Genomic DNA, 144,179 nt, shown 5'->3' on the forward strand with positions numbered 1-144,179 from the left:
CTTAGGAAAAGTACAACTCCAGTAAAAGCTTGACTCATGGCATGAATATTTTGCTTGTGGGCAGAGGCAAATGGTGATTATGGGGATCTTCTTGCTCCCAGTGAAAGGAAATAAATCACTCACAACCAACATTTGCATTTCAGAGCACTTTCACTTATTACCTTATTTAGTCCCCAAGACTCTGTGAAGCAGGTGTCATCATTATCCCCAAATTACAGAGGGAGAAGCTGAGACTCAGAGTTTAAGTAGTATGCCTGAGAGTTTTAGAGAGGACTTAACTTTCTACTAAATTAAATGGCAACTTTAAAATTAACTTCAAAAAAAAAAAGAAAAAATTTTTTTGAGTTTATTTATTTATTTTGAGAGAGACAGAGATAGGGTGAGCAGGAGAGGGGCAGAGAAAGAGGGAGACAGAGAATCCCAAGCAGGCTCTGTGGTATTAAAGCAGAGCCCAGTGTGGGGCTCAAACTCACAAAACCATGAGATCATGACCTGAGCCAAAACAAATAGCCAGACACTTAACCAAGTGGGCCATCCAGGCATCCCCAAAACAATGAAAAAGTTAGGAATGCTGTTTTTGTTTTTGTGGAGTTGGGACAGAGACAGGTTAAAATATCTGTTGTGAGAACATACATTTGTGTGGTAACTGCACACATCTCGGATATTCTCTGGCAGAACCATTTTCAAGTACCTTGACTAATTGACAGAGTATGCGTCCTGATGCTTTTCAAAAAATAGTTACCATTCCTTTTTTCTAATGGTTTTTTACTTTTGAGAGAGAGAGAATGAAGGAGAGACAGAGAGACAGAGCACAAGTGGGGGAGGGGCAGAGAGAGAGGGAGACACAGAATCAGAAGCAGGTTCTAGGCTCTGAGCTGTCGGCACAGAGCCCGATGCAGGGCTTGAACCCACGAACCATAAGATCATGACCTGAGACAAAGTTGGACGCTCAACTGATTGAACCACCCAGGCACCCCAGTTACCATTCCTATAAAAAAGTGTTTCCACTCAAGATATATTAAAGGTCCAAAGTATCATTATGAAACAGTGATCATGGTTTCTAACTGTTACACCTTTATACTAGTTTGGGGTGGCAGATAGATATAACTTGATACAGACCACCAAGTAAACTTTTAAGAAAAGTTTCAAAAGCTCATCCAGACACAGGGTGAACTATGTGAGGGGCTCCCCTTCACAGGGTGTCATCTGTAGATAGGTCCAGAAGCATCTGGAGAGGACACAGAAGAAAGTACTCCTCTCTATGGGAGTTAGTGTGCATTGCCTCCAGGTAGAAGTCTCTGGAAACAAAGATGCTCAGCTTTCAAATGTAGAGATGTGTTGGCTGTGCATCCAGTCAGACCCACTGTCCATCCAAGAGTTTATATGAATAGAGCCGAGAGCTTAACTCTAATCCACAAAGTTTATCAAGGGAGGCTTCTCAGAGTGGGGATAGGCATGTCCAGGGAGACATAAACTACAGATATAAATGAGAAGAAGGAGAAGGGGCTCAGAAAACAAAGGAGAAGCTTCTGAGTGGAAAGTTCTGTTTTCTGGAAGAAAAAGAGCTGCCTGGGCTTCCCTGAAGTAAGGACTGAGCCCGGGGGGAGATTCCTGTGGGAAAAGGGAAACCCTATCTCCTGGGAAGGAGGACTGCGCAGGCTGGAGAACATTTTAATGAACTTCTACCTTTAGGTAGACAGGTGGTAAAGTGCAAAATGCAAACAGCGCAACAAAGAAATGCAAATGGGATGCCTGTTTGCCCAGCAGAGCCCACCCCCCACCCGGGAAGCACCCCAGCTCAGGATGTGGCCGTGAAGGTGATAGATGGAGCCCTGACCTCTCCACGCAGCCAGCTCTCAGAAGCCCACTGCCTCCTGGAGGACTCTGGGCGACCAGATTCTCACAATAGCATCTGAGCATTTTTGTGTTTCTGGGTCAGATCTACCATATTTCAAACGCGGATGGGAGAGTGTGTTTGGACATATATTCCTCTTGCAGCGTCTGAGCGCCTCCAGCAGTGGTTGAGCACACGCATCGCATCGGTACACGGGATTTACTTTCAGCATCTCTCCCCTAACTCGGGGCTTGTTGGTGAGGCCAGTGGATGTCAGGGAATAGCTCTTTGTATGCAAAAAGGTTTTTGAAATTCTCCACCCTAAAAAAGAACTCAGACACATTTGTAACAATAACCAGTGAGTGCCACCGACAAGAACTGTTTCGAAAGCTTGTTCGTGAAGTGAATTCCCTTTGGGGATGGGGTGGTTGTCTCAGCTTGGACCCCGGAGCCAGGGCATCGGCCCATCAGAGCCACCGTCACAGAAAAACTGCTAAGGAGGAAAGGGAAAGAAGATAGTACCCCAGCCTTGAGGAAAATTGTACTAATGCAGCCACTGAAAGAGACTAAGTTCTTTAAAAAACAGGAGATGCGCTGGTAGCAGAATGCATACCAAATCAGCAGCGAAAGGAAACTCAGATGGCAAGAGCTACCCGTTGGTGGCAGGCTGTACTGCAAATGTCCCCAATATGAGGTGAAGTGGGGAGAAGTGTGAGGGGAGCCTCCAGCCGCCCACACATGGTGTGGGATTCACTCAATACACGTTAGGCTGCAGATATCTGGCCCAGAGGGTGGGGGTGGGGCAAATTCTCAGAAAGAAAGAGGGAAAGAGTAGGAAGGAAGGGAGAGGGAAACAAGAAAGACAGTGACTGCCTACACTCCATCCATGACAGCTGCTCTGGGCGGGAGCCCATGGGGTCTCCTCAGAGTGAAAAGATAGTACTCTGAGCTGTTCTCCGATCTGAAGGACAAGCAGAGAACAAGGTGGTGACCAGATAAAGAGGGTGAACCCTCGCAGGCACTGTTCTTGACATCTACCAAACAGAAACATGGAGCATGTGCTGGCCGTTCAGATACTTCCTTTGCCTTAAACATGGTACAGGAAAAGGGCTTCTTTTATTTATTTATTTATTTATTTATTTATTTATTTATTTTAACGTTTACTTATTTTTGAGACAGAGAGAGACAGAGCATGAATGGGGAGGGGCAGAGAGAGAGGGAGACACAGAATCGGAAGCAGGCTCCAGGCTCTGAGCCATCAGCCCAGAGCCCAACGCGGGGCTCGAACTCACGACTGCGAGATGGTGACCTGAGCTGAAGTCGGACGCTTAACCGACTGCACCACCCAGGCGCCCCAAAGGGCTTCTTTTAAAAATTGCCGATTTCTCGAGATTGGGCAGAAACAGGAGATCCTGAAACTAGACTATACAACGACAGAGTTAATTGTCAGCATTAAGGAAACACATGTAAGCAGCACAATTGTTTCCTTTGGTAGAAGGGTCTTAAGCTGTCACTGCAGGGTTAACTGTTCACGGTTGAAAAGGAAGGGCCATGCAATGAGCGCGTTATCCTGATCCCAGACTTCAGAGCCAGACAGCCACCAGCACCCCTGTGGCGTGAGACGGGACACAGCCACTCGGGGCTCTGGTACCTCATCTGAGGTTCAGACTGGATAAGGGCCTTGCTGAGGTTCATTTCACCTTGAAGACCAATGCTTCTCAGAATTGTCTCTAAACAACTCTAGATATAATAAATACCTGGGTCAAGGGTGAAGCTTGTAAAATTTGTTGAGGTTTTGCAATGGTCTCTGCTACTAGAGTAAGTCTGCTGAAAACTTGGATTCGTGCTACTTCAAGTTCTATAATTGTCTTTTCTCCGGAGAAATGCATTTCATAATAAGAAATCAAGGGGCTATTAAAAAGTAGTAATAGGGGCCCCTGGGGGGCTCAGTCACTCAAGCCTCTGACTTCAGCTCAGGTCATGATCTCCAAATATGTGAGTTCGAGTCCCGCATCGGGCTCTGCGCTGGAAGCTTGGAGCCTGGAGCCTGCTTCGGATTCTGTGTCTCCCACCCTCTCTGCCCCTCCCCCACTCATGCTCCTTTCTCAAATAGAAAGAAACATTTAAAAAAATTTCAAAGCAAAAATACAAATCTCTGTCTACTCATTCCAACTTATCTCTAAAAGAAAGATGAAGTTAAAGATTAAGCTATCTTTTTCCAAAATTAGATTACTTTCTCTGCCTAGATGGGAATAGTACATTCAGTCAAAATGATTTTTTTAAAACCATTTTTTTCTCCATTTTTTTTGTGTGGATAATTTAAATATTTAAAGTATTCTTTAAAATCTGTTATGCATATCTGATGACAAAGAAGGACTTCTAAAATGCTCCATGATTCATAGTGAAGGACATGATTTGATGTCCAGTGGTCACCTGCTGCCCTGGACTTGAGCCATCCTCCAGTAACTTGCTATGTTTCTGCTTCATCCAGCTTTCAGTATAAAAGGGTCCAGCCCTTACTGGGTGTTCTACAGTAACTGTACCCCCATTCACCCCTGAGGAGCTTCCCAAGTGAGTTTATCCATCAGGCAGGCTCTGTCCTGCAGCATGGAGAATGGGCTGAGGTCTCTGGTTTCTGCTGGCCTTGTAGAATAGGCCCTTGCATTTAGATGCATGGGCCAGATCTGTACCAGATGAAGAGAAGAGTCTAGCTTGAAAACCTTGATCCTTCCCACTCTGATCTGAGAAAAACTTCAGGATCCGTGAGAGCAGAGGCTGCTGAGGAGTGGTTTTACTTTGGCCATTCCAGTTCTCTTGCACAACAGAATAACTCCAGAGTAATCTGTGACAAATCACTTACATATGAAGAGGCTGTTGACTGAACCATGAACACCAAACTCCAGCTCTCTGAATGACAAACACATTTTCATTGAGTCTGTGGCTCTTGCTATGGAACCCCAACAGGCAGGGTTTTGCCACACACATTCTGGGTCGATGACACAGCTGCCACTTAAAGAATTACGAAGGTGCGACCTTAAGTTATATCTGTGCAAGGTAAGGGGGGGTGAGGGTGGACCCCAGACCCAGCTTTGCGTCAAAATCAGTTGGGGCTTTGCAAAATACAGCTTTCCAGACTCTCCCCAGACACATCAAATCAGTATGGATCTGGGTGGGGTTTGGGAATTTGTGAAAATCTCCTTTTGAGATTCAAACGTCAACTACCCTGTGCTAATCCTGGATTTAGGGTTTGGGAATCACTGAACCAGATAACTATTCTTCATATAGTAACTTCCCAGAAAATAAATTGGTTTTACCTAGAATTCTGGATAAGCCCAAGAAATATTTCTAAGGAGAAGCTTTCTGTGGAAGTTATTCATTTTAACTTGGCTCAAGTTGTCACTGTTGCTTTTAACCACACACGACTTAATTCCCATTTGTAGTCAGACTAGTAAAAATTAGAAGTTAAATCTATTTCTATTTTTAGATGATTATATATGCTGGTTGGTGGAGAAAATTCAGATACATATATACATATGTATATGTGTGTGTATATATCTGTATATATCTATATCTATATCTATATATCAATGAATATCAACTAGAACAATTAAAATATTAAAACGTCTATGACATTTTGGCTTTGGGGCTGTGCACTTAATGCAGCGTATCTCCAAAATAGCTGTGGTTAACCCACTGAACTGGAATAGGTTTTCATGAAAAAATAACAGAAATATGCCTCAGCTTGCAGAGTTTATATTGTTTCTTTTTGATGGAAAGAATAGCTCTGAATCTCGCTCCTTGGGATAACGCAGTGTTGTCAACGACATTCCATTCCTTTTTGTTAAACCAATGAGAAGAGCAGAATAAGGGAGGTGTGGGGGTTCATTTCCCTGGATTAATTTGCTGGCAGAGATTTTGTTCAAACCTTGCGCTGAACCAAACTCTTTTCCAAGACTCTTCAGAGTTCCATAAAAGTGTTTGTTTGGGCATAAACATCACATTTTGAAAAAGCATTTTTTGCTTGCATGCTTTAAGATATTTTACATACCACCCACCTCCCCAACTCAGGAAGAATCAGAAATAGCCATACCACATCATGAGGCATGAATACATTCTCTACAGTCATTGGAAAAATCATAAAATTTGTAGGAGAACACGGCCAGTGAACTGAGTAAAGACAAGAGGAAGAACCAACCATCTTGCACAAACCCAACCCCAATATTAGAGGTTCGTTCATCTTTCAGACAGCTTCTACCAAGTACCTTCTATCTCTAAGACAGGGGGTTGATAGAGACTAATAAATAGCTCCCACAGCTAAGAAACCCTCAGGAAGAATGACAAGTGTTAAATAATTACGATACTATTGGATAATTCAAATATAGTACCATCAGAATACACAGAAGGACAATTCATGAGTTGGAATTTGCAAGATGCATAGGAGTTTGCTGGATAAGGAAGGGAAGGACATCCTTCCCACTTTCTGAATCTTAAAAGCATAGAGTAAATGTCATGCATGGGCAGTGGCCAGTGGTTCAGTGTGGCTGGAATACAGGACTAAGGTGTCATTTGCCTGAGTCTGCAGGTCCTAGCAGGGTCTGTCTCATAAGGGCATTAAGGGTAGGGACTCATGCTCAGAATTTAGATTTTATTTTTTAAGGAGATAGATGGTGTGGCCCTTGAAGGGTAAGATTTCTGATGGCAGAATGGAGGAAGAAAATAAGATTGGATGCATGGAGAGCAGGTAAAAAGGTAAGAAAAGTCAAGGTGAGTAGTGATGGGCACCAGAACCAAAACAGTGACAGAAAGGAAGGAGAAAAATCAGATCTAAGAGCTCTTTGGAGAATGCACTTGACAGAATTTGATTGGATGTGGATGACCAAATGGACTTCAAGCTAGGAGGTGAGAGGGAAAATAACTGATCAAGGGTTGATTCTTAAACATCTTGTCTCCTCTCTCCTGGCCACCACGCGGCCCTTGTTTTCTTAGATCCCTTTTCTGTTTTCTTGTTCCTACTTTTTTACACTCATCCATTAAGAATTAAAATAACACCACCACCATCACATGGGCCCCCATCACCAAAAACTATCTTGCAAATTATAAAAGCTCAGACCACAAACAGAAGCTTTTGAGGCAGTGGGTCCCTGGTGCTCATCATTTCTCAGCCATAAAAATAAAAGCAAAAACATTTGCATGCTGCTTCGCAGTGCTGTTCTTTTCTCTGCTGTGCCTCACTCCAGTCTTATAAGCACCCTTGTAGGACAGACAAATGTTACTGTTCCCGTTTCAGAGAGAAAGAAACTGAGGCTCAGTGCACAGACCACTCTTGGGGAAGTTGTGTGGAGCAGCCTAGAAGCCTGTCCCGGCGATCCCAGACTGGTCTCCTACTGCCTCTGTGATGTTAGACCCATGACACAAGCTCTAAGTCTCAGTTTCCTTCTCTGAAGATGGGGACCACAAAAGGACCTGCCTCCTGGGATCACTGCACAGGCTGCAGGAAGCAGTGCACAGAAAGCACTTGGCCCAGACCTAGTGAAGTCCTAATAAGTGTTAGCTATTGCTTTTACAGTTCTTCCAGCACCAGAGACTCTCTGCCTCAGCTCTCCTCTACCACAGTGTCCCTACTCCTGGAAGAGAAGACACTTTTTCAGAAAGCTGAAGTCTGCCACTGGATGGATTTCTGCTTGCCAGCTAAAGAAAAATACCAAAAAGAAACAGGACTATTTCCCTGGGCCTGGCATAGCACTCAATAGCCACAACTCCTGCCGGGAAGTGTCTCCAAGCACAAAACAGATAGTGTCAATGGAGAGATGTTAATTTTTCAAGACCCACCCTCAGGCCCCAAGAGAGCTTCCTGTAACTGCAGGAAGAGTAAGTTTGATAGAATGAAAGTCAACATGTCTATATGTCTTACAAGAAGATCAACTACCAGGCTTGGGTGGGGTGTTTGACTTGCCCTGCGTGGCAGCTTCAGAAGGACCTACAATCAGAGTCATCAGGGTGTTTCTGAGATCCCGGCAAAACTGGGTGTCTGCACAAGTGATGAGGCCAAGGGGCAAGCAGGGGATCCTCCTCACATCCGCTTAATGGCTTGAAGGCTTTCTTAAGGAAAAGCTTATTTCCAGTTCTGACGTCAGGATCTGTTTCCACCTGGTCTGACTTTTCTAACACAGTTTACCCCAGTGCTAATGACCCATAATGCGCAACAAGAAGATGGTGGGGAAGGGGAGGGGCATGAGAATGTTGCCATATTACTTGGGGGCACTATGGGGGAAGGATATCTAAGGAAAACAATTCAGGGAGAAAGGAAGAGGACTTCCATTCTGCTGGGTGGAATAAATGTTTGACTGAGCAGCATTCTGTCCAGCTGGGGAAAGGCCAAGACTAATTTAACCTTTGGTCAAATGGTTGGGAGTTAGCTAGTTTCCTTTTTCCTCTTACATCACTCCTAGAGATTCAGACAAAAATAACATGGTCCCGATTACATGACATTATGGGCTCTGAAAATACACCAGGGAGGATAGTGTTGAAACCCCTCAGAGACAAATTAATCCTAGCAAAGCAACAGCTGTAAGATTGATACAAACAGAAGAAACAACAGCATATTGGTTCCAGGCTTGTTTAAGATTTGATCTTAATCCAAGCAATTTTTAAAAAAGGGTTAAAAGCACTAATTTGGGAGCGTTTCTGTTACTTTAAGATGGTGCTGTATGAAAAACTCATCAATCCTCTGCATGCTATAGTCTGCTGTTTGGCACACTTTTGAACTTAACTCCTGAATTTGCTCCTTTTTTATCCTTGTTTTTAAAAATTGAAATACATGCACCGAGAAAGAGGTGGCCTCGGCTGCAGCACACCTTCAGCATCAGGCCTTCTGTCAGAGAAGCCACGGTGTGGGAGCCACAGCTGCCCAGGCCCAAACCGGGCATTCGGGGGCTGGGCACCTGCCCCTCCTTCCTGGGCTGATTGCATCCAGAGCGGACTTGAGCCTTTCCTGAAAGCACAGCCTGTCACCCCTGGAGGACAATCTGCAGAACTTGTATGCACCATTGACACTCAGAAATCAAAATATTTCCTCTCCCTGGGACACAGCAGCCCTCTCCACACCCGCTCACTGTGCAATCGGGCATTACTTAGAGACCCAATATGAACCCTAGAATAGAAATCTCACAGCTGGAGCCGAACTCAACTGAAAGGAACACACTTTTAGGACAAGAAGAAATCTATTTTAATGGGTAAGGGAGTGGTGTCTATACCGAGACTGCCTGGATCCAAATTTAGCTCAGCCCATTGCTCTCCACATGACCCGGGCAAGTTCCCCTCAGTGCTCTCACATACGGGAAACGAAGGCAAGAATGGCATCTACATCACAGGGTGGCTTGGGAGAATGGATGGCAATGCTCAGCACGGGCCTGACACCTAAGGACGCAAATAATGGGCCCGCTGTCACTGTCAGAACCAAAGTCTCGGAGGTCTTGACAAACTTCTGGCGAACAAGAAATCGGGGGCCAGCCGGTCCCCCTGAAATAATCTTCAGGATTGGCCTAATTTCTAACCCTCTAATAATAAAAGCAAAGACTGTCAGGATGGCAGCCACATATTCAGTAAAAAGAGTCTGGTTTCCAAGTCTGGGAAGCCAGCTGAGGAGCTCTGAGTCTTTCTCCCTCAGGGAGGGAGAGCAGTTTTGGGGGAAGAGGGAGTCAACTCATCAAGAAGGAGAAGGCAGATGTCCCAGCACAATAGGGCATGCTGAGGCTTGGGAACTGTTTCCATGCTCACTTATCCATCCATCCATCCATCCATCCACCCACCCACCCACCCAACAGACCTCTACTTAATCCATGCCTGGCAGGCCCTGTGCTAAAGTCTGTTCATATAGAACAGGCATTTCATAAAACTTATACCCTGTTTAAAACATAAGAGACATGTTTAAAACATAATCAAACAAATAATACTTCATTTAAAATTGTGTAACTTTTATGGTTTATTCCTAAAGTAGGGCACTATGACAGGAAATAATGGGGGCCCTACTTTACACTGGTTCAGGGGGCATCTTCTTGATGAGCTAACAGGCAACTGGAAATTTGAACGGATGCCTCCTAATGTCTCAGGTCAACAGCCTCATCCCACCTTGACTTTGATCTTGTAAACTACCATCTCTTCTTGCTTCTGCGACAACGCCCTCAAATACAGCTTCACCCTGGGAATGAGCATTAAAGTACTGCAAATTCTTCATTCTCTATGTGCAGAAACTCAGGCCCTGCTGGGACAGGGGTTGCATGTCCTTAGTCATAGGGCAGGTCGGGTCTGCAGCCAGAACTCCTGAGGCTGGGTCAATGCTCCTCCCCTCCCCCCATGACTCAACGCTCACACCCTGAACCCTCTGACATCCGACTTCTTCCCAAAGAAAGAATGATGAGAGGTAAATGTCTCTTGCGGAAATGTCTCCTAGAGAAATTCCTTCTGGGGCAGCCCCACTACTGAGGGAAAACTTAGCCCCTTCTGGGAGATCCCTGATCCATTCCCAGCTTCCTCTAGGATCCCACAATTGAAAACTAATAAAGGATGAAATGAAATAAAATGAGCCCTTGAAGGACGTGTTAGAGCTAACACCTTCAGAACAATAATCTTTGCTTCTTGGTTCACCGTGTTTATACTCTGACTGGCCTGGCTTCCAGGTTCCTCTACCCCAGAGGAAACATATTTCTGAATATTTCTGAGTTGTCTATAGACCTTTTGCTAGCACAGCACATAACTAGTGGGACTCCAACCCAGATCTTTTGACTCTCAGCCCAGTGCTTTTCAACTCCAACATGTGAAGTTAGTAACAAACTCTATTTGGGATGCATGGAGGCTACAGAAATGGTGAATGTTTCAAACGGTGATTTCCCATGGGCAGATAGAATGAGGCAGATGGTCACTAATTTATTCAGCAAACATTTGCTTAATGCCAGCAAGTCAGGCCTTGTGGATTTCCTGGTGAATAAGACCAATTCAAGTCCCACCCTCATGGAGATAATAATTTCCAGAAAATTCATACAATGAACACATCACTACCCAGATAATGATTAATTCCAACAGTGCTAAGTGCCGGGTGGGTTTTACAGGAAGAACTTATGATCTGGCCTCCCACACCAGGTCCTGTTGGGGTCCTACCCATCTCAGAGAGCACCCCCACCCACAGTGTGGGAGCCAATAACCCAGGAGTCATCCTCAAATCCCACACTCCCCATGACCAATCCCTTGCCAGACCCTCTTGATTTTGTTCCCTATGTATCTCCACCTCCACTGCCCTGGTCTCCAGCAGAATCATCACCTTTTGCAGGCACCATTGTAGTCCCACCCACCAGATCTACCTTCCCACCACGGGGCCCCTGCTATCTACTCTACACAGGGTAGATAGTCTGAAAGGAAAACCTAATTATGCCACCCCATCCCTTACCTCTCATCCTCTACCCTTCTAATCCCACCCACATCCCACAAGTACAACCCCAATGTGTCTTTGCTCTTAGAATCAAAACAAGCTCCAAAGCATATTCCACAAAGCCCTGCACCTTCTGCCCTGCCCTCCCTCCCCAGACTCATCGTGCACACAGTCGCACTCTCTGGCCCAGCCACCCCAGCCCTCGTTCAGGCTCTGGTATGTGCTGTGCCTCTTGACAAATGACCTTTCCATGGGTTGTTCCTCTGCCTGGAATGTCCATGTCTCTCCTGCTGTCTCATACAGCTTCCCCGACCTCCTTAACTAGGTCCAGTTCCCAAGTAACGCATTCCTGGAGCTCATCACAGCTGCACTCCTATGTCCACCAACTTGACTAGCTGCTCCTATAAGACAGTGAGCCCCACAAGGGACATGCTTATCTTGGCTCATTATTATATTTCCAATATCTGGCCCAGGAAGTGGTATAGTGTAAGGAATGAATGAATGAATGAATGAACTCCCTGGGGGAACTTTGAGCTGAGATGTAGAAGACAAACAGAAACCAGCTGGAGAAAGGAACTGGGGAAGAAGGAATATTCTAGTCTGAGGGAAAACCATGCCCATAGAGAACTGAAATAGACCCTCCCTTACTTTCCAGAGAGAAACAGGGGGCATCACAGAGAAATGATAGGAAGATGGTGCCCACCACCCCGAATGGAGGCAGAGAAATACAATTTCGGCTAATGTGGGGGTGGGAGCTGAAGTGAGAACTCTTTGTAATGAACACAGTTCAGGAAGAAAACAAATGTGCATACAACATAAAAAGACCAGAGCTTTTTCACAAAATCAAATTCACGTAAATGGAAAAAAATAGGTTTTATCATAGACCACCTTGCGGCATCCTAGGAAAAAATACTCATTTGCACAGCGGCACAGACCCAGGTGATTCCAGGAGAAGGCAGTGATGAACGTCCCCCACGGATAAAGACCAAACTGCAAATGAAGTGGTCACTGTCACTCTGTACCTCTGAGCAGGGAGAAGCCTGGGAAGAGGAATGGCCCATTAGCGTCTGCCAGCACTGAGCCAGGGACATGGTGGACAAGATGGGGCTCTGACTTCCTATGGGGAGTGTGAGAATCCTGAGGAATGCCGACTGGCTTTTTGTCTCAGCTTGGGCCACTGTGATAAAATGCCATAGACTGAGTGGCTTATATAGCAGACATTTATTGTTCACAGTTCTGGGAGCTAGAAGTCCAAAATCAAGGTGCTGGCAGATTCAGTGTCTGGTGAGGGCCCTCTTCCTGGGTTACAGACAGCCGCCTTCTCACATGGCCTGTCCACAGTGCGTGAACATGGGGAGGGAGCTCCAGTGTCTCTTCCTTTTCCGATAAGGGCACTAATCTCCTTATGAGGACCCCACCCTCACGACTGCATCTAGATCTAATCACCCCCAAACCCCACCTCCTACTGCCATCACATTAGAGGTTAGGATTTCAACATAGGAATTTGGGGGGTGACAAATATTCATAACAGCTTTGGATATGGGACTTTCAAGGAGCCCCCAAACAGGAACAAAGGTGCTTTAGGAGATAGCAAGAATGGAGGAGTAGGGGCAGGATCTACCAATCAAAGATTGGTGTGAGGCCAGCCGAAAAGACAAGTTAGCCTAAATCAGAACTTCCTGACTCCCACTCAGTATGGTTTGAGGATGCTCTCTTAAACCTTCAGGAAAACAATGGCTTGTAACTAATCTGGAGTCAGCATGTGGTCTGTCAGTGGGAACAGATGTGGTGATGTTGGAGGTAAGGAGACATGGAAGCTACTGGAGGGTTTCCAAGAACACCCCATTGCCTGGTAGGACCTTGTGTCAGGATGTACCGCAAAGACTACAGACCAGCAGAGGACCCTGCAAACCATGGAGATCATATGGCCCCCCCTCCTTTGATGTTTCCCTTTCCTCAGTAGGTTCTGAGTGTGAATCTGGTGCCACAGAAAGGAGACACCCTGATATGCCAGTTTCAGATGCTAAAGCCACACGGCGGGAAGGAATTTGGGGTGTTGATAGGATAGGAAGCAGGCCTGGCATCCAGTAGCCCTGGGTAGGAGAGCTGCAAGTTGGGGCTGGAGCAGGGGCCGATCCCAGCAGCGTTGTGGGCCATGCTCACTCTGTTGGACTTGATTTGAGGACAATGAGAAGCCACGGGCAGGCTCTCACCATAGGACAAATGCCATAGGAGTTACATTTTTTTTTAAGTTCATTTATTTATTTTGAGAGAGAGAGAATGAGATCGGAGGAGGGGCAGAGTAAGAGGGAGAATCTCAAGCAGGCTCTACGCTGTGAGTGCAGAGCCCGACGCAGGGCTGGAACTCACAAAACTGAGAGATCGTGACCTGAGCCGAGATCAAGAGTTGGAAGCTTAACTGACTGAGCCACCCAGGCACCTGAGAGTTACATTTTTAGATCCTCTGGCTATGGAGTGGGCAATGGATTAGGGGGAACAGGAGTGGCTGCAGGGAGGCCATCGGGAAACTACTACCAGAACATACCCCAGGTGAGAGGGGGTGGTGGCCTGAGCCAGGCGATCACAGAGGACGCAGAGGGAGGAAGTGCTCCCAGAACATGCCGATGAACCTGGAGGAAGAGGCCAAGTAGACTGTTCCAGGGTTTCTGACGGGAACAACCTGGGTTGTGGGTGACACGGTGGCCTGGGCTGGGGGGCACTGGAGGAGGATCCCACACTCTTTGGAGGAAACCGTTTACGTGGCTATTTCCTCAAGACAGCTCCACAAGCAGCTTCCTGGTGGTGGCGGGTCCTGTTGTTCCAGGGACTTCCCTCCCCCGCACAGCTTTTCGTAGAAGTGGGTGCCTGTGGGGGTTTCCATTTGCTTTTTTGCCTTTGAAATGACTGGTTCTCATTTCCTCCTCCGCATGCTCTCTGAAGTGGTGTGTTTGGGAACGTTACATAACGGCCCTTCCCCGTCTCTCTCCTGTTTATCTTTGCCCGTGGACCTCCCTCCCTGATGGGATGGGTGACCACATCGGTTCCAACAAAATGGATTTGCCAAGCACCTGCCTAGGAGGCCACGGCTGGGCTTCATTCTCTGTGATTTCTTGAAAGCCCACAAAGGCCTTTGGGATAAAAGTGTCCTCCTTTCCTACAAGGTTGAGATCTCTGTTACTCCCTTCCCTGTGGCTTCGGGTACATTTTGGGGATGGGCCCTCCAGTGACCAGAATGAAGACTGTGATAAAGAATAATGAAGGGAGAATGATTAAGGACAATACAGGAAAGCTGGCTAACGAATGCCAAGTAGGTGCCAGCTCACTTATGTTAACACTTTTTTGACTTCTAGCCAAAGCTCTCTATCTTTTGGCTGTTTCGATTTTTCCATGTGCGGGTTCTGCTCTCTCGGGCCTCCCAGTCTACTTCAGCAGCTTGATCTGCCCCCCTTCCTCCATCTTTCTTCTCGCAGCTTCTCTTTCTGGCCCTGCATTTCCTGGCTCCTGGTCTCCGGGGCTCTCCCTTGTGGATTCCTGGCCCCTCACATGGTCGTTCCCCTCCCCCACCCCATCCCCTTCTCTCCCTCTCTCTTTCTTTCTCTCCTTGTCACCATTTGTTCCCTATCACCCTCCTTGCTGGCTGGCTGATGTTGGAAACATTTCAGGAATTTTTAATTGAACAATGCCATGAGAACTGTTATCACCTCCGTTTCACCAGGGAGAGAACCCGCGGCTCGGGGGATGGCCATGGGTGCCTCCCAGGGCGGGTGGAGTTTAATATCTCACCTAGGTTAACCAGGGCAGCCGGGCTCTGCTAACCTAGGCCCCAGGGTGGAATGTGAGAAATGAAATATGGTCTGACAGGAAAGAGGGTGTGTTGAATAACCCAAAATTCCTATAAAGTCTGAGGAGGTGGGAGAGAAGCCCAGGATGAGGAATTAGTGAAAAGAAACAAAACAACCCAGGAATTCTATCAGCCCTCCCTTGCTCTCCGACTGTCCGCCACAAAAATGCCTGTGCTGCGGGAAAGCAGGTACCACCTGGAAGTCTGAGGAGGAGCGGGAGCCTCCTTCCTCCCGCCTGGAGCGCTGGGTGCTCTCCCTCTGTTCTCACAGCTGTCCCCGGCCCTGTGTCTGTGGCCTGGGTCAGATGAGCTCAGCCTCCTTTGATCTCCTCCCCTGTGAGGTCACCAGCTCCCCCCCCCAGCACTCCCCCAGGACTTCTCCCAGGTCCCAGGTCAGCCTTCACATCTGCAGGGCCTCAGAAACTGGGAGGCTGAGGAAGACAGCGACAGCAGGCCATGACGGGGGGCCGGCTGGCCCTCTTACATAACGCCATACCGGAAATGGAGGGTCCTACTTTCCACCAGTTGCTTTGGAGTAAAGAAGGCAGGCAGGGATGCTGGGACCATAGGGCAAGAAGATGGTGCTCTGGTTCCCTCCTTTCCTGCATCCTCAATGTGGAGTCAGGGGCTATGGCTCCTGAATCATAGACTATGGGAGCTGGACGGGACCAGAGCAGGCATCCCCGCCGCCACCGTGCCCAGCCCGGGCCCTGGAGCCAGCGAGAAAGCCCTCCCACCCACCTTCAAGCAGGGTGGCTCCACCTTTATGTGTTTCCTGTCATGAGGTCCTGTGAAGGATTTTGAGAAAAGGATGCCACTGCTGAAAAAATTTAAGAAGTAAAATTTTGAAATCCATGGATTTAGTCCAAGCCTCTCTTCCTTATTTATGGATAAACTGGGGCCCAGAGGAGTTATGTGGTGAGCCAAGATAATATGGCTATAACTGCGCAGCCGGTCCCACGTTGGGTCTCCCACCTTCAGCTAATTTCCCTCTTAAATGAACCTCCGAGGAGGAGGAGCAGGGCCACAGCAAGGGCGAGGCTGCTGGACACAGATTCGCCTATCTTCATCCTCCCAGAATCTTACAGCTGCAGGTACTTGACATGGGACCTGAGGCCCAGAAGGCCCCTCTGGTTTCCCAGAGGCATGAAAGTATGCCTTTCCAGGTCTAGAGCAGAGCAGTTTCTATGACTTTGGGGATAAAGCATCATCAGTATTTCCCTCTGAGCTGCTGGGACTGCTTATGCCATCTCTGTAGCTACACGCTGAGCTCCCTTCTCCCCAGAGCTAGCAATCCTGGAAATCAGAGAGAGAGAGAGAGAGAGAGAGAGAGAGAGGAAAGGAAAGAAGGAAGGGAGGGAGGAAGGAAAGAAGGAAGGATAGAAGAAAGAAAGAAAGAAAGAAAGAAAGAAAGAAAGAAAGAAAGAAAAGCAAAAACATAAAAATATATTTATCAAATAGGACTTACGACCCTCTTATTCCTGATGAATAGTCTGGAAAATGGAGAGGTAAAGAAGATAAATGCTTTTGGCCAGCTCCCACCATATGTCAGAACTAAATATTGAACCGTAATGGGACATTTTCATTTGACAATATTGTACAAGAAGACAAAAGCAGAGAAAATGAAAACCCGGGAAGAAAACATGAAGCTGAAAGTGTGCCATGGTAGGGGTGTCAGGAGAAGCCAAACATCTGGGCAGGGAGGTGGCAGGACCCAGGGTGTTGATGGAGATGCTGCCAGCCTGTGACCGGAAAGGGTGAAGCCTTCTCCCAGGACTGGGGCCGAACCAGGGCAGCCCTCACCCCCCTCCTCCCAGATGTCCTTCCCTCGGCCCAAGCATGAGCAACTTCTGCTAGCACATGGTGTTTTCTTTTTCCTGAAATAAAATATCATCACCTGATCTTAGCTAAGTAACTGTGAACTTGTAAAAGTCTGTTTGTTGTTCCCCAGAGACCCATTCAAATCGTTTTTCAGATGAATTTGTTCATTCAAACACTTTGCCATGTTTCTCTAATTATTTCTCACAGCCCTACCATGAGAGATCATTATTCCCTCTCCCTCACTCAACCCTGCTGCAGGTGAGTAAACTGAGGCTCATGGGAGGGGTGACATGCGAGGTAGAAACCAACCACTGATCCATCCTCCTGACCCTCAGACGCTTGTGGGCATTTTCCAAACCCAGAACTCTCACAGAACTGACAGATTGCATGCTTCCAGCTCACCCTGGACCATCAGACCAGGCGGCTGTTTGCTTTGGCCAGAACACAGCGTCCTGTTGATAACCATTAAGTAATTTTACAGTGTGTCAGGAGCGTCAGTGAAGCTAGTACACTTCAATCTCAGAAAACTAGGAATTCAGGAGATGGAAACTAATGAGAACAGGGTTCTAAGGAGTCTTTAAAGATATTGGAAACGCCTAAGAAAAGCATTTGGGGCAATATATTTGGGATTTGGTTCTCCTCCTTATAACTCATGAACTACATGGCTCAGGATCCTTCTCTGTCTCCCTTGGGGTTTGGTCCTGCACAAGTATATGGGGATATAGTAATTATGAACTAATAAATTAATATTAATTATAATATTTTAAGTTACATATTATAATGTATTATATGTCATGTATCATCATGTATTATATGGAATAGATAATGATAGTATATATTATATATACATTATTTTATATAGTATATATAAGTATAATAATGTCATTAAGTATATAGAGTATGTAAATAATCATATAAATAAATAGAACATAAATATTATAGTAAAAATAGTATGACAATATAATAGAATAACGTATAATAAATATTAAGCAAATATCTGGTGCTATGTGCAAAGCACCCGTTGCTGGTGATGTGTATATGTGTTGGGAACGCAAAGCTGAATGAGCCCCTCAGAAACAGGGTGGGTGGGGCTGGGAGTCATTCAAGTCTAAGGCGGGAGAAGAGCATGGACCCACCAAAACCCTCCCTTAACGGTTGAGCTGGAACTCCCCCATGGAGGCTGCTTCTCAGCCAGGTGTTGCAGTGTGGTGACATTAAGGGCTCTCAAGGAAGAAGTCATGAAAAGTTTTCCAGGATCAGGGAACTGCACAGAAGGACATTTCGCCCCATCACCTCCAGCATTTCCACTCTGTACTAGATTGTAACCCTTTACCTCCTGGGCACAGGGAATCTTAACTGTGTTGCCTGGAACCCAGCGCTAGGGTGGGGCTAGAGGGGGAGAACCGCTATTGTAAGAGCTGGTCGAGGAAAGCGCGTGAGGCCTCCTTCTGAGGGGCGGGCTGTCTGAGGCCAAGGGAGGAGGCGATTGGCTGTCAGGGAGGCAAGAGTCAGGAATTTCCGGAGGTGGGTAGTCAGGGCGTAGGTTGGGGGAAGGCGACCTGGCCGGACAGTTCAAGGGGCAGGGGAAGGGGCAGGCTCCAGTGCGATGGAAGAGCCCTACCCTGAAGACCTGGGAACGCCCAGGTTTATCCAGTTTCTGCCTCTAACTTACTGTGTGATATGGGAAAAGTCACTTCTTCCTGGCGTTGGTGCCCTCTTTGGTGAAGTGTAAAACCCTGTTCCTTGGACTAGGACTCAGTTTCCTTCCTGCCCTCAATTCTGAGATTCTGCCTGGACCCTGGCAAGAAAGAACAGCGATGCCCGGAGTTACCCAGGAGTAAAGACACTGCTCGGTTCTGGCCCAGGACCATATTTTGTGTAAAGAAGAAAACTGGCCTGGAAGCAGGAAAAAATGGGTCTGGCCCCACCTTGGATGCTTATTCAGCATGAATTTGGACGAATCATTTCATTTCTTTACTCAGCAGAAAAATGACAATATTGATCTTCAGACATTTTGTGGCTATTTTAAACAATTTTATTTTTTAGCAGGAGAAATCTTTTATCAATGTTGGGACAAAAACAAAAAAAACTTGCCCTGATTGAAGCAGCAGGAAAGGCTCTTGAGTCTATCCCTGTGACTTTGGGGAGTCATTTCATTTTGCTTGGGCCTCTATCTGTAACATGGGAATAAGAACTGCTCTTCTGATCTCATAGTTAATTGGGGAAAATGAGACAAGATATGTGGAAAGATTTTGCAAACTCTAAATTGAGGTACAAATGTACAAATTCATACTCAGGCCTGTTGTCAACCCCTTCATCACCTCTTCTGGTCCAGAAGTCAAGTCCTCCCAAAGGCATTCCCAAAGCTCATGGCCATGGAAGGAAAAGATGTCTGTTTCTCTCCAACCCAAAGCATGGTATGGGGCTGGTAGCCCCGGAAACCAGAGTCAGCATCTTCCAGGTATGTAGTTGGGGCCCAGGGCTGCTACAGTTAGGGATACATGGGGACAGAAGGTGGAGCCCCTGCTGCCCCCACACGTACCCATGCAAGGGTGAATGAACAGTGCAGAAAAGGAGACTGTCTTCAGGAGAAAGAGGGTTCTCTGGGCTGGGACCAAAAGAAGGTAGAGTAGCAATGTCTGGCTATAACATGTTTCTGTGTACGTTTCATGAACACATTTGTCTGGGATTTCTGTGTTCCTCAACTCCTACACCCCCAGCTGGTTATCCTGGTGATCACCAGCATCTCTGCCCTAGGAACTAGTTCCCCAAAGAAGAGCTGTGATTTCCCCCCAAGTCAGCCACCTTGCCTTCCTGCCCAGGCCCCGTCTGCGGCTCCCCTGGTGCCCTCAGTGCTCCCTGTGTTGTCCCTCATTCATCCTGTGCTTTGGTTTTGACTGGGCTCCAGCCTCTGGGACTCCCCAGGTTGGGCTCTAGCAAGAGGAGGTGGGTTTGGTTTAGCCTGCTCTTTGCTGCCCTCACTCTTTTGCTCCTCTTGCTTCAAACAGGCCCCTGCTGGCTTTAATTAAGCTTGTGGAGCCTCCCCGAGGGCTGGCCCTCACGAAATGAGGTGACCCAGCTCACCAGGGCTGCTCCCCAGAGGCCCCTCAGCTCCGGGCTTATCACAACAATTTCTGCTTCACATTTTCCATAGAACATTGTAACCTGCACAGGAAAACATAGCCTGAGACTGCAGGAGCCAGCCAGGGCACTAGATTCCAAATAGGAAGGCTTTGGATACTCTTGGTGCCCAAAGGGCCTGGCCTTTGGGGAGATTGCCAGTGAGAGACTTAGCTTCTCAAAACCAAGGAAAATGGCTCCTGGGTAGAGCCAGAGGGAGCCCAGTCACAGAGTGTAGAGATTTGCAACTGGGCCACTACCTCTCATAGTTCTTTCGTAGACTGAATCCAGGATGTCCAGCTCTGTGGAAGTCCCAGTCACCTAGCCAGTGGCATCTGTACTTCTAAGTCTGGGATTCAAGACCCTCAGCAGCTTTCTCTTCTTTGCTGTTCCAGGTTATAATCTGAAACTCTTACACAGATCCTCAGGTCTTGGAAAAGGAAGCTACTGGGGAGTGCAGCATAGTGGTTGCATCTATCAGTCAGAACAGGTTACATTACGCTATAGTAACAAACAGCCCCAAAACCTGTGGCTTAACATGCAGAAGTTTATATTTCACACAGTCATTCCCAGGCTGACAGAGTTTCCACTGTTTTGTGTTGGGATCTTGTGGCACCTCTGCCATAGTGGATAAGGACACAAGCTTTGGAGTCAGAGCTGAATTCACATCCCAATTTTACCACTCACTAATTCTGGATCTCAGTCATCTTAATCTCTGAATCTTATGTGTGTGTGTGTGTGTGTGTGTGTGTGTGTGTGTGTGTGTGTGTTTTCATTAAAAAAAGTAAGATATAGTACATGTACACATACAGTCAATTAACCATCTTTAATGTATAGTTCTGTAAGTTCTGATAGATACAGCAGGATAACTACCACCACAATTTAGATCTAGAATAGTTCCATCGTCCCTCCCTCCAAAACTCCTGGCAACCACTAATCTGTTTCCTGTCCTTATAGTTAGCTTTTTTAAGAATGCCATTTAAGTGGATTCATACAAGGTAGCATTTGACTCTGGCTTAGTTTAATACACCCGAGATTCATTCATGTTGTTCTGTGCATTAGTAGCATATTCCTTTTTCAATGCTGCATAGTGTTCCTTTATATAAATATACCACAGTTTGTTTACCCAAGTTTGGAAGACATTTGGTTCCAATTTTTGCCAGTTATGTGTAAGGCTACTGTAAACATTCATGTACAAGTACTGTGTGAATATTAGCTCTTATTTCACTTGGGTAGATATCTAGGTATATGTCTAGGAGAAGGATTGCTATGTAGCATAAGTATATGTTTAACATTAAGAAATTGTCCAACGGTTTTCAAAGTGGCTGTACCATTTTGCATTCCTACAAGAAATGTATAAGAATTTCATTCTTAATACTTAGGGGGTTCTGTTGGTGCAATTGTTTTATTATCCTCTTTAAAAGGTGGCTAATGTTAACACATTGTGGTTTTAATTAACATTTCCCTAATGATTTACAATGTTGAGCATCTTTTCATGTTTTTTGTCACTTATATTTCTTTGTTGGTGAAACATCTGTTTAAATATTTCCCCCAACTTTAAAATTTTGTTTCTTACTAACTTTTTAGGGTTTTTTATACATGTGGATTCAAGTCCTTTATCAAATATGTGATTTACAAATATTTTCTCCCAATTTTGACTTGTATTTTCATTTTCCTGACTGTCAAAAGCAAAGGTTCTTGATTTCAATGAAGTCCAGTTTACCAATATTTTCTTAGGCAAATCATGCTTTTTAGTGGTGTTTTAAGGAAATGAAAGTTAGCAAAGATTTTCTTCTAAGTTTTCTTCTGAAAGTTTTATAGTTTTAGGTGTTGTATTTATATCTCACCAATTTTGAATTAAGTTTTGTATATGTTACAGGTATGTATTTAACTTTATTTTTTTCCATATGGTCATCTGTTTGGTCCAATACCATTTATTGAAAACATTGAATTGGCTCTGCACCTTTGACAAAAATCAATTGAGGTAAATGTATGGGTCTATATATGGTTTCTCTATTCCATTACATTGGTTTATTACATGTCTATTCTTCCATCAATACCATACTGTACTGATTACTGAAGCTCATGGAAAGTCTTGAAATTGGGTGGTGTGAGTATCCAATTTTATTCTTTTTTTTGATTTTTATTTATTTTTGAGGGGAGAGAAAGGGTCAGATAGAGAGGGAAACAAGGAATCCCAAGCACAGATAGCACAAAGCCTGGCACAGGGCTTGAATTCATGAACTGTGAGATAATGACCTGAGCTAAAACCAAGAGTTGGATGTTTAACTGACTGAGCCACCCATCCAGGGAAAAGTTGAGTTCCCCGTCCAACTTTTTTTTTAATTGCTTTGACTATTCTAGTTCCTTCAGCTTTCCATTAAAAAATTTTAATGAACTTGTAGATTTCCACAAGAAGATTTCGCTGAGATAGCTTTTGATTGGAATTGCAATGAACCTATAGATCTATTTGTAGTGAATTAACATCTTAATGATATTGAATTTTCTAAACCATGAACATGGTATTACCATTTCATCACTTATTTAGATTTTCCCATCAGTGTTTTGTAGTTTTTTGTATGTTTGTAGTGCAGATATTACACATATTTTGTAAGATTTATACATAAATATTTCATGTATTTCAGGGATATTGTAAACTCATTTATTAGTTCTCGTGACTTAAAAAAATTTTCCTTAGCATCTTGTAAACAAATGATCATGTCTTCTTAAAATAAAGATAGTTTCCTATCTGGATGCCTTTTATTTATTTATTTTTTGCTTTATTGTACCTCCAGTACAATTTGAATAGGAGTGCTAAAAGCAGACGTACACACCTTGTTCCTAATCGTAGGGGAAAGCATTCTGTCATTCACCATTAAGATGTCAGCTGTTAGTTTTGCCATAAATGGCCTTTATCAAGTGGAGGAAGTTACTTTCTATTCCTACTGTCCTGGGGGTTGTTGTTGTTGTTAATCAGAAATGGAATAGCATCTTCTTTTCTTTTCTTTTTTGCATTGAGGTGATTATATAGTTTTTCTTTTTTACTCTGTTAATATGGTTAATTGCATTGATTTTTGTATTTTAGACCAAGTTGCATTTCTGGAATAAGCCCCATTTTTAATGATATATTATCTTTTTTTATGTATTCTTGGATTTGATCTGTTAGAATTTTATTATGGGTGTTACATCCATGTTCATGAGATTGGTTTATAATTTTGTAATGTTTCTTTCTAGTTTTCATATTAGAATAATGCTGGCCTCATAGACTGAATGGGAAAATGTTCCCTTTCCCTTCTCTTCAATTGTCTTGAAAAATTTATATAGAATTTATATTATTTCTGCCTTAAATGTTTCATAGAATCAGCAGTAAATCCATCTGGGCCTTGAGGTCTTTGTTTCTGCGATGGGAAGGTTCATAACTCTAGACTTTGTCTCTTTAGCATATATATAAGGATTTTTAGGTTCTCTATTTCTTCTTGAGTGAGTTTTGGTTGTTGGTGTTCTTCAAGGAATTTGTCCATTTCATCCAAGTTGTCAAATATATTGGCATAAATGTGTTCAGATCATCTTCCTTTTGTTCATTTCAATGCCTTTAAGACCTGCAGCAATGACACCTCCTTCATTCCTGATATTCTTAATTTTTGTGATAATTTTTTTAATCAATCAAGGCAGATATTTATTAACTTTATTGATTTTATTAAAGAATCAAGTTCTGTCTTTATTGATTTTCTGTATGGTTTTTCTCTTTTTTTGTTTCACTTATTTCTGCTCTTATCTTTATTATCATTGCTCCCTTTCTCCTAGTTTCTTCATATGGAAGTTTAGGTCATTTGTTCAAGATCTTCCTTCTGATACAGCATATTTATTAGCTTATAATATTACCATATTTATTTCCTTCTAAATATTGAGTTAGCAATATTTATATTGCTAAGTTTTATATGCTGTGCTTTCATTTTAATTTAGCTCAAAACACTTTCTAATTTCTGATTTCCCCCTTAATTTCTTCTTTGATCTGTGGACCCCATGGCTTATTCAGAAATGTGTTAGTTTCCAAATATGGGGTTTTCCAGATATATGTTATTTCTCATTAATTTCACTGTGGTCAGGCAGAGCACAAGCTTTGTAGGATGCTAATCATTTTAAATTTAGTGAAATTTGATTAATGACTTAGAATACAGTCTATCTTGGTAAATGTTCTATGTGTACTTAAAAATAACGTGTATTCACCGGGCGCCTGGGTGGCTCAGTCGGTTAAGCGGCCGACTTCGGCTCAGGTCATGATCTCGCGGTCCGTGAGTTCGAGCCCCGCGTTGGGCTCTGTGCTGACAGCTCAGAGCCTGGAGCCTGTTTCAGATTCTGTGTCTCCCTTTCTCTCTGACCCTCCCCCGTTCATGCTCTGTCTCTCCCTGTCTCAAAAATAAATAAAATGTTAAAAAAAAATAACGTGTATTCTGCTGTTGTTGGGCTGTTTCAATGACATGCGAGCAGACAGAAAACGTACAAATGAGCTTAAGCCTGGCAAACTATTAAGTAGCGCAATCATGGAAGAATTTTCCAAACTATATTTGTAAGTTATGAACATCAAGGTCTCTTATAATTCAGCAAAAGGACAAGGAATTTTGTTCTAAGCACTCATAGATATAATCTCATTCAATTCACATAACAGACTTTCAGGATAAAAACATCCATTCTGGTTTTACTGATTAAGTTACTTGGACTTGTAGCAACTGAATAAATTGTCTAAGTTCATAGAAAGGGACAGGGTGGAGCTTTGAGCTAGAACCTGAAAAGTCACTCTCCTAACTGTAGTGCTGTTGTGCTTGAGGTATGGAGAAAGCCTAGAATTTGGAATCAAAAGTCAAGTGTGTCCTTGGGCAAGTCAACCTCTTTTTGATCTATGCAATGAGTAGAAGTTTCTTCCTAACTCTTAGGATTTCAGTGGGGGCTCAAATAAGATGAGTTATGAGTGCTTTGAAAGCTCTGAGGTAAATCAAGAGGCATCACTATCTGATTAACAGCACTGTCAGGAGGGCCATGTGAAGATAGTGGGACTGGATGTGAACAGGCAAAATGACTAAAGCTCAACTCTACAGAGGTGAAGGCTGGGGAAAACCGTCTCTAAAATTATAAAGTGTGTAAATCCAAAATTTTAAATTACACAGTATCTTTGAAAGATTGAAAGGGTCAAGTTCAGGACAAGTAAAAGAAAAAATTACCTTATAGAGAAAGTGATAAATTTATGTAACACATTACCCCTGGGGTGTTGTACATGCTGAAAACACAAATGGATTAAAGAGAGTTTTGATAAACTTGCAGGTAATAGTTAAGGAATTATTAGGAGGTGCTAGGATTCTTCAATACATGCCCCTAAGCTCTCAAGATTGAAATCAAGAAGATTCCTTAAAGTCTCTCAGTGCTATCAAGTTAAAAACAGAGCTGGTCAGTAAGTAGTTATAAAATGAATATATATATTCAGGACTATCACAGTGGTTGATAAGAGACCCTGGAACAGAACTGGGCTTAATTCTGAATTTGACATGGGCGAGTGGGAATTTATAGCCAAGGAGTGGGGTGGAAGTCAGTGGATAGAAAATTGCTGAGAAGAAACATCAGGGATATAGAGATTCTGACTCAACTGACCTAACAGGATTCTTGCTGAAGACAGGCCAGGGTGAGCAGACCCCCTGGGGGGAGGGTGGAGGATGTGGAACCCCATCAGATATCCAGGGCAGGGGGTCCTGGTTAACTGACTTTAGCAGTTCTTGCTAAAACTGGATTTTACAAGAAAGTGCACAGATAGGCCTAGGAGAAGGTTCAGGAGACTGACTAAAGTTTGGACAAGCATAGAATCTTTGTCAGTGCCTCTGTCAGAAAAGAGGGCTGGATGAGGCCTGGGTCAACCTCCCTGGACAGAGCTGATCTGAGAACACAGCACCTGTGGCAGCTGTATCAACTGTCAGCTTCTTTCACAGGACCTTTGGGATAGCTTTAATGATAGAAATGTTGAGTTTGAATTATGGTCAGAAAAGAAGAATAAGGGGTAGGCCACTGTGCACCCCTCCATCACCAAGTGGGATCCTGGCAAGGGCCCCGGTTTCCCTACCCAAAGAGCAAGCTGTGGATATATTGTTAGTCTCATATTACACTCTTCTTTAGCTACCCACTTTTGAGGCCACCGTGGAGACTGTGTTATCTCCCAGAACTGCTCCACTTCTAAGGTTTCAAATCCCAAGTGTCTCAGCGTCTGACCCCAGCATCCTCCCTTCCAGGCCTTTGACTCTTCAACTCCTTCGTGGCACCTGGTTTTCTGCCTCCTGCTTTTTTTTGCTGTCACCCAGCCTTCTCTGCCTCTATTTCTGCCTCCTCCAGTCCAGATCCTTCTAACCAGCATCTTCAACTTCTGTACCTCATTCCTCTGCCCACCTTCTTGAGAACCTCCAACTCTGAGTTATCTCAACCAGCCCAGATTCGCCATCCCCAAACCTAGGCTGCCGAGTGACGTTAGCAAAAGTCCCACACAACCTTGGGTGGAAATCAGCACTCCTTCACTGGCTTCCGTGCTGCTCTGCAAAGCTTCTCATCCCCTAGGTAATGCTCCCACTTCCTATAGGTCCACCAAGAATCCCCACTGCTTCTCAGCCCCCCAGTAACATCCTCTGCTCTCGCTCAGCAGATGACTTTGACCCCTGCTGTCAGGTAGCCCCCTCCACTTCTACCTACACTCTGTCTTCGTGCACCTGCACCTTCATCCCTTTCCCATCCATCTCAGAAGAGGTGATGTCCTTCTGATGTCCACGGTTAATTGCTCCAACCGAGTTGGGTACCACAAACTATCCTATTCCCATCAGGCTTTTGCTCTATTATTCCTTCTTGTAAACATTTCCCCCTTATTTATTCAACCTCACTTTCTTCACTGTCTCCATCCTCTTACCCCATGAACACAGTCAGGTGTCCTCTATCTTAAAATTAAATAAACAAAGAGCCTGTCTTGGTTCTTGGACATTGTTAACTACTGTGAGGATCTGCATTCCTTCACAGCTGCTATTCTGGAACTTGTTGCCTACACTCACTGTTTCTGCATTTCAACCTTCCATGTTTTTCTCAATACTTTCATGATGCTGAGAGTTTATCTTTCTGAGAGCCACAGACCTGGTTGTAAGTGGGTATAAGGGAATGAGGCCCACTAAGTCATCAGTGATCTGTGACACCGAAGCAAAGAGATTTGGTGCTTTAGACAAACTGTTTTGTCCCCCAATCTCAGTATAATGAAGATAACTTACTTGCCATGCCTGTCACCTAGGACAGAAGGTAATAAACAGGAAAGCATGTAGAAGGAATATAAGCCACAGTTTGTTTTTTATAAACTTCTCCTTTCTCTCTTGCTTCTAACTAGCAAACACTTTGAAAATGGGATGGTTCATGGGGTGCCTGGGTGGCTCAGTCAGTTAAGCATCCAACTTTGGCTCAGGTCATGATCTCATGGTCCATGAGTTTGAGCCCCGTGTCGGGCTCTGTGTTGATAGCACGGGAGCCTGGAGCCTGCTTCAGATTCTGTGTCTCCCTTTCTTTCTGCCTCTCTCTCTCTCTGTCTCTCTCTCTGTCTCTCTCTCTCTCTCTCTCTCGAAAAATAAACATTAAAAAAAAAGAAAAGAAAAGAAAATGGGATGGTTCAATCTTGAAACAGACAACCAACGGGGGTTGTGGAATATTCCAAAACAAAGTATGGAATCTTCAACTGCGGTGAGGCATTGTTGCCTGGAGGCAGCAGAATCAGCTGGATGACCTTTTGAGGTCCCTTCTAACATGCAGCCCCTCTGAACCCCAAGGAACAAGGACTGGGGGAACAGTGTGAAGGAAATGTTGTTCGCACCTGTCCGGTCTGGGGCCCAACTGGTAAAAGGTGAGAACACACTGGAGAAGTCAGGAAATGGCTTGAAGTTTTCTCATTTTCCATCCGTTTTGGATCCTGACTCCATGTGTCGGGGGTGCAGGAGCTCAGATTTCATAAACAGGGTCTGTGGAGGCAGGAAGCTCACGCCGTGTGAGCTGTTTGCTTCCCTCGCTTGCCCACGTCTTACAATTCTCTTTCCTCCTTTCCCTTTCTGGTTTCTCACCCCCTTGCCTCTGGCACTGTAAAATCTTGGCAGGCCCTGGAGCCAGATTTATTTGGGTTGAATAAACAGTTAAATGAGGTTTTATTTTCTTGTTTCTGCCCTGAATTGGAGGAAGGGGAGTTACAATGCTAAGCTGGCCTCTTGGGAAGCCATTACATAATTCTGCTATTCCTCCAGGAAGATCTCTTATAAATAACCCTTATTTACAATAAATCATCAAGATGTTGAGGAAAATCAGGTCATTTCATACAAGAAAGGTGAGCAAATTGAAGGAAATGAGCCAGAGGCCCACATTTGGAAAACGACACCTCTCTGCATTTGTCCAGCCAGTTCTTTTGAGCAGCCGCCCTGGACTACTCCTTTGTCCTTTTCCTAAACAGAAAAGCTGCCCTTGAAAAGGGTCACTTTGACATGATTGATCATGGAAGCTAAGAGGTGTCTCATAATTTATTTCTTTTAAAAATGCTCATCAAAGAAGTGACTTAGTTGGTGGCTGTAAGTAAAAACTTGTTTATTAATCATATTTTGCTCTTTTTAATCACAATTAAAATAACTTTAGAATCAACAATATTTGTTTATTAATCAAAGACTCCAAGGGTTTGGATACATTCAGGGATGATTCCATCCAGTCATTACCACCCATTCACTAGGACACCAGAGACTCTTATGAGTATAAGGAGCGTGGGTGGTTTTGTTTCTCTTTGTACATTTCTGTACCAATGATATAGTGAAAGTGATGAAGATAAAAAAGGTGGTGCGTGTGTGTGTGTGTGTGTGTGCGCATGTGCTCATGCATGTTTATGAGTATGGATGTCCCAGGTAGTTTCATTAAAAAATTTTTATATTGAACTATGTAATTGACATACAGTATTCAATTAGTTTTACGTATACAACATAGTGACTCAACATTTGTGTACATTGCAAAGTCCCAGGTAGTTTCATTTAAAAATTTTCTTATTGGGGCACTTGGGTGGCTCAGTCGGTTAAGGGTCTGACTTCCGCTCAGGTCATGATCTCACAGTTCATGGGTTTGAGCTCCGCATCTGGCTTTGTGTTGACAGCTCAGAGCCTGGAGCCTGCTTCGGATTCTGTGTGTGTCTCTCTCTCTGCCCCTTCCCTGCTCACGCTGTCTTTCTCTTTCTCAAAAATAAATAAACATTTAAAAAAATTTAATAAAAAATTTCTTATTGAACTATATAGTTGACATACATTATTTAATTAGTTTTATGTATTCAACACAGTGACTTGACATTTGTGTACATTGCAAAATGATCACCACAGTTAAGTCTAGTTATCATCTGTCACCACCAGATAGTTTCATTGACAAGGTGACTTACCCACTGTCCAAAAGAACAATTCTAAAAACACAGCAGGATCATAGATGTGATATCATACAAAATAATGGATAACACAAAATAATCCATTTCTCTTTCCACCACCACCCATACTCCTTCAGGCTTCATCTGATGATAGGATACCATCCAACAAAGAGTATATCCAAGTAAGATACACACACACACACCTCCTACATAGACATTTTTCAAAAGGAAAAATCTCTCCACAATTCTTGCCAGCATCTAACAACCCACACTGCCCTGAGGGTTTTCAGCAGAGATAGTCTGATGTAAATTTCACTTGTAGCAGTTCTCTTTTCAGGGGAGAAGCCAAGTGGCTGTTTGCCAAATATTTATATTGCATTAGATAATGGACAAGAGAATGCCTAAGGGCCACGGTGAAGAATCTTAAGCCATTAGAAAGTCTAATTTCTGGTGAAGAAGCCGACGTATAAGAATGAAGGTAGCTCGGTTAAGCTCTTCCCAACCAGTGGAGGAAGTGGACAGGCCAAAGCTGAAGTTCTAGTTTGAGTTCTACAGACTAATGTGCTATCAAGTCCCTTGGTCTACATTTCCTCAACAGCAAAAATAAAACAATAAAAGAAAAAAGAAAGAGAGAAGAAGAGGCTAGACTTGACTATCTTTAAAAATCCCTCCTCTTCCAATGTTCTGGGGTTCCAGAAAATATTCAAGGCCTGGAGACCTTGTGATTTTGTGTGGAAGAAACAATGGAGGCAATCAACTGCTGGTCTGTGAGATCAAATCTTTATGTCTTTTGAGAGCATTTTAAGAGTTGCCTCATCTGCTTGGCTAAGGAAAGCGACAAATGGCATCCTCCTCCACCCTCCTACTCCAGTGTTAGTCCCATCCGTCCCAAGAGGATGCTGCAGAAACCCCTATTAATGTCTCCTCGATTGTGGCCAATAATAATGATGGTAATGATAATGATAATGTAATTATCCTGGTTTATTGATGTCAAGTGCATGTTGATTACAAATGGAACAGGAAGTATTTACTTGCCTCCTGCTTCTCCAGGCTGGTTGTGAAATCAGAGCTGGGCTTTGGAGCAAGCATGAAGCCTGCACCTTTCATAATTGTAATGGGATCCAGATGTGGCTCAGTCCCACGAAGGCAAGTGATGAAAGCAGTAAATGGGTCCCATGCACATATGCTCTGCCCAGGTGGGGTCCACTTCCAGCTCCCTCTCTGTGAGCCAATATTGTTCTGCCTTTCCTCCAATTAACTCTGATGATGGAAAAAAGATTAAAATGCATCCCCTGCGGTGGCTTGCACATAGTAGGTGCTTGATCACATTTATTCATTTATGTTCCAGTGATGGCAGGGCATCTCAAGGAAAGTGGTCTGAAAGCCTGTGTACATGTGCTGTTCTTAGGGTGATTTGGGGTGAGATGGACATTTCTGGATATCAGAATGGATTAGTGGGAGACCAGCACCACAGTGAAGGAAGAGCCTTGCAAAGGAACCACAGCCGAATGCTAAGAACTGAGCCCCAGGGATGGTGAAAAGGGCAGAAGCCAAGTGTGAAGAGCTGGGAAGTCAAAGGGCACAGCATCTTGGAAGCTGGGAGGTGGGAGTGTCAGGGAGGGAAGGGTGTCTCTCTTGCTATTGGAAGCCCTGAAGCTCTCACTGTCCCATTACGTTCATTTCTCTGTTGGAAGGCAGTGGGCAAGGCTTTCCTTCTTTCCCTCTTTTATTTTCCCGGGTATTCACCATCCTGTCTCTCTACGTACCTCCACCCAAATTTTAAAGTGTATTTCTGTGATATCAAGTTCATTGTTTAAAAACATTTCTGTTTCCTCAGCTGAATATAATAAGAAAAAGTTGTGATTTGACATGGTTTATGGACAGGCAGGTCTTCATTAAATTTTTAGGAATATCCACTTTTCACAAAAATGGGGACGAGTAGGAATTCTTTTTTTTTTTAAAGTTTATTTATTTTTGACAGAGAGAGAGAGAGAGACAGAGCATGAGTGGGGGAGGGGCAGAGAGAGGGAGACACAGTATCCGAAGCAGGCTCCAGGCTCTGAGCCGTCAGCACAGAGCGACACAGGGCTCGAACTCACAGACTGTGAGATAACGACCTGAGCTGAAGTTGGACACTCAACTGACTAAGCCACCCAGGCGCCCCACGAGTAGGAATTCTTAACACAAAACACTCCTAGAGAGAAATTAACAAAAAATTAATTATTTTTTTAAACCAAAAAGAAATAACACATTCAAAGAGTCTCTTTACTTATCATAGAGATCCAATTGCCAAATAGTTTAACATAGAAGTGGCTTAATTTGAAAACCACACTATGTTGTAATCTGAGTTAAAAAAAATATTTGTGATTTTCAGTTTTGCTCTAGTGTTCTAGAGCAATTTAACATTCTATTTGTAAATTGTAGGTTTAAGAAAGAAATTTCATGTTGGGAGTACCTGTCTGGCTCATTTGGTTAAATGTCTGACTCTTGGTCTCTGCTCAGGTCATGATCTCATGGTTCATGAGTTCAAGTCTCACATCAAGCTCCATGCTGACAGTGTGGAGCCTGCTTGGGATCCTATCTCTCCCTCTCTCTCTGCCCCTCCCCTGCTTGTGCTCTCTCTCTTTCTCAAAATAATAATTAAAACTTTAAAAAAAATTCAACTCTGGAGGTTTATTGCAATATTTAGATTATCATCAGGAAATTCCATGATTCATAGGATTGACTATTTGAACTGAAGCTGATTTGATCAAGAGGCAATTTTTTTATTTTATTTTATTTTTTTAATGTTTATTCATTTTTGAGAGACAGAGAGAGACAGAGTGCAAGCGGGGGAGGAGCAGAGAGAGAGGAAGACACAGAATCTGAAACAAGCTCCAGGCTCCCAGCTGTCAGCACAGAGCCCGACACGGGGCTTGAACCCATAGACTGCGAGATCATGACCTGAGCTGAAGTTGGCCACTTAACCAACTGAGCCACCCAGACGCCCCAAATTTTTTATTTTTAATTAAAAAATGTTTTTTCCTAATATGCAAATACACATGTTTATTAATACAGAATTTAGAAAATGCAGATAAATCAAAACAGAAAAATAAAAATGAATCCCATCCTTCATAAATTATTCATTCAAGTGCATTTATTAATATTTAGTTAATATTGGAGATATTGGAGAATGGAAAGGAGCACTAAGGGGCCCACCCTCAGGACGAGAGGCATAAATGGGGATGTCCTAGGCAAACCAGCACATATGGTCACCCTATTTATCAAACACCTGCTGTGCCCCAAAATTGTCAGTGCCGTGAAGACAGCAGTAATCAGAGCCTATATTCTAGTGTTAGCATCGGGTATATATTCTTCTAGTTACATATATGGACATCTTTTTGTCCCTTTATGTAAAAACATTGTGTATTTCACCATTTTAATGAAAATCTTTTAAAGGGTACAGTGCATGCTCCTGACTTCTTCCACAGAGGATCCTCAACATCGTTTTGCATTTTCTAAGGAGGCAATGCTAGAAAGAGTAGCACACCAACCCAGACTCCTGTGTCTTGTACCAACCATGAGGCTTTGTCCTGCTAATTCCTCTTCTTTAGTCTCAGCTTCTTCATTTGCAAAATTTGAGCAGAATTTGGACATATACTCTGCTCAGTTGCGGTCGTCTTTTGGCTCTCTCTCTGTGAGCCAAACCTGTCCTGCATTCTTCCAGTTAACTCTGATGATGGAAAAGGGATAAAATGCGTCACCCAACACCAAGACATCTTTAAAATCTGTGACTCTATAGTTTTGTGATCTCTTCTAACAATATGGGCCAGATTTGGATAAGCGGGGATAAATTCTGACTTTTCCAACAAAAATAAGAAAGAAAACATTTCTCCATTAAGATGTACTTTATAATGTGATGAATATAATGATTGTATGATGGACATGTTAATTAGCATCTATGTATGTTATTGATCCATCAAGATGCTTTATTTTGCAAAATGGCTCTCAAATACTTGCCAGGAAGTATTTCTTACATTATTCAGGAGGATAACTTTGTAGGTAAGATGATCAAGTGTAGCAGATGATGCCAGCGCCTGAGCTCTGAGGACAGACAACACTGTTGTCAACAGTAAACACGAGATGTTTGTCTGCTTTGGGGAGTATTGAAGAAACTCAGTATTGTCTTTGCTTGTGGTGTTGTCATAAAGATGCTGACAAACATATTCTTTCCTTCTGAGTCTTTGCAGAGGGAGAGTGAAATTCCATGTTCCGTCCGCTTGTCTTTGGCTTTCGCCTATTACTCCCATGTTGGCAAAAATGAAGAGACTCCTATTCCATATGATTTGGCAGATTGTAACATTAAATGTGTTTTGAAATACATTCAATGAGCAAATCTACAATTATTTACCAGCAAACTTTTCCTTTAAATTTAATGAGATGTAATTTTATAATGTCTATATATTTTGTAGCACTAGATTCAGTTAATTCTAAACCTGTAAAGGACAACCAGAATAACTATATGCATGCTTTTCAGTAATCCTCAAATTAGCATATCCAGTCATAAGAGAAAATAAATGATTTCTTTTTTTTCTTAATTTTTTTAATGTTTATTTTTGAGAGAGAGAGAGAGAGAGATACAGAATGCAAGCCAAGGAGGGGCAGAGAGACAGGGAGAAAGAATCTGAAGCAGGCTCCAGGCTCTGAGCCATCAGCACAGAGCCCGACATGGGGCTTGAACCCACGAACCATGAGATCATGACCTGGGCCGAAGTCGGACACTCAAACAACTGAGCCACCCAGGCGCCCCTAATGATTTCTTTTAGAACTGTTTTAACTACCCATTAAAAAAAAAATACTATAATTTAACCTGGTTCTCAGCCTGTTATGTAATGTGTTAATCAGGAGTCTATGTCTAGTCTGCCATTCGTGTGTGAAAGTCCTGTAATTCTCCGGTGAATGGCTGAGTGTCAGTCCTGACGGGACTGGCAGGAAACTGGAGGAAGGAAATGGGGAAGCAGGGTGTGCAGGCACCCCGGAATGTGCAGAAATGTGGGCCTGGTGGCCTGAGATCTTCTGATTTATAAAGATAAGCCAGAAGCAGAAGTTATAATGAAAACTTTTTGATGTTAGCTAATTTTTAACGCATTGTACAATTTCTCTGCCCAAAATCTGTGGGCCAGAATCAGCCAGTGGGCTGCTAGGTGATGACAGCTCTTCCTTAGATGCCCAGCAATGTGAGGAGCCAGACTGGTGGAGATCAAGAGAAATGAAACTGTTGTAGTACTGGCTGTGTAGGAAGGACCAGGCTTACTTGAGGGTGCCAAAAGAATGGGGGTTTAAAGGCAGGAGCATAGTTGCAGTTGCCCTGGACTTAGGATTTAAAGACAAGGACTGAACATGGTAAAGGAAGAAGGGAGTCTGTTTCCTGAGATAGTTTATACACGGGCATGAAGGTCTGCCAGTGCAGGAGGGGGCACCCCTCCTCTGGCTATAGCTTCGTTCAACGCAGCAGTGTGTAACAAAGGCAGCATTTGGCCTTGCTTGGGTCAAGGGTCAGTGGAGAGAGATGACTGATGAATGAGAAGCCTGTGGGGCTGATGAACTCTGGCACCAGTCTGAGGAGAAGTCTAGAACCAGCTCAGAAAGAGAGACCTGGGGGTGGAGCGGTAGGAGGTGGGAGTGTGGGTGTTGCTGAGAAAGTGGGAAATAATTACCAAGAGACCATTATAGTCATTTTGGAAGCTTCTGGGTTTCTTCATGCTTATTATTCCTTTTACTACCCCTGTTGGTGTTCTTGTGATGGTTAGTGGGAAAACCCTGAAAAGGAAGCAAGAGAGCGTGTGTGCTTCTTTGGAGGGCCAGAGAAAAGAAGATGGGAAGTATGAGGACTCTAGGAAAATTTCCCATTGGGGTTAGGAAGTGGCTCCATGAAAGGAGAGGAAAGCAGGCCGAGTCTCTGGAGATTTGAGAAATTTGGGAGAGGGAAGGGTTGCCTGAAATACCAAGCCAGGAAGAAGAGCTGAGCCCAGCGCTGTGCTGGTTGGAGCCTGGGACTGTGCTTCCCTCCCATCTCATGCTGCCAGGCTCCATATGGGATGCCTAGTTTTGACTGAATTTCAGACAGACCCCCAAAATCTTAGTATAAGTATGTTCCATGTGATATCTGGCATGTACTAAGAAATTATTTGCTATTGGGGCGCCTGGCTGGCTTGGTCAGTAGAGCATGTGACTCTTGATCTCAGGGTCATGTATTCAAGCCCCATGGTGGGCATGGACCTTGCTTTAAAAACATTTTTTAAAAGAAACTACTCATTTTTTATTAAACTTAAAGCTAAGTGAGTGTCTTATATTTTCATTTGCTACATGTGGCAACCTTGCTTCTGTTTTTTTTTTAATTAAAAAAAAATTTTTTTTTACATTTATTTATTTTTGAGAGACAGAGAGCACAAGCAGGGGAGGGGCAGAGAGAGAAGGAGACACAGAATCTGAAGCAAGCTCCAGCCTCTGAGCTGTCAGCACAGAGCCTGACGCGGGGCTCAAATTCAGGAACTGTGAGATCATGACCTGAGCCGAAGTCAGACACTCAATTGACTGAGCCACCCAGGCGCCCCACTTCTGTTTTTTAACTAGCCCTCCAACTCCACTGCACTGCAGTGTGATCAGGGGCTATGGGAACCCCCCATCCAGGACAGAAGGCTGACTTGGAAAGCAGCCTGATGAATTTGAAATGAACTCCCTAACAAAGGGCTACAGACCCAGGGACAGAATCCCCACCTGGGCAAAATGGACACTGAAGTCAGACACTCATTGCTCCGCTTCCTACCAGCTTTGTGAATCTCGGCCAATTATGTGATACCTCTGACTCTTGGTTTTTTCATTTGTAAAATGGAGAAAATTATGCTTCTCACTAGTGTTTTGCAACTATTAAGTGAGATGAGGAAGTAACATTCCTAAAGTGTCCAGATAAAATGCATGATAATGTGGTAGGGGTAGTTCTTATTAGTCTGTTCATGGGGTGTACTTTTTTGTAAATCACATTCCCGTTAGTAAGGCCTTATCAAGGAAAAACCAGTGCCAGTGCCCTCCACCAGACTTTCCCAAAGGGTGCTGTAGGCTAATTTTGTTCCCTTGGAAGTTTCTGGAAACTTGGCAGTTGTAGAGAGGATGGGATAAGCTCATACTCCTCTTCTCAAAAAGTACTGTAATTCAGCGTCTCCTTGTCCATCCCCTGGTTATTGGTCTGGAACAGAGCCAGCAAATACCCTATCTTCATTCCAGGTAGTGAGGGAGAGACTCAGACCATCACTGTGTCTTATAGTTATAATAAACCAAAGCAGACACACTCACAGTTAAATCTAACACTGAGCTGGGAGGGCAGGTAGCCTTCTTCCTCCCAACATTCCTCTAATAAACTCAGATTCCCCAAAATTAAGTGCATTGCCAAGGAATTTCAAGGCACACAAAGGTGAAGCTCGGTATTTGCAAAGAAGAAATTACTTTTAGCTTGTTTTCCTCAAAAAAAAAAAAAAGGTTTTTGCTTGAATCTTTTCATCTCTGTCTGGACCACTGTGTTACAAAAATACAAAATTGTCAGAGTTTCAACTGTATTTCTTTGGGTCAGATTTTAGTAGGAAAAAAGAGGTATGTTTGGAGCCAGAGGGCAGTCAGCTACAGGCAGGGTGACAGGAGCTTAGATCTTAGATGCTAAGACTCTAGTTTTATGTTCCATCCACAGCACATAAAGGAAATCCAGCTGATACAGCCTTTTCTCCCTTTCCCATGTATAAGGAAAGAGTTTCCAGAGTGATTATCAAAAATGCAGAAGCAACAGAATTTGGATAATACTGATACAGTCTTTCTCTCTAGAAGGCCATGTTGCAGGATAGTAAATGTTGCAGAAGGGGGTCATACCAGGCCTATTCTTGACTTTGCTCCATGAGACCTTGAGCAAACTGATTTCTCAGAATTTCCCATCTCTCGTCTATAAAACAAAGACTAAAATAATCTCCATTCAACCTGCCATAGTGATTATGGTGAGGGTCAAATGAGTTAATGTATGTGAAATGTTGATGTGCCCTAGAAATATACCCTCAACCTTCTCTTCCTTGATCTGTAGTTCCTGCATGTCAGCTGTCACCAATACAGTGATGGAATGCTGAATGGATCATTGATTGTATTTCCCAGTAATAGGACTGTCTTCTTGGATTTTCCAAAGTTCTCTTATGGCCAACAAATTGAAAACTGAACCCATTACATCATCACCCACACACCTACCCAAACCTGCTTCACATGCCTGTGATGGATCCAGGTTTCAGTTTGACGGATGGGTCTTGAATAGACCTGGTGCCCACTCAGCTGCTGGAAGCCTTTCTCACAACAGACTTCTCCAGTCTCCCCAGAAGGAACCTGGGCAGTCATTACCTTGAAGATACCCAGATTCTCTAAAAGTAATGCTTGGACTTGGAAGGTGGAATTAAATTTTTTGCCTCTTGTTTCATAAAAGATAAGGGTTCTGGATTTGAGGAAAACCAATTAAAAACTGACAGGCCGATCAAAACTATGTGGGTTGTCCTACTCTACTATCTTACAATTCCATGTGATAAGGGACAAAGAACAGTGCTGAACATAGAAATCTCTTGGACATTTGAGTTTGACTGTCTAACTGGGGTGAGCAGAGCCAGATAGAAAATCATGCCATTTCAGGAAAATAATGTAAGATGTTTGAGGCAGGAACTTTGCTTACTCCCCTACTGAATTTCCTGTACTTAAAGCCATGTCAAGAACACAGTAGGCAATCAGAAAATGTTTTTTGAATGAACAGAGAAGAGTAATGTGTTCAAAGAGGATCTCTAGGCCCATGAGCAATGGTGCAGACCTGATTTTCATGCATGCTGCACTCCATCCTGTGATCAGGGCTGGTGATATTCTCATGGGCTGCATAAATGTTGAATCCATTTTGAAAATTACTTTCAAACTCCTACATAAACTCTGATTTCTATGGTTGGACAGTATTCAAGTTTCAAATTCCCCCCCCGTAAGCCATATAATTTTCATTTCTTAATGTTTATTTTCTGTTTTAAGTAGTTAGTTCAAAAATAATGGTGACCAGTTATTCTTTGCCTCTCCAGAAGATAATCAAGAGCCAACAGACAAGCTGAATGTTGACATTTATATTGAGAATTAGGAGAGAAATATTTTTACTAATGTTATGAATGCTGAACTGTGGAATGAGTTGCTTAATCTGGTGGCCTCGACAAAACATAAACTCTGTAATCATTGGTATAGGCTAACTTGGGTAGGAATTGTGCCTGATGAAAAGATGCAGGGGTGGAGTGGGGAGGGCATTTGCATGGCAAGTGTGATGGCACTGCAGCTCTTATAGCCATAGCAGTCATCACTAATAGACGGCAGCACTCTTCCTGCTAACCTCAGGCGATCCTTGCTATTAACGCGGGGTTTCAGGTAGCCATAACCAATTGATCACAGAGTGGCATGGGAGATTTATCCTTTTAACACATATTTACTGAATGCTGGCCATATGCCTGGACTGCAGATTTGCAGAGACTAAAACAGGCAAAAATGTCTATCCTTCTAGAGATTACATTACAGTGGGGAGCAGGAGAGGAGTCAGTAATTAAGATAAGTAAGTAAAATATGTAGTATATTAGGTGGTAATAAGGGCAGTGGAGAAAAATACCAAGAAAGAGGGACAGAATATTGGGAAGAGAGGGGTTACATTGTTAAATAGGGTAGCCAGGTGTTTCAGTTATCTTTTTCTGAGGAGCAAATTATCCCAAAATTGAGTGGCTTAAAACAACATCTGTTATTTCACAACTTTTGTGGGTCATAAAATCACGTGCAGCTTAGCTGGGTGGTTCTGGGTTGGAGTCTGTAACAAGGCTGCGATTAAGATGTCAGCTGGCCTGCAGTCATCTGAAGGCTTGAATGGAACTGGAAAATCCCCTTGCAATATACCTTACTCTCATGGGTTTGGCAGGAGGCCTCAGACACTTGCTGGCTCTGGAAGAAACAGACCTTAGCTCCTCACCTTACAGGCCTCCACCTTGCTGCTTGTGTCTCCTCTCAACATGGTAACTGGCTTCCCCCAGAATGAATGACCCAAGAGGGCAACATGGAAGCCAATGTGTCTTTTGCAACCTAGCCTGGTCATATTCTTTCATTTCTACTACATTCTATTGGTAGATGATCCGTGTGGGAGGAGACCATGCCATAGCATGATGCCAGGAGGCAGCTATCATTGGTACCATCTTGGAGCCTGGATATCCTAGCAAGGAAGATGGAAAAGAGAAATTTGAAGGAGATGAGAGATTGAGTATAAAAATAACTGGGAGGCAGAACCTCCAGGCAGTGAGAATAACAAATGTAGAGACTCTGTTGCAGGGACTGGCTTGCTACAGTCAAAGAATAGCAAGTAAGCCAGGATGCCTAGAGTGGAAGGGGGGGGGGGGTGGTAGGAGGTGAGGTCAGTCAGGGCCATAACAAAGAGCCAGATTATGGGAGACCTTGTAGCTACCGTAAGGACTTTGGTTTTTATCCGATGCTCCAGTTACCTTTGTTGTGTAACAAACCACCTCAAAATGTAGTTTCATAAAATAATCATTTTATGATGCATGTGTGGGTTAGGAATTCAGACAGGGCATTATAAGGATGGATTGTTTGTGTTCCATGATTTCCCACAGTGTTTGGGGCACTTAGAATCTAGAAAGATTCAAAGGCTGGTCTAGCCTTGAAAGTTACTTTTATGACTTTTGCCATAGTCATAAGCCTGTCCAGATTCAAGAGAGATAATACAAATCCCATTTCTCTAAAGTCATGTTATAAGAAGAGCCTGTGGGATAGAAAATACTGGTATAGCCATCTTTGAAAAATATAATCTGCCACACTCTGTACAACAAAAAACCATTGTATTATTTTGAGCAGAGTAACATGATATGAATCACATTTAAACAGGATCTTTCTGGAGGCACCTGAGTGGCTCAGTCAAACATTCGACTTCGGCTCAGGTCATGGTCTTGCAGTTTGTGGGTTCAAGCCCCGTATCAGGCTCTGTGCTGACAGCTCAGAGCCTGGAGCCTGCTTCTGATTCTGTGTCTCCCTCTCTCTGCCCCTCCCCCACTCATGCTCTTTCTCTCTCTCTCAAAAATGCATAAATGTTAAAAAATTAAAAAAAAAAACCAGTATCTTTCTGGTTGCTATATTGAGAAAAGACTGAAAAGGGGATGAGAGTAGAAGCAGGAAGACAAATGAAGAAGCTATTACAACGGTCCTGGCAAGAGATGATGAAGGCTTGGATGAGGGGTACGGTGGATGTGTTTCAAAAGAGAGAAATAGGTTGGACATAAAATGTTATAATACAGATATTGAAAATTATGAAGTAGAGTGAGATCATCAAGAGTATAGACAGACAAAAGAGGAATTCTAGGAACTGAGCCCAGAGACACACCAATATTGTGGTGTTGGAGGAGATCAAGAGGTGGTAACTCTAGAGACTGAAGAAGAATGGCCAGTGAGGTAAGGAAATGTGTTGCCCTGGTAGCCGATAAAGAGATTTTTTTTTCAAGGAGTTATGAGTGAGCAACTTGTTAACTATTGACTCATCAAGGAAGATGGAACTGAGAATTTCCATCGGATCTATCAACATGGAGGCCATTGGTTATTCTGATGGAACAATTTTAGTGGAGTGGTGGGGTGAAGGCCTGATTGGAAGGGAGGCAAGATTGGAAGGGATGGAAGTATAGTTGTGCTATTTGAGGAATTTGAGGAATTTTGCTGTAAAGGGAAGGAGGGAAGTAGCTCGAGAGGGAAATGATGTCAGGAGAAATAGAGTTTCCATACATATTGTCATTTGTATTAGAGTGGAGATGAAGAAAGAGGTTGGGAGCAAAGGCTCAGGAATCACATTTCCTCATTTTGAATCTTGACTCCACATCTTACTATTTGTGGGAACTTAGGCAAGTCACCTCACTTATCTGTGCCTCAGTTTCATCTGCCACAGGCAGATTACAATAGTACCTCCTTATAAGGTTGTTAAGAATGAGTGAGTTGCTTCATGTAGAGCATTTGAAACAGTTCTTCTTATGTGATGTGCACTCATATAAGTGGTAGCCATGTTGATAATGATGATGTGATGGACTAGCCACATTTCCACACCTCTCAGGAACACCTGGAACACCAGAGGAGAGAAGTTTAAGGCTCTACTGATGTAAAAGCTGCTGGCATAGTCTTTATTCCCTACATTGAATGTGGTTGACCTAGAAATGAGCTTGAAACTGAGCCTAGGGTTGACCCAGAAAGAGACATGAGGCTGGGTGGCAGGTACTGGCAATTCTGTTGGTCTATCCACTCAGTGCTAAAGACATACACATTTTCTTTCTTTCTTTCTTTCTTTCTTTCTTTCTTTCTTTCTTTCTTCCTTCCTTCCTTCCTTCCTTCCTTCCTTCCTTCCTTCTTTTTCTTTTTCTTTTTCTTCTTCTTCTTCTTCTTCTTCTTTTTTTTTTTTTTTGGATTAAGTACTGCTCAAGGGACAATAGTTTCATGGCAGAACATTTTGTTTATATCTCATTTCCTGAGGATCCTCCTTGGAAGAAGGGATTTGATTCTCTGCTATTTTGTCTTAGGTAGTGGGGTAGATGCTCATGGTAAGACTCAAAAAATAATTGTTTTTTTCCTTTTTAAATCCAGCTACAATTTTATCTGATGGCCTTTAACAAGTGTGGATTCCTCAAGTGAAAGGGCATTGAGGCAGAGAAGAGTCAACAATTTCCATCAAAAAGTCTTAACTGCCTGAGAGATTTTTCAAAAATTATTGTTGGATTCCTACTGAATCCATCTTAGATCACTTTGCAAATGTTGCAATAGTTGTTTTTAAACAAATATCTTTCCCACTTCAATTTCCTAACCTGACTTCTCACTTCAAAAAATACAAACTTAAAAAAAAAAAGACAAAACTTATATTCATTGACCTACAAGTTAAAACAAAAAATCTCTATACAATTTGTCACCCAAACTGGGACTCTTGTGATTGAAAGGAAACAATCTTAATTATTATACAAGGACAATAGATGTAAAATGAGTTTGTCCTGGGTAATCAGAATATATGCAAGGGAAATCAGAATAATTAGATCTTCCAAATTATACATATCCAGCTTTCAGGAGGAAGAAGTCTCCCCACAGAGGAAAATTGTACATTTAATTTAACTCCACTAAAGTAAGTTTTAGTTGATTTAGGATCTCCAGATCATTAAAAACTCACTTCAGAAATCACTGAAAAGATCTTTTGTTGATACCTTCCATTTTTTCCTGCTCAGAGAATCCTGAACAAGTATTCAGACTTTAGATGTTTTAGACCAGGAGGAGTGGTTCACTGTTCATTAATAGGACCTCCCCCATAGAACTGGTCCTCAGAGCCTATGTCCTTCTAAACATTAACAATATCTTCATTCTAGGCCTGAATTTGGGGGTGCATTACCTGGACCTAGGGGCTGTCCATCAATAAGAAGGAGGTGGGGGGGATGTGGGTGCTTCCTGTTTGAAGATCGCCTTGACTTCAGTGTGTTTTACCATTGAGATTGAGTGCTCTTTCCTTCTGATTTTTAACCTCTTGAACCAACTGAGCAAAACCTGGCTCATGATGTGAACTTTTGAATGGATGTATAACCTCATCCTGATAAAAGATCTCTTTCCCCTTGTTGCCATTATAAAGGCTTTCAACAGGTAAAATACTTCCACCAAGTACAAAAGCTGACAGAAGAAGCCTGCACTATCACAGTGCCCATTGTGATTTACTCATTGGACCTGGCCACTCCTAAGCCTGGCCTAGGCTGTCTTGGACGTCTTGTTATAGCATTTCCTGTTAGGCTACAGCAGAGAAAGGTGGTTTGCGAGCTTCAAGGCAGGGACATTCACGTGAAATAAGACAGTATATTAATGACATTAATAATATAGTGATTGATAAGCTCCAAGACAATTAAGGTTGCCCACTGATTCCTGGATTTCATTAGACACTATTAATAGCTCTCCATTCCTCTGCTATGACAGTCCCACATAGCTGAGATCCTCAGAAAAGTAAAGGAAACAAATTCACCTGGCAAGTCTTCAACATTTCAACAATTGAAAACTCATTTCGAATCTTTGCTTATTCCAGCCTACCTTGATCTTACCTATCCAGACAATAATCTAAAATAGTGCTATTCAAGGTGTCATGGTCCATGGACCACCTACATCAAATTTCCTGGGCTACTAAGGAATTGTTAAAAAAGAACAATTCCCAGGATCCTACTGTATCAGTCTTTGGCATTGGTGTTCAGGATTATATTTCACAGAAGCTCTCCAAATGACTTTTATACACATTTAACATTGAACAACCACTAACCTAGAACTGTAGCAGTGGTTCTCAACCTTGGTTGCACATGAGAGTTACCTGAAGAAGTTCTAAAAATCCCAAATGCTCAGACCACTCCCTGGCCCAATCAAATCAAAATGTCTGGGACATGGAATCCATCTTTTGAGCTTCCCAGATGATACCAGTGTGCAACCAAGGTTGAGAATCATAGCAGATCCATCATTCTCAGAAGATGGCAAGGCTTCCCTCTCATGGGGATCACATCTATGAAAGTGACTGTGGTCAAGACCAATTCTCCTGTGTGAATGCGGGAACTGAGGGCTATCTAGGCAGGTGATACTCAAAGCATGGTCTGCAGACCACTGTCGATTCACTAATTCTTTTATTACTGGTCCTCAAGAAAGTTGTACAATCATGTGAAACAATCATATTTTTAAGGGTTTTTTTTTTGGTTTTTAGCTTTTGGGTTTTTTTTGGTTTTGGGGGTTTTTTGTAGTAAGACTTTCCTTATGAAGTAAGCAATACATTTATATACATTCTGATACAAGTGACTTATCTCATCATAGACCAGTAACAACTAGTCTGTGGATGGGTGCTTTAAGCAGCCCTGGTCTAAGCCAGCTGTCCAGGCATGAAGATAGAACCTCAAGGGTCCCCATGGCAATACAGCCCAGCCATTGACGCTTGGAATAGCTGAGACCAAGCTGGAAATTCAGCCCCACCATGGAAAGTGTGCTGCATTCTCAGAATGTTGATGCATTGTCCACAGGGATAATCTTCTAGTCCAAAAGAGGCTCAGCTGGAATCTTTCAGGAAGCCTAAACACAAGGGGACAGGCTTGATCAAAATGCTGTGGTCCCAAACTCACAAACTAGGTGCCTCCTAGCTCATCACCCAGCATGGACAACAGAAAGTTGGCAAAAATGCTTGACCAAGGGCCAGAGGACCCCACAGGTGGTTTTAGGGCCTCAGAGCACAGAAACAAAGCACTGTCTCAGCTACAAGAGACAGAAAAATCAACCTAAACTTAACACAGAAAAATAATTTTTTAGCTTATGTCAGGCTATTCCCACTTAGTGGCTAATATGGCGGCCAGCATATTTACCATCTGACATCTCCCAGATTAGCAACCATAGCAGAATAGCCATACCTGTTTCCCAATGGTTCCAGCAAAAGTACTGGGACTGACCCTTATTGAGCCAGACTGTGTCATGGCCCTATCTCTAAATCATTCATAACTTTAGACATATTAAAGTCATGTGGTCATCACTGGATCTGGGAAGTGTGGTAAATCCCACCTGAACCACATGGATTGAGATTAAATAAGAGGTGGATCCACCAAAGGACAATTGATAATCTAGCAATAGAAAGGGGAGTGGATGATGGGCAGGCAAAGAAAATAGCTGCCTCAATGAAAGCTTCTCAGAATCTCTGGCTTATATGCTACAAAGAGTCCTGAACCCACATTCCAGCACCAACATGCCTCCCTGACCAGCCCCACTAGTTTGTAGAGACATGTGGAGGCCCCCAAGCCAATGACCAGCCTCAGGAACCATGGCACTCACTTTTGTCCCCCATTTGCTTTAGTGATGTCATTCATAATAGACTTTTTAGGGATTTGTTCTTGTTACTTCTCCAATTCCAAGCACAATTGTCTAATTTTTTCATTCATTCACTCATCCATTCATGAATTCATTAGACAAATATTTATACTGAGTGCTCATGATGTTGTCAGTTAGAGATACCCAAATAGATAAGGCATATTGCCTTCTTTCAATACTTGCTGCCTTAGTAATTCCCCTTGGATTCAACTTCCTTTTATTTCTGAGTTTCTCTATCCTCTCAGTCCTGGAGCAGAAACCTAGGGGGGAAAACTGAAAGCTTCATAGGGGGTCTCTCTGGTAAGAATGTGAAAAATCCTGTCCCCTAGATTCTCTTCAGCCAAAAATGAGATTGTCTGTGCTGTTAAATAAAATCCCTTCCCATAAGTTTTCTAAGGAAATGTAACCTGGATCTGGAAACAGTGACTCCTTCTCAAGACTGGTTAGCCACGCATGACTTACAACTCCCTGTTAAATGAAATTTCAGAAATTATATTGGAAAAAGGTCCACATACTCAGACAAAATACGGCATTTAAAAAATGTTTATTTATTTATTTTGAGAGAGAGAGAGAGAGAGAAAGAGATACCAAGCATGAGTGAGCGGGGGAAGGGCAGAGAGAGAGGGAGAGAGAAAATTCCAAACAGGCTCCGTGCTGAGACCTCAGATCCTGACACGGGCTCGATCTCATGATCTGTGTGTGAGATCATGACCTGAGCCAAGATTTGGACCCTTAACTGACTGAACCACCCAAGCACCCTAATATGATATCTTAAAATTTTAGACCCATGCAGGATCTGGGGACAAGGATTATATCTACGACCTTCTCCAAATTTCTGTATTTGACTTGAGATGGCACAGTAGATGGCAATGAAATCACTTAGCAAGCAGGCAGTGGAGACTGCAACCTGAGGGGTGGCCCCACATCTACAGATCTGCAGTGGAGGGAAGCCTGAGGAGGGGACAGAAGGTAAGACTGTGCTGGCTGCTAAAGGAACTGGGATGGGACATTGTTAGGACCAGAAATCCACTCCATTCTGCTTATCAATTTGGCTGCAAGTTGGCAACTGCACTGGAAAAGGGGTCCCTGGGAACCCTAGGGGAGTTAGTGCCCCCATTTCTACTGTGACCTAGTTGGAAACCACCTTGGTTAAAGCCAGTGCCCTAAGCTATGGGCAAAATGCTTACCCTGTTAATAGGGTGTCATTTGTCTGAATTTGTCCAGGATAGTTCCAGTTTGAGCCTGCTATACTGCAATAGCTGTCAGTGGTGTCTTTTGCTATTAGAAGAGTCCTACAGCCCCCTTACTACCAGTCTTCAGCATGAATTTCCTCAGCGTGAGCAATGTGGCAAGTACATGTCTGCACCCACCCCAGCATCTGGCACCAAGCCTGCCATAAGTTAGGCACCCAGGAAATGCAGGTTGGGTAAATGAATGAATGCATGAATTTGGTTTAGCACATGGTAATTCACAAAGCAATGCAATTCACTTTACATCTGGTCTGCCTACTGAGGCTGCCTATTTGGAGGTTCTTCTTATTACCTCTGCCTACCCTTCAAACTTGTCAAGAAGTGAGATTGTGATACCAGAAGGCCAGGACTTGGGGTGAGATGTGCTGAAACTCACTGAAACCAGCCAATGATCCACCCAGAGTGTGTACATGGCAAGAGGCAAAAATCCCAGCGTGGGGGGCTCGGCACTACTGAGGAGGACCCCCTTTGGTTGTGTGGATACATTATGGGAAGCTAAGGAAGAAACATTTTCTGGACTCTAGAGAGAGCAGTTTTGTAAAAAGGGGTGTCAGGGGAGAAGGGGAAGCAGGAGGTTGTGCAGATGTGAGGGAAAACCAGAGAGAGAATTACTGTAAAAAAAAAAAAAAATCTTTGTTAAGTAGCAAAACCAGCAGCTGGACCAGATTAGCTGTTCCCTTCTCTTTCCTATTTTTGGACTTGGAAAGAAAATGTGCAAAATAATTCCTGTTTTGGAGAAAAGTAGAAAAGGAGGCTGGGGGTGATGGGGATGGGCACGGATGATGAGTCTGTGGACCAAGCCAGAGAAGCAGAAAGAACCAAGGGGCTGCACAGCTAGGGGGCTCCACTCTTCCCTGGGGGACACGGGGGCACCAGCACTGCTTTCTCTTCCTCCCTGGGGAATGTGAGGGACCAGGTCTCTGCCAGACAAGTGCCAAACCTGTTGTTCTCATGGGGCGCAGCTGAGGCCAGGCACACACCCGACAGCCAGGGACACAACCTTAGGATCACAGCATTTCTACTGTCCCCAAATCTACTTTCCCAGGCACAAAGTGCACAAGGTTCTCCTGCCCTGATCTTGACTCTTGTCAAAGTCTCTCAGCTTCCTGAATGAGTACTAACTCCCACACAGTGTAGATAACCAGTAAGGGCATGGGCTCTCCCTGCAGGAAGTCACCTCCAATGGCGACACCTCAGATCTCTCTGAGGGGACCAACAGGGAACACATTTCAGGGGTGACAAAGCCTTGCTACTCTCTTGCACTATTGAAGGGAATGTGAATTGATACAAATATTTTGGAAGCTGGTGGCAGTATTTACTACAATCTATGCTCTCTGGGCCAGTAATCCCATTCCTGCTGAAGAGGAGTAAGTATGTACATGCTCAGCAAAATGCATGTACCAGAATGTTCAGCATTCTTTATAATAGTCCCAAATCAGAAACTACCCAAATGCCCATCAAACAAGTAGACTTGTTATATAAATAATACTTTATTCACATATGAGAATGAATCATTCATAACCATGGCTGGATCGCACAAATGCAATGATGAGCCAAAGAAGCTGGGCCCAAAAAAGGACCCAGATTTCTGATTCCATTTACATAAAGTACAAAACAGGTGAAACAGTGGATGCCCTTAGAAGTTGGCATAATAGTCACCCTTGGAAAGGGGGTATTGACTGGAAGAGCTCTCTGGGGAGCTGGTAGCAATCTCTGTGGTCACTACATAGGTGTGGGGAGTGTGTAAAATTTCATAGAGCTGTTCAATTATGGGAATATTTTTCTGAATATTTGTTGTGTTTCAATATAAAAGGTTTAAAGGCCTCCAAGGCCCTCTGAAGTTGTACCATGTGAAATGGCCGGACTTAAGGTGGGTTCCAGATAGACAGTTTTCCCTATAATCAACAGAAGCTGATTTGTTGCCACGGCAACCCCTTGCCCTGGTCCTGCCCTTGGCAAGCCACAGACATGTGTGATCTCCTGATACCTTCATGTCCCCCTGAGTATTTGTTTCTGGGCTAAGCATGTGCCCTTTCTCAAGCCCACTCAATGGGATAAGGTTTTTATTCTAGAAATGCCAGGTGTAAAGACCACTCTCCTCTTTGGGAGAGACCTTAAATTGGTCTTGTCAGCTGGTCAGAGTTTTTGTTTGTTTTCCGTTTTCCCTCAGCACTCACTGGAGACAATGCTCCAGCTTCTAGCCATCCACCAGAAACTGGAGGGGTCAACTTCTTGATCAAGCAGCAAGTTGTGGACCCCCCAGCTGTCTCAGTTCCTTAGAACAAGGTGGGGGCCAAGAGGGACTGGCCCATCACCACAGCCAAGCCTCAAGGCTGGGCCTGGAAATCAGTTCACCATGGGTGGTGGTGGTGGTGGTGGGTGTTCTGACACTTTCAGTCCTTCCCCTGGGTTTCATACTGTATTACCTCATTGAATTAAGGGGTCGGTGCCTCTCCAGGCAGGAAGCAAGCATAATTCTTGCACTGGAAGTGACTTTTCATTGAATCTTATAAGCTTGGTCAGGGAAAAAGCACTCAGACCTTAGTGTGGTGGCTCTGAGGACTGAGACAGCAGCCATACTTGGTTGAGCCCATTTGCTTCCCAGAAAAAGGAAAAATAATGAATTCCTTAGCGAATGTTAGCAAGGTCTTCAGGCTTGAGAAGGGAATCTGGCCAATAGTTTCCTAAAATGATTTTTATATTCACTATTTTATTTGGTTGTTTTCTTCGAATAATCCAAATTGGAATGACTTGATCGCTGACCTATTAGGACAACCGATTTCTCATGGCTCCACTCTGCATTAGGCTGAGTCACAAGTCACTTAAAACATGCTTAAGTTGATTACTTTTTTTTTAACAGATAAAACAGCTTCTTTATACAGAACTTTTAATAGAAAGAAGAGTGACAACACAGCGCTGGCATGTCAACAAAAGAACACTTTGATAGGTAAGACAAGGCCATTGAGTAGAAATTATACTTTGCCAACTCTTGACTGTTGTAGATTTTGTTATATAACCATCACTCACTGTCCTCTAGACAGGGGACCCCCTTGTTCCAAAATTATTTTGATTTCAAGATGGCGATGACAAACCATTAAACCAAGTCTGGAGCCCTATGTGACTGTGGAGGTTATGTACAGCCTGTGAGGCGGGCCCTGGGTACAGAAAGACTGCCTGGATGTTCCTTTAAGGTTGAGAACCAGTCAAAATTATTGGTAGCTTACACAACAATAGAAATTCCTGGAAAACTGAGGTGCCTGGGTGGCTCAGTCGGTTAAGCTGCCGACTCTTGATTTTGGCTCAGGCCATGATCTCACAGTTTGTGAGATCGAGTCCCCATGTCAGGCTTTGTGCTGACAGCGTGAAGCCTGCTTGGGCTTCCCTCTTACCCTCTCTTTCTCTCCCCCTCCCCCATTTGCTCATGTGCACTGTGAGAGCATCTGCGTGCTCTCTCTCTCTCTCCCAAAAATAAATGAATAAACATTTTTTAAAAAAATTTCTGGAAAAATCAATATAATCAACAGGAGAATAAAACTATTAGAACCAATAAGATAGTTCAGCAAGTTGACTGGATACAAGATTGAAACAAGAGTATAAACAAGTGGAGAGAGCAGAGATGGAGCATGGACTTATAAAAGGGAGGTCTCTTAGAGCTGCTCCTATCTTGCTACAGGCACTTGGAGGGGTGGGAGGGCTCTAGCTCCTTTGTATCCCTTGCCCAGAGAGGACCTCAATGTGGTTCTTGGAAATTACACTTTGTATCCTCTGGAGTTTGGGGCATCTTTACACTGGGTCTGCACAGGGCTGATGGATCTCCAGACAAGAGGCTTAGTGTCTGTGGCTACAGGGTGAAGTGGGATCAGAAGGCTGATGGGGAGAGACCTGTCTTCCTGCTGGTGGCAGGTCTTGTGCCATCATCATAAGGCACAGAATGATGGGGGAAAGAGGTGCAAACTGGGATGGGAATGTTTTGTTTAGGGTCATTTAAAAAGAGATCCAACCCAGGAGGATCACCAGGAAACAGGTATTTCACGTAGAAACTTCTGTGTGGAGAAGATCCTGATGTAGGTCAGGAGATCTGACACTATCTCAAGTCTATACTTCAAATGCTGTGTTCACAAATGCTGTGTAGAGTCAGAAATGCAGGACATAATCCAGGCTCTGCCACATTGCAGCTCTGTGAATCTGTTCAAATCCCTTGACCTCTACAAGCAAGAGTTTTCCGCTCTGTGGGTTTGATGTTATTCTCATAACAATATCAACTCCCCAGGACTGGTGACAAATAATGTAATGATTATCTCTGATAGTCACTGCACATGGATTGTAATGACAAAGCCTTTCTATTTGTGCCCTTTAATTTCTTTAAGTTTATTGTGTGGGACTAGTTCTTCTCTGCTCCTGGATGAAATGTAGGACAAGTCTCCGGAGTTTTTGTGGTCTCTTTCAGGTAATAAAAGTAGTCTCAGCTCAATAATTCATATTTTCCGTCCAGTGAAAAATTAGACTTTATACATCATCCACAGTTTGGGATTCTGCATGTTCACAGCCTGGGCTTGGAACAAGGTGGAGGCCAAGATTAGGAGTTTGAGTTCCTGAGCTCTGATCCCGGTCTTGGCCCTCCCGATCTTGGGAATTCATGGTTTTTCGCCCCTGTAAGATCAAAGCATGAGAGTGGGGAAAGGCGGCAGGAAAACTGTGACTTGTTTGACACAGGGATCTCTGGTCTCCGTGGTTCTCAGGGGGACAGTGAGTTTCTTCAGGAATAGCCCCCCTCTCTGCCTCCAAACTGAGAAAAGCATCTGAAGTTTCTCCATTCAGTGTAACACATGCTGTATGTTTGCATAGATAACCTTTATTAAATCAAGAAGGCTCTTTTTCTACTCTAGGGTCTAAGCAATTGTTTTAAAAGTAACACTTGAATCACTGCTTTTTCTGGTAGCTTAAGATATCATGTGTTTTCTGTTGTTCAGCCTATTAACAGGGAAAATTACATTGATAAAATTTTTGGTGTCAAACCATTTTCATAAACTACTTAATCATGATGCATTTAAAAAAATAATTCAGTATCTGATTTGGTAAGCTAAAACTTTTATTTTGATTTTCACATTTATGTTCATAAGTGAAATGGGCCTATAATTTCCTGCTCATATTGTTTTTATCTGAGTTTTAATTAAAATACACTGATCTCATAGAAAAAACAGGACAAATTTTTTGTTGTTTCTGTTTTCTGATACAGTCTATTTAAGATTAAAATTAACTATTTCTTGAGAGTTTGGTAGAACTTACCTGTAAAACCATCTGGGCCTGGATTTCTGGGGTAGAAGGGAGATTTAACTCTTATTTTAATCTCTTAATACTTACTAGTCAAGTCAAATTCTTTATTTTTTTTCTGGTGCTGATTTTGCCATTTTGTGTTATCATGGGTACTTGTGTGTGTCACTAAAGTTTAAAATATATGCATGCATAGCATCTCATAATACCTTTTTAAAGAACAGTTTTATTGAGATGTAATTCACATAACATGATATTGACCCTTTGTTATGTGTATGATTCAGTGATCATTCACAGACTGGTGCTACCACTGCCACTGGCTAATTCAAAACATTTTTGTCATCCCAGAAAGAAATCTCATGCTCATTAGCAGTTCTTCACCACTGTCTCCCACCCACCCTGCCCCCTCCCCAGCCCCTGGTAATGGTGAATGTACTAGAAAGTACATTCTACGTATTATGTAATCCAAATCTCTATGGATTTTCCTGTTCTAGATGTTTCATATAAACAAAGTCATACAGTATGTGCCTTTTTTGTGTCTAGCTTTTTAAACTTACCATAAAGTTTTAAGGCTCTTCCATATTATAGAATTTATCACAATGTCATTCCCTTATATGGTTGCATAATGTCCCCTCATATGGATATGCCACGTTTTCGTTCGCCATTCTTCATTTGATGGACACTTGGTTTGTTTCCATTTTTGGCTGTTGTGACTCATACTACTGTGGACATAATTATTAGTAAACAGTTGCTGTCTTGAGCTCTCAGCAGGATGTCTGAGCCATGGGGCCTATTCCCTAAGATCCAACCCCCAGCTCCCTCTGAGCACAGAACGAAAGGTTTCATGTCAGGCAGGGCAGGGAGCTCCCAGATCTCTACCACAGGACTGTGGTCAACGTATGTACTGACTGGAGGGACCCAAGCACTTCTGGCTGGTAAGTATTTTAAATATCAGCCTTGGGTTTCTCAGTTGGATCATTCAACTGCTTCATGTTACATTTGAGGAAACTGAGATCCAGAAGAATTAAACCATTTATTCATAATCGCACACATAATTCATTCAGAATCACACGTCAAATAAGTGACAAATTCAAGATTAGAAATGATGACTCCGTCTAACGTTCTGCCCACCCCAATCAGAGATAAATCAAATCAAGATGAAGACCTGTCAGCAAAACCCAACAGTTGCTGCTTTCTGATTTATGTCAAAATGTGGGCACGTTAGATTCTAAAAAGATTTCTTTTCCAGAAAGATAAAACATTTAAAAAAAAAAAAAGGACCAAAAAATGTGAGTACACTCACAGGTCTATCAGTGCCAGAAGTAGGTAAACAAAATTTTTGTAAATAAACATTCCAGTCCCTCTATCACATAGCGTTGGTCATCTTTATCCTGAAGAGAGCCAGACAGCTGCATTCTGTGCTGGCCTGCCATATCCTATGAGAGCCCAGAAAGTCCATCTGAAGCAAATGCTTTCTGGAGCATTTTGTTTGCATCGGGCTCTGGTCCTCCTGCACGTCTGTACACAGGCTCCCGCATTTGCTGAGTTGAGGCCAAGGTCTGGGGTCTTGAATATAAGAGCTTCTTAAGGCTGCAGCATCTGCTGAAGAGTTTGTTTCATGTGGATGGCTCTGTGCCAGCCCTGCCCAAGGAAATGTATAGGAGCAGAAAGTAGGCAGGGATGTGCTGGGAGCACTGGGGGCAAAAGCCAAGAAGTCCTGCTGGGACGCTGCCCTGGCACAGCGTTTCCCCGTCTCCCTCTGCCATTTGCCTTCCTCACCTTTGCTGCACCCTCTCTTTCCCGGGGTCTCTACCTTCTCCCGGCAGCTGTGTTGCCCTGAGAAAGGTGCATTCATTCAACTCAAGTGCCAGACTCCCCCCTTCCCCTGGCAGGTGAGGTTGCGGGGTTCCAGCAGGCAGTCCACACGCATGCAGGGCAGGCAGTCTTGCTGTCTTTAGTCACACAGCAGTTCTGTCTTTCTGAGAACGGAGGCCCCCAGGGCAGGCATGTGTAAAAGCCTGACATCGTGTTTGGGGCAGCTGGCATAAATCTGCAACAATTTCTTTCTGGACACAGAGAAGCAGGCTTGAAAGATCAAAGAGTCTGGTTAAATAAAATAGAGGTCTTCCATTCAATGGAATATTATATGACCAACAAGGAATGCTCACTTGAAGAATTTTAATGATGTAGGAAAATGCTTATAATGTAACGTCCTTGACATGAGTAAGCTCATTTCTCTCTCTGCAAGGCTGTGAACTGATACTCTGTGCTCCCCATTTTACATAAGAGCTTACCGAGGCTCCAAAAGGAGAAATGATTTGCCCAGCATCACACGGCTAGTAAACAGTGGCACCCACACACAGATGGAGGCAGTTTGGCTCCACAATCCCTGCTCTGTAAATGTGATGGTACACTGGAAGTCACTAGAAATCTGGAAGGTGTCATTTTGAGCACCTTTTTTTAATACATGACTGCCCAGGCCTCGTAGCAAGATGTGGAAAATGACAGGAAAGGTCTACATTTTTACTGCCAGTTCTGAGAAGACTTTGGCATGTTCTGACCTTTTTCTAAAAGCTTTGTCAATGTCACAAGAGTTTTGCTCATTTCGTCCTAAGCATTTACTCTTCTAGGCAGGAATAGTCTCTTGATTAACTCTGGCTGCAGGGATATGTAGGAGATTAGATGTGAAAACTTTGACAGTGCTCATGCCTCTCAATTTTCTTCTCCCTTAACTAGTTGGGGTTGTTGTTCAAAATTAATTCAATAAAGCCTGCTTTTCAGAATTGGCAGCTCTTAAGTAATTTTAGAAAAGTAGTTTCACAAAAAAAAAAAAAAAGCTTTTTGTGTGGGCTTCACATTACAAAACTACATGCAAGGGCTTCCTTGGTCATAGAAATAGAAACTGAGAGAGGAAGCAGGCATCAAAGCAAGGTAAACACATTAAATCTCTTTCTCAAAGACACACAAAACAAATTTTTTTCAAATGCCAAGAGGAGTAATGTAATGATCTAGATAATACGGGTACCAAATTCCTGCTCTTGAGAAAAGGGATAGATGGAACATTTTAATCTGTGAAGTGACCACAAGGATCAAATTCCTAGATAATTCCACCTTTGCCCAAATACTTTGCCTTTTGAAATGGAAGGTGTGAATTGAGAAAAGGTCCATCCTGCCCAGTCACCTGTTGTGATGAAAGACACCCAAGCAAGGTTCAGTGGCCAGAGCCCAGTTCAGCTTGCCAGCACCTGGAGTCTCAGCTGGCGGTGCTTGGGCTCTGGTTGGACCCATCACTAAACACACAAGAGACTTAGAAATAAAGCCAAAAGCCAATGTATTGCTTTTCTATGGGAGAACCATCTAGGGAGTTACCTGTAACTGGCTCTTGGCTCAGGGCACTCCTTCCTGATAGGCTAGTCCACTTTGAAGAACAAGTTCTGTGTTAGAAGGTTGCTTGGTGAAGAGGGGAAAGAGTGCCCAGGCACAGTGTTCCCAATTCATTAATGTTCTAATGAATGTGGACTTCATTAACTAACCTTAGCACTCCTCCCACTGAGTCCAGTCCTGGTCACAGAATCCTTCTCAACATAGCACTCTACACAGCCAACAAAATTGGGGTGTTATGGGACTAAAGAATAACCGGGACTGTTACCCTAGGAGCACGATCCACACTGACTTCTGGGCTGTGCTACATGGTAGGCCTGCAAAATCTTCCCTTCTTCCCCACCCAAGCTCAGAGCCAATTAAGACATAAAAGACAGGCAAACAATGATCAAAGTGCTATCTTCTGTTAAGAGTTACCTTTTTTTGGAAGGTGAGGCTTTTGATTTGCGGGCAAAAGCCCTGCTCAAACTCCATCTCTGGATCATTTACCCACCTAGTCACCAGCAGCATTGAAAAACCACAGGCCTTCCCCACGGGAGATTCTGGCCCACTGAGCTTACAGCCTACCAGGGAAGAAGACCGTAATGCACCCATGTTGCAAATAGCAGATCTGACGCCAGAATCAGAGAAGGCTGAGCCATTCCTTCCCCTGACTCACCCCTCGGACAAGCCCCTCCTTTCTGAATGAATGAGGGGGACCCCCAAGAACCACCTGGAGGGTTTGTTACAACACAATTTGCTACACCCTTGCCCCAGTCTCTGAATCAGTAGGTCTAGGGTGAGGCCTGAACTTTGCATTCCTGGCACGTTCCCAGCTGCTGCTGCTGTGGGTCTGGGGACCACACTTTGAGAGGCACTGCTGTAATGGAAGTTCCTCTCTTTGAAATTTTCATCGGCGCATCAGGGTTGGCTCATAAAACAGTGCATAATTGCCAGACCTGGCATCTAAAAGAATTAGTTTGCTCAACACCAGATGAAAGCAACTTTTGAAAAGATTCTTAACCATAGGTCTTCCTAGGGCCTTTGTAACATGTGACACTCCTATACATATATTTCTTTAGGAAGGACATGCAGTGTGCGCGTTTCCCGAGCTTATTTGGATTTAGTCAGAGAATGCCCCTTTAAATATCTACTCTTGCCAGGGGAAGGGGAGCAGCACGCACCAAAGGGGCTCATGTTCCGCTGGCTGCGCTTGAGGGGCCATGGAGCTGGACTCGAAATTCCTTCAGTTGCACTTCAGCCCCAGGTGTGTCCTGATAAACATGACGATTCTCTTGCTTCCTCATTAATCCTTTCATGCAATCAGCACAGATTTTGTTCTTACCAAGTCCCTGTTTGGGGTTTGATAAGCCCCTTGGGGGGTGGTGCTGCAAGGATGAATGACCTGGACTTCAGGGGTTTGGCCCATGAGGGGGATGCAGTTACTATGATGAGCTTGCTATGCCGCCACAGCTCAGCAGTTGCCTGAGTTCTGGGAACAGAGAAGAAGGAGGACGCCCTCCCGATAATGGGGGAATTCAGACCCTTCCTGGAGGGAAACACCTGAGCAGAGTCTCAGCACAGTAATAACTGCATATGCCGGCAAGAAGGCTGCAGGAGTGAGCACGGTCCGCACAGTAAAGGTCTGAACTGCCGTGTGGCACTTCAACATGTTTACACCCCTGTAGGGGGCTTGCCTTATCCCATTTATGTTGGATTTTAGATGGTCTGGTCCCAGAAGACAACTTCTCCGTGACCGGTCGGCAAGCTCCAGATGACCATGTACTGAAGACACCCTCCTTGGGACAGGCAGGCAGAGATGACCGTCATGGTCTCTGTGTTTTTTGTTCCCTGCTCCGTAGAACTAGCTGGAGATGAGGATTCCTCCATTTCATGTGTTACTCCGGGGGTGGTGCCCATGGGTGTGATGGACCAGAAAACAGGGCATACCCACTTTCTTCCCAGCATGCCCTTCCTCAGGCTGTGCCATGTGGCGGCCAGACATCATATGGCAGCACCTGTGTGTGGGAGGAGAGCGTTGTGGCTCACGCCTAGACACTAGCCAGATGTTGACATGAGCCTGCTCTTTGTCTCTTCACTGGCTAGCTAAGGACAAGGGGAAAAAGACAGTGAGAATTCTATAGAACCTGTGAGTTCCCTTTATAGGCTTGACCTCAAAGAGTATCTGATGCCTATGTTTTCACAGGTTTTTTTTTTCTTGTTTATTTTCCCAACTAGACTTGGAAATTCTATTTCACGGCACATTTTGCCCATTTTGATTTTCCAAACCAGATTTAGCAATTACATTTCACAGTACATCAGTGATATAAACAGTTGTATTGAACTTCATGCAAACAGCCAGCTCTCTTAGGTCCAATAATAATGCAGCTTTGCTTGGAATTCTGTTAGTCCCGGTGGACAGGGAGGGGAGTGTTTTTGTGTCATTCCTGCATTTTTACTTGGATAAAAACGACACATCCCAAGTCTTGAGTCTGGCATCATTTTGGAAGCTAACCTAACACCAACTTTTATTTGTGGATTATTTGGTAGATTTTACCTTTCTAGAATCAGCTGTCCAAATGGACTTCCTGAAGGTTTGAAATCAGTACCTTTCCCTTCCTTTCATATTGTCCAGTCAGCATTTTAGGAATAGAGAAGGGAGAGGAAGTACCAGGAGAGACAAGATGAAGTCCCTCACTTTAAATAGATGACATGGCTTTATTACTTCTCATCTTTGTTTCCATAATAACCTTCAGAGACCAGAAGCTTTTAGGGATTCACCTTGTGTGTGCAATATATCATCCTCAAGGCCATTTTGGCCTCTCAGATGATTACAGAAAGATGAATGTATTGATCAATCTCTTCCCTATTTTCAAATCTGTATAGATGAAAACGAGGAAAGGCATCCTTTTAGTTAGGGGTGGATTTATGATGATATCTCTCTTCAGCCAAAGCAAGGGTAACACTACAAAGACCAGTGATCACGTGGAGTGAGATGGTTATATGACTCCTCAATGGCTCTCAGAGGGTTTATGGTGGCCAGCTTCCCAGACTGGTGCGTATCTCAGTCCACATCTGGTGGTAGGAAGTTTATTGAGAGTCTGGATTTTGTATTTATAAAGCTTCCATTACCTGTTTTAACTAGGTGTTAACTTGATAAAGAACTTCACTGATAGTCAGGATTGTCTTTTTCTCACTTTTACGAACTGCTAAAAATGTTTGCAAGAGTCGAAATGTGGAAGATGTTTTTTCTTTCCTTCCTTCCTACCTTCCTTCCTTCCTTTCTTCCCTTTCTAAATTATGGGGCTGGATTTTTGGGTTCATGTTTTGTATTTTTTTTCACTTGCAGCAAAGTGTTTAACATATTTTACAATCCTTAGCAGAAATAGAAGAGGGCTAGCAATGAAAAAAACAGACCAACTCTTCCTTACTATGCAAGTTTAAACCAAGTTCCAGCTCTGTTCCAAACAGAGTTATATCATTTTAAGCATGCCATTTAACCTCTTTGACACTGGTTCCTTATTTGAAAAGTGAGGGTAATGAAAATCTGCTTTACCTGCCTCACATAATTGTTGTGAGGATCCAGTGAGATGATCTACGGTGAATGGCTTTTGTGAAATGTTGGTTATGTTATGATTTCAAACAACCCAGCCAACCATTAGCTGTAAATTATTCCCTTTATGTTCATTCATGCCACAGGAGAGTCACATACTAACTCTATCTGACCACATGTGTTCCCCTTTTGGTCAATATCTTTAACAAATTGCTCATCCCTCCATTATCTCATTTATATATTGAACTCTTGTCTCTTTATGTCCCAAGGCCATAAAAACCAGTTACTCAGTTTGACCACTAGAGGGAGCAAAGCCTTTTCATTTTCTTTTTCTCAAGTCAAGAGCATTCATTCTGTTGAGTCATTAGACAGCACTCTCATATTATGGTACCTACTGAAGCAGTAAATAAATATGGAGAATTACAAGATCATGGTCTGTTTCTCTTTGGAAAATATCTCAGAAGAGAACAAAATGTATGTTTTTCTTAACTAATTAAAACTAAATTAAAAGAAATTTGTATATCTTTATGTGACTATATATGTGTATATTTCCTAATTCTGTCCACTGAGAAGATCTAGAAGCAATGACACCCCAATAACAACAAGCACACCTAGCATCCAGATCTTGGTTTCTAAATACCATTCTCCAATAAGAAAAAGGCAAGACTCCTTGGAGAAATGATTGATTCCAAGGCTAGGGCAGGAAAAATGCAAGATGAGCTTAGAACATCTTATGGTACCATAAAGGATGGAAGCACTTCAAAAAACTGTGACTGCATGTCTAAAGAACACAGAGTCAACTTGAAAGAACTCCTAATGGCCAAAACTAGGACCAAATCAAATATCAAATAATATCAATCAAATATAATAATGTAATATAATAATATCAAACAATAATGATAATAAAATAAAATAACCATGAATACAACTGATATAAATAAGTAATTGAATAAAATTTTAAAAATTACCATTAGGCAAACACCACAGTAACAGTTATTACTGTCAAGAATCATCTGTGATTGCTAAAATCAGCGGGTAAAAGTTTATGAGAAACAGGATATCTGCACAATCGCCAAGTATCGCCCCATAAGACACTAACTAATTATGAACGGTAAAGTATAGCTTTATAGTGGATAAATCTGGATACCACCTTTTCCTAGTGATCAAAAATAAAATCACCAGTCGTGAGACATATCAACATTGGGTACCTCCTGATACGATGCGCTGAGAAAGACCCAACATTACTTCTGTGGTATTTTTGCCAAGTATACACAACCTCAGCCTAAATCTTGAGGAGTCGTCAGACTAATCCAAATTGAAGGACACTGTGAAAAACAATTGGCCAATATTCGTCAGGGTGACGTGAAGCCTGAGGAACTATACATCGGAGGAGATTGAGAGGATGTGTCAACTAACTGCAATGCCAGATCCTGGATTTGCCCAGAAAATAGGAGGTGAGTGGGAAAACTGGTGAAATTCAAATAAGATCTGTAAATTATCTAATAATTTTGTATTAAACATTAACTGGTATTTAACTAGAAACTAGTCATAATGTCCTTGTTTTGATCATTGTATTGTCAATACTAGTGGAAACAGAGCAAAGGGTATCAGTGAACTCTTATTTCAAAATAAAAAGTTTCAAAACTGGATTAAAATTAAGCATTAGGAAATATTTAAATAGTAGTACTTACCATATGCCTGGCACTGTTTTAGGTGCTTTACATATATTATCTCATTTAACCCTGGCTATAACTATGTGAGAAAGGTGTTCTATTACCTCTGTTTTTCAGATGAGGAAATTAAAGCAAAAAGGTTAAGTCAGTTGCCCAAGGTCACATACCTCACAAGTGGTGGAGCCTGGATTGAGCCATAAGCATCTGGCTCTGGAGTCCCTGCTGTTAATACAACATTGGGCTGCCCTTTGTGTAAGCACTATATACTTAGCTATTCAGCAAAAAATATTTGCCGAGCATTTATGAAGTAAAAACTGGTGTGCTGAATCCATAGTCTGCAAAGACACATAGAGTAAGTCCCTCTCAAGAAGCTTCTAGTTGGAAAGCAGTCAGGGCGTGATCATCAACCATCGCAACAACCACTTACTAAGCACCTGTTATGCACGTTGTGTATGTAATATTCCAGCTTTAATGGTAATCTCGTAAGTGGCAGAGCCAAGACTAAATGCAGATCTGTATTCGTGTATTTATATTGATTGAGCACCGCTATGTGACGGAACGCTATGTGTGTTCCGTGGTGGGAATGCAGCAGAGACGGAGGCATGCCAAAGGACCTGCCCTCAGGGAACCCCAAATCCTGTGTCCTTTCCGCCACTTTTATTAAAGCAGCTAGCATATTGCAGTTTAAGTCTGGTCCTTAACTTCTTAGTACTTAGCCCCCAGCCATCCACACACCCTTTCTCACTGACTTGGCTTTCTGATATTGGGGCTTCTAAGGAATGAGCAGACACACAGTTTATTCCTTATGATACAGCTTGATGGCAGCCACGCAGCACTTCACAGCAAGGACTCCTGCTTGCCAGAGCCACAGACTGGAGCCTATACTGAACAAAGTCTAACTCCCTTACTCCTGTTTCCAACGACCGGCTTTCTCACCAAGTGCCTGGATCACCCTCCAACCCACCGCCTCCCATGGATGATGTATATGCAAAGATTCAAGATGGCTTCCCTGAGCCTTGGGGCTTGGTCTTAACCAATCAGAAAATGAGAGGAATAAAATCTAGCCATCTGGTGCCTTGTATAAAGACCCACTCTTTGGTCTAGGCTCCACAGGTACACTAGATCATAACATTGATGTTTCTCCTTGAGAGTAATTTTTTTTTTCCAAATGCAAATAGACAAGCTGTTCCCTTGGACCTCTGCACCTGAGCTCTACATTGCCCTCAGGGGCCTGATTCCCTGCCTTGAGACCCTACCCAGCACTTCTGGGACCAGATGTTCTGTCACTTCTTCCTCCCTGGGTCTTCCTCCTTGACCCTTGGTTCCTTGCTGCTTGACACCATGTTCTGCCTGTCCCTGCTGCCCATTGTTAGACTGACTTGCTACAGATCGTCCATCTATCTGGCTCTCCAGATACAGTGGTCCCGGGACCACTCAAGTCAGTTGCCCTGATATTGGCCATCTCCAATCTGTCACCAATAGATTTACTCATAAATTTCAAGCTCAAATGACTAAGAACAACGATTCTCCACGTTGATATGAACAGTGAAGTCAGAGGAAAAAGTGAGGATATGTGTTAAATACGATGGAAACAGCACAACTGCTAAATACAGTAAACCAGAGAGGGCAATTAACAATGGAGTTTTAAGTATAAAGTTTTTTACGGAAGTTGTGAGAACAAATAAATCCTCTAAGAGACTGTAGCTCAAACCGAGTGTTAACTGCTCCACAGACAACACGGAACCATGGCTCATGGGGACCAATCTAGGCTTTATGTTCAGCAGGTTTGCCCTTTAGCTCATTTGCAGTGATACAGATTACTGGGTACCCGTTCTGATGGGGCAGGCATCTGTTCTGGCTGGTCTCTGCCTTTGCCACAATGATTGTTAAGCAGTTGAGATATCATCCCTGGGTGTATCAAATAGAATACAGTGATTGTCTTACACCAAAGAGATGTTGCGTCAGTGTTAAGCTGTCTCTCCAAATCTTGTCATATTCATTGAGGGATGTCATGTGGCCCCTAAGTACCCCCAGAAGTAAAAAGCAGAAGCAGAATTACCAATTACACAGAAACACCTATCTCTAAATTAAAAATGAAATGACTGGCTGGGCTCTGAAATAATTCTTATAAGTGAGATGGCCTTGAAATGTACTCTTAAATCATTTGCAAATCTTGAACCACTGAATGCTTCATCTAATATTATTTTGACTGGGGCACCAGAAATGAGTACTTTTGAAGTATAACTAGAAATTCCCATTTGATGAAAACCCTTAAAAATCTATGACTTTTCGGGGTACGGAGGTGGCTCAGTCAGTTTAGCGTCTGACTCTTGATTTCAGCTCGGGTTGTGGTCTCAGTTCGTGAGATCAAGCCCTGCCTCATTCTCTGCATTGACAGCACAGAGCATGCATAGGATTCTCTCTCCCCCCTCCCCTCTCTCTCTCTGTCTCTCTCTCTCTCTCTGTCTCTCTCTCTCTCTCTGTCTCTCTCTCTCTGTCTCTCTCTCTCTCTGTCTCTCTCTCTCTGCCCCTTCCCCACTCATGCTCTCTCTCTTTCAAAATAAATAAATATTTTTTAAAAAATTGATGACCTAACACTTTTGAAGCCAAGATGGCTGTGAACATCTTCTTAACTGGGCCAGAATATTACATGAGATCGGTCTCTTGAAAACTTGTGTTTATTTTTTCCTTAGAAATCACATTTCAGAAGCAATTACTTCTTACAAACTCTAAAATAGGGGGGAAATCTAACCTTTTTATGATTTCCAAATAGCTAGTTATAGGAAAGATTATAGCTCTTTCCTCTTATGCAACAAAAATGTTGGACTATGTCCAAGTTTCCTTGCCTGACTTCTTTTTTTTTTTAATTTTTTAATGTTAATTTATTTTTGAGAGAGAGGGAGACAGAGTGCAAGTGGGGGAGGGGCAGAGAGAGAGGAAGACACAGAATTGGAAGCAGGCTCCAGGCTCTGAGCTGTCAGCACAGAGCCCCACGCTGGGCTCGAGCTCACAAACCGTGAGATCATGACCTGAGCTGAAGTCAGATGCCCAACCCACTGAGCCACCCAGGTGCCCCGCCTAATTTCTTTTTCTAATTGGCAATGATTGTTGAATTTTACCAAATGCCTTGTCAGCACCTACTGAAAGCATCAGTTGTTGCTACTTTAAACTATTAATGTAATACTTTAAACTATTAATGTAATAGTTTAAACAGTGTTGGATCATTGTTACATTTCTGCAGTAAAACCTTCTTGGTTAATATGTATTATTCTCCTAATACTTTATTTGGTTGAATTTGTGAAAAATTCACTTAGAATTTTTTAGAACGGTTCATATGTGATTTGGTTTATATAATCTATTTTGTTTGGTATTTATTTTGATTTTATGATGGTGGTACAACATGAGTTGCAAGCAGTGTATGTGTGTTTGTTTCTGATGCCATGGAATAGGTACATGACCTGGCAATGAAATATTCTTTAAAGGCTTTGCAGAAATTGTTTTTAAGGATAAGCCTGTGAACACTGGGTAGAATGGATTTAACTCTGTTTCAGTGTCTTATCAAACTAGTTTTGGTAATTTTTTTCTCATAGAAAATCATTTATTTTATCCAGGCTTCAAATATTTGAATAAAAATTATATGCAATTATCACATCTTTTAAAACAACCCTTCAGATCCACACTAAATGCATGATAAAGACATGCTTTATCAGCGTGTCTTTGTTGCCCTTGCTGCTTTTGAACACTTTCCAGAGCGCGTGTTTTCTGGCGTATTCAAACACCCAGCTTTCATATCCATTTCATATCTTATTGAACCTAATAGTTATCTATAGTTTTAGCATTCAAATAAATTTCTTTTTTCCCTTTATTCTTTTATTAATTTCTAGTTTTACTGTATTGTAGTCAATATGGCCACATATTGTGTGTCGTTTGCACTCCTGATTTTGAGCCGTTACAATTTTTTTTCTTAGTTTTGCTTTTTTTCTTTCTCTCTTTCTTTCCTTCCTTTTTTTTTCTTTTTTCTTTTCCTTTTTTTTTCCCTTTATTCCTTTCTTCTGTATTTTTCTGTAAATATTTTATATTCTTGGGGCACCTGGGTGGCTCAGTTGGTTAAGCGTCCGACTTCGGCACAGGTCATGATCTCACAGTTCACTAGTTCAAGCCCCGCATTGGGCTCTGTGCTGACTGCTCAGAGCCTGCAGCCTGCATCAGATTCTGTGTCTCCCTCTCTCTCTCTTCCCCTCCCTCACTCACTCTCTCTCTCCCTGTGTCTCAAAATTAAATAAAACATTACAAAAATTTTTAAATATTTTATATTCTCTCTGAAGTGTTCAGGGTTTTCTCTCTAATACTTGGGGTTCTGATGTCATGTCGTCATTGGGATTCTTGTTCTCTGTTCCAGAAGACATTCTTGACTTTATCTTTTGAAGTATTAATTTTTGTTCAACTATGTCCACGTTAGGCTTTTTACTTAATTTATTTTAGGTAACGTTTTTGAATTTCTGAGTAATTTTATGGTTCCTCTATGTTTTCTGGCTACCATACATTCTCATATATCCTGAAGACGATTGTTACAATTCTCTTCTTTTTAAGTTCTGTTCTCCTTGATCTGTCCTGCTCTTGTCTTATTGCTACTTGACGCTAATATCATCACCCTCCTCCTCTGAAAACACCTAAATACCAGTTCAAAAACATGGAGTGTTTCCTGAAGTTTTGTGGGGAAACAGAGAGGGGAGTTACATTTCAGATTGAACAACAGCATTTTCCAAAAATCCCTTACAAACATCCCCCAAGTTTCTTTTCCTCTAGTGGATGCCCATTCTGTGCACCCCATACACACACACACACACACACACACACACACACACACACACACACTCTACACAGATACACACTTCTTGAGGCACTCTGGGCTCAGCTTTTCTGTTCAGCTTTATTCTTGGCTTCCGTGTCCACACCAGGAATGACAGCTTTCTCCACACTGAGCACACACACAAATGTTCTTGTTTAGAGAAACTGTTTTCTCCAGTTAGCCCAGCCTAGCGCCATGTACAGAGGGGTGTGGGGGGGAATCAGAGTGAAGGCACAGCATGAAGAGCTTGTCGCCAGCAGCCCCCTCTGTCCCTGATCATACCAGCTCTGTGATGGTCTGGGTAACTGTTCACTCTGTGTTCAGTGTTCTGCCAGGCTTGAGAAATTATTACCTCTATAGGACATTCTCCTAGAACTGTTTTGGGACCCTGGGGCTTCCCCCTGCTGCCATTGGCATTATTCCATCTTCACTATTGCATAGAAATTCAGTTTCTGGTAGCACTCATTTCTGTCTTCCAGCACTATTTATACTCTACTTTTTTCCTGTGACTTCCAAAGGATTTTGGAAGAGAAGGGGCTTTGAAGTCAGCCTATCACCTTGAATTTGAAGTCTGAGTCCAGTGTCTATATAAGTTCACCTCAACTACTTGTACCTCTGTTTTTTTCTCTTTTCTTTCTATCCCATTCAAAGCACCTATGCCATTCAAAGAATTTTGCCTTTACATCTCCTTGCTTATTACGATTCCAGAGCTTAGTGAGAAAATAGATTCTCACCTCTGCCAGCTATTCTCTTGACATGTTGAACTTCATAGTTGACTCCTTCTGCAAACACTTACTGAAGACCTATGTGACAGGCACCTCACTGAGCTCTCAGAGTCAGCTATAACCAAGCATTCAGTTCCTCTGTTAATAAATCACAAGAAAGCTTGCATAACAGACAATATTTGTTCCTTGAAGAATATTATGGACATCTAGAGCATGTTTCAAGGTAAAATCCTCCAAATGCCTACATAGTATTTGAATGCCATGCCTGCAGCAAAGTGAGAAGCTATAGCAGATGTCTAGGTCAAAATGATTATGATGTTTTGAAAAAAAAAAAAACCAAAAACCTGGGATTGATTGATATATATCAATAAAATATCTCTGTCTAGACAAAGAAGAAATACTATGGCTACGTCAGCCTTGGAGGGTAGCCCTGAAGGCAAGAACTTGAGCTCAGCCAGGTAGGAGAAACATGAAGAATGTTCCTTATCTTGGTTCTTAATTAATTACCTCAGAACAAAGAGTTAATAATTGCCACTGACATCAACAATTGTCTGACCTGTGGAAGTTGTTCTGAGGTTCTTGGACAGAGGACTGTAAAAACCTGGGGACCCACTGGGGGTTAGGAGATCCATAATCTCTTGGTGGCATTGCCACTTCTGTTTGGTCAGAGGGCAGCAGTCAATTGGGGGACACAGGTTTGGCAGAACCTGTTAGGTAGGAGGAAGGAGGGGGCAGTGAAGACGCTATGGAAAGACCAAGGAGCAAAGGAGAAAAACCTGTTAAAACCACAAATATCTTATTTAACATTTCAAAGTCTTCCTCCCTGACAGCAATATCCTTCAGAGAAGGAGTGGTAAAAGAATTGAGTGCTCCAAGGCTCAAGTTTCTTGAACATATTGGACTGATATCAAGATAAGGGATTCCCCGGGCGCCTGGGTGGCTCAGTCATTAAGCATCTGACTTGGGCTCAGATCATGATCTCATGGTTGGTGAGTTCGAGACCCACATCAGATGAACTTGAGTCCTACTTCAGGTGAGCCCCGCTTCTCTCTGTCTTTCTCTCTCTCTGCCCCTCGCTCACTTGTGCCCTCTCTCTCTCTCTCTCAAAAGAAAAGAAAAGAAAAAAAAAGAAGATAAGGGATTCCCTGGTGTCTGTCACTTAACACTTAACCAATATTTGACCCATCCTTCCCTATCTCTCAAAGTTTGTGGATGGCATTACCATGCTGTCATTCACCAAAACTTCAATTTCTTTACATGAGCCTTGGCAAAGAAAGGCCAGGAAATGGAAGAGACCAAGATGTTTCACCTGAAAACAGAATAGAAAACGTGGACAACTAAATTCATTGGTATGGCATCCCCCCAAATGAAGCTGATGCGTAGTTTCAGCCATGTACCTTTTTGAAACCCAGTTGAACTTGTAATTAATGATTTAAGGGAATGCAATTGTAGGCATGAAGGATGGGTCATGGGACTTCAGTAAAACCAGCTTAGCCTCCATGCATGCCTTGAGGAAGGATGCTGTCGTAACTGGAGTAGAAACAGCGTGGGCTCCACTTGGCTTGTGCCCTTGCACAACCGGGCAGTTACAGTCCCAGAAATTAGGGCACAGGATAACCACCCCAAGTGACATGGAGGACCTGGCATTAAAAGGAAACAAGGAAGTGATGAGAGCCATGTAGGCCTGGTGAAGTCAAGGTATGACTCTTTACCTTCCTTCCAGCTGGGGAGGATTAAACAGAGGAAACTTTAGTGTTTGAATCTAAAGTTTTCTGCTTAAAGGTGATCTAAAACTAACTTTCCTAAAGAAGGCTACTTGTTTTCAATGTTTCCAACACAGGTTTTAGATAAAATGCAGACATTTTAATATAAAATTACTTATCTTTGGTATTTTGAGTTGCCCAAGGGTGGAGAGAAAGGATTGACCCCCTGACCCAGGAAGTGAGCATCAGCAGCTACTCAAATCCCACTTCACTCCAGAAGTGTTCAAAGGGTATAGTGACTTTGGGATCCTAACAACAAGTGGCTTAAAATAAATCTGAGCTTCTATGTTTGCAGTTCGATCACCTTTACGGAGCACCTACTCTCTGCTAGGTGCTGTGCTGGGTGCAAGGGCTACAGTCATAATCAAGGTGGGCCAGGTCTCTGCCCTCAGCTTTTATTCACAAATGCAACTTCTTTGTCTCAGTATTCATTGCTTTAGAGTAGACACTGGTAAGAGAGACCCTGCCTGGGCCTGTTACTTTAGGTGGGCTGGCTCTGGCTCCCCTCCAGCCTCACCCCTGCACATAGGGTGAGGAGCCCATAACTCCCACCTAGGCCTCATTCCAGGTACCTGGCATCCCAGAATTCCCTGCTCAGATGATGAAATCCTAGGCTCCGAATGGCCACAGGGCAGATCTATCCTCATGGTATGGACAGAATTAGAATGTGTGGGCTGGAATATGCCCACATGTACATTTGAGGCCTTCTGTGATGCAGGGTAGAAAGTGAAAGTGAATGGGCCTTTGTCCAGGGGCCACGTGCCCTGGTACTACCTTGTTCCAGCCGAAAGCTCCAAGAGCCTGGGAACTGTAAATTTCAGCCTGGACCTTCCCTATCATTACATTTGTCGAAGTAGAAGGATAGAACACATTTTATTTAACAGGTTGTTGGTTTGATTTATAACTTTTAAATGTTTAGACACACGGTATGTGAGCCCTGCAGAGGTGAAGCGTGGGTGAGACCTTCAGAGCAGGGGGGATGAGGCTGAGGAGTGACATCACCTTTCTTCTGGCCCCCAGGCTTTTCCCCATGCCCCGTCAAAGGGCCTCTGTGGATTGGATGTACCTCAAAGGATGCTGGTTCTCCTTTACTCCCCACTCTGTTCACCATTTGCAAGGATTGCTGCAGCATCCCACCAGACTCCCAGGGTCTGGGAGAGGCAGCTGGCTACACTTTGTAGTCCATTTTGCTCACATGCTGACTAAGCGTGCCAGGTCAAAATTCAGTGGCGTCTCCCCATGCCACAGAAATGCATTCCCTCCTTGCCCATTACTGATCAGTGCAGTAAATGTTTCTGTACAAAGCTGATATGTTCCTTTTCCGCAAGGCACATTACACCTAGAACCATGGTCCCGGGAAGTGACAGCACAGTGGTGTGAGACCTGAGATGAAAATAGGCATACTTTTTCCCAGTGACCTTTTGGCTCATGCCTGGATAGGAATCTTGGGTATTTACTGGCCATGTGACTTGGGACAAGTTTCTTAGCCGCCCCCACCCCCCCACTCTGAGTTTCTGTTTTCCATCTGAAAATGGGAACAGGAGATTGAATGAGAAAGGCTATAAAGCAAAACTCAAGAACCTGGTTCATGGTAGATGTTCAAAGGTTGGAGTGGCCTTTACACACCTCACACTCCCCACTGTTGTGTGTCCTCAGACTCAGTCTCTCTCCCTCCCTGGCCTCTACCGAATGCAGTGGGCCCTCCTTCACTCTGCTGCACGCCCCCACACATCTCTGCAGGACTGGCAGTATTCTGTCCCAGGACTGCAGCTACCATCAGGAGGCTCAGCCTGCCCCATCAGCAAGCATCCTGGCCCTGTCTGCTCATCAGCCTCCAACATCTGGATGAAACCCCACTTGAAAGAAAGTGTTGCAGTGTTGAGAGCTTGCTCTACCTGGAACAATGAAGGCAGACGCAGGTGACACAGAGTGCTTTCCCTGGAAATTCGCACCTCAACAAAGAGAAGGGGACAGATGTCAAAGTGCTACGCAGCCCAGGGGCTGCAGACCATAGGCTTTGGAATCAGACTGGCTGGGGCTTGGCTCTGTAACTTAGTGGGTGCATCTGGACAACTTAATGCCTCAGAACCTTAACTTCCTCCTCTGTAAAATGGAGCAAAATCAAAGGAGGTTTGAAAGACCTCATATGAGCCCTCTGCTCAGTTTCTGACAGCTAGTGAATACTTGAAAGTGGCTGTTTTTATTATAATGATGGTAGGATTATTGAAAACTAAGATGACACAACATGTAAGAGCATAAACAAAATGCCACCTAATGCAGAGGCTTAATTCTGCCTACAGAGGGCAAGAGGGAGATGTGGGTAAGAATAATGTCAGAAAGAAGGTGGCCCTTGATCTGGGCCTGGGAGGATGGGGAGAACTTTGGCAAGTGGCAGGGGAGAAGGTCAGGGCATTGTAGACTGAGGAGGCCCAATGCTGTGACAATGGAAGGGATTTCGTGTGGGTCTGGTGTTCTCCCAGTGAGGTAGATGAGGCAGGAGGGCAGATTTGGAAAGACCCAAGGGTTTTCCTGTGCCATGCTAAGATACCAGAATCAATTACTCTGTAATATGATGCTTGCTACTCTTTGTTAGAACACAGGCCAGCAATGATACAGACAATGAAGGGAAGGCCAAGGTTTCATATGCTAAACACAAACACTGAGGCAGACTGTGGAAAGAACTTAGTCATAATCAATATTAATGTTGCCTGTTAGCCCACGTGGGAATAACCCCTAAGAAAACAAGCTGTCTTTAGAGCTCATTTAAAACTACATAGGAGCCAAGGAATTCAACGGTTAATCCTGACTCAGAGGATTTGTGAGAAAATACATCTCTAAATCCTTAACCTAAAAAAAAAAAAAAAAAAAAAATTAAAAGGTCTCAGCAGATTATCAAGATTCAGCCTGTGTGAGCACAAATGTATACTATGCAAGTGTTTAAAAAAAAAAATGGAGTTGGAAGAATTTTCCCAGAAAGCTCTTTGCTTGAGGAAGGTTGGATTTTTCTTCTTCTCTTCTTCTTTTTCTATTTTGCAGCTGCAGCAGAATAAGTTAAAAGGGGGGAAAAAAAAGGAAAAAAAAAAAGACACTGTGGCCGGCCAACTTCCTTTCCAAACATTTGTTCCTGAGTAGCTCTTGCAAAGAATAGTCAAGTGCAATAGACGTGTAGGAATGCAGCGATCCATTTGCTTTATTTCTCCAAAATTATTGCTGATTGCAGGTTGGGGGAGGGGATGTGTGGGAGAAATTGGCTGCTCTATTTCGTTGGGTCTCATTTGGTAGAGGAATGTGCTTCCAGGACCTTCTACCTTTCTCTGCTGAGCAGTTCTTTCAGGTCCTTCCCCTGGCCCTGAAGGCTTGATGGTTGGAGGAAATAACTCGAGGCACATTTCTGCTCTTTGTAACAAGGACAATAATATATCATGGGCAGCAGGCCAGGAGATCCTCACTTAGCAGAGAAACCCAGATTAGCCAGAGGTGGTCCTAGAATCACCATTATTGTTTAATCAGCTTGTATGAGTGATTCAGAAATTAACCAGTAATGTGCTGATGTAGTGTATAAAATACAAATTTTAAAAGTAATGAAATAAGATGTCTATGTATTGACACAGAAGGAGGTATGTTGTGGGGAAAAAAAAGAAAGTGCTGAAGAATATGGAGAGTGTGATCCTGATTTTATGATTTCCAAGGGAAACAACAAACTATGTGTGCTCAGGTAGGCAGGAAAAGAATCTGGAATGACCTACAGATCATCCACGAACCTCTTCACTGTGGTTATTCTTTTAGGGAATGAATAAGACAGGAGAGGAAGGAGTGAGGGGGTCTACGTCTGCACTTTGTACACTAAGAAGTATTCTTTTTGTAGTTAAAATTAAAAAAAATAGATGGAGTACAAAATTATTAAAAAATATCTTATGATATTTTCATTACGTTTTGAGGGACTCTTTATGAATTATCCCTAAGTATCAAACACACAACTTATGGCAGTGTCCCCACTATCGGTGGTGTCACCATGTGTTCAGTTAAAAGAGTTGCCCAGCAAACAAGTAGAAGGAAATCAGAGGTATTTCGGACTGTATTTCCCGGTTCCTTTCACACTTTTCCGGCTTTTTTTTTTCTGAGCTGGGGATATCCGTGCTCGCGGGGCTGGGGCTCCAGGACCGGCTGAAGCTTGCATGGAGTGCTGACCACTCTTCCCGGTGTACGAAAGTGCTCAGCAGCAGGGGTGGACCCCCGGGCTGGAGCTGTGCAGTTGGTCTGTATAAATCTCCAGAACCCAGGCACCTGAAATGGAGCAGCTTGCAGATCTGGTATCATCTAAATCCGTGACACCACCCAGTCTCTCAGAACAATGGCCTGGAGGCATTTCGGTTCTTTGTTTACAGCCTGTTCTTGCGGCTGAAACACACACACACAGGCATCATCAAAAGAGTGTAGTGGAAAAAGAGGAAAAAATAAGATTGAGCTACCAGACTTTGGAAAGGAAAAAAAAAAAAAAGCTGCTCTGGGAATCTAGGTACTGCTTCATACAGACAGTTTCTTCGGGAATGAATTGGCTCAGTGTTTGCCATCCTAGCCTCTGCTCCATGGTCAGTCACCCTGTGGCTCCGAGAAGGGTAGTTCCTCGGAGGAAAAGCATGGTGCTCTCCCCAGGTGGAGAAGGGAATGGGCATTGGACAGTGAGAATAACGATGTCTGCTATAGAGATGGATGTTGCCAGTTAAAGATGCATTCCCCTGCGAGGGAAGGGGAATTCCTGGAAGACTCATCACTCCTCTGGATGCCAGCTTCCACCTTACCAGCTGGACCATCACTTCAGACAGGGAATCCTTCAGGTTTTGATGCAGGGGTCAGGGTATCCCCAGGAATAATGGCACCCTTCCTTTAATCAGTAGTTAATTTATACCAGGGTTTCTCAACAAGGGTGCACTATTAACATTTTGAACTAGATACCTGGCTGTCTTATGTCTTGTGGAATGGTTAGTAGAATTCCCAGCTTCTACCCACAAGAAGCCAGTAACACCCCCTCTCCAATCCAGGATACCTCTAGGCGTTGTCAAATGTCCCCTGGAGACACAATTGGCTCTCGTTGAGAATTACTGTTTCACCAAGATGAATGTACTGTCACACATTGCCAGCCCTGAGGACTGCCAGATGACTGCTTAAGGTGCCACATAATTTCCCTCTAGATCGTCCTCATTCCTAGGCATCAACATGCCTTATCTAAGCTTCAGATGGTTCAGAACCACTTGGATCATCCTTGAACACAAAAGAAAAGAAATGACACGATGTAACCAAGGACCGCAGAACACCAAAGGTGACTGAGACATTTATGGTATCTTTAAAGTAAGGATTTGCTGTGAGAAGTGTTTTAGAGCCCTGCAAGGCCTGTTGCCCTTGTTTGAAGTTGTGGATGGAGTATTTAGAAACATCTTCTCAGAGCCACGGCAAAATTGTGCTTCTGCGAAAACAATAAATCCTTTTCATTTTGAAAAGTATCTGGCACATGGACCTGAGCAAACATTTTGAATCTACAGGACAAAAGCGAACAAAGCATTTGATGACTGCGCACAACCTGTGTTTATACCCATTCATTGTCAAGGAATATTCCTAACAAGGTGTGAACTAGAAAACCCTGCCTACCTCCTCCTTTGTAAAATGTGCCTTTTGACGCATTAAACAAACACAGATGTGGCCTGACCCAATCTAGAACTGGGAGTTCGATCAGAGCCAGGCTAAATTTCATCTAACTACACACAGCTCGCCAGGACATAACTTTGCCCCTGTGGACTTCCAGGAATCCCTTTTCACAGGCTTACCTCCAAAGGTTTGATAAGACTAGTTGAAGGTAGAGCTTAATCCTCTAATTCCCAAAAAGGATGTTTTCACTTAGATATTTCTGTTACTCTTAGTACATCATTTTCGTATGGTCCAAAATAGACAAGAGAAATTTATTTAGGATGGGAAACATTTAAACCTTACTTGCATGGGGAATGGTTTTCTAACATATTCCCGGACATTGAGACACTGGGACATTGCTAGCACTGCTCTATGGGGGCGAAGTGGAAGTGGGGGGGTGGGGAGCGGCATTGAGGGTTGCAAGTACTCAGGGCATAGCTTATAAGTTGATTGACAGCCTTAAGCTTCCAAAGTAAATTTCTAAAACCCAAGTAATTTTTTCATAGACATGTGAAACTTCAGAATTCCAAAGGGAAAAGAAAGTTTTATTTTTAAAATAAACTTTTAAGTTTGAAAACAAAACCAGACAAGCAGTGCAGAAAGGACTGTTCTAAATTGAATTTCAAAGTGTGACTCTTTGTGTCTGGAACCCCTCTCCTTACTCCTGACCACGACCCTAATTCTGGACCTCGTTTACACTGCTGTAATGACTTCACAGCCGGTTCCTTCCCACTTAGCTATGTTACCCTCTCTGATGTACTTTATCAACTGGTGCTGTCCTCCTCCTAAAGCCCTCTTCAGATAATGCCAGTCTTTTATTCAAAACCTCCAGCCCCACCACTGCATTTAAATGAAGCCCAGACTTGGGGCTATGGCATTCAAGGCTCTCTTGGATCTGGTCCAAATTATTTTTCTAAGTTTTTGTGTCTTATGCTTTACATTCAAGATAAACATCCTTCATCAACTTTCCCTGAGCCAGAAACCTTTCTATTTCTATGCCTTTTCCAGGGCCAGCTTCCTGGGTGTGTGACCTATGCAATCACACAGGACCCCATGCTCAGAAGGAACTTCAACTTGCTTTAATGCCCCTACTGTTGCCATGTTTAAATTCTTAAATATTTTACCTCTGAGTTGTGTTTATTAAGTGAAATCCAGTGGGTCAATGGAACATGCACAGGAGCCGAGGAGATATATCAAACGTGGGTGTCTCCGCTGTTGATTTCCTACCCATCTGCACGGAGTCGTTGTGATGCACCCTTGAGCACAAAATTCTGATGGCCTCTCAATGAGTGGGGAGTGGAACCTCACAGAGACCCAAAGCCAGTGTAGAAGAAGCGTGTTACCTTTATGACTGAGAAAGAGGGTGTGCTGGCAGCCCCGATGGCCATGCCTTTTGTTTGAATGAGAAGTTGGCTTTCAACATGGAAAGAAGACAATAGTGTTCTAAGGAGCACAGACGATTGAGGAAGCCTCTCATATCTTCTCTTGTCCCTGTTGCTTCCATGTACTAGCATGTGGAGAAGGAGGACATGGACGGAAAAGGAGCCCACAATTCCTGGTCCTTCCAGTCTCTCCTTACTCATCGGAGAGCTGAATGCAGACTGTTGTCTGTAGAATATGTGCTTGCCAAGGAGTGAAATCAAAGCAGCTGAGTCAGTTTTGTGCCTTGTTTCCATTGTTTCGGAGAAGAAATGCACATGCATGTGCAGACCGTGAAATAAAAATTCCAAAATTGTGATACTTCTGGCAGAGGATTAAAATACTCTTACATTGGCATTTTAAATTGGCACTGCACAATATAAAAAGGAACCATAAAATCCATGCTAATAAATTAAAACTGTAATTTCTTTCTTTTTCTTTTTTCTTTTTTTTTCACTTAAAACAACACTAAATAGCAAACAAAAAAAACCCCACCATGACAAGTTGGGAAACTGGAAGAAAGGAAGAAGTTTTGTATTTTGGTATCTTCAGTGGCTCTTTTTTCCCTGTTTTTTTTTTTCAATAAGAGGTCCCGCGTTTTCATTTTGCACTGGACCCCACAAATTTAATAGCCAGCCTCGGCCTCTGCTCTCATACTTACCTCTTCTTTAGAAACCACCCTCCTTTTTCCTTTCCTCTATGCCACTCCTCAATCTCTGCCTGTCAAAACCCAAACCTTATTCTTCAAAACTATTCAAATGTGTCATTTTCTAGGGCACCTGGCTGGCTCAGTCCATTAAGCATGCGACTTCGGCTCAAGCCATGATCTCATGTTTGTGGGTTGGAGCCACGCGTGGGGCTCTGTGCTGTCAGCTTGGAGCCTGGAGCCTGCTTTGGATTCTGTGTCTCCCTCTCTCTATGTCCCTCCCCCACTCTTGCTCTGTCTCCCTCTCAAAAATAAACATTAGAAAAATTTAAAAAAAACTACTCAAATGCCTCATCTTCTAAAGCTGTCCCTGATCCCTCCAGAAAGTATTGCTTCATAGCATTGAGAAACCATGAAGTTACATAGCAGAGCAACTTGGTATATATCCCCTTACCCCTAATAGGTGCCAGTTGAGCTTTCTTGGGGGCAGTGATGGTCAGATTCCTCTTTGCTTCTCTACAGCTCTTTGCACTGCTTGTCCTTAATGGCCCTCACTAAGTGTCTGAGCTGAGAGTGCAGTCACATGGTCCAGGCTGCTTTTGCTGCCCACAACTCATGTGCATAGAAACAAGGTGGGACCAGAGGGTTATCTCAATTTACTGCCCCCCCCCCCCCCGCCACAACTGGTGGCTATCCTTCAACTCTCAGGTTCCTTCAACAATATCTGTTTTTAGGAGAAACCTTTCTCAGGTAACTCCAAGACATGAAAGTTCTACTTCCACCCAGATTCAAAGTGGTCTACTGTTTGTTACAAACTGAATTGCCCACCTCCTCCCCATTCATACGTTGAAGCTCTAACTCTCCATGTGCTTAAGGGATGTAGTTAAGTTAAATGGGGTCATAAGGGTGGAGACCTGACCCAAAAGGATTAGTGTCCTTATAAGAGACACCAGAGAAAACATACCAAGAAAGCAGATGTCTGCAAGCTGCCAATAGAATTCTTCCCAGGAACCAAATCAGCTGGCACCTTCATCTTGGACTTTCTAGCCTCCAGAATGGTGTGAAATAAGTTTCTTATGTTGAAGCCCTGTGGAATTTTGTCTGGCTGCCATGCAGACCCATACCCTCTACCACTCTTCCCACTGATTATAATAGAAGCTGATTGACATGGAAAAGCATTTTCCAGGTGAAAGCAGCTACAGCAAGAACTTTTCTCAGGAGACATGTGGGAGGAGAGGAGACTTTACATTTTGTCATTGTAGAGAAAACTGAAAGTTGTCAATTAGAAATAGCCGTAGCTAAAGCAGTATTTCCCAAAGTGTAATTCATTGGTTGCCTATACAAACATTAAATCTAAACTACATACTAGATTTCGGGAAGTTGGGCTCCTGAACCTGCACTTTGAACACACATACCTCTGAGTCAGAGCCATGGAAGGAAATCCAGGTGAGGAGGACCCTGGGTGTGAAGGCCGAGGTCATAACTTCTCTATAATTAAGTAACTCTGATACTAGGGGCAAGTGACATGCAACCCAAGGCTGGGTACAGATCAGCAACCAAGAAAGAAGTTGGAGACAGAATGAGGAAAAACATCCTCCCCGTTGCTCCTTGATACATTTCCAGCAATACCCCAACAGGAGTAGGCCAAAGAAACACCAGAATCACGCTGTAATCAGGCCTGTATTCACTGCTCTACCTGATGCTTAAGTGACTAATGAGTAAATTGTACACTTTGAGTCACATGACTTTATACATTCTCATTTCATCTTTCATTTTTAACTTATTAAGTCCAAACATAAAAGACCCACTGGGGTATTTTTTTTAAAACGTGTCATGCTCCAGGCAGCCCTAGCTTCTCACTATAATCTTGACTCTGGACCCTGGATGAAGGCCAAATGCAAATTGTTTCACGGGCTTATTCCTTCCAGTGTGCACCGCAGGGAGCTCCAGAATGCACTTGCCCTGAAGCAAAGGGAGGGGAAACAGAATGGAAAGAGGGGGTATTGGCACACTCAGTGAGGTTATTTCTATTTGATGCCCAATGTGGGGTATACTGCTACAGGGACCTTCACGCATGGACTATTCATATCCACCTGTCACAGTTCAATTAAGACATACACATGCTGAGAATCAACCAAATGCAAGTCAAGGTCTTGGGGAAAGAGATGCAGATGGGCACCGGGCCTCATCTCTGTAGCATAGTCCAGGCCCAGAGAAAAACAACCCAACCAATTTTAAAAACCTCTGGAAAAGTTAATTCCAAACCACATGTGACAGCTGACCCACCATACACATTTTCTCAAATTTGAATATCACCATAGATTTGGGAAGAAACAACAAAGATTCCACTCTTTGAAACGACAAAATCTTCATCTATTTTAAATTGAATCATGTTTATATGCCCTGCAATTGGATTAAATTTGTTTGGTAAGTGTGATCTTTAATGGAACAGGAATGTTCTAAACTACTGTTTTATTCAGCAGATGTTTGCCTGAAGGTGGAGTGGGAAGGAGGTAAATGTAATCGTTACTTTTTGTTGAACTGGTGAGACCTGCATTATGTTAAGAGATCTATCTATTTTTTTGGAAGCTCCTTAAGATAAAAGATACTTCTAACTTTGATCTTAATCTAATTTCTATCCCTAAGACTCTCCTTTCCTTTGCCAAGTTTATTTGAGCGGAGGGTTCAGCATTTAAGGTCCACCTGTAGGGAAGTCTTTTGAGTTGGATAATAATCACATTATAATTCTATTAAGTTTGGGTTTTCAGCTCTTACTTTTAGTAATCTTTTTAACCTTAATATCACATAGACAATATCTTTCATTTCTACATTGCTTTATGCATTTTAGAGATTTGGAAGGAGTCCAAAATTTAACCCTTTATCAGATATGTCTCTTGCAAATATCTTCTACCATTCTGTAGGTAGCCTGTTAGTTTTTTTGATTGTTTCCTTCACTGTGCAGAAGCTTTTTACTTTGATGCAGTCCCAATAGTTTATTTTTGCTTTTATTTCCCTTGCCTCAGGACACTTATCTAGAAAAATGTTGCCACAGTTGATGTCAGAGACATTACTGCCTGTGCTCTCTTCTAGGATTTTTATGGTTTCAGGTCTCACACTTAGGTCTTTCACCCATTTTGAGTTTATTTTTGTGTATGGTGTAAGAAAGTGGTCCAGGATCATTCTTCTGCATGTGGCTGTCCAGTTTTCCCACCACCGTTTGTTGAAGAGATTCTTTTTCCCACTAGATATTCTTTCCTGCTTTGTTGAAGATTAATTGACCATATAATTGTGGGTTTATTTCTGGGTTTTCTATTCTGTTCCATTGATCTATGTGTCTGTTTTTGTGCCAGTACCATAGTGTTTTGATTACTATGACTTTGTTATATAACTTGAAGTCCAGAATGGTGATGCCTCCAGTTTTGTTTTTCTTTTTCAGGATTGCTTTGGCTCTTCGGAGTCTTTTGTGGTTTCATACACATTTTAGGTGCTTGTTCTAGCTCTGTAAAAAATGCTGTTAGTATCTTGATAGGGATTGAATTAAATGTGTAGATTGCTTTGGTTAAGTATAGACATTTTTAAAAATTATTTGAGAGAGAGAGTGAACAAGTGAGGGAGAGGGACAGAGAGGGAGACAGAGAGTGAACAAGTGAGGGAGAGGGACAGAGAGGGAGACAGAGAGAGAGAGAGAGAGAGAGAGAGAGAGAGAATCTTAAGCAGGCTCCACACTCAGGACAAAGCCTGATGCAAGGGCTTGATCCTATGACTCTGGGATCACAGCCTGAGCAGAAATCAAGAGTTGGATGCTCAACCAACTGAGCCACCCAGACGCCCCTGGTTAGTATAGATATTTTAACGATATTTGTTCTCCTAATCCATGAGCATGGAATGTCTTTCCGTTTCTTTGAATCGTCTTCAATTTCTTTCATCAAAGTTTTATAGGTTTCTGGCTACAGATCCTTTACCTCTTTGGTTAAGTTTATTCCTAGATATTTTATTCTTTTTGGTGCAATTGTAAATGGGATTGTTTTCTTAATTTCTCTTTCTGCTGCTTCATTATTAGTGTATAGAAATGTAACAGATTTCTGTACATTGATTTTATATCCTGCATCTTTATTGATTTTATCAATTCTAGTAGTTTTTTGGTGGTCTTTAGGGTTTTCTATATATAGAAAGAATTTGCCTTTCTATATATAGAAAGAATTTGCCTCCTACAAAGGCAAATTAGCATAATGGTTAAGGGCATGAGGTGTGAAAATGGCATGGATTCAGACTTTGGCTTTGCCATTTAGCTGAATGTCCTTACTTAACTTCTTTGTGCCTCAGTTTCCTTACTAGAAACAATGTGTACATTAATATCTGCCTTAAATGCTACCAACAATAGCCAAATTATGGAAAGAGCCCAATTGTCCATTGACTGATGAATGGATAAAGAAGATGTGGTATGGTACACACACACACACACACACACACACACACACACACACACTGGAATACTACTCAGTGATGAAAAAGAATGAAATTTTGCCATTTGCAACAACGTGGATGGAACTAGAGGGTATTATGCTAAGTGAAATAACTCAGAGAAAACAGATATCTTATGATTTCACTCATATGTGGAATTTGAGAAACTCAACAGATGAAAATAGGGGAAGGGAAGGAAAAATAAGATAAAGAAAGAGAGGGAGGCAAACCATAAGAGACTCAAATACAGAGAACAAACTGAGGGTTGATGGAGGGGAGGTGGGTAGGAGGATGGGCTAGATGGGTGATGGGCATTAAGGAGGGCACTTTTTGGGTGAGCACTGGGCGTCATTTGTAAAAGATGAATCATTGGGTTCTATTCCTGAAGCCAAGACTATACTGTATGTTAACTAACTTGAATTTAAATAAATTAAAAAAGAACAAGATACAAAAGAAAACACTATAAAGTCAAAGGCTAATAAATGTGACTACATTAAAAAAATATCTGCCATAGAGGATTGTTCTATAAATTAAATCAGAAGATAATATGTCAGCCACTCTATATAGAGAGTTAAATAAGAATTTCTATACAATAGCCTTCAACATGCCATCCATTATTATTTCCATTGATGGTACCATCTATGTCTCCTTATTCCCTCCATATTCTTTATAACTCTGAAAGTCTGATTCTAGTGTATTTGCTTATAATTTTGAGCAACCATTTCCAAAATATAAGCAGTGCTCATGCAGTATCCATTTCCTCTGGAGAGGTGGTGTAGAGGGAGCAGACTGGGGAAAAATCACCCCAAAATCTAAGGTGTTGATCAAGCCCATGGTGGAAGTGGGAGGGTCATATTTCTTGGGCCTACAAGACCTACAGCCATTGCCCAGATATGAAACATGAGCCATATGTTGAAAAGTAGAAGAATTCACATTGCAGCAAGGAAAGGAATTCCCAAAACAAGAATAACTAAGTGAAGATAGAATATTGCCAAGTGGGTTCTCTGGAGGCATCTATTGAAAACTGCCTAACAGGAAACGGCTCAGTTATATTTTCCACAATTATTTACCAATTCACAACAGAAATAGGTTGCTACAAGAGCAACCTATAATGAAAACTAAGTAGCTGATTTTGCTTTCCAGGGGTTTCTATTGTTTTATGCCATGAACCTCTTTGGCAGCATGGTGAAGCCCGTAGACTCCATCTCAGAATAACATTCTTAAATACATAAAATACATAGCATGACAAAGGAAATCCATTATATTGAAATACAACTATTAAAATAATACAAAAAAACATATTTGTGATATAGTATTATATAGAGATACATATCGTATGTCATATATCTATATCTATATCTCTGTATGTATGTGCTTTCCTAATGCACAAATAAGCAAGACCTAGTGGCAGACCTAATAACTACTGTAATCTTCAAAAATTAATGAACATAAATGATATTAAGAAATATTTACAACTGGAATGTGGTATGAAAATATGTATGATGTCAATTGGTGTCACAGGTACTGCTCCCACCTCTGTGGCTGGTTGTTCATATTCATAATGAAAGAAAAGGATAACATTTTTTTTTTCTCTGAGAAAGTCCTTACTATCAACTTCTCAATAAAAAGATAACTTTTAAGAGAAGTTAAGGAAAATAAGAATTTTTTTTTCTTCTGAGTCCAAGGTCCCCAGGTTAAGAACCCTTGCTTTGGACAAATTGAGTCAGAGAGAAGTAGGAGCCTTTCCTCGCCACATTCTTGTCCATTACGATCTCCTCCACCCTCACTGTGGACAATGCTTCTCAGTAATAGCCTTCATGATTTCCACCAATTTCCTTTGGGCTCTGAGGACTAGGCCTTCTCAGCAGCATCTTTCTGAGGCCAGCTTCCCCGCAACCAGCGCAATTCCTCCGGAGCCAGTATCTAATCTGTTTCTCCAGCTTTGTCTGATGTGGACAAATGGTATTGGTCTGGTCCAACAGGTCTCCTGAAGCCCTTTTTCTCTGCCGCTGATGCTGGTATTTAGCATATTCCTGCATCTGAGAAGAGAGTTGTGGGGAACATGATGCTTATCTGCCTTATTTCTTTGTGGGAATCTCAGCGGCCACACGTCCTGAGGGACTCCTTGCTGAGGGGACGTGTTGGGCCTGTCTGCCTCCCACCCAGCAAGCCTGAGCATGCTCGGTGCTGGCTCTCTGGGAACCAGCTCTCTCTGTGTGATGCTACAGACCCCTTCCCACTTCAGTGGACTGTGGCCCCAGCTTCAGTGTTTGTGTAAATATCTTTATCTTAAAGAGGCCACTTTAAAGGCAGACCAAGTGTGGCCATGGAGCATGACTGGAATATCTGCAAAAATGTTATCTTCTGGTGGCTGACCTTGTCCCAGCACCATATTGCTCACCCTGAACTATCTAGAACTCATCATCTCCTAACCCCCTCCCAGGTATTCAGGGTGTCAACTGTGGGCAGCTGGTGAGTCCTGATCAGAGGCTGTGTATATGCCCGGTTCTTCCTCTTACCCAGCCAAAACCTACTCAATGCCTACTGTCCAATTTTTTTCAGACCTCTACTTTCAACTTCCCCAGGCGAAGGCTACTTACATGGTACAAAATGAAATGTGACTTAATGGTAGATGGTTAGTCACAGAGGTCCCAATTCCCTGCCCACACGGTGTAGGTGGAGAAAACTCCCTATTTTGGTTGGTTTACTTGAAGAGGTTACACCAGTGGTGACATTAAGGACAAACCAGTGAGATTGGGGAAAGGAAAAAAAAAAGGAAGGAATATAATTATGGCCTATAATTAAAAATAACTATATATAATTTGTAACCCAAACCAGAACAATTTTGAGAATAAAAGGTGATATTCTTAACAATTTTGCCAGAATAACCATAAGCCATGGTGTTTGATGACCCTATCCTTAGAAGGTGTTGAATATGCAAATTCGTGTGTGTGCATGTGAGTTTTTCTGAGGAAGATGGTCCATAATTTTCACCATACCCAAAGAGGTCTGAACAAATAAAAGTTAATTGTCAGTAGAGTCTACACATTAAAAGTCAGGTGGCACAGTAGAGTCAGAAGGGCGATTAAATCTTCATTCCAGAGTTTGTAATTTCAAACAAGTTATTTGCCTCTTAAGGCTGCTGTGTTACTCATTTAAGGAAATGAGGGTAATGCCTACTTTATAAGTGTATATTCAAGTAGGTCCCTGTCACCATTGATGTTTAAATGTACAGGTAATTAGTGTACAAATATTGTTTGTCCCTTCATCCACCCCCTAATACTTTTCCCCTCTGATTTTTGTGCATTGTCAAAAAACAAGGTCATGTTGAGATTCAATTAAATTATAAAAAACGTTTACTTATGATTTTACCACCTTAAGACACTCTTGTTGTCCTTCCTAGTTTCTGACTATTTTTTCCTGCCTATTTTTAAATGTCACAGTCAGTCTGCATACAGGTTTTCCTTGTGCATTATTCTCCACTCAAGGATAGTAAAAATACATTTTTCTTTATTTTCATAGCATTTCAACAGTCTGTTGGGTTGATATGCCATGATGTATCTTGTTCTTTATATTCTACCTTAATAGTTTAAGTAAGATGGATGTGGATAGCTTTATCTTTGTTTTTCATTTCAAATAATTTCCTTAGTAGTATATCCCAATAAGGAAGTTGAGTTTTCAAAAGATATGAACATTACTGCTGTTCTTGATGCGTGGAACCAAATTGCTTTTACAGACCCATTGAGTTAATTGACACTGCCCCATGCTTTTAAGGGTGGAATTAATTTCACTCAAACCTGTTCATCATTGGAAATTATTTTATGCTATTAATTTAACCTCACTCATGAACTCATGCCTTAACTTGGCTTAATTTGCATTTATTACCAGAGAAGTCAAAAATGAACAATATTGTATATGTACAGGGCTAACTTCCTTTTATGTAAATTATTTTGTCCTTTTCCTATTTATCTATTGATTCTGATGCTTTGATAAATATGAGTTTTCTACAATAGTCGTCACTGGTCCTTTTTATTTTTGTCCTTTTCTTCTTATTTCTGATTATAAAACAAACACTTGTAAAAAAAAGTATTTGTATTGAAGATAGTGCAAAAGTAGGAGTGAAATCCACTAACTGTAAAACTTAAGTTTGATATATGTGTTGATATATGTGTTAGAAAGCATTTTTCTCTGATTGCGAAAATAATGTATATGTTGGGTGCTATTACACTATAGGGATGTATCATGGTTGTTTCTCTGGTGCAGGAAATTTAGGCTGATCACAGTTTTTTACTGTTACTAATAATGCCTTGCAGACTATTCCTCTGAAGAAAATCCTTTCCTATTTGCAAAAGATAGAGTCTTACAAGTAGAATTATGTGTCAGAGGGAAAAAAAAAACATTTTAAGATTCTGGGTATATATTGCCAATTTGCTTTCCAGAAAGATAAGAATCAATCTACAGTCTCTTTAGGGTTTGTCTGGCTGTCCCACAAAACCTGTGGTGAGTACATTTTTTTTCCTGGTGTTGCCAGTTTAATAAATTAAAAATGGTGTCTTATTGTTTAAATTGATATTTCTTGGTTGTTAGTGAGGCTGAAAATATCTTCATGATTTGTATATTTTTTAAGAGTGTTGTTTGTTTATGTCTTTTGATCATTTTCATTTTGCGACTTCAATTTTTTCTTTTGAGAACACTTTACGGATTAAGGATATTAATCCCTTATCATTTGTTGCAACAGTTTTCTTCCAGTTTGTTTGCCTTTTAGTTTTATTTCTTTCTACATATTGATTTTTGAAGTTTTATGTAATAAATTATTTCTGATTTTTTGGATGAGTTTTTTTTCCCTATTACCTTTTGGCTTAACTTTTTTCTCCCACCATATATCAAAAGTTACCTATATTTTCTTCTGTTCTTTTTTACTTTATTTTTTATTCAACTCTTTAGTTTATTAAGCATTTATTTTGAGTTAGAGTGAAAATTCAACATTTAACAAATTTTTCAAATAGTTCATCAATTTTTAAGGTACCACTCTTGAACTGTACTTCCTTTCTCCACTGTTGTCTTTAGCATATATAAACTCCCAAATATTCCAGGGTCTTTTTCTGAACTATTTATTCTGTTCTATGAATCTTCTTATTCTTAGACCAGAATTGCACCATATATAGACGCACTTCAACACCTAGGAAGGCAAATTTTGTCCATTGTTATTTTTAAATTTTTTAAAAACTTTTAAAAAGTTGGTTTATCCAAATTTAAACTCTCTTAGGATTGTATGTATTAACCCCTCTCCCCTTAATAATCCTAGAAACTTCGTTCTATCTATAATCTGAGAGCACACTACGTCTCTCCATTCATTCAAGACTGCTTTTATGTCTCCCAATAAAATGCTATAATTTACTTTGCAGAAATAGCATACTTTTCTTGCTAAAACGATTATCAGGCATCCTACATGTTTGTTGCTATTATAAATGGGATCCCTTTTTCTGTGCTATTGTCTAACTGATTATTTCTAGGATCAGAAAGCTAGTTGTTTTTTGTATACTTCTCTTCATTGCAACCAATTTACTGGATGCGCTTATTAATTATAAAGCAGCCATTACCAAACTTGTTTGCACATTAGGGGGGAAAAAAAAGAATCACCTGCTGATCTTTAAATTTCCAAAGCCTAAGCCCATCCCCAACCAGTTAAATCCCAGACTCTGTGGTGAGGCTTGAACACCAGGAGTTTTTGGCATTTGCCAGTGATTCCAATTTGCAGATAAATCTGAGAGCCATCACTCTAAAGGATTTTCAACTGATTCTCTTGGGTTTTTGAGGAGTATCATACCATTTGCAAATAACAATGGTTTTATCTTTTCATTTCTAATCATTACATCTTTTAATTTCACGTTTTATTGTGTTACCCACAATTTAAAAGCAATGTCAAATAATAATAAAAGCAAGCAGACACAAGCATCTTTTATTTTAATGGGAATAAATAATATCTTACCGCTAGTCACAATGTTATGAACGTTGCAAATGTTAAAGACAAACTTTATTTTGTCAAGGAAGGATCATGTATGTATTACACGCTTAAGACTACTTTTTAAAGTTCCACTTTTTTTTTATTATTTATTTTTGAGAGAGAGAGAGAGAGAGAGAGAGAGAGAGAGAACAAGCTGGGGAGGGACAGAGAGAGGGAGACACAGAATCGGAAGCAGGCTCCAGGGACTCGAACTCACCAATTGTGAGATCATGACCTGAGCCAAAGTTGGATGCTTAACTGACTGGACCACTCAGGGGCCCCTAAAGCTCCACTTTCACTTTTATGTTATTAGGCAGAAGCTCTTAGACTGCCTGTGGGGGTTTTCAATTGTTTCCTCTCCAATTTATTTCATGTTTCCAAAACTTAAAGTTGGTGTCCTTCCAGTGATCAAATATTCTATCTTCAGCCTTTTATTTTGAAGTTTAGCTCTCTAACCAATCAATGATAGCAAGATAAATATTCAGATCATAAACCTGAGGACATGCTTCCACCTATGCTATGATTTGCATCACTGCACTAATGAGATACACTGTTAACCCACCGGACCATACCATCACCGATCTTGTAGGCAGCTGCCTATGTCTCATGCCAGTGAAAGAGAAGTCCTCCGATGCGTGTGGTATCTTCAGATCCTCACTAATCTCTCCCGAGGTGCCCCTCGTCTGCCTGGTGACTGCCAACCTTTGCAGGCATTGGCAGGTGAGGGCTGTGGCTGATCTCTTTGGTGGCTCGGTCAGAGCCTGGTGACCCAACAGCCCTCAGTCTCTGAACTTACAGACCCTCTGAATTCCACCATGTGCCTCTTTCAGCTGGGCTTTCAGCTCGGCTGCAGTCACCAGGCTCCTCCCCACAAGGAGTCCCTAGCAGGATTCCTGGCTTTCCAATTCCACTCCCTTCCTTTCAGATCCTTCCCTAAGGAAAGAGCCTGGAAGAGAGACCCTCCCTGCTCTGGAATGATGCTAGGCCAGGGTACCCTCCTTTATGTTGATGAAGGCACCACCGGCCTTGTGTAGCTGCCCCCAGAGGTCTACACAAGAGTCCTTGATGTTCACTCATGTTAACAGATCCCTGCTTACTTATCCCAGTCATCAAAGGCTCCCAAGGAGGAGAGGTTGGAGCAGGTATCTCTTACCTTGCACTCTTTCAAACTGTCTCCCCTCTTCCCACTTCCCTCTTCCTTCCACACCCTTGAGTTGGGAATGGTAGGCTTTTACTTCCTCTCTGTCAGATCTTTGCCCCAAAACCGACCCCCCCCCCCCCACCACCACCACCAAAGCCTCCTGCTAAAGAGCATCAGCTTCAAGGCCCAGTTGTTCTGTGGGAAAGCTTGGGGAACATTCATCCAGGCTAGTTTCCAAAAGGAAAGGGAAAAAAAGACTTCAAAACATTTCTGCACCCAGCCATAGAAATCAAATATCTGCCTGCTGGTTTGAGAGATGGAAGCCTGTCGGGACTGCGATTCAAAAGGGAAGTAAAATTTATTTAATATTTTTCAAAGACATTTTCCATATATCTAATATAATATTGATTAGGTCTTTGGAATAGATACCCTTCACCATTTTAGGGAAATAGATTTCTAGCCCTATTTAAACTTCTGATTTTAATCAGTTGAGAGGTATGTTTAAAAATTAACCTGCTCTAGGCGCATCTGGGTAGCTCAGTCAGTTGAGCATCTGACTCTTGATTTCAGCTCAGGTCATGATCCTGCGGTCGTGGGATCCAGCCCCGCATTGGGCTCCGTGCTTAGCATCCCTCTCTTGTCTCTCTCTGCCCCTCCCCTGCTCATGCTCTCTCTCTCCCTCAAAATAAATAAATAAACTGTCAAAACATTAAATTAACCTGCTATATTAATACATTTTCTTATGTGGAACCTTCTTATATTTGGGGGATAATTCAACTAGATTGTGGTATATTCATATTTTAATGTGTTAGTAAATTCCATATGCTATTATGTTAATTCAAAAGAGGTTAGTCTTTTTCTGTGTCCTCACTGGTCTCCAATTTTTAATTCTTTTCACTATCTTTATCAGGTTTGGAATGAAGGCCTAGAAATCAGGCAGTTCCTCATATTTCTATACTCTGGAAGGTTTTACACAACACAGGAACTATCAATTGTATAATGTCTGGAGGAGCAGTCAGGAAGTATTCAACAGTGAACTCCTTGTATGGGTCTTTAACATCCTCAGTTACTTCCACAATTGTTAGTTTTTTCAGGATTTCTACTTTAAGTTAATGCTATTTTTTTTTGAAAAATAATTTCATGGAGATATTTATACTTATTAATATATCATTTAAGAAATTAGTTTATATTGCTCAGGTTGGTTGTTCCCTTTCTAATATTGTATTGTGTGTGTGTGTTTCTTAGATTTCCTAAAGGAGTTCATTTTGCTAGAGTTTGCCAAAAAGCAAATCTAATATTTAGCTCTTAATTATCTTGTTTTTCTGTGTGTCTAGTTTATTTTTACATTTAACATCACACCAGGGCCTCCTCTTTTTTTTCCTTCAGAATGTTTATTTTTTCCCGAAGTTGAATGCATTTTCTTAATGTCTTAAATATCAACTTCATTCCTATATTTCTCCAAAAGGAATAGAATGAAATAGTACAGTTTTATCTATTGTTAACCAGAGTAAAGTCCAAAGCTAAAATTGAGAAGTGGTGCACAAAAAAAAAAAAAAAAGAAAACAAAAAGGAAAAGAAAAGAGAGACAGAAAGAAAAGTAGTGGACAGGGGACAGCTGGCTGGCTCACTTGGTAGAGCATATGACTCTTGATCTTGGAGTTGTGAGTTCGAGCCCCGCATTAGATGTAGAGATTACTTAAAAATAAAATCTTAAAAAAAAAAAATGGAAAAAAGCAGCAGAAAATTTGGGAGAGCATCCCCGGAGAATGGGGAGGAGTGGAGAGGGGATTGATGCGTGTTCAGAACTTCCCTTCAAACAGTCCCAAGATAAGCAGATAGCATGATGGGAAGCATGTACAGTACTATTTACTGTTAACTGCTTAGCTTCCTCAGGTGGCATATCTTTTCCCTAGTAACATATGATGTGAAGCATCTTTTCATATGCTTATATGCCATCTGTCTATCCCCTTTAATGAGGTGTCTGTTACTGTCTTTGGCCCACCTTTTTTTTTTTTTTTTTTTTTTTTTTTTTTTTTTTTTTTTTTTTTATGTAGGCTTCATGTCCATTGTGGAGTCCAGCTCTGGGCTTGAGCTCATGACCATGAGCTCAAGACCTGAACTGAGATCAAGACAAAGACAAAGAGATCTTGACAGGCCACAAGGAGGGGCAAATTTAAAATGAACTTTTCCAGGACATCTGTGTGGCTCAGTCAGTTAAGTGTCTGACTTCAATTCAGGTCATGATCTCATGGCTCATGAGTTCAAGCCCGGCCTTCGGCTCTGTGCTGACAGCTCAGAGCCTGGAGCCTGCTCCGGATTCTCTGTCTCCCTCTCTCTCTCTGCCCCTCCCCTGCTTGTGCTCTCTCTCTCTCTCTCTCTCAAAAATGAATAAATAAACTTAAAAAGTTGAAGAGAAAACATAGTTCAAATGCATTTTGTAAACTCTCATCCCTACATAAGTATAGAGAATTATAATATCTATTCTGTCAACACTAAATTTACTTCTTCTATCTTTCCCATCAGGAAGTTATATTGTAAGCCGATCCCAGACTTAAGCAAGAAATCAAACTTAGATCATCACTGTATTTTCCCAAAGACATTCTGAGCTTTTTCAAATGTTCACATTTTCCTTTTTGCTCTAGGTATGAGTGACTTCTAGCAACTGCTCAGAACTGTGAGTATGTTGACTATGGGGCACCTGCCAGGAATGAGGTTGGGCTCAGAATAGGTGCCATATAGGAGATAATACTTTGGTGTTAGCCAGGGAGACTAAGGACCCAAGCAGGTTTCCATGCAGAACCACACGGGTAGGAGGACAAAGCAGAGGGTGGTTGGGGAGAGCAAGATGGGGAGCGATTCCTCAGGGAGGGGTGGGGTGCATATATGGCTCCATGGTGGACACACAGGGGGACAGCAGGAGACTGAGATGGAAGGTCTTGTCATCAGGGACAAATATATGGTTTATCCTAAGGGCAAAAGAACATATGTAAGGATTTTTAAAAACACATTTAAAGTGTTCTAAAGGAATACTTGGGATTTTTTTTTTTTTTTGTAGACAATATGAAAAAAAATAGAGAGGTAAAAAAGGAGGGGGAAATCATTTAGTGTTCTACTACATAAAGAAAAATCCTGTTAAGGTTCTACACTGTTGAAAGAGTCAGTGTCTGGTTTTCTTCTGGTGGCAATGTAGATAAGAGACCAAAGGGGAATTGAACATAAAGCAGTTGTTGCTAACACTTCTTTTTTTGTGTGCTGGAAGTTTGAGCAACTGCATATTATCTACAGAGCTCACAAGTAGGACTTCCAAGGTATCTAAGAGATCAGCCCCTTTAACTCCTATGGACCGTTCCGCCTCAATCTCCCCAATTAATCACAACCATCAAGCCATGCCTCAGAAACAATGTGGGCCTCTGGCCCTGCATCTCCAGATATCATTCCCATCCCTCCCAAAACAGCTGAACCAACATCTTTTGAGGCGACCAAATGGTGGAGACATCACCGGCACATCCAGTGTCCACATTTGGATTTCAGCAACCTTCTCCTGACAGATTTCTTCAGAATATCCACATAGGGGCCTTCATTCACATGACGGGCTGAAGGGCTGCAGGGTGACATTCCCACCACCCACTTAGGAGAACATCTGGAGGAATGGGATAAAGGGCATTCTTGACACTTCTCGACGATAAAGACCACCAAGGGGCTAGGGAGTGTCCAGTGTGGCTTGAGGCCAGTCCAGTTCCTGGGTAAGGAGAGACTCAGTCTTCCACAGTGATGTGGGCATACATCTTACCTTCACATGGGGAAAATGATTTTCACTCTCCCTACCTTGCAGAGTTGTAGTGAAGATTGAGTGAACCTAGTGTTTTGGAACAATACAAAATGCTGTGAATATGGAGAAAACTGGCTCCTTTTTGCCCCACTGCTGATGTAGGTGTTGAAATGTCATTTATACCCTGTACAAGTAGCTCCAGATATAGAGGCACCTGCATGGATACATGATAAGATAGATAGATAGATGGATAGATAGATAGATAGATTGAAAGGTAGGTTTATATATGGCTTTATGTATATATATTTTATATTCATATTTATATGTAAAATTCTAACTTAGGGTAGGCAAAATCACTCTTTTAAACCCCAAGCATGCCTGTTCTTTTACCTAAACTAATAGGCTCCATCCCCACCTACCTTACACACTCTGTTGTTGATCTCCTAGCTCTCTGGGTGGCATTTCCATTGGGGAAAAAAAAGTGATGGAAGAATCCCCTTGAATTAGGACTCGAGATAAACAACAACAAAGAGGCTGGAGGGACTTTATCCAAACATATGACCCTTTGGGGCTCTGAAGCAGGCCATTTGGTGACTGGCATATGCAACATCCATTCCAAATCCCATGGGTGACCTTATTAGTAAGGGGGTGGGGTTGGGGGAGGTATGTAACCAGTATCAACCTCAAAACAAAATATTTGATCAAAGTCTTTTGTAATGATCTGTTATTTCCAGTCTTTTGACTCTGCCAGATAACCTACTCTCTCCAGATGGAGAAACACTTTTAGATTGTGACACATATCATTTTTAGTATGCCCACAATTGAGACCAAATATTTGTGTGAATGAGGGTAGGGATGAGTGTGGAGAGAACGTGCTGCATCTCCTAATGAATTGAATTCGACTAATGTATGCCAGCGCTTGTGCTGGGTACTGGAGATACCAAGATAAATGATATATCTGCTGCAAACATTCTAGTGATGCTTCTTGTATTGTTGGGAGGGTTTGGTTTTTGTTTTTGTTTTTGTTTTTGTTTTTTAGTATAACTGGGCCTGCTAAACACTCTACAAATTGCTACCCTGCCAAAATTGTGCCTGGGCTCAGACTATCTCGGTGATGGTGTTTCTCTTGTATGCCAAGGTATCTACTTCTTAGAAACCATCTTATTAAGTCCTACGTAACTTCTGGCTTCTATGCTGAAAAAGTCTTATTTGGGTTTGTTTGTTTTTTAACATTTTCAGCTTGTTTTAAGAAATTCTTCAACAGGAATTAGGCAGGTCAAGAACTGTGAAGAAACCCATCAGGAATGGCAGTGTGTAATAAGCGACAAAGGAGTTGGGATTTGATCCAGATCTTCTGTCTCCAAGCACAGTCTTCATTCTGTGGCACACAGTAGCCAACTTCAGGAGACCGGTTCTGATTGCATGACTACAGAGATTCAAGAGGCTCAAAATGAACCCTGCAACCGGTTTCGAACCCTGTGAGTTCTTTCTTAGCCTGGGTCTCACCTTATCCCAAAGGAATGTTCTTGTGATGAAGACAAGTTGAGAAGAAAGGCTGGCCCCAGCTCACGCATTACAGTCAAAACCATTTGTTTTGTTAACCTCATGTGAACATTACAAATGTGTGATGGAGCAGAGGCCACATCCTTCTATAGATTAGCAATTTCTTGAGTCAACATGGCCCCTTTACCTTGACCTTCAAAGGAAACACTTCAAAGGAAAAAGCCAAGGTCCTCTTCAGATGGTGGGAACTCTGAGGTGGCTCTTGCCTTTGAACTCAGAGGGCTTGGGTGTCAATGCCAACTGGTTTGATTTTGCTGTATGTGAGCATCTGTGTGGGTGGGTGAGTGGGTGCCTCTCTCTCTCAAATTCCTTATGTGTTGATGGTGTCCTTCTTTCAAATAATTTAAATGGGAAGTCCTGTGGAACAACATTCTATGGGAAAGTTTCCCACAGATGGGTTTCAGCAAATGAACTTGTGCTTTTATAGAGAGGGACCTCGTGTTTTCTGAGGACCATGTTTTAAACTACAGCAGTCAGGGAAGGAGTCTAATCCCTGGTATTAAAAAATGTTGAGTCTGGGGGCACAAACAGCTCCATTTTCCTGTCTTTACGTCAGGGGCTCTAACACAGCCGACACCAGCCAAAGTGCCAGCACGTCCCCCACTCCTGTATAATCACGGGAATTCTGAATTTCATCTGGAGCTATAGTTGTGCCTCCTCGTCCTGCCTGTGCACTCAACTGGGGCCCTAGAAAGTTCTTGAAAAAGTTAATAGCATGGTGTAAATATAGCTGTTTTTATCATATTCAACAAGCAGTAAGATAGAAGAGAGGCAGTTAGGCCCACTGATAGTGTATCTAGTTTCTGTTGGGAGCCCCTCCCCATGGAAAGCAAGGCCTTGTGAAAAATAACAAACTTGCATTTGGATTTCTCTCTGCTCTTAATTAATTAAAACGTGGGATTGAAGTGGCAGCTACGACCTTGAGTTCCACAAGGCTTTATCAGCTGGTGAGAAGACCTCTTTTGCCAACAGCTAATCTGTGTGGAAGAATAGCTTGGCACAAAGGACAAGGAAATGGGCTTGGATTCACATAGCTAGTGCTTTAACTACTACTGCTTTTCAGAAGTTTGATGAGAAGGGGCTCCTGGATGGCTTAGTCGGTTGAGCATCTGACTTCAGCTCAGGTCATGATCTCATGGTTCGTGAGTTGGAGCCCCATGTTGGGGTTGCTGCTGTCAGTGCAGAACCTGCTTTGGGTCCTCTCTCTGCCCATCCCCTGGTCATGCTCTCTCTCTCAAAAATAAACATAAAAAAAATAATTTAAAACATTTTTTTTCAATGAGAATTGGCCCCTGTCCTCACTCTTCTCTTTTACAACAGTTGCTGATACTCTCCCTTGTTCCTTCTTCCAGATAACTTTTAGAATCCTTGAGGCAAATTCTAAGAAAATTCCTATTGGCATTGGATTAAATTTGTAAATTATTTTGGGAGGCATAGACAGCTTTGTGGCGTATGTTCCCTCTTATTGAGAAGGATGATGCATCTCAACGATCAGTTTTTGCAACATCTTCTGTATGTAATCACATACAGGTCTCATTTGAATTATTGGAAGATGTGAGTATGGTAGAAATGGCACTCTCCTATATTATTGGAAGAAGCATAAATTAGTGCAAATATTCCAGGAAGGTAATTTGGCAGGAAACATAAAAAATGTGGAGCTCTTTTCTAGGAATTTGACCTAAATTAACCATCAGGGCTGTGAAAGAGGGTTTAGGGGCAAGGATATGAATTGTGTTACTATTTATAATAGCCAGGAAAAAAGAAAGAAAGGAAGAAAGAAAGAAAGAAAGAAAGAAAGAAGAAAGAGAAGGAAAGAGAGAGAAAAGAAGGAACGAGGGAGGGAGGCAAGGAAGGAAGGAAAGAAGGAAGGAAGGAAAGAAGGAAGGAAGGAGGCAAGAAAGGTAGTAAGGAAGGAAGGAAGGAGGCTTGGAAGGAAGGAAGAAAAAGGGAAAAGGGAAACCTCTTAAGTGTCCAACATAGAGGTTAAATGATTAAATTATGGTACATCCTTTTAATGGAATATTATGCAGCCATTAAAGTTCATATATGAGAGAACTTCATGACAAAGGAGATTATTCACAGTAAATAGTGAAAGAAAGAAAACGAGTTTCAAAATGGTATAACTGTGATCCTAATTCAGGAAGGAAAAAGCATATATGGATAAAAATGTTGAGGCATTCTCTCAGAACAGAAGTTTATGGATTTTTTTCTCAACATTTTCAAACACAGACAAATACTCTGTAGAAAAGAGAAAGCTTTCCTATGGCCTATAAAGTATTCCCAGGTGATTTATATTTCAATTGCTAATAGGTAGAATTGAGGGATCTGAACTTTGAACCTAAATTTTAATAAATGCATTGTTTGAAATATATACTTTTTAGTATAAACAAACACCCTTCTGCTTCTATTTTTTGTAATACTTTCATTAAAAGAGATATCACTGTTTCTCAAATGCCTTTTTTAGTATCAAGATGACCTTGTTTTCCTTGTTAAACCTACTGTTGTACTCCATTGTATCAGGACATGCCCTTGTAATGACCTATCCATGCATTGCTGGAATAAAAGACCTATGTAGTCCTAGAGGGTGGTCACTGTGGACCGTGGACAAGTTACTCACACTCTGGACCTATTTCTTCACCCATAAAAGGTTTCCTCACAGGATGTCATGAGGATTAACTAGTTAGTATATGTAAAGCAGTCAGACTACTGGCTGACATATTGGAAGGTCTGTATGAGGGTTGGGTTATTGTCTTATTAAACGTTATTATTAGTTTATTTGGTATCTTCTTACAGTATATTTCCTTGTTTTTCATTTAAGATCTGTATTCCTAAGAGAGCTTGGCCTATAGGTTTTCTGTCTTTTTTTTTTTTTTTTTAATGATCTCTTGATCAGTTTGAAGTATCAAGGTTATGTAAGCTTTATGAAATGAACTGGGTAGCTGCCCATCTTTTGCAATGTTCTGGAACAATTTCTATCACTTACATTTACTTCAAAAAAGGAAATACCACCAGTCAGTTATACCAAATGGTTAGCATGCCAAGTTATAGAACATGATCCAGCTGCTAATCATACCAGTATTCCCAGCTATGTTACAATTTGGGCCTAATAAATGCAAGTCATTTAATTATATCATTTTCAATTTAATGCCATAGACATTTATGAGATATATTGTTCAATGAGAAAAAGAACTTAGAGAACAGCCTGTGAAATATGACCCGGTTTTTCTTTACAATTCACTTACAGACTCGAATGTGTGGGTGTGAGCCTGAACCTGAAAGCTGAGTGGTCATTTCTAAGAAGGGCTAGTAATTAAGGTAATTTTAAAAATTGTTTTCTCCCTTTTTGTTCACCTGGGGTGGTTGTGTGCGTGTGTGTGTGTGTGTGTTTACATTGAATATGTATTATTCACGTAATCAAAAGCCAAAAAGACATTTTAAATCTCTATGCAAATTTATGGTTATCTACTCACTAGACAATGTTCTTGACCCTGCGGGGATGAAAAAGATCCGCGCAATCCAGTCCCTGCTCTCAGGAAGTCTGTAATCTACATCTGGATGAAGTGGAAACAGACGAGGATGACATAGTTGTACAGGAGTACAAGAGCCAAGAGCTGGAGGTGGGGTGACCGACCAGCCTTCTCAGTTTGCCTAGGATCCGGGGCTTTTCTGGGATACCGGGCTTCTCAGGGCTAGAACCCAGACAGTCCCAGGCAAACAGGGTGGTCTGCCTGGCTGCAGGATCCTGTGGCTCAGCAATGCTGACCCAATGTCCATGTGCTTTCCTACCTTCTCCACCCTCCTGTGTAGGTCATTCCAGGCCCTGTGGTTGAGCTCCCACCACTGGAAATGTGAGCGGAAGTGATGAGGCTGCTAAGAGTGGGAAAGCATTCTCCAGACCTCCCCTTTCACCTCCTCACCCCTGGAAGCAGACACTGCTGAGATGGCAGAGTGGACAGACAGAAGCAGCTGGGACCCCTGAGTCACTGTTGGGGAAGAGTTACCAAGGTGAGCTGCCTGACTCACATGAGACTGTGTGGCATGAGAGGCAAATAAGTGGGTCAAGCACCTGAGATTTCAGGACTGATTTGCCAAGGAGAGCTTGATGACATCCTGACATAAAATAAAGAGCAAAGGCAAGATATTAGGGAAGACTTCATAGGAGAAGCGCCGTTTATACAAAGCATGAAAACTGGGTAAGATTTCCACATGCATGGTGGGCAAGGACAGTTCAGGCAGAAGCCAGAGGAGGTAGACAGGGCAGGGCAGGAAGTAGTTCAAGTGCAAGAAGGAAGGGTTCCTGTGTTGGGAGATCAGGTTCGAAAGGTTGGTTGTGCTATTTGAGGAAGGCCTCGCATTCTTCCCAGAAGTGTGAGCTTTATTCCAGAGGGAACAGACAGCAACTGGACATTGCAAGCCATGATGCGTCACAACCGGAAGAGTGCAAAGGAAAGTTTGGGCAGGGGTGACACTGGAGTGGAGCCGGGGGTGAGACCAGTTTGGAGGTGACGACAACTATCAATAGTCCAGCCTGGAAGGAATGAAGGCCTAACCTAGAGCAAGGGTTAGAGCAACATTTGGGAAACAGAAATTGATAGACTTGCTGGCTCCTAATTAGAAGGTCTCACAAAGGGAGAAAGAAGTTGAAAATGATGCTGAGTCTCCCTTCTGCTGATGCTGTTCCCAGAAACAGGGAAGCAAGGACAAGTAGCAAGCCTAGGAGGGAACATGACAAAAGTAGGTTGGGACATGTTAAAGCAGGAGAAGGGAGAGAAGAGGGTGATAGATGCTGAGAAAGAGGTCGCAGAAATGGGGAGAGAAGCAGGAGAGCACAACATTCCAGAAATCCAAGGAGGAGAGAATTAAAAGGAAGGAAAAGCGGACAAGAGTGTCACAGCCAGTGGAGAGGTCTCAGCCAATGGACCAAGGACTGAGAAGGGACCGTTGACCGCTGCGTTGAGGAAGTTCTTCAGAAGGTCATTTCACAAGGTGGCTGATACAGAAGGCAAATAAAGATGATGATCGGTGATGAAAGTGTCATGAATGATAGGAACACGGGAATTCATGTTCAAGGCAGAAGCAGCTGGCTAGCCTGCTCCTTTAACTCAACAGGTAGTTTCGAGCTTCAACTATTTGTTAGGCCTGGTATCTGAAGAATGTAATGATGAGCAAGATGTGCTTGCTGCCTCAAGGAGCTTGTAATCCGTGGGGCAGAGAACAGACCAGGCAGTTTCAGTACCATCAGGTAAGTGCCAAGATGGGCTGTACAAGGTGCTCTGAGTGTACGTACAGGGGCCTGTTCTGGTTTCTGGGAGTGAGGGAAGGCTTCCTGGAGGAAGTGCTTTGAAAATCTGGTCTGTCAGGGTGTGAGCCAGGAAGTGTGGGGGTTGGTCAGCCAATGACACAGGCAGAGGGGAGCAGGCAGAGACAGCGTTTCAGGCCATGGACAACAGGCGCAGAGGCCGGAAAGAGAGCAGCTGACGCTTTCCGGGAACTACACATAGTCTGGTCCTGGCTGGAGCTCGGTGCTAGGAAATGCAGAGGTGAGGAGGGGTGAGTTGTAAGCGTAGGGTCAGGAAGGACCATTTAAAGAAAGGAGAGGAACAAGGGAATAGCTTGAAGGTAATGGAACTAGGCTGGAGTGTGGCTCACTGAACAAGAAGAGGCCAGGGGAATGGGCAGGTTAAAGGAGAGCACATCGTGGGGTTGTGGGGAGATGAAGGGCTGGGCAGGGGAGAGAGGCAGACATGGGTTGGGGGGGGGTGGGTCAAGGTGCAGTGTGGCAGCTGAGGACAGACTCTCATCCTCCCTACAGGAGAGGAAATAAACAGTTCCCTGGGGTTAAGAGGATCCCTCTAGGGATGGTGGAGGGTGGATAAAAGGAGGAGTGTTGAAATAGCAGCTGCAGGGTCTGTGACAGGGCGCCAACTAGGACGCATTAAAGGCTTGCTGCAAAGTAGCAAGGCCCCAATATTTCCGAGGGCCTTTATCAGCTACAGGAAGTGAAGTTTGGTCTTTTCTCTAAATATTTATTAAATGTAAATGCTAGTACTCTTGAGATACCCCTCCCCACTGCCTGGGAAAGGAGAATCTGGTTTCCACTGGTGGTTTTCCTGTGTGCCCGGGAAGTTTCCCATTCCCTGCTCCGAGCCTCGGGGCCCTCCAGCTGGAGCTCAAGGCCTGCCCCGCCTACCTCCTGTCTGAGGGGACAGGCTGAGCCAGGCCTTCCCACAAGTGGGATCAAGGCGACCTTTTCCGGGGTGCTCTGTGAGGCTGAGCTGCCCCCACTGGAGATGACTGTTCTCTTCCATTACAGTCACTACTTGGGTCAACAGAGTGACTGGAAAAACAACTTTTAAAATGTAACCTTCCAGGAGATCAAGTCCCAGGTCAACAGTGACAGGCCACGTTGATAGGAGTTTCCCTGGATGTGATGAGATGAGAAGGCGCTTGCCCTCCGTGATCTTCCTCCCAAGAACATATAACCCTGCTGTAATCACAAGGAAAACATCAGACAAATCTCGGCAAAGGAGCATCCTGCAAAATACCTGATAGGTACTTCCCCCAAACTGACCTTGAGGTCAACAAAGACAAGGAAATTGAGAGACTGTCACAGCCAGAAGGAGCCTGAGGAGACATGAGAACTAAATGTGACATGGTGTTGGGTGGGATCCTGGGACAGGATCTTGGGTGCTGGCTTACTCTGCTGGTTCAGCCCTGGTCTCTCCAGTCCAATTTGAAGGTGTTCCCCACCTGCCTTGACCTCTCCTCCTCAGCCACAGCACAGTCTTCCACCTGCCACCCTGACACTAATTGTCCGGCCCCTGTGCTTCCTAGATCTGGAAGATTCCTTCTAGAGCAACCCCTATTTTATGTGATTTCCTTTTGTTTTAGAAAAGGTTTCTTTTCAGAAAAGTACAATGCATAATCTAGCACAACCACTTTTCCATGAAATGGGATGAGCAACTGTTGGTATTTTGTCATCTTTGCTTACTGAATTTTTCCTATGTGTACGCCTTTTAAAATTATACAATATGTGCTTAGATTCTTTCTTAAAAAGTAAAATATTGGGGTGCCTGGCAGGCCCAGTCAGTAGAGCATGTGACTCTTGGTCTCAGGCTCATGAGTTCGAACCCTGCATCAGGTATAGAGATTACTTACAAATAAAATCTTTTAAAAAGTGTAAAAACAGGAGCACTTGGGTGGCTCAGTCGGTATAGCTCTTGATTTCAGCTCAGGTCCTAATCTCACTGTTGGGGAGATCAAGTCCCACATCAGGCTCTTCAATAATATCAGGGAGCCTGCGTGGGATTCTCTCTCTCTCTCTCTCTCTCTTTCCATCCCTACCCCTCTCACACATGTACGCACATGCACACTCTCTCTCAAAATAAATAAATTTTAAAAAATAATAAAAAGATAAAAATAAAAAGTAAAATATTGCTGATAGAATTCTCCTGAGCCAACCTAAGTCTACTTTCCTTTTCCCTCTTTCTCCTAAACCAATCACCATCACTCACTATCACTGCTTTGATTTAGTCTTTTGGTTCTCTCTCATACACGCACATCCACAAACAATATAGGATTCTCTTTTGTGTGTGTGTTTTCATTTACATAAATGTTATCACATGCTGTGACTTTCCTTTTTCATTGAACATAATGATTTTGATCTACATCCATATTGAAACATATAAACCTAGCTTATCCCTTTTAAGCATGGTATATATTCCATCAAGTAAATAAAGTGAAAAAAGTAAAAGTAAATAAAAGCACATTTCACCTATCTATCCACTCTTGATTAAGATGTAGACAGGTTCCAGTTTTTCACCTCTGCCATGAATATGCTAACGCACGCCCCCTTCTGCACATTAGAAGAGTTTTCTGTTGGGTATTTAAAAGGACTGCCGAGTTCAATCTTTGTATGGCTGAGGGATGCTTTGATGAGCCCAGCTGCCTTTTCTTTTGGGATCATAGAGAAGGCCTCCAATAAAGAACACTCCTCTTCCCTACTCAAGTTTTGAATAAGCTGGAAATAAAGCACAGAGCCAATAAAGCCAATATGGCACTATTGTCGCTGATTGAGCCACAATGGAGGAGGGAATAGTGGAGAGCCACATGGGCCTGCTAAGGAAAGCCCATTCTCAAGCAGAGTACCACCCATCACAGACAGCTGGGACCAGGGCAGGATCCCCTCACACCTGTCTTCCCAGCCACCCAGGGGCCAACCCCAGAGGAGCACCAGAATGCATGACCCCTTAGAAGCAGCCTACCCTCAAGAGGATCAGAGCAGTCACTCCCCAGGCAGAGGAGAACCAAGAGGGTATTTCTAGAATAACAGGGGTGGAGTAAAAAAAGTTTCCCCTTAACATGGTCACAGGCCATTAGTCAGCCCTCGTTCATTTGGTGGCCCTTGTGTCAGGAGCACATGCTGGTCTAATCAGGTGTGGCCAAGGAAGGAAGTGGCTCTCCAGAGATAATATATGACCACCCTGCCCATACTAGGGGCTTTGGGTGAGGCGCCTTCCCTTAGAAGAGCTGTGACTGAGAAGGTACTACATGTGGGAACTGTATCACAAGCAGACTTCTTCATGATACGCTCCTGATTTGTTCATTTCAGGGACAAGCTATAATGAATGTGTAATGAAACTTGTTTAGTTGAAGCTATTCAGAAATTACCTATCCAAGTACAGTATAGGCAAAGGTGAGCTTCACCCAAACCCCAGAGCCCTACTTCACTTCCCGCCCTAGAAACAAGACCAAAAAAAGTGAATATATAGTTCTATACGTTGACATTTGAAGAATAATAACAGCGTCCTTTTACTGTCCTTTTACCTACTGTGTGCCAGGCATTATCCTAAGTGCATTATATAAAACAATCTGATCAGGAAGGTACTAATCACCCCATTTTGTAGATGAGGAAACTGAGACCCAGGTTAACTTTCCCAAGAAACAACCGCAGTGGGCAAGGGGAAGCCCAGAAAAGAAAGTGGGAGATAAGGAAGGAAGTCGCTGAAGGAACGGAACAGTAGCAAAGGGGCACCAACCAGGGTTGAGAGGAGCCAGGCACCAAGTGCTGCCCTATCCCTATATGTATCATTTTGCCCTCCTTGGAATTCTATCTGTTACAATCTAGTTTTGTTCAGAGTGTTTCAGTTCACATTCTGAGTCCTTCAGGGGTAATGATCTCACACCTCATTTGGACAAGCAAAAAAGAGATTCTGTCACTGAGCTGAAACTGAGGCAAAGCCTATTTGTGATTTTCCCCTGCTCAGGCCTCTGGACAGCGGTTTTGAAGACAGAGTCTGATTTCAGAAACTAATAAGTCCCAGATGAATTTAAGAAATAATTTCGGGTCACTCAACAATGATTCAAAGATGAGCACTTAAATTTTTTATAATTGTAAACATAACAATACATGTTTATTTTGAAAATTTTGGAAATCGCCAAAATGTATGAAGGAGAAAATTACAGTTGTTCCTATGGCCACAAGCAAGAAACAATCCTGCTAAAATCCTGCTGGGTTCCTTTCCTTGGTGGATGGGGGTATATGTGAATAATAAATGACATCGGACTGAGTGTACATTTTAACTCTTTCTTTTTTCACCTAAAAATACACCATGAACACTTAGAATAAGAATGGCAATAACTCATATTTGTTGTTTACTGCGTGCTGTACTTGGGTTATCTCATTTAATTAAACAGAGCCCCACGAACAGTTTCTGAGTTTATTCTAGTTTCATAGATGGAAAAGCTAGAGCTCAGAGAGGGCTGGTAAGGTCATAGTCTTTCTCAGGAATCCTTGTTGGTGCTGAGATTTATTTTTTTATATGTTTGTTAGCCACCTACATCTCATTTTATTTCCTATTTCTCAGCTGAGGAATTCATCTCTTTCTCATTGCTATTAGGAACTTTCTTGTATTTAGGATATTAATCTTTTTGCTCTCAAATAGTAGTTTTTCCTTTTGTCACTTGCCTTTTTAATTGTTTTTTTTTAATTTCAGCATACAGAAGTTTTTCATTTTTAAATACTCAAACTATCCATTTTCCTTTATGATTTCTTCCCTTTCTCTGCTTACAAGGGCCTTTTCCACCAAAATATCAAACAGGCTATATTTACTCTAGTTTTTGAAAGGTTTCTTTTTTTATATATATACTTAAATGTAGTACATCTGGAATTTATTTTATTCTGTATGTGAGGGTAAAGATATAACCAATAATTGTCCAAGCCCTGTTAATTGACTGTAATTTCCTCACTGATTTGAAATGCCGTATTTATCACATTATAAATTCTGACATATGCTGTGGTCTGTTTCTGGACTTCCCCATCTGGTGCTATGGCAAACTGTGTAGACTCTTTGCCAACCATTTTTTTTTTCCTTCTAGGCACGCGACCAGACTGCATTTCCCAGGCTCCCTTGCAGTTAGTTATAGTCACATGATCAATGCCATCCAGACCTGGGAAAGGAATGTAAAGGGAAAGCAATGTGTGGCACCTCCAGAATTGCCAATAAAAATAAGACCTCACATAAGCAATTCTCTACCATCTTTCCCCTTCTCAGCTATCTCAGACTGAAAGGATCCCGAAGACAACTTTGGAAAGAAACCCTGTGTTGAGATGGGGGATCTATAAGGTAGAAGGAGCCTGGGCCCCTGAGTCTCTCTGAAAAAGAGCTGCTTGCCCATTTGAAATGCCCATTTTGGACTTCTGTGAATGAGAAATGAACTTCTATTTTGTCTAGCATTATATATTTGAGGGGCCATTTTATTAGCCGTTACTTGTGCACGATTTTTGAACAATTTAAGAATCATTTTGGGGGCGCCTGGGTGGCTCAGTCGGTTAAGTGTCCGACTTCAGCTCAGGTCACGATCTCGCGGTCCGTGAGTTCGAGCCCCATGTCGGGCTCTGGGCTGATGGCTTAGAGCCTGGAGCCTGCTTCCGATTCTGTGTCTCCCTCTCTCTCTGCCCCTCCCCCGTTCGTGCTCTCTCTGTGTCTCAAAAATAAATAAAACGTTATAAAAAAATATTTAAAAAAAAGAATCATTTTGGTTATTCCCTTTCTAAATTGTGATTTTTATTGGAATTACATTAAACTTATAAGATAATATGGGAAGAATTGTCATTTATATGATATTGAGTCTTCCAGTTCACAAATATTCTATGTTCTACATTTACTTACATATTGTTTTATATCCTTTATTAAATAGGGTGATTTTCTTCATATAGAGTCTGCCTACTATATACGTTTAAATGTTATTTTTGTAGGATTTTTTCTTTTATATTATACAAATTATTATTATTGGTGTGTTATAGAACTCCCTCTGGTATATCTTATATCTGGCCACCTTAATGACTTCTTAATTGATTTTTTGGTAGAATCTTTTGATCTACTCTAGATTAAAGGCTGGCAATTTTTTTTTCAGTAAAGGGCAAATAGTAAATATTTTAGACTTTGTGAGAATACAACCTCTGTCAAAACTATGTTATTTCTCAGCCTTTTGGCTAAAATGAAGTGTAGCCTCTATCACAAATATTCAACTCTGCTGAATATCCAAAAATATTCAATAGCAGCCATTAGACAATATGGAAGTGAAAGGGCATGGCTATGTTGCAATGAAACCTTATTTACAAAAGCAGTCCCCTGGATGGATTTGGTTTTTAGGCCATCTAAATAAATAATCATATTACTTGCAAATAACAATACACACTTTTTTCTGTTTTAAGATTTACAATATTATCTAGAACTTTTATACTATGTTATAAATATAAAAGCAGTGGTGATAGTATCCTATGTATTTCTTCCTTTAATGAGATTGCCTCCAGTGTCATGGTTAAGAATGGTGTTGCATGGCTATTGATTGGAAAAAGAGGTGTGTGTGAGTGTGTGTGTGTGTGTGTGTGTGTGTGTGTGTGTGTGATTTTATGGTTGTATTCTCTATCATTCTATACCAAGTTTATTGAAAGTTTAAAATAGGAAGGATATTGAGTCTTATGCCTTTTGATCATATGGTAAGATAATAATGTGACTTGTTTTTTGACCTATTCATGTATAATTTTCATTCCTGTATTTCCCTTTAGCAAACCATCCATGAATTCTTAGGTCCCATAATAAACATTGTGTATATTACTCTTTTAATACAGCTAGATAAAACTTTTGCATGTTTATTAACATGCAAAATTGGACTATAGATTTTTTAAAAATTATCTTTGTCAAATTTTTGTATTACAATCATGCTGATTTTTAAGTGAATTTTCAAATGTTTTCCTATTTCTTTTTCTCTGGAAAAATGTTATAACCTAGGGATTATTTTGATCCTTAAAAATTTGACAGATTGTCAATCTAGTATGCTTTGTTTGGGGTGGTAATCCTTTAGCAATATTTTTCCATTTCTTCCATAGTTTTTGATGCATTTAGGTTTCCTACTCCTAGGCTGGGTGAATATTTTAGAAGAGAGTTATTAGCATGTAAATGTCAAGCTAAAAGGAAAAAGAGTAAAATAGCAAATATTTTAGAAGACACTTGAAATATGGGGAAATTTTTATGAATGCAAGATATAAGAGGCTAGTATCTTCTTGAAAATAATTCTGTTTCCTTAATTTTGTTTGTCTCACATCAGGGCTATTGTAGTCCCTTTTGTTTTAAATGGCCCTGAATAATTCCTATCCATCAATGGCCCGTTTCCGTAAATAAACCTCAATAGCCATAGTAGTTGAGATGAATTATTATGAAACTATACTGTTTGATGAGCAAAAAGATGAACCAAAGAAAGAAAAAGAAATCTTGAATGGAAATAGAAAAGAAAGAAAATTAATAAACTTACAGACAATAATAAAGTGTTTATGTCTCGAAGTCCTTTGACCCCTGTCATGTTCTGCGCTGAGCGTGGAGTCTGCTTACGATTCTTTCTCTCTCTCCCTCTGCCCCTTTCCCCCATTCGCTCTCTAAATAAATAAATAAATAAATAAATGAATAAATATTAAAATGGCATCTGGATTTTTTTTCCGTACAAGTCTCTGTATTATACTGTTTGTTTCACTAAACTTTTCTTCATTGATAGCATATTGCTAGCCTGATTGAGCCCAACCTTTGACTAATTTATAAAAATTCCAAAATTACGTACTTCAAATTCTTAGGGTTGTCATCTGTTCTTGACTCTATTTGACAGAGAACTTGCAGAGAGAGACTGGGAATGAAAGCAAGGGAAAAATTAAAATAAAGTGACCATATATCCAGATTTAGTGGGGGTCCCTATTCATGTTGTTGGCTTGGCATGATTAATAGTCATACCTCCTTTTACTCTCCAAGTGTCTTTTTTTTTTTTTTTTTGGATTAATTATATGGTCAGATGTGGTATGGCAACGTGGTAAGACAACAGACCTTTTCTAAATTGGAGACTGAGACCAAGTTACCAGGTTAGGTGTGTAAACTGTAAGCTGAAGAGGAAAGAGCCCACAAGGACAGGAGGTTCTTTGACACCTGTGATTAATCAGGAACTAACGCGTCCGTTCACCACAGAGGTGCCGGAGGAAAAAGAAGCACTGGTGTAGAGAGAGCGAATGAGTCCACGGAGTCTGTGCTTCGAGATGTGTGAGGAATGGGAAATAGGTGTGAGGGGCTGGGAGTGTGGGTAAGGAGGGCACAGCACTAGGAGGTGGAAGGGTTGGGGCGGTAGCGAGTGAAAGAGCACAGTAGGAAACCAGAGAGAGAGAAACGTAAAGTGAAAGCACCAAATGGAAATCTCTCCCTAAGAGCTGGGTTCACATTTATTATTTCCCCGAGGGGAAAACTAACCTAAACTAAACCAAGAAACACCACAATGAGAGGCTAGACACTTTAGGAGACAGAGATACTGACAAAGAGTCTCTCTGTGTCCAAAACAGAGTCAGGCTCCTCCGTGTCCTCTTTCTCACTAGGCCCAACCTCACGCTCCATCCTCGGCCTGCTTCTTCCAGTGTCAGCAAGAATCTTGCTGAGTCTTGTTGTGGAAATCCCCTGCTCTTGGTCTGACCAAATGCCTTATTTCCCCACCCTCCATGTCTTCTCACCCTGGTTTGCCTTCAGCAAAAATCCGTTAGGTCAGTTTAGCAGAGTACCCTACGACTCAGTAATTTTCTACCCGCCGACCTCTCCCACCCTGATTCTTGGCTGTTAATCTCCACTTCTCCTTACTGTGTTAGGAGTTGAGCCCCATCTCTCTCCAACTGCAAAACCCCATCGTAGTAGCCCGCTTGAATAACGTCTTTCCTGCTGTCTTTAACAAGTGTCCTGAATAATTTCTTCTTGAACAACCCCATGCTAAAATGTCAGTTCTGTAGTGTGCAAGGCTATAGAAGAAAGGAAGAAGTGAGAAAATCACCATCATCATCCTCTGGCCCCAATCCTGCTACCACTGGCCAGCTTTAAGAAGGAGCCCAGCCTGACCATCCTTCTCCAAGCAAGTGTCTAAGCTGCCCTGAGCTTTCCTGGCTGTCCAGGCAGAGTTTCTACATCTAAATTCCTCTCTCATAAAATACTTAAGTATAAGTGCTTTATCTCTTCAACCTTCCAAGAGGAAGAGGAGAAGGTTTGTACTTCCCTGACTCTCCCAGCTCATCTGGGAAGAAGTCATCTCACTGCCTTGTATTCTGTGGATTTTGGCCAATGGCTAAATGCAGACTCCAAACATAACCAGAAACCATTACAAAGCCAAAATGGAATAGTAATATCTGGTACTAGACTATAAAATTCAAGACATTTGATCAAACTGAAATTGCATTTTCTTAGAGATGAGCATGAACATTTATATATCAAGATCACTACATTATTTATTAAGATTTTTAAAAGATTGAAACAACCTAAATGTGTAACAAAAAGAGGACTGGTTAAATAAATATATGGAAAAGCTGTGTGATCAAATATTATGTAGTCACTAAAAAGCAAGATTTAGAAAAATGTGTATGGACAAAGGAACTAAGCCTGATATATTAAATGGAAAAAATCAGCTATCAAATGGTATACATAATAATTCTAGTTTTGTGAAAAATACTTATGTGTATGTATGTATGCATGCATACAAAGAATACTCTAAATATACATGCCAAAATGATCATGGCAAAATACCAGATGAGCTCTGAGTTTTCCTATATTTTTAATGTTTACATGTGTTTTACTTTAGCATGTGTTACTTTAGAAAGCAAGAGGGCTGCCTGGGTGGCTCAGTCGGCTAAGTGTCTGACTCTTGATTTCAGCTCAGATCATGATCTCACAGGCATGAGATGGAGCTCAGAGTCAGGCTCCTCCCTGAGTGTGAAGCCTGCTTGGGATTCTCTCTCCCTCTCTTCCTGCCCCTCCCCCCACTTGTGCACACACTCTCTCTCTCTCTTTCTCTCAAAATAAATAAATAAATAAATAAACTTAAAAAAAAAGCATTCAAGAAAAAAAATAGTGCCTCTTCTTTATTCATTTGGATAGGGAATTTCTGAGATAAATCATTAAATCTAGTTTTTCTGTTGGTCTTTAAAAGTCACATACATCCTTGACAGTCAAGGATTTCTGTGTGAACTGGTCCAGGTCCAATGGAAGGCAATAAATGACACGGTCCATCGTTCTTAGCCGTGACACTGAATTTCCTTAAACGTATACCACTCACCAACCTGGGCACGTTGAAACAGGTGGATGGGGAGAAATGAACCACTCAAGGTGCTGAATTGCTGGTAGAGATGTTGCTTGAAGGTTGCCACTAAAGCCACAACCAGGCTCCTGTCTCTTTGGCCACAGCTCTTTAAGTATATCTGAAGGCATCAACAGGACCATTTGCCCAATTTATTTGGTATTCTCCATAATACCCATTAAGACAGTTTCATAAAGCACCCCAAGATATTATTCTAAGCCTGTGTTTACTTTCTGTGGATTTCAAACCCTGGAATTAAATAGCATAGCCATTACAAGGAAGAGATAGAAAGCCACATGGAAACGTTATCTTGTACACTGACTAATGAATACTATATCTTCCACCTATTTGTACTGTTTTCCAATGCATATAAATATTGTTATGGTGAAATATAAAACACATTTTTCAATGGTAATAAATTCGTGGCAGTTTTTTGTTAAGTATTTCTCAATTAATAGATTCTAACTGTAAATGTCCAGTGACTATCATTCGACACTCTTTGTGGTAAAATACGTTAAGAACCACTGCCTCAACCATTTGTGTTTCCAACTCAAGCTCCAAGTTCTTCAGAAAGTTTTGACTACTCCAGTTGACAGCGGCCATGCCTTCCCTGAAATTCCCTTTGTTGCACATGGTTCTATTCTGTTTTCTTTTTGTCTCAATGAAGGTCTTTTCTTCCCTTACATAGACTGGAGGCCCAATAAGGGCAGGGACCCTGTTTTCTGCGTCTTCATCTCTTCCGAAGCACATAGCCCAATGGGGACTCAATGAGTAGCAACTGACCGTCATTGCTCTAGGCTCCATTCAGTCACCTTATTACAGAATCTCCTCAACTTACAGAAAGTTTCCCTTCTAAAGGGCTATTTCTAAGGTGATTTTTGCAAGTCCAGAATTGGGGCATTTTCTTTATTCATTTGGGAAATTTGGACATTTCTAAGCAACATTAAATTCTACCTGTTGTGTTGGACAAAACGGTCATAACTTTCACTGTGGCTCAAGGCTCCACTCTTTTCTATGAAAGGCGACAGGTTTGTAAGTAGAGACCCTTCTGTGTAATGCAGGCCTCAGCCAGATTGCAGGCAAATGCTCTTATCTACATTTTGCTTCGTGTCTAAATCAAGATTGTACTCTTATTATTTCACTTAGAACTTTCTCTTACCATATGCTCTCTGGAAATTATTTTTCTCATTGTTCATAAATTCCAAGTTTGTTTACTCTAGAATACAGGAGAAGTAAAAATAGAATGTTAGGCTGTGAGGGGCAGCGTCTGCCTGAGCTGAGTTTTTTCTGGGGAGTGATAAATGATGCTCAGTTCCCTGTGGGTTAGAGGGCACCCAACTTCAAATAACTACAACATCCGATAACAAAGTTTTTCTCCATCATTTGCAATCCAAACACTAAGAACACAGCCCTGCGGACCCCTCATCCTTCATGTTCAATTGTAAATCCTGATTAAATAGCTTGCAGGTGTCAGGATTAAAGTATATGCAGTGGGAGCCTAAACAGAGGGCCAGCTGGGTTCCTCATTTGCCAGTTGCAGTTTCTTCTTTGTTTTGAAACTGTTGACAGTACAACTAAAAATGTTCCTTAGGGCCCAGGCTGAGTTAAATAACAAGCAGGATGAGTAAGAGAACAGCTGTAGATATTTTTCTGTGTTTAACATACCTGCCTTGTTGATTTATAGGAAGACCCCCATATAATGTACATTTTTGTAATCCAAAACATTTAACCTTTGGAGCCAAGTCTGTGATAGAGACATCAGAAACAGGAAAGGTCTTGATGGGCCCTGTGTTCCAAACATTCCCCCCGCCCCGAAGGAAAAGTGAAATGATGGAATAACTTGATTTTATTATTCAAATGACCGTGGTGATGTGGTCGTAGGCCTCATCTGAAACTCACAGCTAATCAGTGGGCAGGTGAAGCCACGGAAACCAGAAGGGCCTGCTTGTAGCAATGCATCTTGGGAATTCCCCTCCCTCTGCTGGAGCTGGATCGAGGAAGCCAGCTCCGCACTGATCACATGTCCTGCCTTCAGGGAGGGATGTGGACAAGAGCCTCAGTGGACCTGCCAAACCACAGAAGCAGGGCCTTCAGCCACTGGTGAGTTCCTGCCTGTGTGCTACAGCGCTGATAGGCATCATGAGTTTACAGAGAGTGTGCAGTCCTTGAAATTTGTGCTCGTCCTTAGCTAGACTCCTATTAGGAACCTCAAAGCAGCAACTGTGTGCTAATAAGAGCCTATTGCATTTATGGCATTGGGGCAGGGGGCAAGCTGAAACTACAGGTTTAAGATAGAGCCTATGACTTCCTGCCCCAACACCCTTCCACCCCAAAGGACTCATTTGGGCCAGTGATGGCCATCCCACTGCCCTTGCTAGGGGTTTGTTTGGGAATGGGCTTAGGACCAAATCCTGGCCAATAAAATGTAAGGGGAAGCCTGCCAGCTGCTGAAGTCTCAAAATATAGACACAAGAGAGACATCATCTTTTTCTTCCTCTGACATTGCTGTTGTCTAGCTGAGGGAAGGCAGCCAGCGAGCAAAGCTGACATGGAGACGAGGGGGAGCTAAGATGCCTTAAACACTGGGCTCCATAGTGGCATCACCGGGCTGCTGGATCAACCCTGAGCCCACCCTCCTTTGAAACTTCTTGTTCTGTGAGACAGTAAATTTCCAAATTGTTTAAGCCAGTAGGACATCACAGCTCTCTATTTATCGAAAGCACTGTAAGATAATTTTCCTTTCAGCATGCTACCTTCTAAACACAACAAAGTATATGTATCAGTGGAGGAGGAACAAAAAAATTAGGGAAAGTAAGACAGAAAACCTGATTTTACCAAAAAATGGCAAAACCTACTTTGTTTACTTTTTCAAACGCAGAACAAGGGATTGGATGTATTTGTATGTGAGGCATGCTTTTAATTAATTGGCTGCCTAGAGGCACCCCAGATGTCTCCAAACTGATGAGGTGGATAGAGGTCCCTTCCCAGTTCATGCTCAGCTTGAATGGAAGAGACCAGAGCTGACTGGAGGAATTAGGCAAGTTAACATCTGCAGGCATCCTTTTGGAGTCAGGATGTTGGCTTCTGCCGGGTGAGAGTCTACTGCAAACAGAGAACTCAATTCATACGCAAGGGACAGCCACTCATACCTGGCCAGACCACCTTTTTGGCCGTGTCATAAAATGCTGACGAAACGGAACTGCTAATAAACTGTGCTATTGGAGGGGACGTGGCTTTCACTTCCAGTAAGGTGCTTTATTAATGCCACCGGCTCTTAACCATTTGGTTACTAGCAGTACCTTACTGTTCTGCTGGATGCGATGCAACACCAACGAGGAAAACCTAGGGAGGGCCTGCAAGGGTCCTAGAACTTCCAAAAGATGCCTGCCTTGTTCCATTGATTTCCTTTTAATGATGATTGAAGAGCAATGAATTAAGTGAAAAAGCATTTCTTGAAAAGCAATGAAGCAATCAGTATGTGAGGCATTACTACTACTGTAAGCGCCTTTCTCTTTGCCTCCCTCACTAGGCTGTCAACTTCCTGAGGGCAGGCAAGGCCTGGGGCTTGTCCATGATGTTCTCTTGGCCCCTGACCAGTTACAACCGGCACACTGTAACTATGGTGTGAAGCAGGCCAGTGGGGCGACAAAAAGAAGGAGGGCAGAGTGCCGCGAGGGACAGAGATTTGCACACATCTCACTCTGTACAACAAACCGCTCAGTATCTCGCCTCAGAACCTAAATTATGTGAACTAAGCTTGAATATATCCTTCGTGATTGAGGATGTTGCTAATGCGTGAGCATCTCGACATCTTTATTGTACAGAATGAGAATGAGAATCATGGTGTGGAGTTACTCTATTCTAGATAAAACCCAGATAAAGAAATGCTTGCTAAGTGTTAGGATTCGCCTCTTATTCCCAAAAAAAATTGAGAGCAAGAAAATGACTGTTCCTCCCCCCCACCCCCCCAAAAAAAAAATGTTGATGTCATGGTGAAATATGGTTGGGAGCCCTTTTCCTGGCTGGTTACTCATCCTGAAAATGGCATTACTTCCAAGACAATGGTAGTCACATTCAGCCTGACCAATAGCCTTCTCCATGGCCATGTTCACTTTCTTTGATCATTTCCCACTAGTATTGGCACTAGTTCTGTTGTTATTGCAATTATCATAGATAGATAGCTCTCTACAGATCAAAATGCATGTGTCATAGTGAATCCTCATAACAAACCCCCATGGTAGATATTATTATCCATATTTTGTGAATGATGAAAACAGTCTCCAGGTCTCATGTGACAGAAGGAAGAACCAAACCTAGCCCTTCCCTTTCCTCCTTTCGTTGCTTCCTTCCTTACTTCCTTCTGTCCTTCTTTCCCTCCCTCTTCCCCTTCTCTCCCTCCTTCCTTCCTCTATTCATTAAGCATGTACTTATTTAGCCTTAGTTAAATGACAGTTATGTTACTAAGTACTAGAAACATAGTCACATGAAACCGAATTCCAGCTCAATGAACTCCACCTCCAGCACATTTTCCACTGAGCCATTCTGGGTAAGCCTTTTAACGCCATTACTCTGCCTCAGACCACACCTCCTGGACCCAAGCCTGAACTTGGATCACAGGGGAGCCTGTGACAGGAAAACCTGCCTATAGACCATATGCCTTTACTTCATGCAGTGCTGCCCGCAGAGTCCCCGCCAGAAAAGTGTGACACTCTGAACAAAGCCTATGCCCACGTCAGCAGTGGCCCCCGTAAGGCCCAGTGAGAACTGAATAAACCCACTTTTACGGGCCCTTGGTGAGCCTGCCCAGATGTACCAACCCCAGGAGCTCTGCAGACGTGGAGAACATTATGCCCAAGCATGCAGGGCCATTATCTCATTTTGTTCTTTTGGCAACTGAGGAAGTAAGTGGTATCATCCCATTTTACAGACAAAGAAATTGAGGCTCCAAAGAGGTGACGAACACACACCCAAAGCTACACAGTTATCTATAGCTGACCTGGGACTGAATTTAGATCTGATCTGACTCTAAAGCTCAAATTTCTCTCCCGAATTAAATGACACTGTCAACTGAAGAAGGATGGAAAGCAGGAAAGCACCTAAACGTAGGACATTCCCAAAGCTGCTGCTTGGACGTCACCACTCCTGAAAGGACACTTCAAAGCTTTGAGCTGGAGAGAATGCTCAAGCAGGAAGGGCACCTGATTTGGCCAGTCCCGCAGCCAGGTGGCGACGGATTCCAGGGCTAGCCCCCGGGCTCCAGACCCTCCGTGAAGTGCTCTGCTCAACAAACCACACAGTCATGATTCACCTGAACTTGAGTGAGTTAGATCATCAACCAAACACATTCACAGGCAAAATTTCACTTTCTTGGTGGAGTATTTACTTCTTTGAATCAACTCCCTAGACCTGGATGCACCTCTCATATAAGACCTCCCCAGTCTTCAATGTCATCTGGCCTGAGATTCTTCTGAGTTCCAACAGCCCCCTGGAGCCTCCAGGAGCCGTGAGAGTCCCCGTCTCTGTGCCCTCGGTAACAAGGACTGTGTCCCAGGTGCCCAGACGGAGGTCACAGGAAGCCCCAGGGCCACAGGGTTTGGCTCTCGTGTCTGACCGGCATTCCCAGAATCACTTTACAGCAGGGGCCAAAGATCAAAAATTTTATGGGCGCTTGGGGAATTATTCCCCCCCAACCCATCGGCCCTTTCATCTGCACACCCACTGCCCCAGAATAGCAAACAGCTCATCGCTCCTAAGCTGTTTCTCGAAAGACTTCACAGCAGGAAAACAGAGGCTAGAAATATTTCAAAAGCTTGGCCACAGCTGTCCGCAGGAGCCCATTTGAGAGTCTTCATGCAGAAAATCTCCTTCCTTTAAAGCGCCAGCCCCTGGTTTTGTTCAGCTCAGAGAGCTATTGTGTTGCCATCACCCTTAGGGCTTCCTGCCTACCTGGATCTGTCCACGTGGCCCCGCTAAATGGCAGAAGTCACATTCAGGAACAGAAGCGTCTAGACCTCCATGACATGGGATCTGAGAGGAGACTGCTGTGTGGAACACCAGGCTTCATTCTCATCCATGGGATGTCCAAGTGATCCATTGCTCTGGCTTTTTCTGGGCTAATGATGCATTTAAAAACCCCAAGGGTAAGCCAGTGTAGATACAGCCTCTATAAAGTAGACATCTTTCTTACTTGATTCCTGGATAGGTAAATCTCCTAAGAATAAAGTCACAGCAGTACTTTCCTTAGACCTACACAGGAGGGGTCCCTCCCCTGGGTCCTTCCCTGGCCATTCTTCTCCCCATAAAGTGAAGAGTCTGTATCCATCTGGAATCCACACCTGCCTGTCTAGACTATGCTCTGGCAACTGGGGCCTCAGAGTTCCCCACCTAAAAGTCCCTGAGCCAGCTTCCAGCCCTTTGCGGACCTCATCCCTGGGTCTATCCTCTGAGGCCAGGCAATGATCACAACATATACACCCCAAAGTCTAGGTGGGGTGGACAAGGGGTGGACAAGGACAGCAATTTGTGGGCTTTTTGGACACTGCTTGCCTGTGTGAAGCCTCTCAAGGTACGAGGCAGGGCCGGGAGTGGAGGGGAGAGCCAACCTTGCCTGCACCACCTCATCCTAGTGCAGACTGTGGAGAAGTCCAAGTTCCAGAGGCATATTTGTCAAGGTAGGAAGATAACAAATATTTTCCACAATAGTTTTTCAGCTTGCTTTGTAACCTTCAAATACTCAGACACGTGGTATGTGGGATTTCTTTCTGCTCTTGCACATGGCCTCACAAATGTTTGGATGGGTCTGAGGCAGAATTCATCTCAGAGTAGTCGAGATCAAATATTTGCATTTACTCATTCATTCAGCCATAACCCACTTAACTGCTGGCATATGCTAAGCTTCGTGCCAGGGCCTGGGCATACCATGGTGAACAAGATGGCTATGGTCTGGCTAGCAAGGGGGGCGGCAGCCACTGTGAGGAAAGCAGCAGAACCAGGAAATGACAGCTGAGTCAGTGCTGTAAAGGAGATGGGAGTGGGGAGGACTGGTTTTTGAGTGAGTGGTCAGAACCTGACTCTTCATGTTCAGATCAATTTTACCTAATAAAGAACTTACAGGCCTATGGCCAGCAATTAAATTAAATTAATTCAACAGAGTTGTGTTGTCTGTTCATCCCAGCACTGTACTGAGCTTTGGGAGACCAGAGACACCCGCCCTTCTGGATGATGTCAAATCTCAAGAGGCACATGGATATATACAACTAACCTCAGGGTCAAGACAGGGAAATGGTAGCCGTGCAAGCTAGAGGTAATGGGAACACAGAGGGAGATGTGATTAATTCCTTTGTGATGTCACACCAGAAATAACATTTCAACAGTTTTTCAGGTTGAAGTAAAATTTACAAAGAGCACAGAAACATGGAGAGACATTCCTAGTTGAGGGAAGAGCATGGGCAAAGGCACTGAGGCAGGCCATTGCATTGAGCACTAGGGAATGAATAGTTATCCCACATAGCCTTAATGCTGGATATGTAAGAATGTTGGAAGCAGGCTACAAAGGCAGGTTGGGATCAGATTTGGGCAGGTCTTGCCTCTCAGGCTAAGGAGACTCATGGTTCTGGAGAAGTAGGAAAATATTTTAGAATAATCATTCTGGTGACAGTCACTGCAGGCACTGAAAGAAATTGAAGACAAGGAGACCAGAAGAGGTCTATTTCAATAATGTTGGAAAGAGGATTTAAGGTAGGAAAACAAGGTTTTGCTGGTGATACATAGAGATCAGAACTGGTAGTTCTGGGTTTTAATATAACTTGTAAGAGTAATCATCTGTTTCCAATTCTTCCTTCTCGGCCACATTCTAATAGGCCACCTTCTAATACTGGGTAACCTAAGCAGAACCAGCCCTTTCTCGATGGCCATGCAGCAGCTCACAGAACCTAGGGGAAGGCCACAGGGGCAGTTTTGGAAGGATGGGTGCCACAGTGGCTCTGAGGCTCCAGGCAGCAGTCCCTGCAGGAAAGGGGGAGAACATGGACCGATCTGCTCCAGCTGTTTCCCCCAGTATTTTCTTCACTCTTCACATGATGCAAATTTCACCCCAAGCTGTTGACCTCGCTTACATCATTTTCCAACTCCTCTGGTAGGGGAGGCAGGTTCTTCTTGGCAGCAATCTCATGAAACCCTCCATTTGGAAGACAGAATATCCCCAAAGCTGTGGGTGTGCCCTCCTTGGGAGCAGGCACTCATTCTGTCTTGCTCACGGTGTATCCACAGTGCCTAGAAGGGTGCCTGGCACCCGCATATGCATGATTAATATCCACTGACTGCAGGAGGCCATGTAGGAAGAGTGACACATGTCACAGCCCCTTACCAGGCTCCTCCTACCCACCCCTGACATCTCTGCCTTCCCAGGGTGTCGGGAGGGTGTCTGTGCACCAAGCACACCCTCAGGGGTCTGGGGAACTGGTCGATCTACCTTCAGTTCCTCCTCCACTCAACTGATGTCCTTGTGCCAGTTCTTCCACTGTCCCAGGGTGCTGTCACTGGAATTTCCTAACAAGGGTGATGATTTCCTGTTGGATGGGATGTTTGGGATTTGGGCTTTTTCTTTAAATGCCGTTTCTATTCAAGATGTGAGTTCATTTGCTCTGGAAGTTATTTTTCATCATCTTCTCTCTCCCCAAGATCTTGCACCGTGGGCCTTCCTGCCTTCCTGCCTTCCTGTTTCTGGCCCTATAAATATTACGTTCCTGGAGAGCTGCTGGGGAGGTGGGGGAGGGGATTACTTAACTTGGGCAGGTTTTGCAATTTTTTTTTCCTATCCAGGGCACTTTGCAAGGTATCTACAAGGGGCTGTGTCCCCTCCAACATGAGGTGCCTTTCTAGAGGTCAAGGCCACTGTCTCCGATTTCAGGACACAGACTCCAAAGGATATTTGGAAGCTGTTGTTATCCAAGGGAGAGCCAACTCCCTTGCTCCAGGCATTAGATTTAAGCATGCTTGGGCGGGGGGGGGGGGGGGGGGGGGGGGGGGGGGGGGGGGGGGGGGGGGTGAAGATAAAAGAAAAAATACTGCCTGTTTGGCACGAAGTTGCTACTTTTCTAATCAAACTGGCCCAGCTCTGTTTATGGCTCAGCATCAATATTAAGTCATCATAAAACTGAAGGTTTATGGTCCCTAAAAGAAACATTGAAAAATGTATGTATCCTATAACTCCTAAAATATGTTAACTAGATTTTTTCCATATGGACAGTAGGACTATTTGTGAAGGTGACAGGCTGGCTGCGACAGCATGCAGAGCAGCTATGGGAGAACTGTCCCTGGCTTCCTCTGTGAGATCCCCCACATGGTCTTAAAATTCTTTACAAATTCCCATTGTTCTCAGAGTGAAATCCAGACTCTGGACAATGGTCTTTGAGGCTCCCCTTGAACTGGCCACTGCCCCGCTCGCTTGTGCGCTGGGCCGTACTGGCCGCCTTCCCGTCTCCAAACTCTGTGCCGCAGGAAGCCACCTGCTGTCGCCATCCCATGCCTGACCTCTTCGCTCTTTATCTGTCATCTCTTTCACTCCTTGTAGGTCACAGCTGAAACATCACCTCCTTAAAGACCTACTCCATTCCCTGTTAGTCTCTATGGACCATCACACTGTTTGTTCCCCTCGACTTATCACAACATAAAAATAGCATGTCTGTGCGCTCAAGTTCATCCTGAGGTCCTAATTCCCAGGATAACTGGGAGCGCCAGGACCAGCCACCCACCCTGCCCGTTTCCTGCTGCAGCTCAGTGCTTTGCACCTCTCCTGGCATTTACCAGCAGCTCAGGGGACGTTTCCTGACCAGGAGAGCCTATGGAGGCAAGAGGGCCATCGTGTCCATCTAGGGAGAAATCCTGTTCATTTGGCTTTTCTGCTCAGCTTTTTAGCACCAGAGCATGGAGCGTTTTAACACTGGGCCACCCATGCCTGGAGAAAGTGACTGGGGGGACTAACTTCCGGTCCTCCACTCTGTCATGACCTCACTCCCTGGCTGTGTGATCTTGCGTCCCTAGGACCCACATTTTCTTCATCTCGCAAAAAGGAAATTTTACTGCTTCTCTAATAGAAAAGTGGCCTGTTGTGGGTGCTCAATAAATTTTCATTTCCCTCCTTTTCCTCAAATCACTTTGCAAGAAGGCCTGAAAACTTCAAGCTCTTTAGGGAGGGAGAGGAAGTCACTCTCTTGCTTAAGAGAGAGTCATGGTGCCTGTGGAGAAAAACCAAGAAAACCGTAGCTGTCAACAGGGGTGACCTCCTGGCATACTGTGAGCACCATGTCAAGAGGGGCTTCGAGATCCATCCCTTGAAGCTTCAAAGGGATGTAACAGGGACAGCTTAACTCAACCCTGCACATCCATGTAAGACCTCAATGTACTGGACCAGTCACTGAAACCCCAAGCCTCAGTTTCTTCCTCTGTAAGACAGCCTCAATAAAATAACCCTGTCGATTTTGTAGCATTGTTACATGGCTTAAATGACACCAAGCATCTGAAAATGACTTGTCCTGGGGCGCCTGGGTGGCTTAGTTCGTTAAACATTCGACCTAGGCTCGGGTCATGATCTCACAGTTCGTGAGTTTTGAGCCCCGCATAGGGCTTGCTGCTTTTGGCACATAGCCTGCTTCAGATCTTCTGTCCACCCCCACCCCCCGTCCCTTCTCTGCTCACGCTCTCTCTCTCTGAAAAAAATAAAAAAATAAAAAAAAAAACATTAATGAAAATGAGTTGTCCTTGTAAAGAGCTGTCAGATGTAAGGGGCTGTGGTCAGGAGGGAGGGGCCCACCCCTGCTTTATATGCCAGCACCTGTATCCTTGAAAATGCCTTCCCATGTGCACCATGAAATACAGAACTCTAGAGCAGAAGGGACTTTAACAGTCATGTAAAAGGTGACCTTTTATAGCTTTCTGGAAAAAAATTTAATTGTGGTAAAATACACATGCTTAAAATTTGCTAGGTTAACCATTTTTAAGTGTTCAGTGGTACTGAGTACATTCACATGTCATGTGACCATCACTGCCACCCATCTCCAAAATTCTTTCCATCTTGCAAACTCAAACTCTAGACCCAATAAACAATAAGTCCCCATTCCCTCCACTCCCCGACCCCCCGCCTCCCAGGCCCTGGCAACCACCATTCTACTTTTGGTCTCTATGAATTTCACCAGTCTTGGTACCTCATACAGTAGAATCATACAGTATTTGTCTTTTTGTGACTGGCTTATTTCAGTTAGCATAACATGCTCAAGATCCATCCGTGTTGTAGCATGTGTCATAATTTCCTTTTTTTTAAATTTTTAATGTTTAGTTTTGAGAGAGAGAGAAAGAACATGAATGGGGGAGGAGCAGAGAGAAAGGGAAACACAGAATCTGGAGCAGGCTCCAGGCTCTGAGCTGTCAGCACAGAGCCCGATGCGGGGCTTGAACCCACAAACCTCGAGATCATGACTGAGCTGAAGTCGGTATGACAACCAACTAGGCCACCCAGGCACCCCAGAATTTCCTTGTTTCTTAAGGTTGATCATATTGTCTTATATGTATGTACTACATTGTATTTATCTATTGATCTGTTGATGGCTACTTAGTTGCTTCCACTTTTTGGCTATTGTGAATAATGCTGTTATGAACATGGGTGTACAAATCTCTCTTCAAGACTCTGATATCAGTTCTTCTGTGTATATATCCAGGAGTTCAGTTGCTGGTTCGTATGGTAATTCTATGTTTAATTTTTTGAGGAACGACCATACTGTTTTCTAACACAGCTGTACCATCTTACATTCCCACCAACAGAGTGAAAGGGTGTGTGTGTGTGTGTGTGTGTGTGTGTGTGTGTGTTTTAATAGTAGCCATTCAAATGGGTGTGAGGTGGTATCTTACTGTGGTCTTGATTTGTACTTACCTGATGACTAGTGATGTTGAGCATCTTTTCATGTGTTTATTGGCCATTTGTTAATTGTCTTTGGAGAAATACCTATCCAAGTCTTTGCCCATTATTTATTTATTTATTTTTAATTTACATCCGAGTTAGTTAGCATATAGTGCAACAATGATTTCAGGAGTAGATTCCTTAATTCCCCTTACCCATTTAGCCCATCCCCCCTCCCACAACCCCACCAGTAACCCTCTGTTTGTTCTCCATATGTAAGAGTCTCTTATGTTTTGTCCTCCTCCTTTGTTTTTATATAATTTTTCTTCCCTTCCCTTATGTTCATCTGTTTTGTATCTTATTTTTTTTAATTTTTTTTAATGTTTATTTATTTTTGAGACAGAGAGAGACAGAGCATGAATGGGGGAGGGGCAGAGAGAGAGGGAGACACAGAACTGGAAGCTGGCTCCAGGCTCTGAGCCGTCAGCCCAGAGCCTGACGCGGGGCTCGAACTCACGGTCCGTGAGATTGTGACCTGAGCTGAAGTCGGACGCTTAACCAACTGAGCCACCCAGGCGCCCCTGTTTTGTATCTTAAAGCCCTCATGTGAGTGAAGACTTAGGATGTTTGTCTTTGTCTGACTGATTAATTTCGCTTAGCAAAATACCCACGAGTTCCATCCACATACTTGGAAATGGCAAGATTTCATTGTTTCTGGTTGCCGAGTAATACTCTATTGTATATATATACCACATCTTCTTTATCCATTCATCAATCGATGGACATTTGGGCTGTTTCCATACTTCGGCTATTGTTGATAGTGCTGCTGTAAACATTGGGGTGCATGTGCCCCTTCAAAACAGCACACCTGTATCCCTTTCCTAAATACCTACTAGTGCAATTACTGGGTCGTAGGGTAGTTCTATTTTTAATTTCTTGAAGAACCTTCATACTGTTTTCCAGAGTGGCTGCACCAGTTTGCATTCCCACCAGCAGTGCAAAAGAGCTCCTCTTGCTCCTCATCCTCACCAACATCTGCTGTTGCCTGAGTTGTTAATATTAGCCATTCTGACAGGTATGAGATGGTATCTGACTGTGATTTTCCCTGATGATGAGTGACGTTGAGCATTTTTTCATGTGTCGGTTGGCCATCCGGATGTCTTCTTTGGAGAAATGTCTATTCATGTCTTTTGCCCATTTCTTCACTGGATAATTGGTTTTGGGGTGTTGAGTTTGATAAGTTCTTTATAGATTTTGGATACTAACCCTTTACCTGATACGTCATTTGCAAATATCTTCTCCCATTCTGTCAGTTGCCTTTTAGTTTTGCTGATTGTTTCCTTCGCTATGCAGAAGCTTTTTATTTTGAAGAGGTCCCAGTAGTTCATATTTGCTTTTGTTTCCCTTGCCTCCAGAGACATGTTGAATAAGAAGTTGCTGTGGCCAAGGTCAAAGAGGTTTTTGCCTCTTTTCTCCTCGAAGATTTTGATGGTTTCCTGTCTTACATTTAGGTCTTTCATCCATTTTGAGTTTATTTTTGCGTATGGTGTAAGAAAGTGGTCCAGGTTCATTCTTCTGCATGTCGCAGTCCAGTTTTCCCAGCACCACTTGCTGAAGAGACTGTCTTTATTCCATTGGATATTCTTTCCTACTTTGTCAAAGATTCGTTGGCCATATGTTTGTGGGTCCATTTCTGGGTTCTCTATTCTGTTCCATTGATCTGAGTGTCTGTTTTTGTGCCAGTACCATAGTGTCTTCATGATTACAGCTTTGTAATACAGCTTGAAGTCTGGGATGGTGATGCCCCCTGCTTTTGTTTTCTTTTTCAAGATTGCTTTGGCTATTCAGGGTCTTTTCTGGTTCCATACAAATTTTAGGATTGTTTGTTCTAGCTGTGTAAAGAATGCTGGTGTTACTTTCATAGGGATTGCATTGACTATGTAGATTGCTTTGGGTAGTATCGACATTTTAACAACATTTGTTCTTACTATCCAGGAGCATGGACTCTTTTTCTCTTCTTCAATTTCTTTCATAAGCTTTCTATAGTTTTCAGTGTATAGATTTTTCACCGCTTTGGTTAGATTTATTCCTAAATATTTTATGGTTTTTGGTGCAATTGTAAATGGGATCGTTTCCTTGATTTCTTGTTCTGTTGCTTCATTGTTGGTAAATAGGAATGCAACTGATTTCTGTGCATTGATTTTATATCCTGCCACTGCTGAATTCATGAATCAGTTCTAGCAGTTTTTTCCTAGAATCTTTAGGGTTTTCATATTAAGTATCATGTCATCTGTGAAGAGTGAAAGTTTGACCTCCTCCTGGCTGATTTGGATGCCTTTTATTTCTTTGTGTTGTCTGACTGCAGAGGTTAAGACTTCCAATACTATGTTGAATAACAGTGGCGAGAATGGACATCCCTGTCTTGTTCCTGACCTTAGGGGAAAAGCTCCCAGTTTTTCCCCATTGAGGATGATATTAGCATTTGGTCATTCATATATAGCTTTTATGATCTCAAGGTATAATCTTTTATTTCTACTTTCTTGAGGGTTTTTCTCAAATGCTTTCTCTGCATCTGTTGAGAGGATTGTGTGGTTCTTGTCCTTTCTTTTATTCATGTGATGAATCACATTGACTATTTTGAGGATATTGAACCAGCCCTGCATCCCAGGTAAATCCCACTTTGTTGTGGTGAATAATTTTTTTTTAAAATTTTTTTTTCAATGTTTTTTATTTATTTTTGGGACAGAGAGAGACAGAGCATGAACGGGGGAGGGTCAGAGAGAGAGGGAGACACAGAATCGGAAGCAGGCTCCAGGCTCCGAGCCATCAGCCCAGAGCCTGATGCGGGGCTCGAACTCACGGACCACGAGATCGTGACCTGGTTGAAGTCGGACGCTCAACCGACTGCGCCACCCAGGTGCCCCGATTTTTTTAATGTATTGTTGGACCCGGTTGGCTAATATCTTGTTGAGGATTTTTGCATCCATGTTTATCAGGGAAATTGATCTGTAGTTCTCCTTTTTAGTGGGGTCTCTGTCTGGTTTTGGAATCAAGGTAATGCTGGCTTCATAGAAAGAGTTTGGAAGTTTTCCTTACATTTCTACTTTTTGGAACAGCTTCAAGAGAATAGGTGTTAACTCTTCCTTAAATGTTTGGTAGAATTCCCCTGGAAAGCCATCTGGCCCTGGACTCTTGTTTTTTGGCAGATTTTGATTACTAATTTGATTTCTTTACTGGTTATGGTCTGTTCAAATTTTCTATTTCTTCCTGTTTCAGTTTTGGTAGTGTATATGTTTCTAGGAATTTGTCCATTTCTTCCAGATTGCACATATTAGTGGCATATAATTGCTCATAATATTCTCTTATTGTTGTTTTTATTTCTGCTGTGTTGGTTGTGATCTCTCCTCTTGCATTCTTGATTTTATTTATTTGGGTCCTTTCCTTTTTCTTTTTGATCAAACTGGCTAGTAGTTAATCAATTTTTTTAATTCTTCCAGTGAACCAGCTTCATTGATCTGTTCTCCTGTGGTTTTTTTTTTTTTTTTTGGTTTCTATAGCATTGATTTTTGCTCTAATCTTTATTATTTCCTGTGTTCTGCTGGTTTGGGGTTTTATTTGCTGTTCTTTTTCCAGTTCTTTAAGGTGTAAGGTTAGGTTGTGTACCTGAGACCTTTCTTCCTTCTTTAGTAAGGCCTGTATTGCTATATACTTCCCTCTTATGACCACCTTTGCTGTGTCCCAGAGATTTTTGGCTGTGGTGTTATCATTTTCATTGGCATCCATGTACTTTTTAATTTCCTCTTTAACTTCTTGGTTAGCCCATTCATTCTTAAGTAGGATGTTCTTTAGTCTCCAGGTATTTGTTATCTTTTCAAATTTTTTCTTGTGGTTGATTTCGAATTTCACAGTGTTGTGGTCTGAAAATATGCACGGTATGATCTCGATCTTTTTGTACTTGTTGAGGGCTGATTTGTGTCCCAGTATGTGATCTATTCTGGAGAATGTCCCTTGTGCCCTGGAGAGGAATGTGTATTCTGCTGCTTTAGAAATGTTGTGAATATATCTGTTAAGTCCTTCTGGTACAGTGTGTCATTCAAATTCATTGTTTCCTTGTTGATTTTCTGATTAGATGATCTGTCCTTTGTTGTAAGTGGGGTGTTGAAGTCCCCTACTATGATGGTATTATTATCAATGAGTTACTTTATGTTTGTGATTAGTTTATATATTTGGGTGTCACACATTTGGAGCTTAAATGTTAACAATTGTTAGGTCTTTTTGGTGGATAGACCCCTTAATTATGATATAATGCCCTTCTTTACCTCTTGTTACAGTCTTTATTTTAATGTCTGGATTGTCTGATATAATTATGGCTACTCCAGCTTTCTTTTGTCGACCGTTTGATTGATGGTTCTCCAACCCCTTACATTCAATCTGAAGGTGTCTTTAGGTCTAAAGTGGGTCTCTTGCAAACATCATATAGATGGATCTTGTTTTCGTATCCATTCTGTTACCCTATGTCTTTTGATTGGAGCATTTAGTCCATTGACGTTTAGAGTGAGTACTGAAAGATATGAGTGTATTGCCATTATGTGTCTTGTAAAGTTGGAGTTTCTGGTGGTATTCTCTGGTCCTTTCTAGTCTTTGTTGCTTTTGGTCTCTTTTTTTCCATCTTTTCTCCCCTCAGAGAGTCCCCTCAAAATTTATTGCAGGGCTGCTTTAGTGGTCACAAACTCCCTTAATTTTTGTTTGTCTGGGAAACTTTTTATCTCTTCTTCTATTTTGAATGACAGCCTTGCTGGATAAAGAATTCTTGGCTGCATATTTTTCTGATTCAGCACATTGAATATATCCTGCCACTCCTTTCTGGCCTGCCAAGTTTCTGTGGATAGGTCTGCTGCAAACCTGATCTGTCTTTCCTGGTAGGTTAAGGACTGTTTTTCCCTTGCTGCTTTCTTGATTGTTTCCTTGCCTGAGTGTTTTGTGAATTTGACTATGATATGCCTTGTCGATGGTCAGTTTTTGTTGAATCTATTGGGAGTCCTCTGTGCTTCCTGGATTTTGATGTCTGTGTCTTTCCCCAGGTTAGGAAAGTTTTCCACTATGATTTGCTCACATAACCCTTCTACTTCTTTTTCTCTCCCTTCCTCTTCTGGGACGCCTATGATTCTGAGTTGTTCTTTTTTTAATGAGTCACTGATTTCTCTCATTCTTCAGTCATGCTCTTTTGCCTTAGTCTCCCTCTTTTTTTCTGCTTCATTATTCTCCATAAGTTTGTCCTTTATATCACTGATTCTCTGCTCTGCCTCATCTATCATTGCCTCCGTGGCATCCATTCGAGATTGCAGCTCAGTTACAACAGTTTTTATTTCACCCTGACTAGCTTTTACTTCCTTTATCTCCACAGAAAGGTATTCTAATATATTTTCTACTCCAGCTAGTATTCTTACTATGATTCTAAATTCTGGTTCAAACAACTTGCTTGTGTCTGTGTTGATTAAGTCCCTGGCTGTCATTTCTTCCTGCTCTATCTTTTGGGGTGAATTCCTTTGTTTCATCATTTTGAAGGAAGAAAGAAATTAATAAGGTGAAAAAATTAAAATTAAAAAATTAAAAGCCACACACATGCACACAAATCAAATAAATGATGCCAGATCCTTAGTGTGTTTTGGATTGGTTGTTGAAGGGTACTTGATAGATTAGAGAAAAAAAGGGGAAAAAGGGAAGGGAAAAGGGGGAAAAGGGGGAAAAAGCAGAAAAAGAAAAAAAGGAAAACGTTTGAAAATTTAAAAAAATGAATACAATGAAATAGAATAAAATGAAATGATGGAAGTAAAATAGAATTTGAAAAAAATTACAAAAAAGTAAAAAATATAGTATAAGATAAAAATATTTTTAATAAAAATTGAAAATAAAAATAGATTTTTTCTCTTTCTGTATTCAAGAAAAAGAAATGAAAAAGAGAAAAAAAAGAAAATCAAATAGATGGACTAGCAAATAGACTGAACTACGCTTTAAATTACATCATTTTCCCCTAGAAGTCAAACTATGAATCAATTTATAGTCTGTAAACTAAGCAGGTGGAGAGACGTGTGGTGTTGCTGAAGAACAAGCTTGGCTCAATTTGACGGGGCTTAGTGTAATGGCCCCATTCTCCACTAGATGGCACTGCTTAGCTTACTGGGGTGGATTGTTGTGGCACTTGTAGGTGTGTATGTGCATGCATGGGAGGGGTGAAAATGACATCACCCAGCTACCTAGCCTCTAGTATCGGAACTCTGTTCTCCTAGATCAGCAATCCTGCACCTGTCCTTTGTCTCCAGCTTCTGTCCACTCTCCGCTTTTACACTGTCTGTGACCAAGCCATCAGGTTGCCATGCGGCATCTCCTTCCTGAGTTTTATCTCAGATATGGCTATTTTTCCCAACCCCTTACTTCTGAGGGACTGCAGCTTGACCCATTTTGCCCGTCTGCAGGAGGGTCTCACCGAGCAATGGCGGGGTGCTGGCTGCACCCAGGAACGTTCACAAGACTGTTCCGTTGCTGATGCCCAGAGACTGCAGCTGGGTGCCAGCCCGCCCCAGAAAAAGTTCACGTGATCGTGTAGCAGCAGCATTTCAGGGATTGTGGAAAATTACAACACACATTTGGCTCCAGACTTCACCCTCAATGTCCTTGTTCCAGTACCAGCAAACATGGTTGTTCTCCAGGGTCTGCTGGCACCTTTGCCTGTGGGGAGTCCTCCCAGCAGGGGAACTGCCTGTCTCTGTGTGGCCCTTGGACCTCACTCTCTGCTCCTGGGGATTCACCCTTCCCACCAGAGCACCACCAGGTATCAAGCTTTGGAGTTGCAGACTCTGTGCTCCCCCAGTTTATAGAACCTTAATGGAATTTAAACCCTCTTCTTCCTCCTTTCTCCCTTTTTTGTTCAGTCCCTGTGGCTATTTCCACTTTTCCACTTTATCTCCAGCTCCTTTTGGTGGTGGTGGGGGGGTGCTTTTCCTGTATTCTCCCTACCATCTCTGTCCTCTCTCTGTAAGCAAAAACAGGTCCCTGCCCTCCGCGGCTTCTCTCTCCCCCAGTTCAGCTCTCTGTGCTGCGTCCCCACTGAGTTCTGTGGTTCACGTTGGGCAGATTGTTGTGTTAATCCTCAAATCAGTTTTCTAGGTGTGCAGGATGGTTTAGTGTTGATCTGGCTGTATTTCATGGACGTGAGATGCAAAAAAAAAACTTCCATACTGTTCTGCCATCTTGGCTCCTCCCTGTGTGCCCATTTTTTTAATGGGAGTTTTTGGAGGTTTTTGGTGTTGAGTTATAGAAGTTCTTTATATATTCTAGGCCTTCTCCTCTTGTCAGATATATAATTTGCAAGTATTTCTCCCTTTCCATGGGTTGCTTTTCCTGCTCGAGTGTCTTTTGATGCACAGAAGTTTTTAATTTTGATAAAGTTCAATGTATCTGTTTCTCTTCTGTTGCTTGTGTTTTTTAGTGTCATATCCAAGAAATAATTGCCAAAACCAATGTTATGAAGTTTTCTCTTATGTTCTTTTCCAAAAGTTTTGTAGTTTCAGCTCTTACATTTAAGCCTTTTTCCACATCAAGTTAATTTTTGTACATGGTCTAAGGGTAGGGGTCCAACTTCATTCTTGTGGTAAAGATGATTTTTGACAGAATAGAAAACTGAGCACAGAACAGGAAAGTATTCTGCCCAAGGTAAGGTGGCTGGATAGAGACAGAGCCAAAGCTAAAGCCCAAGCCTCCTGTGTCTTAGCCCCAAATTTTCTCTACTCTTCTAGGACATAGACACACTGAGAGTAGGTGACCCAGGGCTTTACTGTGTGTCATGTCAGAAACAACTGGAGAAACAAAATGGGACATTGGGGCTGTTGGGTTTTGCTCTAGGTGGGGTTAGCCAGCCCCAAGTCCAGATCACTATGCCAAGAGCGTGTGATGGGTTTGTTTTCCCTTAAGTAAGAGGGTCATTCTTCAAGACACCTGTGACCACCACACATGAACAGCAGCCAAAGAAAAGATATTGAAAAGAAACGGACTCTGTGTTTGGCCACATGGTGATTTGGTGGAATGTAGCCTTTAGTTACGGATATGAAGAGAAAAAAAAATGCCAGTGACCCTCCATGTATAAATCTTTGTGCCTAGTGGCCAGCAAACTGGAAAAAACCTGTGCTTTGAAACATTATCTTGAGGATGGAAAAGAAGATGTGGGGCTTTGATAAACCCTGGACTAAGGCAGGCGTTGGCAAACCACAGCCCCCAGGCTAAGTAAAGTTTTACTGGAACACAGCCATGTTCACTTGCTGATGTGTTGTCTATGGCTGTTTTATTCTTCAGCAACAGAGCTGAGTAATTGTGATGGAGGCATATGACCCGTGAAACCTAAATTATTTACAGCCTGGGCCTCTACAAAGCAAAAGGTTTGCTGACCTCTGAACTATGCAATAAGGGACAGTTGAATGGCATGATGGCAGAAGCCCTATGCCTGCAGGGCAGCCCCACCCTCAGGGACCTTGCAGTGCTCATGGCTGGCTGTAGTGTGGCCATTAGCCACATCAGGAGGTGGACCCATGGTAACCCGAGGAATGTTCTAGCTGTTTTTTACTCTTACACTGCTTTCCTAGCCCTAGTCTAGAGCATATCTGATAGCTGTGACATCATTGAGCATAGAGAAGAGGGTAAGAGTTTTGTGGGAGCTGTATCTCAGCCCTGCTACATTCATTTGTCACACTCTGGAGACAACAGGTAAGTTTCTGATCTAAAGGCAGAGAGGCAGCTTGGAAGTCTTTACTTCTAGCTCCAAATACATGAGCTAGAGCTTGACACAGCACCTCACATTTTTGTCATTATTTTTACATTACTTTTGTAATTACTTTTTTAAACATGTCATTGATAACTTGTCACTCTCAAAATTAGTATTAATTAATCTTCATTTCAATGTGGTTATGAACAATTCTCAAACTTCTCAATCTCATCTGATAGAAAGTGCCAGAAAGACAAGAGTTTGAATAAATCTCAGCTCTGTCACCATGAGCCAACCTTGGGAAAATGACCTGATTTCTCTCATTTCTGTTTCCTCATCTATAAACAGGAGAATGATTCTAAGGGTTGAGGTGAGAATTCAATAAAAGGAGAGCATGAAACTGCTAGAACATTCCATGAACACCAGTTTTCATACCTTTGTCTGTTTGGCTAAACACCATCCACCAACAGCAGCTTCTCTTCTAGAGGCTGAGCCTCTGTAGCCTCTTGGTCTCTCCTCTCCTCCATACCCCTCATGCTCCCTGACTGCTCTGGACATTAACAAGCAATTGTGTTACAGTGCAAGGGATTCTCTAGGTACCACTACCATGATTTTGTTTCTTGGATGAAATGTCTGTTATTTTGAAGCTGCTGGGGGTTTAGCTCACTGGAGAGACACAGTTTCAGGAAGTAAGCCCTCATTTTATTTACTTATTTTTTTTAATGTTCATTCATTTTTGAGAGGGAGAGAAAGAGCGTGAGTGATGGAGGGGCAGAGAGAGGAAGACACAGAATCCAAAGCAGGATCCAGGCTCCAAGCTGTCAGCACAGAGCCCAACATGGGGCTCAAACTCAAGAGCCATGAGATCATGACCTGAGCCAAAGCTGGATGCTTAACCAGCTGAGCCACCCAGGCACCCCAGTATGCCCTCATTTTAAACCATCCCACTCCTCAGGGTCCCCAGAGATAAGAACAGTTTGAAAGTGAGTCAGGGCCTCTCCAGTGCTGGCTGAAAGTCATGGTTTCATCTCAGAACTAACTCTGTTTTCTCGAGGCCCCAAGATGGCATCTGAGATCACTGGGATGCCACAGCTCCTGGCTTCTGGTGCCTGCTCCTGCCTTCATCAGCCACAGCCATTTCTACAAACCCAGATGCTGATGCCTCTAGATGAGTAAGTGAGAATATTTATCACCTTGCTGTTTATTATAGCAAAATACTGTTGGACATTGAGACACAGGGGCTGGAGAAATCAATCATGCCACTATGCAGCCATTGGAATGTAGAATAGATCTACAATCATGGAAATGAAAACGCATTTGCCATACAATTAAGTGAAAATAGTAAATTGCAAGACTATACAAACAAAACAAGGAAGTTTATTTTTAGTTTTATATATTACAAATATTTACTAACATGTGTATTTGCATGGGGAAAGCATAAAAATTTAAGAAGTTAATAGTAGTTTCTTCTGGTTGTATTATAGATGGATTGAATTGTTTATTTTATGGCTTTGTGGATTTTAAGTACATATTATTTATATTTCAGAGTTTTCTTTGTAGTAGGAGAAAATATATAATTCTACCTATGAGGTAAAAATGCATCATATGAGGTTAAAAACAAAAATGGGGAGGCCCCCTCTCCAATGTAGACATATAAATAGATACAGAGGGAAAACAGACTCTGTCCTCCAGGGTTCTGCTGTGCTTGTCACACTAATAGCATAATAGCAAAAGAACCGGATGACAAAAACTCTAAGTCTTGGTCAATTATTTTCCTTATGTGTAAGGAATGTGAGTCTCTAGCCTCTTACAGTGTGGGATGTATCAGTGAGAAGGTCCTGCAGAGGCTGTGTAACATTTAGTTTTCTGAGGGCTGGAGGGGTGTGCTGAGTTCTCACACCAGCCTGTGACCCTTCTTCTCACTCTTAGCTATGTCCTCTGTCCTGGTCCTCCAACCTTTACTTCTAGAGGCTCTGACTTTGTCCCTGATCACCCTCAGCTCCTACTTTTCTATAACCACACAGCTTGGGGTGACAAATATGTGAGTGGATTCTGAACCAAAAGGAACATTTTGTTACCATTTGGAAAGGAGTCTTGACTGGAATTTAGGAGATGCATGTTGCTATCTGTGGTCTGTGTCCTCCGTGGTGACCTTCACCTCCGGGAACCCCGGTTGTTCATGACCAGCTAATAAAGTCCGTTCAACCAGCAAGATCATGATGAAGACCACACCAATTCTTATCACTGTGCTTCAAAAAATCACATTGTATGACTCTTAGGTATGTTGATTATGGTAATTTAATGGATCTTCTGCTCACAAAGACCCAACATACTGATTTTTTTCACCAAAAGCAAGCCCCTCAAGCCAGATGCTAAAGACTGTAATGCTACAATAATATCAACTAGTGAGCTTTATGTATAGAAATTATAAGTGCTGTAAAGGAAGGGAATCATCAATATGAGTTTCATGATATTATGAATCTGTAATTATCCCAAGAGCAATCTATTCCTTACTGAAGGTCATATGAATTCTTTTTTGACAGGAACTAACCTCCTCAGGGCAACTTGCATGGTATTCTGGGTCTCTATTATGACCCTCATTATTTTCTATATTGCATTATAGTGATAGAGCACAAAAATGTGCATACAACTGGTGCCTCCCCTCAAGTGAGGAGGCAGAGATTAGCAGACAGTTTTGATACAGACATCAAATGATAAGAACAGATTGCTGTGGAAACTCATTGTGGGGGGATGAAACCAGAAGTGGGGGTCAAGGAAGGTTTCTTGGAGACAGTGGCATCTAAGCTAACTCCTTAATACAGGTTAGACTGAGCCATACAATGCAGAAAATTTAGAGGGTCCAGAAATCAGGTATTTCACTATCCAAATGGAAGCTTCCTAAATCCTAGAAGCAAAAACCTGCATAAATGATAGCCCACAGAGCCCAGCTACCCTATGGTGCTATATTTCATGGGTTTTTCACCACAACTGCTTTCATTTCAGATCCCTGTTGACTTAAGCCCAGGCTCACCTTTGAGATCAGTGTGGACTAGAATAATGTGGGAACATTTTCTCTTACATAAACAAGAAAATTTGCAGCTCAGGTGGTGGTACCCAAAATCAGTTCCTGTCACACCCCCCAGAATGAGCCGTCCTGCCTAGGTATGAGGAAAGTCTCCTGGGAGATCCCACATGCTCCTTGATGGATGGGTATGTCAGGGTGTGTGACAGAGGTGACCGCCCATGCAATGTGAAAGTGCTGGGCAGAAACTAACAGTACAGGTCTCCCACCTGGCTGCAGCTGGCACCTCTCACTTGCCTTTCCTTCTCACTTCTGAGCCCCATTAGGGAAAGTGTGTCAGCCTGAACCCATCCATCATGGGGCATTTGTCCAAAATCAAAGCCCCAACGTCCTTCTTTAACACTGCTTGGGCATTCCCAGATTATCACAGATTTGTTAATCAGTCAGACCAAGGCAATGGGAAGACTCCTGGGGGAGGATGTGTCAACTGGGGACAGATGCCATTTTGATGAACCTCAGAAGTTGAGACACTACAGCCAGGTTTTGAGGAGAACATCTCCCCTCCCCCACCACCACATACAAGGACCCATTTCCAAAGAAAACAAAGGGGCAAAAGGAGCTGAGAAGTGGAATTCTTATTTACAACCTCAAATGCTCTTGACAGACCTGTAAGTCTCCTCACCAGTTCCTCCAATGGCCGAGAGGTGGAGATGGATTTCTGGGGTGGGCAAGAACAATATGTCCGGCAAGCCTGGGCTGGAGCCCAACATGCTGGCAACCAGTCTGAGCCTCAGTTTCCTCCCTTTCAAAATGGGAGAGATCATACCTACCTCTGAGTGTTGTCATGAAGACTAAGTCAGATAAGGTATTCAAGGCCACCTGGACCAGCCTCTGGCACATATCAAGCCTACCACATATGGTAATTATTATTACTCACATAAAATTATTAAGTTGCTGTGGAATTCTGCCAATAAATTATTGACTAGTAAGATTATAGATTTTTAAAGTTACAGTGTGACCTTCTGTTCTTTAAAACCACCTTTGATATAAACAGGAATTCTTGCTATTTAGAAGCTCAGGTACACAGTTAAATCAGGAACATATGCATTTGCCCAGATCCATGTTTTTGTTTTCTTGTTCTTAAAGCTCTCCCCAAACAAACAAAATAACAGCAATGATGACAACCAACCTCTCTTCCTGAGCTACTATTGAGTCCTACCTTAACAATAAAATATTAAAAATTGGAAAAAGAGAGTTTCATTTTCCTTGCAGGCCACAAAGCCCCATCACAAGAGATCACTTTTGCAGTAACTGAAATGACAGATGCTGTCAGTGAAACTGAAGAGGTCTCAGGAGTATTGTTGCGGTCTGGCTAAATGATGATCAGATGAAATATCGTTGGTTAAGTCTTACTGAGGATGTCTTCACATTAGAGCTATTTACAAAAAAAAAAAGCGATGTGAAGTCAGCATGGGCTTGCTGTTTTTCTCGTGCATGTTTTTCATTTTGATATTATATCATGAACAGCTGTAAGGATAATGTTAATCGTCCCTTCTGGAAACATTCATCACAAGGGTTTATTTATTATTTGGTTTAAGTATTTAAAAGTTAAAGCATTTCCGAGCTGTCACTATTGAAATATTTCTAATATTGCAAAAGAGCAGTTATTTTCAGAGAGGCTGCTCATAAGATTCCCACTTAGGAAGGAAAATAATAACCCATGTCCCATAGATTTGGTAAACAAGACTGAAAGGTGCACTGGGAATGATCCTTTTTTTGTTGAGAACCAGAAATTCTGCCAGATAAAAATGGTGCTGCAAATTTTGAGGATGTGTGGATGATTGACTTGGGGGACATTGATGTGACAAATGCCTGGCACGTCTGCATCACCAAAAGAAGAATATTCTACTGTCATATAGGACTTTGGAAAGTGTTCTCTGTTTTTATCCCAACCTCGTAAGTGTTCCATAAACTAAGCTTTTGGAGCACTACTTCACTGATGAAGAGACAGAGAGATTTTGTGGCTTACACAGGATCAGCCCATTGACTTTTCTTTTTAATAAGTGAAGTGCCAGACACTGTGCTGTGCTAGGCAGAGCTCCTACTGAGCCAGACTTTGTGGACTAGGTTAGAAAAGGAAGGCCCAATTCTCTTGGTTTGGCAAGCCAAGTGCAGGCTAACTTTCGACACGCTCGCACCCTTGGCCAGACAGCTTTGTGCACGGCATAGCTTGTACAGCTACACAGGAAGACCCTGGTGCTAGGCCTTAGGGACACATCAATGCACCAAAAAGGGTACAGTCTTGGCCTTTAGAAGTTTCTAGTCCCTCAGCTAAAAAAAGGTCATAAAGAACAGACCCACACATTTTTGGATACCATGGCCAGTGTACTCTCTTTCACTCTGTGCCTTTTTTCCTACTGGCTCATGATTTGAGTTTCTCATTGACAGTTCAATCAATGGAACCCAACTAGACTGTGAATAAACAGCAAAGCCTCATGACTACTGCCCAGCCTCCTCTTGGTATTCAGGGCCAAGAGTTGCCTTTGCTCATTGGAAATGCACCATAAAAATCCATTCCATATTTCTCAGATCCAAAGGAACATTCATCAAATTTATTTTCCACCAAGGTAAACTGTGACAGGTAGAAAGAGCGGGAAAAATTTGCCCATCCCATGTGAACTTGAAAAGAAATTAGTTAATGCAAATCTTAAGAAAGACCTATGATAAAACAGCTAATTTTGAAATTTGTCACCACAGTATAATAATTTTAAAAAATTATTAGTATTTTCTTAACCACTTGAATGGACTTTGCAGTTGTATCTTTAGAAATGAGATCCCTGGGTGTTGAGAGGTTGGAATTTTCCCTAGGGACACAATAATAAGGAAATGTAAGAATGCTGAAGGAATTTGAAGCATGACTTTGTGGAAACTGGGTTGGGACCATCTCAAAGGAACAACAAAGGATGTTCTGTTCCCCCAATGACTGTGCTTCTCCCAATTTGGATTCCTTTGAGGTTCAAACTGGGAAGTTGTCCTTGGCAGGGCTCCACTGCATGTGCCACTTTCCCCCCCTCCCTGAACACAATGATAGGGTTATTTGCCCTGCTCCAGCCTGGCAAGAAAGACATCCCTCCTCAAATGGTATCCTGTTTCTTTGATCTGGGGCAGGGTCAGAGGCATAGGGGTTGAGTTCTAAAGTGAAAGTTACATCTCTGTGAGACAAAGTGACCAGTTATGCTGGGTTTCCAAACTCCAGAGACCCCGTTTAGGTAGTTCTTTGCACCCAAAGCTCTTCTCACTAGTCTGCTCTGGGATCTGTTCTGTCTCTTGTGTGGCCATAGAGTGAACAGAAGTGATGGATATAAATGGTCTTTGGTGGCTATCAAGTCTGACACTAATAAAAGAAGCTGTGTTCACACATGCACCAACTTGGTTGGTCATTGTCTCCAATTGGCCCATGGACTGGCTGGAGGATGGACAGGTGTGAAGAAAGGAGCTGGGCCTTTAGAGCCAACCTGGCTCATCACCTCCCAGAGCGGAAGGCTTGGACAGGGAACCCAACTCCCTGGAGCATCAGTTTCCTTCTCTGCAGAAGAGAGATCTTAACATCTGCCTTTAAAACAGAGAATGGTGGTAACAAAACCTGCCCTGAGGGGTCCTTACAAGGTTGGAAGGAGATTGTGACTGTCAAGTCTTGGCCACATCAGAGTCAAAAATGAGTAGTTAGGGTTGTCATCATCTTGGCTCTTGCTCTGGGATTTGTCTGGCAGTTTTTCTAGGATCTAGGGCTGGTTCCTATCGTGAAACAAAAAAATTTCTGTCTACCACTTCAGTCTCATCACTGTGGACTCCTTCCCAAGAGGAGGCTTGTAGAAAACAGGGGTCTGGAGTGTGAGAAACATGCACAGGGCAAGAATTATGGGCACAGAAGAGTAGCTAGGGAACTCATTTGTCTACTCTTCCTTGTTTCCTTCCTTTCTCTGAGTCTCCTCCTTGATCTGACCAGAGCCATCCTACCACACTATGCTTTTTTTTGATCCTCAAAACTGGGAACAGATTTGTTTTCCTGAAAAGAGAGTGTTGATGTTGCCATGGCTGGAAAGTTCTAAAGGAGTCAGGAAGCCCTGGGGAGCAGGCAGAGCTGAGCATAGACAGACAGGTGCTGAGGGCTACTACAGATGATAGACTCCGTTCTCTGTTACCTCTGCCTTTATCCCCAGGTCTGTAGTCATCCATCCGGGTCTGAATCTTCCACAGGATTCCCTGGCTCCCTCTTCCATCCTTCACACTCATTCACTCACACTTGACTGGCTTGGTTCTTGCCCCACTTTTCTTGCTCACAGCTCTTTCCCCTTTGACTTTCCCTTGGTCTTTCCTAGGCTTATGTCTCCTCTGAGCCTCAGTTTTGCTTCCATCCATGCCTTTGCCCTGCCCCCCATTCCCATATTGTAGGGCACAATGAAAATTCCAATCCCTGCAGCCTTAGGGAGGTGGGGGCCATGCAGTCCTGAGATCCAGAGAAATTAGGAGGCCCTTTGAGGTCTAAAAAAGTACCAATGGCTGGGCTTAAAACAGCCTGTCTCCTTGGCTCCCCTTCCCCCGCCCCAGCCCTATCAATTAGAAGCAACACTAAGCCAAATACCACTGCTCACGGGGCAAACCTTCCTAACTGGAAATCATTAGCTTTTTAGTTGTTTTTTTTTTTTTTTTAATAAATCATGGTCTAAATAACCAAATAATGAATCTCTCACTAAGCAGCATAATCAATCTTCATAAACCACGGAAATACGCTCTGGAAAGATTGCATTTTACTGCTGTTGAAAACCTCGGTTTCATCAAATAAAGGAACAAATTGCCATTCAGGAAATTATTCTTGGGCTAAAATATGCAATCAACACTTAGCTTCCCACCTGCACAGTCTTAGAATGCACGTGGGGTAATGACATTTGACATGGGGCTTGTTATACTCCTGACCCAGGAGAAGGGTTTTCATATTTTCAATTTGTAATGTCTGGCAAGATTCCCAAAGTAATTTTCAATTAAAGTCCCTGGTACTTGTCAAACACGAAGACATTGCCCAAAAGATGGAATAACTTCATTAGGGGGAGACATATTCACTTCATCAAGTATTTCAGCTGAGTGTGCAAATCCTTAGCTCTTGTTCCAGTGCTACAATGGAACAAAACAAAGTCATTTTCTGTCTCTATCCACTAACTGGATGAAATTTAAGGGGAGGGGATTGGCCAGTCATAACCTGTCAGTGGTATTCCTTCAGTCTTCAGGAGGACCTGTTCCTTCTTCCTTAGCCATTTTATTCATTCCCTTAGCTGACTCTGCTTCCCCAGATGGCTGAGGGGCAGGTACTAGAAACAACTTGGCTGGTCAGAGTTCTCCAGAATGCTTCGTACCAGACTTAGGAGAGAAGCTATTTTCTCTCAGTTGTGTTGCTATTAATATGGGTCCTGAGACAAAGCTCATGGGAGATAATAAAGCCATTATGCAGAGAAACCCACAGGCCAGAATCCAGCATAGAGGGCTCTGAACACATTTGAATCCCTGGTTCCAGCTGCCCAGAAAGCCAGCTCTTACCTTGCCCTTTCCATTATGTGACCCAACACTAGCTTCTTCTTTGACTTAGGTTTGTGAAAATAGAATTTCTGCACTTGCCACCCCAAGAGTCCTGAATAATACGTAAGTGATACAAATATAAGCATGTGTCAGTAGAATAAGAATCTAATAATGTTAAGGAACATTTCCTAAGTATTTTCCTTAAATATTTATTGATTCAATCAGTAACGATATATTGTGTATCTACTGTGAGCCAGACACCTGAAGTACAAAGACGATTAAAATGTGGTTACAGCCTGAGTGGGATGGCTCACCCTGAACCTGGGTGGCTCAGTCGGTTAAGCATCCCACTCTTGATTTCAGCTCAAGTCACAACCTCATGGTTTGTGAGATCAAGGCCTGTGTTGGGATAGTCTCTCTCCCTCTGTCTGCCCCTTCTTGGCTCATTCATTCTCAGTCTCTCTCTCTCTCTCTCTCTCTCTCACACACACAAAATAAATAAGTAAATTTTAATATACATATATAGATGGCTATAGATCTCAAGTGGCTCAAGGACTGGTAAGGAATATAGATATGTGAGCAAGCCCATTGTTATAAATAGGATCATACAAAATGCCATTAACATCTAAATACAGGGAAAAAAACGGGTGCTTACCAGAGAGCATAGGGGTAGAGTGGGCAAAATTGGTGAAGGGAATTAAGAGGTAAAAACTTCCAGGTCTAAAATAAATAAGTCACAGGGATGAAAATTACAGCATAGGGAATATAGTTAATATTGTAGTAACTTCGCATGGTGACAGACGATAACTACACTGACTGTGGTAAGCATTTCATAACATCTACAATTGTCAAATCACTATGTTGTACCTCTAAAACTAATATAATACTATCTGTCAACTATACTTCCATGAAAAATAAATAAAAATGCTATAAGAGTTATGAGCTGCAGCTAGGGCATTCAGGACGGCTGTATGGAGGAAATAGCCCTCTTGTGAGTCTTGAAGGGTGAATTGCAATTGTAATAGGCAGAGAAAAGATGTAAAGGTACTGTGGGTGGAGAGAGCATGTGCTGAGTATCAGAGGCCCAGACATGTGTGGCATTTCTCAGGAGCATCCAATAGTTCATTGTGGATATGGACCTTGGTACTTGAAGGGGAGAATATAGGGGATAAAAAATAACTTGAGAAGATAAATTGGGAGCAGATGATAAAAGTTATAATTTTATCCCTTTTCAAGGGACAAAGCAGCAGGACAGGTAAACAACCAGGTATGTGGGTTTTTTTGAATTTTAAGAGCAGTCTAGCAAGTGAGTGAAAAGACAAGAAAAAGGCCAGGAAGGGGGCTCTTGTAATCCAATCAAGCCCTGAGAAAGGCATGAAGTAGGGCTATGGATGTGGAATGAGTGAGAGAGAACACATTTTAAAAAGATTTTAGAGGCAGAATTACCAGAATGTAGCCATGACAGAAAATGCAGAGAGGCAAGGAGGGACCAACCAAGAACACTCCGGTGTCCTAGCTTGAAAGTCGAAGTAAACAGTCATGCTGTGAATTGAGATGAGAAACACAGGAGGGAAAAAAAATCTGAATGAACACGAGGAGTTGTGAGATTGGGTTTAATCTCATCTCTTCCATTAACCCAGCATCTGACCTTAGATACATTGCTTAATGCACTTAAATTTTCTTAACTATGAACCGAAAAGGCTAGAAAACTTCATCCCCACCTTCCTTCCTTGAACAGTGTGCAATTTAGAAGATAGAACATGAGCAAGTTTGGTCTGACAAAGTCTAAAAGTCAAAAGCATGAAGTTAATCAGGGCATGAGCTGCAAGCCAGGGGTGGATGTTCTCTTTGATCTTGCTGCACAGAGAGAAACCACCCTGGGGAGAAGGACGTGTGGGTTTGGGGAGAGTATGGTACAGTCTTCCCACGAGCACAGAAGTTGTTCTTTGCTTTCTATATAGCTCAAAGGTCTATAAACACCCACTCTCCAGTGCTCAGTTGGTATATGACCAAGATGGCGTTGCCGAGCACCGGGGAAAGAAGATGCTATTCAAAAATGATGGGGCACAATTGCCGATCCATGTGGTGAATCATGGAATTAAATCCATACCTCAACGCTAAATACAAAATCAATTCTAGATGGACCAAAGACCTAACTATAAAAGGTTAAACTTTTAGAATCAAATACGGGAGAATAGCTTGATAACCCTAGGACAGCAATGGACTTTGAAAAAACAATTTGATTTTGAAATAATTTTAGACTTACAGAGGAGTTTCAAAATGGTACAAAAAGTTCCATTATATTCTTCACTCAGGCTTCTTTATTAAAGTTAACATCTTATAGCATGCCTGGGTGGCTCAGTGGGTTAAGTGTCCAACTTCAGCTCAGGTCATAGTCTCCCGGTGTGTGAGTTCAAGCCCTGTGTCAGGCTTTGTGCTGACAGTTCAGAGCCTGGAGCCTGCTTTGGATCTGTGTCTCCCTCTCTCCCTCTACCCCGCCCCCCCCCACCCCGCTTGTGCTCTGTGTCTCTCTCTCTTTCTCAAAAAATAAACAAACATTAAAAAAAATTAAAGTTACCATCTTATATAACCATGGTACAATTACCAAAACTAAGAAATGAACATTGGTACAATATGACTAACTAAACTATTTGAATTAAAGAAGGACTTTTTTAAAAAAGACATAAACACTCTAAATATAATAGATTGACAAATTCAACCATATTAAAATTAAGACTTTCCATTCAGCAAAAAACACCACAAAGAAAGAAAGGTAAAAGAGAAGATATAAACAGGGTGTCAATATTCACAATACATCTAAGCAATGAAGGATTTGAATCCGAGCATAAGAAGGGTAAGAAGAGCAGCTACAAATTAATAAGAAGGCAAAAGATGGAAAAGATGAATGGGTGAAAGACGCAAGTAGGCATTTCACAGAAGAAGAGATATACATGAATGGCCAACAAACATATAAAAGATCACTCAATTTAATTAATAGTCAAGGAAATGCAAATTCAGACTTCAAGACCAACAATAGCAAATTCTGAAGAAGATCCGTGTCAAAATTCATTGCTCGTGGGGAGGTAAACAGACACCACCACTTTAGAAGGCTGGCATCCTTCGATAAAGTTAGCTAATCACGTACCAGGGCTGTGTCACTAGAAGTGTAGTCCCTAGATTCACAGCACTGCCATTACTTTGAGACCTCCCCTCAGACTAAATGAACCAGAATCTGCATTTTAACAAGATTCTCAGATGACCCAGATGCCTTTTAAAGTTTGAGAAGCCCTGGTCTTTAGAATCTGTTGCTCCAGTGGGTACATAGCAGGAGACGTGCAAGACGACGTTTGCAGCATTGTTTATAGTAACAAAAAGTAGGAACACCACAAATGTCGCCTAAGTGTAATGTGGGTAAGTAAATGGTGTATCATTACACAATGGAATATTATCCAACACTGAAAATGAGTGAACTTCTCTTGGGTGACATAAAGATGAACCTTAGCTGGAAAAAAACTTAAAAAAAAAGTCACAGAAGATTACATACAACATGCTACCACTCTAACACGGCTCAAACATAAGCAAACCCAAATAATGCATCATTTAGGAATCCATGAAGCCCTGAGCAAACCTTTTTTTCCCTTTGAAAAGGGAAGACAATTACAAACAATACTGAGGATATTGCTGACTCTGGCAGCAGAGCACAGAGATGATGAGGGATGGCAAGTGTGGGCCAGGTACTGGCGATAATCTAGTTCCCGGGTTGGGACTAAGCAAGCTCATAGGTGTTCCTTTGGTTATTGTGCTTTTCTTTTTTTTTTTAATTTTTTTTAACGTTTATTTATTTTTGAGGCAGAGAGAGACAGAGCATGAACGGGGGAGGGGCAGAGAGAGAGGGAGACACAGAATCGGAAGCAGGCTCCAGGCTCAGCCATCAGCCCAGAGCCCGCCGCGGGGCTTGAACTGGCGGACCGCGAGATCGTGACCTGAGTCGAAGTCGGATGCTTAACCGATTGAGCCACCCAGGCGCCCTGGTTATTGTGCTTTTCAATATATACATTATTTATATTCTCTTTTTTATATAATATTCCTTAATTTAAAAATCACTTTTAAAAAAACCTCCCTGTGCTCCTGTAGGAGCCAGGGTTACTGATTTGCACATGAAAGAGTTTGAATTCATTGCAATGTGCCATGCAGAGAAAGCAGCTGAGATGAGGGAGTACTCTAGTGGCAGTAACATCTAAGGCAGAGCCACACAAGGCCAGGGGAAGAGGGCGGCCAACACAGCCAAAACCAGTGCGATGTTCAAAATCATGACCCTCCATGGGATGGGTCAGGTGATACGGAAGCCTAGTGCCAACGGCATAGTGCTTGGCTTCTCAGGGCCAGGGACAGCTCCCTAATCACTAGCGGGAAGGGCTTGATGGTTACACAGGATTTGTAATACATACATAAATACTTATGTCATACATATGTATGTATATTCTGGAGCTAAGCAATAAAGCCCAGCTATTATTGAACACCTAGTACCTAAAATGAGGGATATAAAGCACCCCTCCCAATGTCAGCACTCTGGGTCTACCAGGCCCATCTCTACAATCGCAGCACGATAAGGGCTCACCTGACCACATGTGCCAGGACAAGGCTTATGTTGAGCAGTGGTTCTCACACTTGGCTGCTCGTTGGAATCGCTCGGGCGGTTTTTAAAAATTCAACCCCCTGGGTTCTACCCTCAGAGATTCTGATTTAGTTGACATGGGATACAGCTGTGATATTGGGAACTTTAAAAGCTCCCCAGATGATTCTAATGTGTAGCCTTTTAAAAAAAATTTTATTTTAATAGAGCAGCTTCCCTTTCAAAAGTGCCTGTGTGGGATCACACAGTTAATAAGCCATAACATCTGGGGCAAAAAATAAAAGCATGTGAGTCCCGAGGGATATGGGATACAGCCTGCACATTTGCATAAGAGTTCACAAATATATAGCGTGGAGTAGCAGTGGGTGTGCTGACCCACGATTGAGGACAGAAGGATGAGATGGAATTGTTAGAGTGTCCCAGGAATCATGACATCCCTTGCCTTTTGATCAAAAGCTATTTACACCAGAGTTTCTCAGCCTTGGTGCTATTGACACTTTGCATCAGATAAGTCTTCGTTGTGAGGAATGCCCTGTGCACTATGGGTGTTTAGCAGCATCCTGGCCTGTACCCAGTAGATACCTGCAGCCCCTTCCTAAGTTGTGACAACCAAAAATGTCACTAGACATTACAAATGATCTCTAATGGATGAATCTGCTGCCCAAGCAGACATCCAACTGGACAACGGAATACCAGTTTCCTCTTGCAGGCAGAACTAGTCTTTAGATGTGATTTTTGTAGCCCCTCACACTTTGTTTTGGGAGCCAATAGAGCAAAGGAAGGGGTACAAACCACAGCGTCCCGCTAAGATGGTGAGACATAATTCCAAAGAGCTCTCTCCTTTCTCCTCCAGTGTCAGGTTGGGGTGGACTGAGGAGGGGCTGGTTGGATGTGATAGGCTGACCCTGGAGCAAGGTTTGAGCCCGCTTCTTGGGGGCTTTCCTTAGAATGAGAGGCGGGCAAATCTCTTTGCCCTCAGTTTGGGGTCCTAGTGACCATTTTCTGAAGGAACAAGGAAAGTGCCTTTCAACATCCTGTTACCCAGGTAACTTTTAAGGCTGTGTTCCAGGTCCTTGCACCAGGCATGTTTGAGCAGGGGCTTTGCACAAGTTGGCTTGATATATTAACCTGTCTGGGAAGGAGCCTGTGTGCTTCCAGTTGTTGTAAAATAAACATGGGGCTCTGAGCTTGAGGGAGGCTGGCTTTTGTCAGGATCCGGGCTGATCCACGTTGTCCTCACCTCTGAATAATGAGCCAGAGGCCCAGAATAGGAAACTTTGCTTCAGCCACAATACCCGGTAAAATTTGAATTTGAATACCTTTTGCAAGTTCAACACAAAAACGATTCATCGAATGTGATGCCCGGGACTGGCACAGAAGTCAGGGCGCCCGGCTTCTCGCAGTTTCCACTTGCACACACACACGTGCACAGATATGCAGGTATGCCAGGTGAGGGCAAGTGTGGAAGGGATGGTTCAGGAGAAGCGGAGTGCAGCAGCAGAGGGGAAGGAGAGGTCAGCGGGCAGGCGCAGCTGGGAACGACCTGTGCAGTGAGGTTTGAGTTAGCCCTGCAGCAGCGGGGAGAGTGGGAAGGGGTGAGAAGAGCAAAGGAGATTGGTCTGGGCTGATCTGGAGAAGGCCAGAGTGCTCTGCCTCAGACCTCGGTGTTCCCCAAAATGTCCATTGTTGGTTGTTGGCCTGTTTTGTTTTTTTGACCCAAGATCTCATTAAGAAGCATGTGTCCTATATCTCATTCTCATGCCCTTTGATTTTCCTCTAGTCTAGAACGGCCTCCCCATCTGGCAGGCATTTTAAACAGGATTCGATTAATGAGTAGGAATCTGGCCCAACTGGGTAAATAGGGTTAAGAGATGACAAGTGACAAGGTGGCTCTTCAGATACCCTTGGGGAGACTGTTGGCATGTGTAAAGGACTCTGGGTTGCGAATTATCACCCACTTTACAGAATAGTCTTTAGAACCTATGGGAAAAAAGGAACTTAGAAACCATCTGGCCTAACTCCTTAATTTTACAGAAGGGTTGCCTTAAATGTTTTTGGGAACAAGACGGGAAGCCAGTGAACCAATCAATCATTTTACAGATGATTGCATGGAGGAAACATGACTTGCATA

The 144,179-nt window shown here is 42.6% G+C and overlaps 2 long non-coding RNA genes across 5 annotated transcripts; both read left to right on the forward strand.

The window, feature by feature from the left end:
• The first annotated feature begins 18,344 nt into the window (after positions 1 to 18,344).
• LOC122221986 lies at positions 18,345 to 95,260 on the forward strand. 2 transcript variants are annotated; one of them, XR_006203568.1, is made up of 6 exons: positions 18,345 to 19,378; positions 46,199 to 46,384; positions 49,526 to 49,612; positions 89,852 to 89,883; positions 92,218 to 92,456; positions 95,062 to 95,260. It is a non-coding gene; the product is annotated as an uncharacterized LOC122221986 (long non-coding RNA). The 2 variants fall into 2 exon arrangements; XR_006203567.1 differs by lacking the exon at positions 18,345 to 19,378 and adding an exon at positions 27,828 to 27,937.
• A 528-nt stretch (positions 95,261 to 95,788) lies between these two features.
• LOC122221985 lies at positions 95,789 to 103,400 on the forward strand. 3 transcript variants are annotated; one of them, XR_006203566.1, is made up of 6 exons: positions 95,789 to 95,856; positions 96,015 to 96,158; positions 96,349 to 96,546; positions 97,651 to 97,783; positions 98,913 to 99,093; positions 102,919 to 103,400. It is a non-coding gene; the product is annotated as an uncharacterized LOC122221985 (long non-coding RNA). The 3 variants fall into 3 exon arrangements; XR_006203564.1 differs by lacking the exon at positions 102,919 to 103,400 and having other exon boundaries at positions 98,913 to 99,600; XR_006203565.1 differs by lacking the exons at positions 97,651 to 97,783; positions 102,919 to 103,400 and having other exon boundaries at positions 98,913 to 99,600.
• The last annotated feature ends 40,779 nt before the right edge of the window (positions 103,401 to 144,179 follow it).

Source organism: Panthera leo, chromosome B3, assembly GCF_018350215.1.
Source record: "Panthera leo isolate Ple1 chromosome B3, P.leo_Ple1_pat1.1, whole genome shotgun sequence".
NCBI classification, from domain to species: Eukaryota; Metazoa; Chordata; class Mammalia; order Carnivora; family Felidae; genus Panthera; species Panthera leo.